Source organism: Lissotriton helveticus, chromosome 2_1 (genome assembly GCF_964261635.1).
Source record: "Lissotriton helveticus chromosome 2_1, aLisHel1.1, whole genome shotgun sequence".
In the NCBI taxonomy this organism is placed as follows: Eukaryota; Metazoa; Chordata; class Amphibia; order Caudata; family Salamandridae; genus Lissotriton; species Lissotriton helveticus.
The window spans coordinates 1,876,636,481-1,876,780,659 of NC_136059.1; the positions used below are offsets into that span (position 1 = coordinate 1,876,636,481).

The 144,179-nt window shown below is 47.0% G+C and overlaps 1 long non-coding RNA gene across 1 annotated transcript; it reads right to left on the bottom strand.

Moving 5' to 3' along the window:
* Nucleotides 1-11,325: 11,325 nt before the first annotated feature.
* Nucleotides 11,326-117,258, bottom strand: LOC144819968 (uncharacterized). The gene is made up of 3 exons (XR_013607646.1): nucleotides 117,237-117,258; nucleotides 98,135-98,189; nucleotides 11,326-11,403 (listed from the first exon to the last, which is right to left on the bottom strand). It is a non-coding gene; the product is annotated as an uncharacterized LOC144819968 (long non-coding RNA).
* Between the last annotated feature and the right edge of the window lie 26,921 nt (nucleotides 117,259-144,179).

Sequence of the window (144,179 nt, forward strand, 5' to 3'; positions counted from 1 at the left end):
TCCTTTACAACATAAAAATGGTGACACACCCATTACACTATTGGTTGTGCAACGATGCACCCAGAGTTTTTCACACAGCACCTCCTTAAGAGATACTCTTTTTTCCAATGCATTTTGGGCACACTCCATTACCAAGCCATGTATTTGCTCCACACGACCATTCACCTGTGGTGAATAAAGAACAGTGTGGAAATGTGTAATAGAAAGATCACTTTAAAAATTCTTCATCTCTAGAGATGTAAACTGGGCCCTATTGTTTGTAATTATGGTGCTGAAAATGCCCTCACATGCAAACGTATCACACAAAAATTCCAAAATGTTTCTAGTAGTGATCGAATTCACACAACATGTTGTGACCCACTTTGATGTGCAATCCGCCAACACCACAACATACCTTTCACAGGGTGGTAACAAATCCAACGGTCCAACAATGTTCAAGCCCAATTTACGTCGAGGCTCTTTTGATATATTCACAGGGTAAGAGGAACAGTTCTCACAAAATTCAAATTTGTCACTGCATGCACATTGCAAACAATTGTTAACTACCCCTTCGACCTGTTTATCCAAATCTAGCCACCAGTAATGCTCTTTCACCCTGGCTTTAGTGGGGTTCCTGCCAAGATGCCTATTGTGAGCTAAGTTTAAGATCTTGTTATGATCTTTTTCCGCAATCCCATAGAAAGAACTAAGCACTCACCTCAATGCTGCATCCCATCAAGGATATTCAGCTCCTCATGTACATTCCAAATACTCTTGACCTTTTCAGGCATCGACTTCCAAATAGGCCACCCATCTACTCTAATCCAGTACCTGTTTCCATTCATCATCCTTAGCAATCTCATACTCCTACTCAGTCTTCATAAGATCTGACTCTTTGACCCCACAACACTGGAATTTCAGGGTCATCAACAATTAGCACAAAACTAAGGGAATCCATGAAAACTGTCTGCAGGTATATTCTCCTTCTTGGGAAGATATTCCACACAGAAATTAAATTCTAACAAATGTTCAAACCATCTTTTGATCATCCTGGAAGTAGTGGCATCAATACTTTAGCATGAAAGTAACTGAACTAAAGGTTCTAAAAGACACAGCAAACCCCACAAGAAACATTTGAATGATCCATCGCCACATACAGGCCAACGCTTCCCTTTCAATCACAGAATGTCTCTCTTCTGCACCTTTCAACAACTTTGAGGCAAAAGCAATCAGCATCTCCTTGCCATTCACCACCTGAAAAAGAACCGCCCCAAACCCTTCAAGCTTGCAACCGTGGGTGTATAGTCTTTCTGGAAACTTCAAAATGTCCTAAAGTTGACATTTTACCAATCAACTCTTTTATCTTCCTAGAGGCATCCTCACAATCTTCTGACCAACTGAAATCAGCGTTCTTCTTAAGTAACACCTTTACAGGTTGCACCAACTCAGCAAAATTAGGGACAAACTCCAAATAGTACTCCACCAGTACCAGGAAGGACCATACTTTATCCTTATCAGTGAGATTGGGCGCCTTCACAATGGAATTAGCAGTTTCAAATGTTGGGCGGATTCCATCCCCAGATATTGCGTGTCCAAGATACGAGACTGTACTCACCCTAAATTTACATTTTTCCCTCTGTAGTGTGAGCCCACTCTCCTTCAACCTAGTTAATACCTGTCTTTATATCAAATCATGGCTCTCCCTATTCTTTCCATAGATCAAGATATCATACTGGGAAAAACATTATTCAATTAATACCTTTAAGTACATCTTTCATCACCCTTGGGAAGCATGCTGCCGCTGAATCTAGGCCAAAAGGCATCTTCAAAAATCTCTAAGCTCCTAAGAGTGTTACAAAAGATGTTAAACGTCTTGAATCTACATGTAAAAGTACCTGGTGATATGCAGCCAATAGGTCCATTACACTATAAACATTTGCTCCATTCAATAATGCTAAGGCATCAGGAACAGTCAGCAGCAGTTACCGGTCAATCCATATGCATTGGTTTAAATCCCTGAGATGCACACACATCCTAATTTTGGTGCTGTTGTCCTTGGGAACCAAAACCACTGGTTACAACAACTCAGAGGCCTCAGTCTACACAATCACACCCAACTGCAACAATCTGTCTAGTTCGTTTTGTAAAAGCTGTACATCAAATTCAGTACTTTCCTTACCTTGTGCACCCAGGCTTGACATTTTTCTTCATAATTATTTCATGCTTAACACAGCCTCAATTCCTCTTTGAAAACCTCCTGAAATTCCTTGACCAAATCTTCATCTTCACTAACATTGGCCAAAAGAAGCACCTGGTCGGGAGAATTTGGATTAAGTGTGATACAAAGATCCCAACAGATTTCTTTTTATCAACGTATACCTTCCCGACTGTTTCACTGTCCTTGAAATTCATAGTCATCAGAGTGTACCCAATGGGTTCCTATCTGGAGGTAATAGTGTTATTTTGTCCTTACCATAAATGTTCTCCCAAATGTTGTCACCCACTAATGTGGAAGGAGAGCCTGAATAGGACATGCACAGATTTCCCACCCAACAAAATATCACACTCAGGCATGACAATCCTTCCTCCATCAATCACTCCATCCTCCTGTCTTACAGCAGAAGATAGTTGCAACATCACCTTCACACTCTCATCAGAGACCTCATTCACCAAATTAGCCTTTGGATTTTTGCAACATGACCCCTTTTGCCACAATTTCTACAACTGACATTGCGAGCATAGCAATTAGGGCTGTTAGACAGATGATCCGAACTGCCACACAGAACACATTTCCATCTAGAATCTTTACCAAAGCTGACATTCATTTTGGAAACATCATTTACTGGCTTTTGTTCTCTGTGTTTGTTATCATGAGATTAATCAGATTATTTTTCTTCCTCCAGACACACTACCAATATCAGAAGCAGAATGTTACATCTCCTTCACCCAACATGAAATGTGTTGCATCCCTTCCTCTATATCAATAGCTTTTTTAACTAGCAATTTCTCCTTGACTCTTAGATCATCAGTACATCGCAACCACTGATCACGAATAAGTGAATCTGATAGATCGCCAAAATCTCTGTTTCTGGCCAACTCTTAAGAGCAATATGAATGAGGGTGGGATGCACACCTTTTACTTATTTTTTAAAGTCAATATTTATTTATCTTCTGTTTGTCCAAAGTTCATCATTTACGGCGTGCAATACTGGTTTTTGTGCCTCCCCCGGTGACACCTTTGAATCATTGAAGAAGGGTGGGGTAACACATGTCACCCCAAAACCAGTCGCAGCTGCCATCATTGCGCCTTTTGGCAACATTCCATCCACGTTTTTCCATTTTCTAATATTCCATAGTTTTAACCATATTCTTCCACGTTTTACCACTTTTTCTGTGTTACTCTGTCATTTCACTTCACATTCAGGTTATGTTCTGCCATTTTCCAGATTTCTAATGCTTGAACCGTGAGTAACCAGAGTAACACAGAAAAAGTGGTAAAACGTGGAAGAATATGGTTAAAACTATGGAATATTAGAAAATGGAAAAACGTGGATGGAATGTTGCCAAAAGGCGCAATGATGGCAGCTGCGACTGGTTTTGGGGTGACATGTGTTACCCCACCCTTCTTCAATGATTCAAAGGTGTCACCGGGGGAGGCACAAAAACCAGTATTGCACGCCGTAAATGATGAACTTTGGACAAACAGAAGATAAATAAATATTGACTTTAAAAAATAAGTAAAAGGTGTGCATCCCACCCTCATTCATATTGTTTATAAATTTCCCCGCAACGTTGGGATTGCACCCACAAAAGTAGTAGTCTCTTTGATTCTTGTCTCATTATTTTAAAAGACTTGACATTCACGGAATAAGATCTGGTTCGTTTTTTATAAAAGCAATGTTTTTCAGGTTGAAATCAACAACACTAATTATGACACATGTTGTTCATGCAAAGATGTTTAAAAAAACTTCAGTGATAAACGCAATTGTGTAACAAAGTGCAAAGATTTAAGAACGTTTTAGTACTGCGCGTAGGTTAGTATAGTATTATGGGTAACGTAGTCTCAGGCAAAATGACGTGCACCACCACGTGAACACGAGAGCGAGGGACAGCGAGCGGCACGGGCCAATCAGGAAGAAGGTAGCATAGAGAACGAGTTTTAAATGAAGGGGTAACAACAGGAGGGTAACTTCACCGGATCGGAAACAAGACAGGATGGGTTTTAGCGTTCATTGCAGGTACGTGTAAGGAGCCAAAATGAAGCAGGGAGATGGAATGTGACCAATGGGCAAATAGACTTGTGAATGAAGACATGAATACTTTGTTTAACACTAAAAACGTACTGAAAAAGAAACCGAGGTAATCATGGTAAAAAAAACACATGGGCATAAAACGTAGTTTCTGATAGTAAAAGGGTGAATAGAAAACGTTATATCAACGGTGAGGGGAATAAGAGCTCATAGTCTCTATGCACAATAGCACTGGATACGAGCGATAAAATGTGGCTGGATAGGCACTGTTTACAAAGGTAGAGTTTGCTAGCGCAGAGGCGACATGTTGCATAAGAAAATTCGCACAATGATCATGATGTACAAGCATTCAATTATTTAAAATTAGATGACGTGTAAGATTAATATTGAATTGATGTAAGTGAATACACGATGTTTACCTTTTGCTATTATTGTTGTTTATAGTGTTCCCTGACGAAGGGCAATGAGGTGCCCGAAATGCATTGGATTTTTAAATAAATATTGCTTTGGACGAACCACTGCGTTGATCATGTTTGAAAATGAGGTCCGGAGGGCACGGTTCAAGCATTAGAAATCTGGAAAATGGCAGAACATAACCTGAATGTGAAGTGAAATGACAGAGTAACACAGAAAAAGTGGTAAAACGTGGAAGAATATGGTTAAAACTATGGAATATTAGAAAATGGAAAAACGTGGATGGAATGTTGCCAAAAGGCGCAATGATGGCAGCTGCGACTGGTTTTGGGGTGACATGTGTTACCCCACCCTTCTTCAACAACTCTTAAGAGCAGCCACATAGTTCCCCACCTACTCCTCTTTTCCTTGCTCCCACATGAAGAACTTGTGTCTTTCCATTACAATGTTAATCCTTAGCCCAAAATGTTTTCCCAAAATAGCAATAGACATTTGAAAAACATCTCTGTGTTCACCATCCCCAGTGCTAATTGGTAGCAAATCAAGACTTTCATAAATTTTCTGTCCATCCATACCTACATTATGAAGCAGTACACCCCGTTTCCTTGCTGGCAAAATTTTTTCTCCTCTAATAGAGAAAAATAGGACTCAAATAACTGTTTCCACTTCATCCACTGCAATAACTGTTCCCCAGATGCTGATAAAAATTGAGGAGGTTGTCACATACCAACTGAGCTCATCTATAAACACCTAAGGAGAAATTTCACACAACAAACTAAAACAAATAATTAAATTAAAAAATGTAACTGATAAACTAATGTAAATACTGAAAATAAAAACTTATGTGGTCATACCGCTACAAAAAGTATTGACACTATTCCATTACATCTTGCACCTGTTCCTTGGTTGTGCCCTTGAAATATACTCTTTATAATTCTGTGTGATCTACAGTACCTTCCTGCCAAACTGCAGATAACTCTTCACATCCAAAAGGTCAACTTCACCTAGATCGTAGGCAAAGTAGTCAATACAATCTCACCATCAATGTGGTTAACCTTCGTAACCCTATGGTCAACTTCACATAGACTGCAGGCGGCGTAGTCCAGAGAATCTCACCCTCGCATAAGTAATTTGCAACGTGATCACGACATGAGACGTCTCACAGCCAATTAGGAACCACAATACAATCTTTTGTCTTGAAGTTTGCTGTTAGGTGAGAACACCCACTATTCTCTGTGGCAGCTTGAAGCCAAAGCAAGAACTGAGGTGGCTCACGACGAAACACTCAGCGCAAGGTAAGTGGCCCTGCGAGAATGCGCATTTAAAATACAATCATTCCAATGGTTGTTATGACAGATAACTGTATAAAGACCACCACCTGGTATACACGGTAGACTGTAGTCTATGGAAAGAATTTTCCTGACAGAAGTGCAAGCAAAAATATCACAGGGTTATGTAAAAATAGTCTTACGGTACCAACACCGTCTTGAACATGCCTAGGTCCATCGAGTTGATGTTTGTGACCTCTTGTTGAAACAGACCACTTGTTGCTACAGTTAAGTCCAAGTAAACACTATGGGCCAGATGTATGACCCTTTCATTTAGCGCCTCTCAATTTGCGACTCAATGCGAATCGCAAATTGCAAGGCACTAAATGAAATGTACAACAGTGTTATTATACTGTTTTGCGATTCCCAATGGCGTCGCAAATTGCGAGGCTCATCAATATTAATGAGCCTCTCGAATTTGTGAGCCCAATGGGAATGCCAGCCTTCCCAGGGAGAGTGGCCTGCTGAGCTCAGCAGACCACCATGCATGGGACTGCTTTTTAATGAAGCAGCTTTTTTTTTTAAATGCAGCCCATTTTCCTTAAAGGAAAACGGAATGCATTTTTAAAAAAAGAAACGTTTTCATTTCATTTTTTTAGTGCAGGCAGTGGTTCCTGGAACTACAACCTGCCCTCAAAAAATATTTTTAGAGATAGTCACAGTAATGCGACTTCTAGTCATATTAATGCGACTTCATTACCACCCTCTTCAAGAGGGTGGTAATTTGCGAGTGTTTTGCGACCGCAATTGTGGTCACAAAGGGCCACCTGCATCAAAAGAAAAACCGGTCGTAAACGGGCAGATTCTCAGAATCTGCCCCTTTGCGACCGGTATTTTTGCATTTGGGATGCATCATTCCAAATGCAAAAATCGTAATTTAAGTAATCTCTAAATTGCGATTACTTAAATTGCGATTGCATTTAAGGAATCGCAAATTGAGATTCCTTAAATGCAATGCATAAAAGTAAAATATTTAGCGATTTCGCTAATAGGAGTCGCAAATTACCATCAATTTTGCACTTGATGGTAATTTGCAAAAACTTTGAAAAATGCACTAAAGTGCATTTTTCAAAGTTCCATTTTACACACACCCTTAGGGCATGTGTGTGTACAACATGCACTCATATGCAGATTTCAGGGGTGCAACAGGGTATCCTTTTGGAACCCTTGAAATTCAATGCGCAATTTGCGAGTACTCGCAAATTGCAAATGCAATTCCCATTCATTCCTATGGGCCTCTATTCCATTCATTCCTTAATTGTGACTCGCAATTTGCAAGTCGCAATTAAGGAATGTTTAGAAGTCGCTATTTTCTTAGCAATTTCTACATGCATAGGCTTTTTTGCGATTCCTTAATATTTGCAATTAAGGAATCGCAAAAGCCACCATGATGCATGTGCCCCAAAACATTCACACATAGCATTGTGGACGCAATTAGGAAGGGAACGCCCCTTCTTAATTGCGGTTCGCAATTCCTAAATAGCGAGTCACAAATAAATTGTGACTCGGTATTTTCACCTATGTGATCACTTTGAACCACTGAGTAAAGATTCCGAGGGAGGCACAGGTTACAACACAAGTGTTTCTCTAATAGTGTCATGGAAATTGTAAAAACAGTTAAAATAATCTACTGGAACTGAGAAAACCGAAAGTTATTCAGAGACAGTGTTGTTTTTAATGCTAGACTAAAGTGTCAGGGATGGTCTATTTCATGAGCTACCGCAATACTATCCTTTGTCTTGACGCTTACGGTTAGTTGAGAACACTCGCAATTCTCTGAGACAACTCGAGACAAAGGAAAGAAATGAGGTGATTCACGAGTACACACTCCGCACGCAGTAAGTGTCCCCACGAGAAAACACATTTAAAATACATTTGTTCCAGTGGTTGTTGCGAAGGATGACTGTATAAAGACCACCACCCGGTAGACATGGTAGACTGGCACCTCTGGAAAGAATTTGCCTGGCTGATGAATCAACATAAATATCACAGCATTATATAAAAATAGTCTTATGGTACCAAAACCATCTTGAACATGCAAAATAATCTACTGTAACTGAGAAAACAGTAAATTATTCAGAAAACAAGGTTGTTTTTGATGTCAGACTAAATTTCCAGGAATGGTCTATTTTGTGAGCTTACAATAAGAACGAATTCCATATTTGAACGGCAAGGTGGAAGAAGAGTTCACATTCAGCTGTGGTTGAACTGAATTAATACACTACCCTTGATCTTGTGATGCTGGTCCTAGAAATCTTACTGTGAAATATAACCTTTCTTATGGAGCACGGTTTAAACTAAATTGGGACATCCCATATCTAGATCCTGAGGTCATAGATAACTTTAGGATTATAGAAGTCTGTTGGTCAACAATATTGATTCTGTAAGTGTGCACATACATATTTTTCACATTGCTATTCATAGTGTTATTCTTCATGTAGGGAAGTTATTCCATGTGCGTTACTGGCTTTTACAGATTATGAACTTAAAAAGAAAGTAAAGGAGGGGTGCTGCATGTTTCAGCGTTATGCAATAGGGTTTCTCTGGCTACCTCTCCCTCATGGACCAGGGATGAGGCCCTTCTCATTTTTCCATATATCCGCTCTCCAAGCACACAGATTGCCCAAGTTCATTTGAGTCTGCAAGGAATAGATTGCATATGTCAAGTTGGTACCATGTGTCAAGTATTGGGAAGTAAAGTCCCCTGCATGGCATTAGAGATCTGTGCTGTCTCCGGCATACACTACAATCCTCTTTATTAAGGGAAAGTAACCTTTCTAGGATAACTATGACAACACTATGCCAGTTCTGCATATGGCAGAGGTATAAATCTGCATGGGCCTTGTAGATATCACTGGGCATCCCATTTGGATGACATGCTCTGGGGAGTGGGGGGTAGAGTGGCAGCCGGATGACTTGTTCGCTAGTAATGTGCGTATTCTCCTTAAAGGAGAATACGCACATTACTAGGGTGATCTCTCCAACTCACATTTTTTAACAATACCAGCCTATGACCAATTAAAAAATGTTGACACCATAAGGCCAGGTATTTTTTAACATCACCTTTTCATCCACCCCTGACCCTTTTTCACTCACAACAGATACACCTCACATAGCACTTACAATAATATAGTGCTCCAGCGTAGTCGCTGCACGCCCCGCCCCACAGCGGGGCGGGAAGACCCTGATGATGAAGCATGAGACCAAGGGTCCTTTTGGTGTGTGAGGGGTATTTTAACAAACATTGCGTATGCCTTACATTTCTAGACATACAATAAACCTCTTTGAGATTAGTGATTAAAGCCTGGCAAAGGGAAATATATATTTAGTAAAGGGACATAACCACGGAATAGTGATACCTTAGCAAACTGGAAGGATTTAAAGAATGGGGCATTCTAGGGATCTTCGAAGTTGGGGTTGTATAGGATATGGTGTTATTGGAACAACTGAGCACTGACTATGCCCTTGAAAAGTCCCAATTGTATACAAGCATACAATTGAAAGAAGAGAGAATACAAGGACACTTGATTAGTTCAAGATTGTTCCCGTTTGGAAAACAGAATATTTACAGATTCTGTAGCTACGAAAGGGATAACTAAGATATAGCAGGCACTGATTGATAACGCTCCCGAAACCTTCACTAAACTGACAGACCTTTGGATAACACTGATTGGGAGGAGACAAGAGAGTGCCCCAGCGAGGTTTCTGTTGGATCAGTAATAAGGCTGGTTCAGTTGACTATTTTGCACTGTATACATTACACACATACAGTTGCTCAGAAGGATAAAACAATATTTACGCATAAGAGACTGTGGGTACATTCTTTTGCACAATTTGGGAAGGCCCTTTGATATAAGTGTGCTGGGGAAGGGTGAAGACCATGCCACTATGGCCACTGAAATCATTTCAGTGGCCATAGTGGCATGGTCTAATCCCAATACAACTCAATGCTAAAGTAAAGATTTTAAGTATTTAGGGCGACAAATGCCCATCCATCAAATATAAAAAGCTTCTCTGAGATACCGGATTGGTAGTTGTGAGATGTAACATCGCAGAGGTATGGGGCAGCTGTATAACACCACAATTCATTACAAGGCACTCAAACATTGACCGATGTTTGGCTGCCAAAATGATGACGGACTGTCACTTAGGGTACGGTATCAGTGGTGTGAATATGATGCACTCAACTAACCACCATATTTAAATGTGCCCACCTTATGCATTTATATTTAGGTTGCTGACAATGCTAAGTGGTGTTTATTAAAAGTAAAAGTATTATGATGGTATGTTTATTTTCTTCAATTATTTCATGTCGGAGGCTATTCTAAGTTTTATTTTAGGGTATGAAGGAGCAGTTAATAAAAAAAGCTTTAATTTTCACAAAAGAATTGGAGGATGGGTTACAGATATTATGAGTTCTTTCAGCTCTATTATTTTCTAATTATTTTTTTCTTTTTTGCCAACTGGTTTTGGATGAGCACTGTGAATGCAGTAGAGAACAGGACACATTATATTCTAAGATAAGACCATCAGATTCTCTGAAGAGCAACCTGTCAGCAGAAACAAAGACTGCAGAGACATTTTATGACCAAGGTAAAAAAGAGACCTGAGTTATAGAATCTTGGGGCTCGATGTAGGTAAATCTTTTTTACCACTTCTTAAATAGCGATTCATACCGAATCGGTATTTAAGAAGTGGTAAAAACTCTCTGGATACTTTGTACACTTGTACCAATCAGTGTAAAATGTGTTTCATTATTTTGATAATTGTTCAAATCGCTGAACAGTCGTTATATACATATTGGTGATTATATACATATTAGTCCTATATTTGCCACATTTTATATCACTTAATCTAGTCCTGTGTACATACTAAAATCCAAAAACATTCGAAAAATTACTTCATGGGGTTGTTTCTACTTGCATGTTATGCCCAGAGCTCTGTGTTTGCCACCACCTTTCACTTTGCTCTTTCTTACCATCGATATATCTACGATTTATTTCCAAGGCTACCAGACCAAGAAAATGTTTATTAGAAACATTAGATAGTAGGAGCGTGGAAGGCTTTAATGGCGTCAAGCAGACATTTTTACAATTGCAACAGGAATAGTAATCAATTTTAATTGTTATGGCTTCTCCCTTCACAATGTAACCTTTACTTTATGGGATAATACCATTGCAATTTTAAATAGCTATCTGCATGTCATGTCATACATTAAGCAAACAGACTGACAATTTATAATATAATATCGGGTGACATTTATTAATTGTATTCTCCAGGAGTGAGAAGTCACATAGAAGTGGGTTTAAATCACCGGAGTGTGTGGAGGTGTCGTAGACGGTACGTGAGTCATTGGTGTATGCAGAATCCTTCTACCAAATACTATTCCGATCAAAGGAGATTCACTTTATAACGTGCAACACAAATAGGAGCTGAAAGAAATAGAAAAATATAGTTATCAAAAATGTAAACACTCATGCTACTTCTGCAAGGCAATATCTCTCATGTGCTCACAAAACAAAACAATATATCTGACCATTAAAGAGTGCCACAGTGGCTGTTTTTTTACACTCTGAATTTCATGGTCATGCTAACTGAGCATGTAGTACCTGTTCAAATAACTGAACATTTTATTTATATGACAAGCTTGTCTAGATTTTGTTGATCCAATACATTGTTACTGAGAGCTCACTGGATAGTCTTCATGCGGGCAATCAACATGCCTGCCAATAACAACTGCTCTGTTGTGAGGATGCAATCATTTGATGTGATTCAGGATGTGTAGAATAGTGCCTGTTTGCCATATCGGCTATCTAGAAACCGCGACTGCCGGTTATATGTTATGTTATGTTATGTTGTGCAGATTTGTAGAGCACACTATCACCTGGGAGGGTATCCTAGTACCGAGCAGGTGTGAGTCTAGCCAAACCTAGGGCCTAGTGCGACTATTTGAAAAGCCAGTTTTTCAGCTTCTTGTGGAATTCAAGTGAGAAGGAGGCTATGTATAGTAGCAGGTCGTTCCAAGCTTTAGTAGCGATGTAAAGGGCTCGATTACTAGATCTGGTTTTCCGTATGTGTGGGATGTGTGCAATTAGGAGTCTCGCTGAGCAGAAGTGTCTAGTAATTTTGTGAAAGCAGATGCAATTGTTAGGGTATGTTCGGACAGTGTTATGTAGTGGCTTCAAAGTGTGGTTAAGGAGTTTGAATTGTGTTTGTTTTTGTATTGGGAGCCAGCGGAACTAGTGGAGCTCCTTCAGGTATGGTTTGATGTGAGCACGGTGTGGGAAATTGAGATTGATTCTGGCTGCTGAATTCTGAATGGTCTGCACCCTTCTGATGAGTTTTTTGTTGATTCCACATAGAGTGTGTTACTGTAGTACAGCTTGCTTGTGACTGGGGCATGTTTGACAGTTTTCCGGCTGCTGATTGGAGCCATCAAATACAAAAATATTGTCAGACATATATTGGGGCAGATTTATGAAGGCCTTGCGGCGCCGGTGCGTCAGTTTTAACATTGGAAAAAGTGACGCACCGGCGGCGCAAGGCCTTCATAAATCTGCCCCATTGTTTATAAAAATATCATCCTGTTGGGCGTAGATTTCTACTACTAACTCCAATAGGATGATATTTTTGAAGACGATATTTAGGACACTATATTTATGTCAGATAATATTGTGACAGGGATATTCTAGTACCATACTAAGTCAACCACGGCTTAGTAAGTGCAGTGCTTAATTTGAGCCGGTAGAATGAATTGTCATACTTGTTAATGTGATGTTTAGTAGTTGAGTTGGTATTGTCATTGGCAGCACTGTGAGAAGCAATGGGTGGTGCAAGCTGCAGTGGCCTCCTGACGAGGGTCAAAGCACTTTTTTTTTTTACAAATTAAGCACAAAGGGCCATATGTAGGTAATCTCGATTTACCTACTCTTAAATACCGAATCATACCGATTCGGTATTTAAGAGTAGGTAAATGGGATGTAGGTAATTTCTCTTTTTAAATTACCGAATCGGTAAGATTCGGTAATTACCGAATCGGTATTTACCGATTCGGTAATTGCCATTCATTCCTATGGGCCTGGAGGCCCATAGGAATGAATGTCAATTACCAAATCGGTAAATACCGATTCGGTAATTGGGGGAAACATTGAAGGGTGGCGGGTGTCACTTTGACACCATGTTGCACCCCTCAATCGTGTATGGGTGCACATGTTGGGCTTGTATGTCTGCAACATGGCAGCATTTGAAAAGCAAAAAAAAATGCTTTTTCAAGGCTTTTCATTATTTACCACCAACTTCTAGTTGGTGGTAAATTACGAATTCTTAAAGCCCTGTAGCACTGATTACAGTGCTACCTACATCTCATAATACAGATTCGGTAATTTTACAGAATCTGTAATTTTACAGAATCCGTAAAATTACAGATTCTGTAAAATTATCGAATCTGTATTTTAGGTGGACCTACATCTCAGTATCCAAATACCGGTCGGTAACGGCCGAAAATCAGTATTTTCGGCCGTTACCGACCGGTATTTGGATACCTACATCTGGCCCTAAGTGACATCAATATTAAGAAGGTAACCCACTTAGCAATATGCTAATTACCAGATATATATATAATTCACCTCCATTCTTCCTTGCTAAATTGACCCTGTCTTTCACTACACCATCAGAATAATGTATTTCATTTCGACTAGCCAACTCAATCATGAGTATAAACTCACTGTTGCAGACCTTGCAATACAGAAGCTAAACCCACTGTGTGCTTTGCGGCCTGAAAATCGAGGGGATGAGCCGAAATAAAGGTAATGGGTCAGAAGGGAAGAATGACAGCAGGATGGTTAGTGAACTATGATAAAGGAGAGAAAAGAAAGAATATGATGGCTCACCAGATTAACCTAAGCAATATTGAAAATTCATAGCTTTTAGATTGTACTGCACTAAATATTATGAAATTGTAAAATCTATAAATTAAATGCAAACTGAAAATGTAAAATGACATGATATGGCTTCACAATCTAAAACAAAAACTTCTGGGTAGAGTTCAACAGACAAAGAAAAAATGCAGAAGTAGAGTTTGGATCTGTTTGAATGTGTTGTTATTGAAGACCACTCTATGGGGTGTACCCTAAAAAGAACACAAGCTAAGATAGGTAATCATTGGCAATGTAAGTTGGTCTGGCCGCTGTTTGAAGATTAAATGTTTGCTGAATCAAAGTTGTTTAAATTCCATGGTCAGTCGAAAATCTTCTTCAAATATGTTTTATTCCGATGCATTGATGAAATTTGAAGAAGACTATGATTCCCGAAAGTCTCTCGACTGTTTCACCAATAAAATCCCACCCTCGTCGCCAATGTAAAGATGCTTCCAACACAGAAAATAGGTTGGTAATCCTTATTGTAGCATGAAAATAACAAGACCTCCAGCTGCTTCACCAACTCCAGTCTCTTCTCTGCTCCACTTCAAACATTAACATTCCATACCACCTAGCAACACTCAACATTCCATCATGAGTAAATCCCCACAATTATATTTAAAAAACATGCACTGATGTGGAGGTTTTACTAGGGATGTTTTAAATAGCAAGTCTTTCAGTTGTTCCATGCATTTCTTTCAAATTATTTATGAGGGAGACAAGAATATATCATTACGAACCTAATGTAGGGAGAATAAATAAAATGAATAGCTGACACTTAAAATTAATATAGTAAAACAAACTAAACTGAAAAAACACATTTTCATCCAGCTTTATCATTAAAGAGAAAATATTTTGTATGCAGATGTGAACAATGTGCCCAGTCTTTATGCTGTCACTGAAGCAATAGGTATCCAATTGGGTACAGTAGGCTAACCCACTGCTCCATGCTGAATGCTGTTTTGGGCAGATGCAAAATGTGAATGACAATTTAACAGATCCTGTCATGCAGCTTGCTAACTAAAAGATTCTCTCTGTATATATGATCAGCATGAACGTTTGAGCAAAACAATAGTCTTAGTCTAAACCTTGACCTTGTTAGGTAGGTCGCTCCCCCTCCTCACAGCACCGCCTGTGCGCCCTGACACTGCCCCAGCTGCCGCTGCTGAGGAAAGTTGAGGCCCTCCTCCACCCACAGGCCTCCACCTGCGCCTCATCCCTGGTGACCAGTGGTAGGCCCTAGGTCTGTGTCATTCATTGTATTGCCCTTATCGTTTCCTGTTGTCTGCGACTGCTGTTGTCTGTCTTCTCTCTGTGCCTGTACTTTCTCCTGTACCCTTCTTTCCTTCTGTTCTCATCGTCACCCCCGTGATTCTGTGCCCGATTTATTTTCCTTCTGTTACCCCCATGATTCTGTGCTCGTTTTCTCTTCTGTTACCCCTGTGATTCTGTGCCCATTTTCTCTTCTGTTACCCCCATGATTCTGTGCCCATTTTCTCTTCTGTTAACTCCGAGATTCTGTGCCCGTTTTTCATTCTGTTACCCCTGTGATTCTGTGCCCGTTTGCTCTTCTGTTACCCCTGTGATTCTGTGCCCGTTTTCTCTTCTGTTACCCCGTGATTCTGTGCCTATTTTCTCTTCTGTTACCCCTGTGATTCTGTGCCCGTTTTTCATTCTGTTACCCCCGTGATTCTGTGCCCTTGCCTTCCGTTACGTTCGCCGCGCCCCTTCTCGCCACTGTGTCGCATGCGGCCCCACCCCTGACTGCCCATTCGCTGCCCCTACCTCCGGCCTCCCGCGGCCCAGCTGCTCCTCCCTCCCACCTCCCCATATATGGCGTCCGCTGCGCAGTGAGGAGAGCGACCCTTGATCTTGTTAGGTAGGTCGCTCCCCCTCCTCAGAGCACCGCCTGTGCGTCCTGACCCTCCTCAGCTGCCGATGCTGAGGAAAGTTCAGGCCCTCCTCCACCTGCAGGCCTCCACCTGCGCCTCATCCCTGGTGGCCAGTAGTAGGCCTTAGGTCTGTATCATTCAATGTATTGCCCTTATCGTTTCTTGTTGTCTGTGACTGCTGTTGTCTGTCTTCTCCCTGTACCTGTACTTTCTCCTATACCCTTCTTTCCTTCTGTTCCAATCGTCACCCCTGTGATTCTGTGCCCGCTTTTTTTCTTTCTGTTACCCCCGTGATTCTGTGCCCTTTTTCTCTACTGTTACCCCCGTGATTCTGTGCCCGTTTTCTCTTCTGTTACCCCCGTGATTCTGTGCCCGTTTTCTCGTCTGTTAACTCCGTGATTCCGTGCCCGTTTTCTCTTCTGTTACCCCCGTGATTCTGTGCCCGTTTTTCATTCTGTTACCCCCATGATTTTGTGCCCGTTTTCTCTTCTGTTACCCCCGTGATTCTGTGCCCGTTTTCTCTTCTGTTACCCCCGTGATTCTGTGCCCGTTTTTCATTCTGTTACCCCCATGATTTTGTGCCCGTTTTCTCTTCTGTTACCCCTGTGAGTCTGTGCCTGTTTTCTCTTCTGTTACCCCCTTGATTCTGTGTCCATTTTTCATTCTTTTACCCCCATGATTCTGTGCCCATTTTCTCTTCTGTTACCCAATCTGTGCTCGTTTTTCATTCTGTTACCCCGTTATTCTGTGCCCGTTTTTCATTCTGTTACCCCCGTGATTCTGTGCCCGTTTTCTCTTATGTTACCCCCGTGATTCTGTGCCAGTTTTCTCTTCTGTTAACTCCGTGATTCTGCGCTGGTTTTTCATTCTGTTACCCCTGTGATTCTGTGCCCATTTTCTCTTCTGTAACCACTGTGATTCTGTGCCCATTTTCTCTTCTGTTACCCCTGAGATTCTGTGCCCTTTTTCTCTTCTGTTACCCCGTGATTCTGTGCCCTTTTTCTCTTCTGTTACCCCCGTGATTCTGTGCCCGTTTTTCATTCTGTTACTCACGTGATTCTGTGCCCTCGCCTTCTGTTCCGTTCGCCGCTAACGTTGCCGCTGCTGCGGCACCCTGCAGCCCCCCTGATTGCCCATTCGCTGCCCCTACCTCCCGCCTCCCGCAGCCCAGCTGCTCCTCCCTCCCACCTCCCCATATATGGTGCCCGCTACGCAGAGAGGAGAGCGACCTTTGACCTTATTAGGTAGGTCGCTCCCCCTCCTCACAGCACCGCCTGTGCATCCTGACCCTGCCCCAGCTGCCGCTGCTGAGGAAATTTGAAGCCCTCCTCCACCCGCAGGCCTCCACCTGTGCCTCATCCCTGGTGGCCAGTGGTAGGCCTTAGGTCTGTATCATCCATTGGATTGCCCTTATCGTTTCTTGTTGTCTGTGACAGCTGTTGTCTGTCTTCTACCTGTGCCTGTACTTTCTCCTATACCCTTCTTTCCTTCTATTCCCATCGTCACCCCCGTGATTCTGTGCCCACTTTTTTCCTTCGGTTACTACCGTGATTCTGTGCCCGTTTTCTCTACTGTTACCCCCATGATTCTGTGCCCGTTTTCTCTTCTGTTACCCCTGTGATTCTGTGCCCGTTATCTTCCCCTCCCAATTAAGGGAACGGGTAGCCTCATGCCACACCTGAACCGCCACCGCCGTAGGGCCCACCAAGGGAAAACGTCCCCGTCTGGCGTACAGTGCCCTAGAGAACTCACCACCGGGTATCTGGCCACGGTCCATGGCATATCCGGGATCATGGGGTGAACCATAGGTGGCATGATTAATTGCTGCCTGCTGAGATGCCCAGTAATACTTCCGGATATTCGGTAAGCCGATCCCCCCGTCGTACCAGGCCAACGTCAGTTTAGCAAACGCGATTCGGGGCCTACCCTCCCAGAGGAGTTGTCTCTGGAGAGACTCGATCTCCTTGAAGTATGACAGGGGAATCGGGTCCATGGAATTCTGGAGCACGTATAGGAAGCGGGGAAGTGCCATCATCTTAAACAGAACCGCACGCCCCAGTATGGAGAGTAGAAGAGACTTCCATCGCACTACATCCCTCCGGAGCCTGACCAGAGGTGGCAACAGATTATTAGTATACCGAAACTGCAGATCCAGGGACACAGAGATGCCAAGACACTTGAATCCCTCCGCTTCCAACCTACCCGGGCAGCCCGCAGGAATAACCTGAGGATCACCACTCAAAACAAAAAGGACCGGCTTCGCCCAATTAATGGCGAATCCGGAATATCTACCGAACACCGCCAGGACGTCTAGAAATGCTAAGAGTGAAACCCGGGGGAGGTCAAATACAATAATATGTCATCAGCATAAAGCAATATCTTATCCTCCCACTCGGACGTCCACCTGAGGCCCCTGATCGATCTGACCCAATGAACCCACGCCGCAAGCGGCTTGAGCGCCAAGGCAAATAACAGTGGGGAGAGGGGACAACCCTGCCGGGTGCCCCTCCCCAAGGCAAAATCGGCTGACCTATGATTATTTACAACCACACGGGCCAAAGGGTCGGAATACAAAAGGCGGACCCAGGAAGCGAACTCTGGACCAAAGCCACACTTATTCAAAACAGCAAAAAGATAGGGCCACTCCACTCTATCAAATGCCATGGTGGCATCCAGCAACACCAAGACCGTCGGCTCGTGTATTTGAGAGGCTCCCCCCCAGAACCCCGTGTAATCTGAGCAAATGAAGGGCCATGTTACGACGGGGCATGACCAGCCGAGTCGCAAGCAGCTTTGCCAAAACCTTCGGCTCAGCGTTCAATAAGGAGATTGGCCGGTATGAAGAACATTCCGTTTTCGGTTTGCCCTCCTTGTGTATAACTACAATATTCGCGACACGCTGGTCGTAGGGAAGCTGGCCCCTCTCCCTGCTTTCACTAAACATATCCTTTACAAAGGGAGCCAATTTATTTGCATTTACTTTAAAGAGCTCAATGGGGAGCCCATTGGGGCCGGAGGCCTTTCCTGAGCGAACCCCCCTAATGGCCTGGGCCACTTCATCGTTCGTAAATGGCGAATCTAGGTAGTCCCTGTCTTCATCCGAGAGGGTGGGCATCGGAATATCCCGAATCATGTCCGCGTTTTCGGACTCCGTGTAATTACATTCGGCGGCATACACCTCCGTGTAGTAAACAGCTAATTTGTCCGCAATCTCCTGCGGATCCGTTATTGTGTCTGAGCCGGGGGGTGCAGCACCGGTACTAACCACGACGCCCACTCCCCCTTTTCCAACCAGGCAATCAGTTTCCCAGACTTATCTCCATGCTCGTACACCCTGCTCTGGGTATCTGCCAACTGCGCCTTCACCCCATCACGCACCAAGCTCCTATACTCATCCCGAAGGAGGCGCAGGCGGTGCATCCCCTCCGGGGTGGAGTCAAGCGACACCTCCCGTTCCAGCGCCCGCAGATCCGATTCCACTCTGTCCATCTCTGCACGGCCCTCCCTCTTCTTCCCCGAGATAAACAATAGCAATTCCCCTCTAAGAACCGTTTTGAAAGCTTCCCACAGGGAGCATTTAGAGTCCACCGTTCCGACGTTTTCTTGAAAATAACTGTCCGCAACTCGCACAATCTCCTTTTTAGCTGCAGGGTCTCGCAACCGCCAGGCGCTAATAGGTGCAACCCTAGCCACGTCGTACCCACCAAGGTCTAAACCGATCCAAACCGCGAATGATCCGAGAATCCCCTCGCCAAGTGCCTCACCTCCCTGATCCAAACCGCCTGTGCCGCCGGTACCAATACATAGTCTATCTTGGAAAGGGACTTGTGTGCAGCCGAAGCATGTGTGTACTGGGATTCACTGGGATTTTTGAGTCTCCATCCATCAATCAGACCTGTAGTCTCCACAAAGTCAGCCAACCATCTCCAGGACGGCAACAGAGCCCAGGCCGGGCACCTATCAGCCTCCCCACACATAACTGCATTAAAATCACCCCCAACAATCAGCACCCCAATAGGCAACGTCAGAAAAATCTTGCCCAGGTCGTTAAGAGTGTCAGTCTGAACGGCCGGTGGAACATACACAGATAAAAAAATAACAGTCCTCCCCTCCCACAGATCCGAAATCCCAGCATATCTACCCCTATTATCGGTCCATGTGGCCTGGATGGCCAGCGGGAAGGAGTTCTTAACCAAGATACCAACCCCTCTCGACCCAGACGTAAAACCAGAAAGTGCGACCAATTTATATCCCCCTCTGTGAAGCGCCATGCATCGCTTTCCCATGAGGTGAGTCTCCCGTAGCAACACCACATCCGGGGAGTGCCTCTGAATCAGCTGACTGACCATACCTCTCTTGATCTTGTCCCCAAGTCCATTCACATTCCAACTCAATGCGGAGATCCCAACCCCCCTTTTAGCGGAAGACATCATTGCACCAACAAATTTCAAAATCGACTGCCGGCCACCAGTGCGAAATAAAAAGACATACAAAAAAAACACAACACACCCCCACCATCCCCCTCCCCGCACCCCTGCATTCAGCTTTTGCTCATCCCCAACTAGCAGTGTGCCTGTCACCCCCAACTACACCACAAAAATCTAAAAGAAAATAGAGGAGGGCCTACGGACTTGCTCCCTACCCGCCAACTCTTTGTGGATATGCCAGCACCATAAAATAACTCAAAAACGTGTGAACACAAGTCTGCTGGCAATCCCAGCATTAGCCCCCGCTGAAACATCCCCCGAAACAATAATCAATAACCCCCTATTGGCCTCACGCTAAAGCAAGTCATTGTTCTTCAGCTCCCCCTTGATCGCCGGACTCCTGGTCCGGCCACGGAATGCTATCCAGCCAGTCCGCCGCTACATCAGGGTTATCGAAAAACCAGGTCTTGCCATCCAGTTCCACGCGCAGGCGGACAGGAAACATCATTGCGTACCTCATGCCCTTGTCCCTCAGCTTCTTTTTAATCGACAAGAACCGCTGCCTTTGTTTCTGGACTGCCTGAGTGAAGTCCGGAAAGAACAGAAGTGTTGCATTCTCAAATTCCAAAGGGTCCTCCGCAGGGGCAGCTTGCAGGATAGCGTCCCGATCACGAAAGTTAAGGACTCGCGCTATGATCGGTCTAGGATTCTCCCCGACCCGGGGCACGCCACCCGGCACCCTGTGAGCGTGTTCCACTGTGAAAAACTTGCTGAGGCCCTTAGGTTTAAGATGATTAAGGATGAGGTTCTCAACAAATAGATCCGTTGCCTGCCCCTCAGCCTTCTCCGGGACTCCCAGGATGCGAACATTGTTGCGTCGGGCCTGACCCTCATACTCATCGAGCCGACGATCAGTAGTCTCCCTTGAGGCCCTAAGACCACGCACCTCCTGCTGCAGCTGGTTCACGTCGTCAATTAAGCTTGTAGTTTTTACTTCCAGCGATGTAACTTTTTCGCTCGCCTTCGAGAGGTCCGCCCCATTTCTATCGAGACGGTATCCAGCTTGGTGTCGAGAGTCTCCATCTTCTGGCCCAGGGATGTCCAGACCCCAGTGATAGCCGCAATAAGGTCTGTTAAGGACGGTTCCTCTTCCCCGGAGTGGTCGTCGGAGCTTCCACCTGGACCCCTCTTAGACTCAAGAGGCGACCCCTTGGGCATAGTGTATCTATCCAACCTATTAGTTTGCACTTGTCTGGCGCCCCTGGTGGTCTTGGGTTTCTGTCTCCCAGTGTCCGTCTTCGTCGCCATAGTGCCCCCCAAGGGCTTTCGCCGTCGCACTCAGGAATAATCAGTGGGGGGTAACCCCTATCATGCAGTGTCCAGCCGCTGAACAATGGGATCGCCGCCTTCACCCAAGCAGCCACAGACCAAGGCCAGGCCCGTCCCCACAGCAGTCACAGCAACCGGGCCAAGTATCCCCACTGGCCCAACCAGTGCCCCGCTCAACTCCAGCCGCAGAATACCAGGAAAAGGAGGGACCACCTGGAGTGCAGGGCGGCTCAGGATAAAAGGCTGCACCCAATCCAGGCACCGGCACAGGTACACGGGCCCAGTGTGGTCTCCAGATCGCAAGGAGGCACCTCACAAAAGCACGGCCCGCCGCAGTGACCCACAGTTCATATTAGGTGACTGACCGTCCACAGCCGCTGCCACATCAAAATCCGGGCGGGTCACCGCGATGGGGCGCCAGGGGCCGCCAAGAGGGTCCTCCAAACAGAACAGCAGCCGGGTGTCAGGCCCTCACCAACAGCAGCCGGGGCGCGGAGCGCAACCCCCCAAGAGGAGGCACCTCGGGGCACAGAACAGAGGGGCAGTCCACAGCAAGCCCCTTTTTCAGGCGCCCCCCATGCTCAGGGGGGGGCCCAGAGTATAAAGCAAGGCACAGGGGGAAGGGCTGCCCGCGGCCCCCACGACCTCCACCAGGCCGACTCGGGTCCCTCCCGGCGGCCGCTGTTGTTGAACTACAGCCGGGGGGCCGCAGGCACTCGAGGCCCCGGCTTCTCACGGTGGCAGGCCGCAAACTCCCGAACGAGGCAGCGCGGTCACCGGGGCACCCAGGAGATTCGGGATCGTCCCAGCCACCGTCGCTTTGGTTCCCTCGCCCGTCGAACAGATCGGGGGACAGGATTACTGGCAGGATAACGAGTCAGGAGGGAGAGGTCAGCCGAAGCCGATCTTCAAGCGGCCATCTTGGTCGCTGGCTCGACTCCTCCCCCAGGTAATAGTAATTTTAATATATATTGAATTGCATACTAACTGTTGCTGTGGTCATCTCTATATTAGCCAGATAGCGCCACCTTGTGGCAGACTGTTGACAATTAAGTGCCAGTGCCAGTGCAGTACAAATAACAGGAGTACACCGTGTTGGGATGAGGGTAGGAAGTGTGAGAATAACATATGGTATACCAACTGGTATAATTCAAAGACAATTAAGCAAGATATGCATACAACATTATCATAAGTAGATAAGGAGACTCTTCTTGTTTTCATGTATGTGCTCAAGGCATCATATTTAATACAGAGATGTAAGGAAAGGAAAAAAGCGAGGGGGGAAACAGAGTACTATGCAGTTATTTCAGCACTGCAATATACAACTTAAATAAATATTGGTAACCCAAATTGTACTTGGTGCTCGGTGTAAGTGAGTGAAAAACAATAATCAGCGAGGCCGGCGCGTAGTGACTGGTGGTGATATATATACAGTGAATAGAAGACACAGGGTGGTTCAACAATTGTATTAGGGATTCATTTTAGACATGGTTGCTGGTGTTGTTCAAGAACCACTTTGTCTGTAGCGCCTATGTTCGGAAACCACTTGCTCAAATTAAGCCCCGGATCAAGCTCTTGGTCTGCAGCTCATACCACGTTGTGAATACACTTAAGAGGCAGCAAAGAAGGCATGCTGTCGAAGTTGATTTTACAGTTTCACTTATGCACTAGTTCTTTGAAACTGCAATTTCCCTTTACAGGAGGACGTGTTTCTGTATAGAAACCTGCTGCTAAGCTTTGCAACCCTATATGAGAAAACACGAGTTGCCCTTACACCAGTGGGAACATGGGCATATAATATATACAATATACAGAGGTTCAACTGGACCAGTGCTTAATTTCAGCCAGTGGTTTCTGGTGATCTGCATTGGCACATTATTGTCAGCACCTGCTCTTATGACAGTTTGCCACATGGTTGCGCTGTTTGTCTTATTTTTATGAGCACATCAGCTTTTTGTTTAATAAATTAAATCAATATTAAATTCACTAATACCTGCCACCCAAAGCTATAAGAATAGCTTGGGCGTCATGCGTTAATCATTTTAATAGATATTTAAAGTCAGAATTGTCACACTTGTATGAGTGTGATGGCTATTAGTGATAGTACTGTCAATGGCAGCGCTAGTGGGAGCAATCGGTGGTTCAAGCTGCAGTGGCCTCCTGACAAGGGCCCTGGCACCACTTTTTTTTTTTACAAATTAAGCACTGAACTGGAATTAATTTGAACTAAATTCTGTGCACTGTCACTGTCTCCAACGGGAATCAAGCGATGGTGCACTGTCCGACAGTCCAATTGTTGACAACAATCAGTTTGCCAAAGGGGCATTGTTGATTGTACTGGCTCTCTGAATATTATCCCTATCTGTGAGAAATCCATATCAGAGCCACCCCTGCCACTGTTCCCAGGAGGGCATTGTGGACTATTAGTCATCTCTATAGAGGACATCTCTGCAGTTGCTTCAGAGGGCAGCATGGTATATCAGAGCCAATAGCCCCGTTTTTTCTTACAAATGACTCCACTCAAGGGGTCATAATTACTCTCAAATGAGTATAACATTTTCTTACCTCACTCTAGGTGTCATGTTGACTTTCACTTACATGGATAGGATTTACTGCACGCTGCCAGTTACCATTGGACCTTCAGTACACATCTGTGGACCCTATGCCCTCCTCAGGCCCGGCATTAGCGTTGGTGGTTCCTGGTGTGACAATGACCTCCTTCTCTGCAAATTTCCCTCACTACCACCCTCCAAAAACTCACACATTCTTTGCAGCAAGCAAATGAACCCTCTGTGCTACTTTAGGATGAGTCAAAACTCCCACTAGACAAAAGTCTGATCTCTTTCCAGCTGGAACATTAATCACCAGAGGTATCTTGACATTTTTATTGGTGCCTGATAACTGCTGGACACACAAGGGCACAGCACATGGCATTCTGGACACGATGACCAGGTCATAATCTGAAATGGGCCACAGAAAGTCTTAGTCACTTTTCTGATTTTGATTATCAGCAACGAGTTGAACCTTAAGTTGACTTAGAAGAGACATGAAACAACCATGTGATTCCTAGATATTTTGGTCACAGTAGTGGAGAGTACCATCCGCACGAGTCTCTTTAGGAAAAGCACTGCTGCCAACAGCATTTGGTATGCCCATAGCCATCACCCACCCAACCTAAAGTGGAGCATTCACTATGGGTCAATGCTCAGGGCTAAAAGGAACAACAGCACCCCTGAGGCATTTAAAGCAGAGCAGACCAGGATGGTGGGGATGTTCAAGTCCAGAGGATACTCTGGGAAAGAAATTAGGATGGGATGTTCAAAGGTTGCAGGCATCAATAGAAATAGCTTACCGATACCTAAGCTCAGGAAGAGGGAGAACAAGGTGCGAGAAGGATGTCTACATTTAACAGTGAATCTGACTCCATCAGACAGATGTTGAGCAAACATTGATACCTGGCCAGATCTGACCAAGTCTTAGGACACTTGGGGCCTCATTTATGAAAAGTGACGCATCGCTGCGAGAAAACAGCGATGCGTCACTCTTCATTGCACCCTCCTTGCGACTCCAATGATGCGTCATATTTACAGTATGACGCATCATGTTGCAAGGAGTTACAGATACGTCAGTATTTCTGACGTATCTGTAAGCACGAAAATGACGCATTGCTGGAGTGTGTCACAAAAGTGATGCAACTCCAGCAATGGGTCATTTCACACGGGCAAGTCCCATGTGAAATGTGCCTCCGTCAGTCTTATGCCTTCCATGAGGCAGGCGTAAGATAGTGACGCATTTGCATCCTAGAAGTCACGCAGTGAAATCTTATAGATTTCACTGCGTCACTTCTACGACCCTTTCTTGCGTCGGAACGCCCCCTGCATATATTATACCTGGCGCAGGTATAATGTGGTGCAGGGGTTTACAAAGTGACGTATCTACCTAGATGCATCACTTTGTAAATATGACACAACATGGCAAATATTTTTACACTGCTGGTGCGTCACAAAAAGTGACGCACTGGCGACGTAAAGCTGACGCAAGGCCTCATAAATAAGGCCCTTAGTGAGTACCGCCTCCAGATAACACACAGAAGGAGCAGGTCATAGAAGGATATGTTGGTGCACAGTTATCCAAAGAACCAGGGTGGGGTCCGGGGGTCCTGACTCATTTAACAACAAGGGTTTTACAAATGTGGAAAGTGCAAAGCATGCGCACACAGTACCAACAGAAAAACATACACAATACCTACAGAAAGAAAGGCGAAGATAAAGAAGTTCATGAACTGCAATAGTGATTTTTTGATCTATGTTTTAGTCTGTCCCTCTGGGTTGCATTACGTGGAAAGTATTATTTTCCTTGTGAAGAAGAGGATCCTTGAACACTCATGTGCAGTTAGGTACAAAGATCCAAGTTATCACGTTGCACACGTCACTGTCAGCAACAACACTCCTTGGACACTCATGAGATTTCCTTTTTAGGTCTCGCCTACACAGCGCGCATGTGCTGTATAGGAAAAAGACCTTTTGGAATGGATTTGCTTTTCGCCCTAAAAACGTGCACGCGTTGCATTGCTTTCAATGGCAACGCGTGCACGTTTGGCGATTCCCTTGAGGGAGCGAGCTTTGACACCATATGTTTGTAATTAACTTGCAAACATATGGTGCCCCTTCTCGCTCCTGCAAGGGAGGCGCTCTGCAAGTCTTTTTTTTTACTTAGTTTTTTTTAAAAGCTTTGAAACTGAGCGTGGCGCAGCTTCACGGACACCACACTCAGTTTATTGATATATTTCTTAACTATAGCACTGAGCGCAGCGCCCAGTTCAAGGACACCGCGCTCAGTGTTGAAGCTAAGAAATATATAAAGAAACTGAGCGCGGTGTCCATGTAGCGGCGCCGCGCTCAGTTTTAAACTTAAGCATTTGCAATGCAATCGGACAGATTCCATTGCAAATGCTTGTTTGTTTAGAATCGGAGATTGTAGTTAGTCTTTTTATACTTATTTGCTATTCCCTCTCAATATACCCACCAGTCTAGCTCATTATTTTCTGCTGCAAATGTCCGCTTTAAATGTCCCCCAAATAGACATTTGCTCGTTGACTTTAAAACATTTCTTTTTTCTATATTACATTTCTGAAATGGAATCTTTTAAATTGACCTGCCATCCGTTTAAGGCGTTGTCGTCTTCCAATACGTTTTGACTGATAAAGTCTCACTTTTGCACATCGGTACTACTAGCTAGGTTGCTAGTAGGCAGGGTGAGGGTCTGGTACTGCAGTGGGAAGGCTGCGTCGGGCGCGTGTCACGTCAAAGCTTATGCGTGTTTAAAGGGATCTGTTTATGGTACAGGTGCAGCGTCGGGTATTCTGCACTCTCTAGCTGTAACTGCTGCACTGCCCGAGGGAGGGGTGGAGGAACAGCAGCTTTCTGTCGTTCACATGCTGCCATTCTTTTCTTGCTGTCTTGCAAGTGTGCAGCTAGCTACACGGCAATCTCTACCAGCCTTCTGTTAATTCGCCTGAAAAGTAAACAATATAATTTTTTTGTAAACTTTACAGTCTGACTTTCACTTTATTCAGTGATTCCCGGATTACAGCCTTGAAAGTAATGCTGTCGAAATCCATAGTGAAACTGTGCAGTTTCGCCGTGTCATTTATTGGCAGCCACCCATAGCTCTTAGCGATAAGGCGAGCAATGAATGTCTGTAGCCGTGGACTGCCCAGAGTGGGGCTGCAGGAATTTGTGTCTCTGTTGCAGTACCAGAGACCTTTAAGTTGAATTGGATGTCGGTGCCCCAAGAGCCATTTCCATCCGCGTTTCAGACTTTCAAGCGATTGTTTTGTTTCACATGTCTAGATGGTCAGTGGCAGCAGTCTCTGACTGATAAGTTGATAGGATTGAGCATTATGACTTACCGGCATATTTACAATTTTATCGTTAATCACTCTTCTAAATGCCACGGGTTCATAAAATATTTCTAAAATAGAAGTTTAACCTTACGTCATAATTTGTATTGTTTGAGACATTGGAGGACATCTGCTCCGAAGTGCACCAAACATTACATTTTGCACATTGAAAAAAGTGCACCGTCGTTTGTTTAGGTATTAAAAGTGGATACCCGAATATTCTTATTTATGGAGGGGTTTGTTGCTCCTTCCAGTAAGGATGTGCCACGGCGCATGACCTAAAATCACCCCAGAGGCCCATAAAATGATATATGTCGTGGGTAATGCAATCCCGTTTCTGCATTGATGGATGGCCTTGTTTCGAGGCCAGATAAACTGAACGAGTACTTAAGAACAGCAATCTTAAAACCTACTAATGAATAGGAGAACTCGGATATGTACTCCCAGCTAGCCAAGGCCTCTCATGTAAATCATGGTTTCCACAATAGCACGTTTTCTTCCTCTTTTCAAATACTTTTTTACTTATCCATCATAACCTTCATATGTGCTGTTTCCTTGGGAAGATGGACAGCCCCTATGATAGGGTCCTTGTTGTGACATATCACTTACGTTTTCAACGTTTTGTAATTGACTTTATAAAAAAACTTAGCTGCTTACCTTTTTGATATATCGTCTATAGATTCCAGTATAGTAGTATCTCCCAATGTATATATATATGGACCAGTGGAAGGCTAGGAGTAGCCGAAACGCGTAGGCCGTCCAATTTACTGCACTGATACTTTTGCACATGGTGTGTAAAATAAAGTAATTTTGAAAAAGAACTTACCTGTTGCTGTGCCGTGACTTCCGCCGAGAGGGGATGAAGAGGCGTGAGGAATCCAAGAAATATATATATATATATATATATATATGCATATTCAAATTATTCACAGAATTTGAACCATTTTCAAAGTCTTTTGTCCTACTGTGCTCTGAACGATCGATCTTGGGCTGTAATCTTGCTTTTAAAATTAATGTTTTATTTAGACTAATGAGTGGCACCCGAAGAGCCTTGTTTAACTTCAGCCATACCTTACTGAGAGTTTTAAACCTTTGCAAAGCTGTTTACATACTTTCAAGGGCTGCAGTCCTTTAAATTTTTCTATGCATAATAGCACAGTGTCCATGGAGTGTATGTACATGGGCATCATTATGGGAAGGGCCATAGGCATACCATTTGTTAGTACCCAGTACTGGCAAAAGTGGTAGAAAGTATATCATATTCCCCAATTAGAGCAGCTCCGACATGTTTTTTAAAGTAAACCCAGCCTGCAGTGGCAATGTGGAGCACAGGTTATATGTGTACCCTAAACACCTAAATAAGGCTAGGCAGAATGGTTTTGTCCTACAGGGGCGTTTAGTTGATATTTCAATTGGTGTGATCTTGTTTCATTTGAAATAGTTGTTAGTTGCTGAAATTACAGAAAACCTATATATATTCCGGCTGTATTTTTTCCTGCAAAACTATTTTCCTTTACAGTTGCTATATGATTGCAGTACTGTTATTTACCATATCATGAGAGCTCTTATTATTATAAAACTGTAAAAAAGTGTACTCACCATTGCTGTGGTAAATGCATTGTTCTAGGTTTTTCCATGCATTTCAGGCACGCATGCATTATTGTTATTTGATTTGACACACACAATGCACAAACGATCAGTGGTAATTCCAGCCAGCGGTCAGTAAGCTAGGAAGCTGTTGGAATCCATACTGACAGGACGTGTCGCATCGGGGTGTGTGTGTATGTGTATATATATATATATATATATATTACCTACTGGCGGTCGCCAGTAGGTAGTTATAGTTAGGACCTAGTTTCCATAGGAAATCCGCAACATTCTATTGGGAATAACTTTGGCGCCGGTTGAGGAATTTGCATGTAATTTTCCGAAATTTAGGCCAGCTCCGCTCCTTCCCTGGAAGTTTCAGGGGGATTCGTCATGGGGGGGCCGAGAAAAAAGGGGGTCCCTCAAAGTGTTTTCCCCATGTTAATTTCCATAGGACGTTCAGACACGGCTACAGCCCGAACCGCTGAATGGAATTACACCAAACTTTGCAAAATTGTAGGGACTGGTACGCAGAAGTTCCTTTTCTATATTTGGTGAAAATTGCTACAGTGGTTTTTACGAAAATGAACTTCAAAAACACATATATATCTATATGCGTGCTTCGAGCGCTTACCGGTACGCGTATCGGTAAGCGCACCTGGCACGCCACGGAAGTGCGCGAGCAGAAAGCTGATTGGCTCTCGGGTGTCTGTCAACATTCCAAACAGTCCGGAGAGTCCGCCATCTTGTGTCTCGGTAGAATCGAGACACAAGAGGTGAAAACAAAAGGGGGAAATGATTAAAAGGAGGCAGGGTAGACCCCCCCTGACCCCCTAGGTTTTCTGAGGGGGGCCTAGAAGGACCCTGAAGGGCAAAAAAACAAATGTTTTATTTTTTATTTTCGCGGGGTAAGCGTTGGATGCGTTCCCATGTACGCTTCCAGGTACGCGTACCCTGAGCGTACCACAGGGAAAAACAGTGAAAGAAAATAGTGTAAAATAAGAATTTGGAGTGCTTAGAGGTAGGGTAGCTCTAAAAAGAACTGTTGTGTTATGTGGGTGATTTAAGTACCTACAAGTAGGTACCGATGCAGAGTCTAAAATTCTAGAGGAAGACTCTATTCCCCTCATCTGTAAAATGTACACCATCTCTCCTAAAGATTCCTTGCATGTTGTAACGCAAGTTGTTGTGGTATATGGAACCCATACCATAGTCTCTGAGGAAAGCAGAAACAGATTTATTCACATGTTTCCTTGCTTTCTCAATCTGTGGACAAAATTGGTTGGACCAGTTCCATTTTTGCCTTTGGCATATATTAGAATATACCAAGGCAGTTTTTGGAAAAAGTGACACCAATTGCCCGAAGGTGTCCTTTAAAAGCATTTCCAGATCTACCCCAGTCAAAGTGCCCAGGTCATTGCCACCACAGTGCACAATTATGAGGTCAGGGTGTGGTAGATGCATAAAGGATTTTACCAATGGTATCAATTGGTGACATCTCAATCCTCTCTGGCCAATCCACATTTGGTAAATCAAGGTTGTGAATACCTCTGTTTGCTGCATATCTTTCTCTCCAGTGAACAAAGCTATGACCCACAATCCAGACTTTAGGCATCTTGAAGGTAGATGTGGTTGTATTCAGATGAGTTGTGGAAATGAAATGGCAGTTTGAAAGTAGGAGTTATGAATAAAAAGTGGTTGAGATTCAGTGCACTTGAAAAAGAAGAAGTGATTAGTGGTTTCTTAAAATTCTCCACTGAAAATTAGGGTGCATGCTTCTGTTTTTTGAAAGAAGTAATTCTAATGGTTGAGAAAAATGAATGAAAGAAACATTGCACATGATTAGCTAGTATATTGAGAGCTCAAACTCCCTTGCTGAGTTCATTTGCAACATAGTATGATGAACTTTTCACCTGTGTGCTGAGTTAGGTGGGAGTTACCATGGTAACAGGCTGAATGAGCACTGGGGGGGTGGGTGAATACTATGTGAGTTTGAAAGTGTTGAAATGTAGAACCAATTAAAATGTTAGTTTGGTTTTGAAATAGTGTGGGAAGAATTTTGATTGGTTAAGTCCAGGGAAATGTGTGAAGAATTATAGGGAATCAGGGCCATTTGTGGTTGCAGTGTCTGAGGTGCATTTCTTTTTGCATTGTGTCTCATGTTAGTATGTAATGCTGGCAAAAAATTAATGGTGCATATTGGAAAAGTATTTTGGAAATGAGTCAGATTTCTGCCTTGTAATGTAGTGGTCATTGATATGGGCTGTGCTCTGTGTCTAAAACGATTTACTATGGTAAATGTTTTATGGTAAAATGTATGGCTTTAACATTTTTGACAAGGATCACACTGAGTGTCTGTGTGAAATAAGGAATTATATTTTCAAATTTTCCAATAATGTCACCTGTGTCTGCTCACAGTTTGCATCTCTTAGCTTAAAGGGTACTCTGTGCCTGTGTCTCATCTCACTCTGTGCCTGTGTCTCATCTCACTCTGTGCCTGTGTCTCATCTCACTCTGTGCCTGTGTCTCATCTCACTCTGTGCCTGCCCCATCTCTCTCTTTGTGTGTGTCATTTCTCTCTTTGCGTGTCTCATCTTACTCTGTGCCTGTGTCTCATCTCACTCTCTGCCTGTGTCTCATCTCACTCTGTGCCTGTGTCTCATCTCATTCTGTACTTGCCCCATCTCTCTCTTTGTGTGTGTCATTTCTCTCTTTGCGTGTGTCTCATCTCACTCTGGTAAATGTTTTATGGTAAAATGTATGGCTTTAACATTTTTGACAACGATCATACTGAGTGTCTGTGTGAAATAAGGAATTATATTTTCAAATTTTTCAATAATATCACCTGTGTCTGCTCACAGTTTGCATCCCGTTCCCTTACTCCGGTTCCCTCACTACCCCTCATTCCCCATCCTTCTCTCCCCTTCCCTTTACTTTCATCCCCCACTCACCTTCTCTCAGTACCTATGCTTCAGTCCTCTTCCCCTCTATTCCCTTCCTTCGTTCCCTCACTCATTCCCCTTTCCTCACTCACCTTAGTCCACATCCTCACTCTCCTTCCCTCACTCCCTCTCTCTTAGCCTCACTACCTCCGTCCCCTCACTCTCTCAGTCCCCTTCCCTCATGCTCACTCCCTTTAACTCACCTACACTCCCTCACTTACCTTTCTATGCTCCCTCACTCAGTCCTCTTCTCTCACTCTTCCCTTCATTCCCTCTGTCTCTTCACTCCCTCACTCCCCTTGTCTCATGCTCACTTGCCTTTATCCACCCTCTATCACTACTCTTTCCTCAACCTCACTGCTCTTCTCTTACCCTCCCTCACCCCCGTTCCCTTACTCCGCTTCCCTCACTTATCCTCATTCCCCATGTTCACTCCCCTTCCCCTCACTCCCCTCCCACACTCACCTTCTTTCAGTTCCCCTGCTTCCCTTCCCTTCCCCTCTCTTCCCTTCCTTCACTCCCTCACTCATTTTCCTTTCCTCTCTCATCGTACTCCACTTCACTCACTCCTTCTCTCAGTCCCTCTGTCCTCTCACTTCCTCACTCCTCTTCCCTCACTCCCTCTATATTACCCTCACTCCCTCCATCCCCTCACTCTGTGACTCCCCCTTCACTCACCCTCACTCACCTTCAATCCCTCACTGTCATCAACTCACCCTCACTCACTCCCCTTCTGTCATTTGTTCCCTCAGTCACTTTCTACACTTCATTCAGTCATTTTATCCATTCATTTATGCAGTGCACATTCATTGAAAAAAAGAATGAGAGAATAAATAAGGAATATAGCTCTTTTTGGAGAATTGGAGGTAGTTCTAAAAAGAACTTTTTTTTTCTTCTTTTTTCTTTTTTATATTTTTTTAATACTTTTTCAGAACGATTTTATACTTTTTAGGGTTTTTTGGGGGGAGAAAAACAAAACCAGGGAATCCAAAACTGCTTAACAGGAGCAAAAATAAGGGGAAAAATTAGTGGCGGGTGGAGCAGCGGTGTTATTCTTTTCTCCGAACAATAAGTTCTACGCTCTGCTCCCCATAGCAAATCAGTTCGTCGCAGTCCTTGCAGAGAAATTTGAGACCTGCAAAGATCGGCTGCACGTTTGAAATTAGTCTTTCAGGTCTTCCGGAATGTGTTGCTCCTCTGGTGGAGGTGCTGCCGCCATCTCTTCGGGGATTGCGTGTCAGGTCCCTGACACTCTCCCTTGCAAAGTTATTGGGGTGCCTCCTCTCAACATGCCTGATTAAGGTGGCATTGCCAAAACTGTACTTTTTTGTTGGGTCACCACGTGACAAGGAGGTGCCACAGATTTTGCAGCACACCTTCGCCGCATTCACCTTCTTTTCACCTTGTGGGAAGGTAAAACATTTCCAAATAAAATGTTCTTTTACTTTGCGCCGAGGAGGGTCCTCTGGCACAAAGTCATCATCAGAGTCACTGGAGGTTGTCTGTCTTCCAGCCATTCTTCAGAAAAAGACAACATGCTGCAGAAGAACCAGGGAACAGCTCTTGATCTCTCCAATTTGAAAGTGGTAGTGAGGGAAATGGGTGGGGGCTTTCAATATAACGCGGCACGTACGTAGGCGCTTCCGGGAACGCTTCCGGGGGCGATTACGCGGCGCGTCAGAAAGACGTTTTGCTAGATTTTCTTAAATGCGTTTAAAGGTGAAATACGGTTATTAAAAATGAAAATTAGTACTTTTATGAGTATGCCACTAAATGTCTTGCATTATTATTTACTTTAAATACATCATTATATTTTATTTCGCACGCAGGAATAGCGCTCTCGCTACGTGTACGGGTGCGTTTACGGGTGCGCGTACCCTGAGCGCTCTGGGGTAAAAAGATTAAAAATAAAAACACAGGAAAAATATATTGAAAAATGAATGTTAGAAAAATATACATTACTTAAATAATTTTAGAAAAATTATAATAATTAATAGCTATAAAAAATAGCTATTAAAAAAACTTAATAATTCACTTTAAAAACCGTAGGTTACAAACTCGTTATAGTTAGGAATTAGCTTTTAAAAAACCTTTGAAATTCACTGAAAAAAGCATAGGTTTAACACTCGTTATAGTTAGGAATTAGCATTTAAAAAACCTTTGAAATTCACTGAAAAAACCATAGGTTTCACACCAGTTATAGTTAGCTGAACATGTTACTCATACAAAACCATTGAAATTCCCACGTAATAGTTAGTTGGACTCACTATAACTCGCGCGCCCGCAATCCACTGCTGATAATGTCACATATTACATCATTCATGACATGGTCAGTGACATCACTGATGACATCACTGATGACATCTCAAATGACATCACTGATGACATCATTCATGTGATAATACGATGCATCTCCTCACACTCTAATCTAACCTTTGATACATCCAGTGTTAAATACAGACTATCATTCTTGAAACCATTGACACGCCAATACCAGTTACTACATACGCACTCACTGATTCCTAAGTCTACACACACATCCACTCATTCACCCATACAATCACTCATACATACAGTCACTCATCAATACAACACTATCATATGCACTCATAAACCTATACAGACACTCACACACTGCCACTCATCCATGGAGTTACTCACACACCTAGTCAGTCATGCAAAGAATCAATCACACTGCCATTTCCTCATCTATACTGTTATACACACAAAACCTTACTTATTCAAACATATACTAACACATACTTACTCTCTTTTACAATCACTGATACAAGTACACATTGATCCATACAGCCACTTACGCAATCACAGGCTCTCATGTATAGTCATTTATATATGCCAACTCTCACATGCACTGTGTTTTACATATGTACTTACTTGGACATGTAGCACTGAGATATCCATTCACCCATGCACACAGTCAACCGCCCATACAGCTGTGTCCACATGCACTCTTGGACCCATACACCAGGTGAATCAACTGCTCACACATCTATGCACAGAGTCACACACCTCCCAGCCACCCACACACACACTCAGCCTCACATACAAATACTTGGGCAACCAATCAATAATCCATATAGCCACTCATATAGCTACTGATCAACACATGCAGCAGCATACACAACAACAGACATAATGATGCACACATTCAGACAGTTTACTCACTAACCCAAGCATTCAGTAAGACACATTTAATCACTCACTCATACAGTCAGTCACGCACCTACTAAATCCTTCATCCAGATACTTATACATCCACTCATTCTTCAATATGTAAAACATATTTAAACTTTACAGAAACTAAATGATGTCATCAGTGATGTCATCAGTGATGTCATTTGAGATGTCATCAGTGATGTCATCAGTGATGTCATTTGAGATGTCATCAGAGATGTCATCAGTGATGTCACTGACCACTGATCAGCAGCCAAAATACGTTATGGGACCTCCCTCCTGTTAGAGGGCATTTCCCCTGCGGTGGTTGCGCTGTTTGCCCACAGACTCACCCTTGCAAAGAGATTAGTCTCACTGAGACATTCAAGTGGAGTCTTAACACACATACCAATTGCAACAGCACTAGATGCATATACATCCTGATTTGCCCTTGCAACAAGTACTATGTTGGTATGACCATGAGACAAGTAAAACTAAGAATAATGGAGCACAAAAGCAATATAAGAGGCTCTAAGACACACACCAGACTCTATGAACACTACACACAAAGAGGCCACCATGCGGACAGTATACGCTGGATTGTGTTGGAATCCCACCCTGCCATTTCACAACAGGCCTTATTCAGAATCGAACAACGATGGGTTCACCGCCTTAAACGGACACCCTGGGTGTTAATGATTCAGTGCCATGGGTGTCGCTGGCACGTTAACCATGAATCTGATACGTTAGATACCTCACCTTCCCATTTAGGGCCCCTTTGAGTCCCTTTCCCCCCCACATGGGACCCTCATTCATGCACGATAGGTTGAGGCTGTCACTTCAACTTTGGCTACTTGGCTTAATTTCCCATCGTCCTTGGGTTACTTGGCCATCGTTTACACACTTAGTAGTATACTGGTTTTGTTTTCATCTCGCCCTATGAGCCTATGAATATCACATCCCCTAAACTTGGGGAACGGGTTGATCGTTACTCCATACACCTCCGTGTACACAGACCTGACACTATACGATTGGAGGTCCTGAGGCTCGAGCTGTATTTCAACTCTTTGATGCCTACGGTCCTTTCACTGCCTACCTACCAACTTCACCGTTGCTTGAGGCTCATCAGAATTCTGTCTCTCCACTACTAGGTAATCCCTGTTTTCATATATATTTATATGACCATACCGGCCTGGGCGCCACTACCAACATGGCCGCCACCGTTCACCGCGGATTATTGCAGTCAGATCGGGCTAGGCTGTTACTCTGTGTGAGCGCCCAACGCATGCGCGGTTGCGTATGCCCACTGCCCCGCCCACTGCGAGCCTGACGAGGCGCATCTATGACCATTATTTACACGGCGTGTTCGAGCAATGGAGGTTACCAGTTGCTCTTATGCCCTTACCAGGCTCGTGGGGGTAGGTTGTTACGGCTGTGACCGCGCATCTTTACGGTAAGTTCCTTACAGGTTGTACTCGAGCCTCTGCTCGGCATGATTGTATACCGGGCTGGGGACGATGGCAGTCCCGTGTGTATTGGCTCTTACGCGCCGAGTGCTGGTGCTGACTTGCCTGTGAAGCAGATTGTTTGGGTCTCGGTAATTGCCAGATGCTGATCCCTTACAGACACGGGGCGCCGGTTGAGTCTGACTCTACCCCCGCCGGTTTCGGGTGGGGTGGACAAGGGCTTGGCTGGTTGCTTAGTGTGTGCGGAGTTCGGTGTTCCGTTGTGCAGCCCCTAGAACCCGCGGTCTCGCTGCTCGGTAATAATTTGTGCCAATCCTGGTGTGACAAACAGCCATTTATAAAACAGTCACCAACACCCCTGACCACCCTGCATTGTTAACCAACGACTATTCAGTCGTCCCTAAGCCTGCGGCCTCGCTGCTTATTTTTCCATACCCACAGATACCTGACCATTGGCGCAGGTCCCACGAGAGCAGACTGTGAGGCGCCTTAGGGAGTCACTTAGGGTAAGATCCTTTCTTGCTTTCTCGCCCATCTTGCAGTCCTCTCTTCTGATTTTAATTGTTTTTAACCAATGAGTGTGTCCTCATAAGAGTGCTTTCCCAGCATGATACGGTTGTGACCTTTAAATAGAACAATGCATTGAATTTCCCGTTGCATTTTTCTGTATTTTTCATAGGTCGCCACTCAATAGCAGGACCTGTTGGCCTGCCTTCCTTCTGACCTTCTGGAATAAGGTTGTACATTGAGTTTTTTAATTCTAATTCACTGTGTAGTACTGAGCACCCGGTCCTGAAGAATTGCCACCCGAGCAAGAAACATGTTGACCTGATCCGAGGGTCGCAGGTATTTTGCTGAACACACTTCTTGGCATATATCTCCCCTCCCACTATTTTAATCAAGGGTGTCAGCCACGCTAATAAATATCCTTGTGGACTGACCCACCTTTTTTATCTTCACCACTCCTTCACGACTACACCTTCACTTGCCCTCTCACCCACACGCACCATATGGCCGGAACAAAAGATCTCCGATAAAGAGCCCCTTTACGGGTGCCTGTCAGACATTGCAGCGCCAGTCTGACGAGGAGCAGAACCCATATGATGAAGCATTACATCTAGCTTGCTAGGTGTGTGAGGGTTTTAGTTCCACAAAGGGAAATGCCCTTCCCTTTCTTCCTTTTTCTATGCTGCACGCACTCTTGTCACACACACTCTTGTCGGGGAACTTTGTACCCCTCTTGTGCTACTAGTCGTTCGGACATGTACACTGGACCCCGCTAAATATTGTCCGCTCACGGTTCCTCTTTTTGTTGTTGTAATACTGTGCACGGGAGTCTTCCCGCTGAACCATTAAGGATACCTACAGTAACAACTTACTGATAGGACCATCAGCTCCCTGGTGTTACCATTCCTGGTACTCCAGGCCCCCTTCCCAAGAACGTTTTACCCAGACCACACCTGGTTATTATCCATACAATTCCCTCTCTACCATGGAGGACGTTCCAGGTCTGAGTTTTGATGAGGAAGCAATTGCCGAGGCCTTGAGATCGGCACCCTTACTCTTTGGAGCTGGAGGGTCAACCGCCTCAGGCTCAGCCAATGAAGATTGGGCGACCTTAACCATCATGAAGAAAGAATGGCTCAGAATCACCGTCCATGGGTCAATGATGACCGAATACTTGAGAGCCAACATCGCTCCACAGGGACTGATAGTCAATATAATGCCAAGACTTTTTCTTGAAGACGGCCAATTCAAGATAGATTGGTGCAAGTATCTTGGAAATGCACGAAAGACCTGCTTTTCCTCATTGTGAAAACAGCCAAGAGACTAGCAGATGCCCTCTTGGTCAAAATCACAGCCATGGAAACAGATATTAGAGGGACACTAACAAAAACCCCCTTCACTACTAAATTGGCTGAGATCAATCAGGAGATTATGAATAACCAAGAGTTCCTCCTCAAACAAAAAATGACCAAACTCCAGAAGGAGATAACTAGATGTGAGAAAGAAAAAGTGTACCCTTACCTCAAAGAAGGCTACACTAACAATAGGAAAACTTACTCCTCCGATGAAAACTCGGACACTGGAAGCAGGAGGGGATCCTCCGACAGTGATTCGAGTGGAAACTATCCCACTAGGAATAATCGCAATCAACAACGCGGGAATTGGAACCAAGGGTTCAGCCATGGGCCTATATTTCATGGGCAACCGCAAATGATGCCACCCTGGCAATACCCCTACTATCCTCAGGGACCGCCACAATTCTATCCGATGAACCCTCCTTTTCACGACAGAGGTTGGGCCAGAGGAAGAGGGAGCAAGTGAGGAGCACAAAAGGGAGTACATTGGCAAGACCAGCCAACTACACCATCCCCTGTGGAGACCAGGAGCACGACGAGAGGAAGGAGAGTTTGATCGTCAATCTCTCAGACAGGACATTAACCCCTCTAGAAACTAAGGGGCATATTATCAAGGGGGTTTATCTCCGCTTTTTAGGCTTTAAAAGCCAAGAAAGCAGAGATAAAATTATCTCCCTATTACCAAGCTGTCGCTAACACCAGTTAGCGACAGCTAATAGGAGATAGCGACCATCTTGGGCCCCGCTTTGCATGTCAGTGATATTTATCACTAATGACATGCAAAGTGGGCGTGCCAAGATGTTAGCGACTGGAAACAGTCGCTAACATCGCTATCTCCTATTACCAACTTTTGGAGATATTCGCGCTAAGCGCGAATATCTCCAAAAGCTAACACCTGCCCTGAGCAGTTCTTAGCCATGTTAACCAATGGGAGGTGGATAACATGGCTAAGAGCATTTGCTCGATAATGCATGAATATCGCTGACTTTTCAGCGATATTCATGCATTGCGGCCGTTTTTTATCGCATTTGCGATAAACCTTGATAATAGCAAGATTTATCTGCGATAAAAATCGCCGATGTGCGGCGATAATTTTTGTCTCTAAACAAGTTAGAGACAAAAATGATCTCTATTGGTTGGTAATATGCCCCTAAGATCTTGGAGAAGGGCCTGGGTTTTGTCCCGACACCAATACCTGACAGCTTCACTGAGATGTGCGAAGTAAAGCAGTTATTTAGGAAGGTACGGCTACGGGCATTCTTCCATGAGAAACCTGACACTGAGAGAACAGATACCGGCCTTTGCAAACCATCTACTTTCACACCCTCTGACAACATGGTCCCACCAGAGATTCTGACTTTTGAAAGGGCAGTCCTCAAAAGCTTGGAAACTAGACCTAGTACGAGTAGCTTCAACAATATGAGCAAAGCTGAGAAACAAGCGGTGCTATCATTGTCCAATGACACAACCGTTGTCATAAAACAGGCGGACAAGGGTGGTGCCACTGTGATCCAGAATAGCAGTGACTACGACACAGAGTGTAAACGCCAGTTAGCAAATACCACCCACTATAGACCCTTGACTGTGGATCCCACCAAAAGGCTCACTACTGCCATCACTAGCCTTCTTGTGGAGGGTGAGACCAATGAATGGATTACCAAGAATGAAGCAGCATTCCTGCTTACCACTGACCCTGTGATACCATACTTCTACACCCTCCCCAAGATTCACAAGGGACAAACACCGGTCCCGGGGAGACCCATAGTTTCAGGAATTGGTTCACTACTTGAGCCACTCTCCAAGTTCTGTGACTCTTTCCTCCAACCAGTGGTTAGGAAAATACCATCCTTTCTCCAAGACACCAGGCATGTGCTCCGTCTACTTGGTAACATTGAGGGGAGGGAAGGTGTTGATCTCCTCCTCACACTAGACGTAGAAGCACTATATACCAATATCCCACAACGGGCTACCCTAGAAGCGGTTGAAACCACTCTACGACAGGAGGACTGGCAATCACCTACACCAATCACCTTCATTATGGCCTGTGCCAACCTGGCTTTAACTGAGAATTTCTTCCAATATGGAAACAGCTATACCATCAGATTCGGGGGACTTCTATGGGTTCTACCTTCGCCCCAAGCCTGGCCTGTATCTATATGGCCACTTTCGAGGAAAGTGTGATCAGGGCTGCCAATAACCCATTCAGCGACAACATAACACTCTGGCGCAGGTACATAGATGATATCATTGTGTTATGGAAAGGAGATCTTGTTACCTGCGAGGCCTTCTGCACCTGGATCAATTTGCAGAACCCCTTTCTTAAATTCTCTGGCACCATCTCAGAAAGAGCAATCCCCTTCCTTGACCTAAGCATCAGTCTTACACCAACTGGGCTGAGCTCTACCCTGTACCGCAAAAACACAGATAGGAACAGTCTCTTGCTCTATGAGAGCCATCATCCTCGAGCCCTGAGGGACAACCTCCCCTTTGGCCAGTTCCTCAGGGTTCGCAGAAACTGCACTGACAAAGCTGATTTCAGGCAAGAGGCGAGTCTCCTACAACATAAGCTACAAGATAGAGGGTATCCATCTAGGCTTGTTTACAACTCATGCAAACGGGCCTTGAATAACCCCAGAGAGACACTACTGGAAACACGCCCCAAGGAACAATCAGAAATGATAACCTGTGTCACAAGTTTCACAAAAAACTCAGCATACATCAAGGGGTGTATTAACAAACATTGGAACATCATCAATACTGGAGACCTGAACATTCCCAACCCTCGTTTTGCGTTTAAACGAACATCAAATTTGAAGGATGCTCTAATTCACACACGGCCCAAGAAACAACACACTAGCAGCCAAAATACGTTATGGGACCTCCCTCCTGTTAGAGGGCATTTCCCCTGCGGTGGTTGCGCTGTTTGCCCACAGACTCACCCATGCAAAGAGATTAGTCTCACTGAGACATTCAAGTGGAGTCTTAACACACATACCAATTGCAACAGCACTAGATGCATATACATCCTGATTTGCCCTTGCAACAAGCACTATGTTGGTATAACCATGAGACAAGTAAAACTAAGAATAATGGAGCACAAAAGCAATATAAGATGCTCTAAGACACACACCAGACTCTATGAACACTACACACAAAGAGGCCACCATGCGAACAGTATATGCTGGATTGTGTTGGAATCCCACCCTGCCATTTCACAACAGGCCTTATTCAGAATTGAACAACGATGGGTTCACCGCCTTAAACTTGACACCCTGGGTCTTAATGATTCAGTGCCATGGGTGTCGCTGGCACGTTAACCATGAATCTGATACGTTAGATACCTCAACTTCCCATTTAGGGCCCCTTTGAGTCCCTTTCCCCCCCCTCACATGGGACCCTAATTTGTGCACGATAGGTTGAGGCTGTCACTTCAACTTTGGCTACTTGGCTTAATTTCCCATCGTCCTTGAGTTACTTGGCCATTGTTTACACACTTAGTAGTATACTGGTTTTGTTTTCAAATCGCCCTATGAGCCTATGAATATCACATCCCCTAAACTTGGGGAACGGGTTGATCGTCACTTCATACACCTCCGTGTACACAGACCTGACACTATACGATTGGAGGTCCTGAGGCTCGAGCTGTATTTCAACTCTTTGATGCCTACGGTCCTTTCACTGCCTACCTACCAACTTCACCGTTGCTTGAGGCTCATCAGAATTCTGTCTCTCCACTACTAGGTAATCCCTGTGTTCATATATATTTATATGACCATACCGGCCTGGGCGCCACTACCAACATGGCCGCCACCGTTCACCGCGGATTATTGCAGTCAGATCGGGCTAGGCTGTTACTCTGTGTGAGCGCCCAACGCATGCGCGGTTGCGTATGCTCACTGCCCCGCCCACTGCGAGCCTGACGAGGCGCATCTATGACCATTACTTATACGGCGTGTTCGAGCAATGGAGGCTACCAGTTGCTCTTATGCCCTTACCAGGCTCGTGGGGGTAGGTTGTTATGGCTGTGACCGCGCATCTTTACGGTAAGTTCCTTACAGGTTGTACTCGAGCCTCTGCTCGGCATGATTGTATACCGGGCTGGGGACGATGGCAGTCCCGTGTGTATTGGCTCTTACGCGCCGAGTGCTGGTGCTGACTTGCCTGTGAAGCAGATTCTTTGGGTCTCGGTAATTGCCAGACGCTGATCCCTTACGGACACGGGGCGCCGGTTGAGTCTGACTCTACCCCCGCCGGTTTCGGGTGGGGTGGACAAGGGCTTGGCTGGTTGCTTAGTGTGTGCGGAGAGCGGTGTTCCGTTGTGCAGCCCCTAGAACCCGCGTTCTCGCTGCTCGGTAATAATTTGTGCCAATCCTGGTGTGACAAACAGCCATTTATAAAACGGTCACCAACACCCCTGACCACCCTGCATTGTTAACCAACGACTATTCAGTCGTCCCTAAGCCTGCGGCCTCGCTGCTTATTTTTCCATACCCACAGATACCTGACCATTGGCGCAGGTCCCACGAGAGCAGACTGTGAGGCGCCTTAGGGAGTCACTTAGGGTAAGATCCTTTCTTGCTTTCTCGCCCATCTTGCAGTCCTCTCTTCTGATTTTAATTGTTTTGAACTAATGAGTGTGTCCTCATAAGAGTGCTTTCCCAGCATGATACGGTTGTGACCTTTAAATAGAACGATGCATTGAATTTCCCGTTGCATTTTTCTGTATTTTTCATAGGTCGCCACTCAATAGCAGGACCTGTTGGCCTGCCTTCCTTCTGACCTTCTGGAATAAAGTTGTACATTGAGTTTTTTAATTCTAATTCACTGTGTAGTACTGAGCACCCGGTCCTGAAGAATTGCCACCTGAGCAAGAAACATGTTGACCTGATCCGAGGGTCGCAGGTATTTTGCTGAACACACTTCTTGGCATATATCTCCCCTCCCACTATTTTAATCAAGGGTGTCAGCCACGCTAATAAATATCCTTGTGGACTGACCCACCTTTTTTATCTTCACCACTCCTTCACGACTACACCTTCACTTGCCCTCTCACCCACACGCACCATATGGCCGGAACAAAAGATCTCCGATAATGAGCCCCTTTACGGGTGCCCGTCAGACATTGCAGCGGCAGTCTGACGAGGAGCAGAACCCATATGATGAAGCATGACATCTAGCTTGCTAGGTGTGTGAGGGTTTTAGTTCCACAAAGGGAAATGCCCTTCCCTTTCTTCCTTTTTCTATGCTGCACGCACTCTTGTCACACACACTCTTGTCGGGGATCTTTGTACCCCTCTTGTGCTACTAGTCGTTCGGACATGTACACTGGACCCCGCTAAATATTGTCCACTCGCGGTTCCTCTTTTTGTTTTTGTAATGTCACTGACCATGTCATGAATGATGTAATATGTGACATCATCAACAGTGGATTGCGGGCGCGCGAGTTATAGTGAGTCCAACTAACTATAACGTGGGGAATTTCAATGGTTTTGTATGAGTAAAATATTCAGCTAATTATAACTGGTGTGAAACCTTTGGTTTTTTCAGTGAATATATATATATATATATATATATATATATATATATATATATATATATATATATATATATCTATATATATATATATAGATAGATATATATATATATATATATATATATATATATATATATATATATATATATATATATATATATATATATATATATATATATATATATCAAAGCTCCCTGGTGTCCAACACACATGAAACCGCACTCAGATACAGGCGGGTCCGGCAGTTTCCCACAGGGTCCTTTATTCAATACAGCAAGCAGGCAGCATTTCATGATGTTTCCTTAGCCCAACGCGTTTCGGGGATGTATCCCCTTGATCACGGGCATGCTGAGTGACAGATTGCAACCACAAGTCCAGTCTCGTGAGATTTTAAGATCCTGCCCCCCGATGGGCCTCCTGGGACTTGTAGTGCAACACATTGTTCCACAGATGGATTCCGTTCTCTTTCGCATATTTAAAAAAACTCTAATGAGCCTCCAATCATGCTGCCAGCAAAATTGCAGATGAACCTGTATCCTGCCCTTCTCGCAGTGAATCTGAAAGAGGCAGTCCGCCCCCTTATGGCGGCAGTGCGGTTCCCCGACCTTGGACCGGCCGGTATTTATCAAAGCTCCCTGGTGTCCAACACACATGAAACCGCACTCAGATACAGGCGGGTCCGGCAGTTTCCCACAGGGTCCTTTATTCAATACAGCAAGCAGGCAGCATTTCAGGATGTTTCCTTAGCCCAACGCGTTTCGGGGATGTATCCCCTTGATCACGGGCATGCTGAGTGACAGATTGCAACCACAAGTCCAGTCTCGTGAGATTTTAAGATCCTGCCCCCCGATGGGCCTCCTGGGACTTGTAGTGCAACACATTGTTCCACAGATGGATTCCGTTCTCTTTCGCATATTTAAAAAAACTCTAATGAGCCTCCAATCATGCTGCCAGCAAAATTGCAGATGAACCTGTATCCTGCCCTTCTCGCAGTGAATCTGAAAGCGGCAGTCCGCCCCCTTATGGCGGCAGTGCGGTTCCCCGACCTTGGACCGGCCGGTATTTATCAAAGCTCCCTGGTGTCCAACACACATGAAACCGCACTCAGATACAGGCGGGTCCGGCAGTTTCCCACAGGGTCCTTTATTCAATACAGCAAGCAGGCAGCATTTCAGGATGTTTCCTTAGCCCAACGCGTTTCGGGGATGTATCCCCTTGATCACGGGCATGCTGAGTGACAGATTGCAACCACAAGTCCAGTCTCGTGAGATTTTAAGATCCTGCCCCCCGATGGGCCTCCTGGGACTTGTAGTGCAACACATTGTTCCACAGATGGATTCCGTTCTCTTTCGCATATTTAAAAAAACTCTAATGAGCCTCCAATCATGCTGCCAGCATAATTGCAGATGAACCTGTATCCTGCCCTTCTCGCAGTGAATCTGAAAGCGGCAGTCCGCCCCCTTATGGCGGCAGTGCGGTTCCCCGACCTTGGACCGGCCGGTATTTATCAAAGCTCCCTGGTGTCCAACACACATGAAACCGCACTCAGATACAGGCGGGTCCGGCAGTTTCCCACAGGGTCCTTTATTCAATACAGCAAGCAGGCAGCATTTCAGGATGTTTCCTTAGCCCAACACGTTTCGGGGATGTATCCCCTTGATCACGGGCATGCTGAGTGACAGATTGCAACCACAAGTCCAGTCTCGTGAGATTTTAAGATCCTGCCCCCCGATGGGCCTCCTGGGACTTGTAGTGCAACACATTGTTCCACAGATGGATTCCGTTCTCTTTCGCATATTTAAAAAAACTCTAATGAGCCTCCAATCATGCTGCCAGCAAAATTGCAGATGAACCTGTATTCTGCCCTTCTCGCAGTGAATCTGAAAGCGGCAGTCCGCCCCCTTATGGCGGCAGTGCGGTTCCCCGACCTTGGACCGGCCGGTATTTATCAAAGCTCCCTGGTGTCCAACACACATGAAACCGCACTCAGATACAGGCGGGTCCGGCAGTTTCCCACAGGGTCCTTTATTCAATACAGCAAGCAGGCAGCATTTCAGGATGTTTCCTTAGCCCAACGCGTTTCGGGGATGTATCCCCTTGATCACGGGCATGCTGAGTGACAGATTGCAACCACAAGTCCAGTCTCGTGAGATTTTAAGATCCTGCCCCCCGATGGGCCTCCTGGGACTTGTAGTGCAACACATTGTTCCACAGATGGATTCCGTTCTCTTTCGCATATTTAAAAAAACTCTAATGAGCCTCCAATCATGCTGCCAGCAAAATTGCAGATGAACCTGTATCCTGCCCTTCTCGCAGTGAATCTGAAAGCGGCAGTCCGCCCCCTTATGGCGGCAGTGCGGTTCCCCGACCTTGGACCGGCCGGTATTTATCAAAGCTCCCTGGTGTCCAACACACATGAAACCGCACTCAGATACAGGCGGGTCCGGCAGTTTCCCACAGGGTCCTTTATTCAATACAGCAAGCAGGCAGCATTTCAGGATGTTTCCTTAGCCCAACGCGTTTCGGGGATGTATCCCCTTGATCACGGGCATGCTGAGTGACAGATTGCAACCACAAGTCCAGTCTCATGAGATTTTGAGATCCTGCCCCCCGATGGGCCTCCTGGGACTTGTAGTGCAACACATTGTTCCACAGATGGATTCCGTTCTCTTTCGCATATTTAAAAAAACTCTAATGAGCCTCCAATCATGCTGCCAGCAAATTTGCAGATGAACCTGTATCCTGCCCTTCTCGCAGTGAATCTGAAAGCGGCAGTCCGCCCCCTTATGGCGGCAGTGCGGTTCCCCGACCTTGGACCGGCCGGTATTTATCAAAGCTCCCTGGTGTCCAACACACATGAAACCGCACTCAGATACAGGCGGGTCCGGCAGTTTCCCACAGGGTCCTTTATTCAATACAGCAAGCAGGCAGCATTTCAGGATGTTTCCTTAGCCCAACGCGTTTCGGGGATGTATCCCCTTGATCACGGGCATGCTGAGTGACAGATTGCAACCACAAGTCCAGTCTCGTGAGATTTTAAGATCCTGCCCCCCGATGGGCCTCCTGGGACTTGTAGTGCAACACATTGTTCCACAGATGGATTCCGTTCTCTTTCGCATATTTAAAAAAACTCTAATGAGCCGCCATAAGGGGGCGGACTGCCGCTTTCAGATTCACTGCGAGAAGGGCAGGATACAGGTTCATCTGCAATTTTGCTGGCAGCATGATTGGAGGCTCATTAGAGTTTTTTTTAAATATGCGAAAGAGAACGGAATCCATCTGTGGAACAATGTGTTGCACTACAAGTCCCAGGAGGCCCATCGGGGGGCAGGATCTTAAAATCTCACGAGACTGGACTTGTGGTTGCAATCTGTCACTCAGCATGCCCGTGATCAAGGGGATACATCCCCGAAACGCGTTGGGCTAAGGAAACATCCTGAAATGCTGCCTGCTTGCTGTATTGAATAAAGGACCCTGTGGGAAACTGCCGGACCCGCCTGTATCTGAGTGCGGTTTCATGTGTGTTGGACACCAGGGAGCTTTGATAAATACCGGCCGGTCCAAGGTCGGGGAACCGCACTGCCGCCATAAGGGGGCGGACTGCCGCTTTCAGATTCACTGCGAGAAGGGCAGGATACAGGTTCATCTGCAATTTTGCTGGCAGCATGATTGGAGGCTCATTAGAGTTTTTTTAAATATGCGAAAGAGAACGGAATCCATCTGTGGAACAATGTGTTGCACTACAAGTCCCAGGAGGCCCATCGGGGGGCAGGATCTTAAAATCTCACGAGACTGGACTTGTGGTTGCAATCTGTCACTCAGCATGCCCGTGATCAAGGGGATACATCCCCGAAACGCGTTGGGCTAAGGAAACATCCTGAAATGCTGCCTGCTTGCTGTATTGAATAAAGGACCCTGTGGGAAACTGCCGGACCCGCCTGTATCTGAGTGCGGTTTCATGTGTGTTGGACACCAGGGAGCTTTGATAAATACCGGCCGGTCCAAGGTCGGGGAACCGCACTGCCGCCATAAGGGGGCGGACTGCCGCTTTCAGATTCACTGCGAGAAGGGCAGGATACAGGTTCATCTGCAATTTTGCTGGCAGCATGATTGGAGGCTCATTAGAGTTTTTTTAAATATGCGAAAGAGAACGGAATCCATCTGTGGAACAATGTGTTGCACTACAAGTCCCAGGAGGCCCATCGGGGGGCAGGATCTTAAAATCTCACGAGACTGGACTTGTGGTTGCAATCTGTCACTCAGCATGCCCGTGATCAAGGGGATACATCCCCGAAACGCGTTGGGCTAAGGAAACATCCTGAAATGCTGCCTGCTTGCTGTATTGAATAAAGGACCCTGTGGGAAACTGCCGGACCCGCCTGTATCTGAGTGCGGTTTCATGTGTGTTGGACACCAGGGAGCTTTGATAAATACCGGCCGGTCCAAGGTCGGGGAACCGCACTGCCGCCATAAGGGGGCGGACTGCCGCTTTCAGATTCACTGCGAGAAGGGCAGGATACAGGTTCATCTGCAATTTTGCTGGCAGCATGATTGGAGGCTCATTAGAGTTTTTTTAAATATGCGAAAGAGAACGGAATCCATCTGTGGAACAATGTGTTGCACTACAAGTCCCAGGAGGCCCATCGGGGGGCAGGATCTTAAAATCTCACGAGACTGGACTTGTGGTTGCAATCTGTCACTCAGCATGCCCGTGATCAAGGGGATACATCCCCGAAACGCGTTGGGCTAAGGAAACATCCTGAAATGCTGCCTGCTTGCTGTATTGAATAAAGGACCCTGTGGGAAACTGCCGGACCCGCCTGTATCTGAGTGCGGTTTCATGTGTGTTGGACACCAGGGAGCTTTGATATATATATATATATATATATATATATATATATATATATATATATATATATATATATATATATATATATATATATATATATATATATTGCTGTAGCAGAAACAAAATGGGTCATGTTTTCTAGTGGTGAACTGACTTCTTAGATGTAACTGAAGGTTGCTGGAATTATAGTCCCTCCATTTAGTTTTTATCTGTAGTAACAGAATGCAGTACTGTAATGTTGAATAAAAACAATTCACACAGTTAAAAAGAGTCTTTCATTTATAACAGCTTGCTGTAGACAATACCCCATACAATGCAAATAATGTTTCAGAAACACATAATCCATATACATGGCAACACAATACCACATTTTGTTATCCTAAATTGTCCTTAGCATTTCTGTTCTAGAAATAGCAGATATGAGTTTGGTAATTTTTTAGATAGTCTTGATTTGAATGTTATTTGTATGTCAATGCACTCTGGTCATCCCGTTTGACATCTTAAATACATTGTGTAGGGTCTAGAGGTTATATTAACTCCTTCATAAAATATGATTGCTATAGTCGTGAAAGTTCTTTTTGAAATGGAAATTTGTCCAGCTACAACATTTGTAATTTCAGTTTCTAATTTAGTACCAGCCATTCTGCATATTGGAGGCCATATCTTGATAGGCGTTTGTAGATAAATCTTCAAAGGGCACAGCTTTACATTCTGGTAAAATCAAGTAGAGGAATCGTTCTGAATTGATTTCAGTGCTAGAGGTGAATTCACAATGTTCACAGATTCCATTTATAAGTTAAATCAAATAATTCATTGGTAATCACATCTTCGTCCTCTAATATGCCTTGCATTACCATTAACAATTCTTGAGCATCCTGCCGAAAATTTTGAGAAAACACTACTGATACAGTACACTCATTTGCAAGTTTTCTTATTCCAGAAGCAGAAGGTATAAAAGTCCTGTTACTTCTTAATTCTTCAAGTAAACTACACAGTTATGAAGACATTCTTTTATCTACTTTTTCTTTAATAGAATTTGTAAAATGAGGCAAATGGTACCGTTCATTTGACACTACATTTACATACCAGTTCACTGTAGATTTATTATCAAACTGAAAGCCTTCCATTTCCTCATTGTGCTGTAGTTTTCTTTTCTTAGGTCCTTGTTGTTTTTCTTTTTCCTGGTCTTTCTGTTCAGCTCTGCTAAACTGCTTTGATATTTTTTACGCTTTGGACACATTATCGGTTTTTCACAGGATACTGGCCTAAATGAGGACCATATTGACCTCTTAACTGATTATACTCCCTTACACAGCTCATGTCAGCACTTAGGGGGTGATTATGATAGCGCACAAACTTCAGTGGTGGTCGCACTTGCCATACTTTGCATTGCAGTAGGTGCTGCTGGCTGCAGCATCTGCCGTAATGCACAAAAGGAAAGGTCTACATTTCCCTGCACTACGTGGCAGGCACCATGCGGTGCCTGCCACATGGTGCAGGGAAATGTGGTACCTCCCAAAACCAAAGTGCCTGGGGGCAAAGGGGGCCCGCAACGGGCCCCCAAACTCAATCCCTGCCAGCCTTTTTATGGTGGGTGAAATACCATGAAAAGGCTAGCGGGGAGGCACATCGAAATCCCAACGGCGGTGGAGGCACCACCACCATTTTTGAAATGGGGAGGCCTCTGCCACACCAGCGTGCTCAAGGAGCCCATCAGATGCATGGTGGCCGCACAGCGGTTAGATTTTCCGACCACTTAGGACCCCGCCACCATTAAATTTTGGCAGGGGAACTGGCCTCACGATGGCTGTGAACCCACCACCGACAGCCTATCGGTGGTGGATTCAACGTCATTGTAATGACCCCCTTACTTTCTTCTCATCAAAATCAATCAGAAAAAATAGACAATGGGGCTCATTATGATGGCAGTGAAACCGGCAAGCTGCCGGTGGCGGTTTCATTGCCATTGTGAAGCACTTCTCCGCCCACCAAATTACGATGGCGGGAGGTGAGGTGGGAGATGCAAAGTTGGTCCACCACGGGTCCACCACAGGCAATCGTTATGATTGCCTGGCGAACCTATACCACATCTACAAAATGGTGGCGGTGCATAGCAGGCACCGTCCGCCTTATTACGATGCTGCATCCCCGCCAGCCGATGTATGGTGGTTCATCCGCCATTCACAGGCTGGTAGGGATGTTCTTTGGGGGCAAGTTGCGGGCCCCCGTTGTGTTGGGGGAGGTGGGTGTGCACTGTGGGGGTACCTATGGTACCCCTACATTTCCCTGCACCAGGTGGCAGGCACCGCATGGTGCCTGCCACGTAGTGCAGGGAAATGCTAACAGTGCATTACGGACATTCAGTGGGTGTTGCAGCCAGCAGCACCCGTCGCAATGTCAGAGATACACGATGCGACAGCCACGGTGACAGTTGCATCGTAATCTCATGTGCGGGACCGCCGCATTACAGGTGGCCGGTCCCAAGCATGATGGCGGATGTCCGTTCGCCATTGTAATAAGCCCCAATGTTCTAATTTGTGACAAAGCAACATATGACGTTTCTTCTTTGAATACACCACTCCCAATATTAACAAGAGAGGTATCTACTTACAGTTTCTCAATACTGTAAATCCAAAAATACAACATAAGAGCTATTTGTGTGCCTTTCTACCACTGTCTCACAGGTGGATTTAGGTTCTCCGTAGTTTTCTACTTAGGTGCATCAGATTTACATTTTGGGAAACGGTGCATATAAAAATCTATACATTAGTCTCCATCAGAGCATATAGGCCACTACTTCTTCAGAGAACATGCAAAGAGTGTGTGACAGGTTGCATACATAATTCACCAAATGGTTCTAAAAGACTACATATTCCTCACTAAGGGCCATATGTAGGTAGCCCAATACCGGTCGGTAACGGCCAAAATTACCAAATTTCGGCATTTACCGACCGGTATTGGGCATTTGAGATGTAGGGGCCAAATTTAAGGATTCGGTAATTTACCGAATCGGTAATTTAAGGAGTCGGTAAATTACTGAACACTTACAGCTAGATTCATGAAGCCAAATTGCGATCGCAATAGCTGCGAATTAGCAATTGCGATCGCAATTTAAAGAAAAGGAAGTCATGATAGTGAAATCACAAAAAAAGCGAATTCGCTAAATAAAATTTGCGAGTTCGCAAATAAATTCACAGAATCCTGGAAGAAGGCAATTAGCGATTCTGAAATTGCGAGAAACCATGGAATCTGCGAATTAATTTGCGAAATCGCAAAACATTCGCAATCGCTATTCATGAAAATTCGCAAAATGCGAAAAACCCGTAAATCGCTATTTGCGACGCGCAAATTAAGAAGAACACAAACCAGGTGGTAACCAGTAAGGACATTTTTATTTTTTTTCAAAAAAACGTTAACAAACTACCAACAGGTGCAGGCCTGACCAAACACATTTAAGGACATGCAGCTGGAGCCTGAGGACTCTCACAATGCCAGGACTCTTAATGGTGGTGAGGCAGCGAAGGCTACAGCGAGCAGCACGGAACAGACGTAGGATCCAGGAGTGGATATTCCGCCAGCGGGTCACTCTTCTGGGCCAAACCAGGGAGCAAATTTACGCTACGTACCGCCTGACTGGGGCAATGATCATCAAGCTGATCCGGGACATAGACCCCCTGATGCAGCACCCAACAAGGAGGACCAATGCCGTGCCCACACATGTACAGGTATTGTGCTGCCTGCACCTTCTGGCCTCCGGAAGTTCCAGGGGATGGTCGCTGTTGCAGGGGGGATATCCCAGCCCACCATGTCCCGCTGCCTAAGGAGTTTCCTGGAGGCTATGCTGACCTGGCTACACCACTACATCTCATTCCCCACCAGCCAACAGGACCTGAATGAGACCAAGCTTCAATTTCACAACGTTGCACAATTTTCACATGTTATAGGATGCATTGACTGTACCCACATCCACATCTGCCCACCAGCACAAACGGAGTACATGTACCGCAACCGGAAAAACTACCACTCCCTCAATATCCAGATGGTGTGCAATGCAAAGACATTCATCACGGACATAGTGGCACAGTACCCAGGGAGCACACATGACTCCTTCATATTCCGGCACAGCGGCATCCACACACGACTGGCCAGGGGAGACTTTGGGGAAGGACACCTACTAAGTAAGTACACATGCCCCAAAATAGTACACTGTGATCATGTAGCTGCGCAGAACAGGTACTCACCCTCTGCTCCTTTCATTCAGGTGACAGCGGCTACGGTCTCCGTGAGTACCTCCTCACCCCATACCTCAACCCTGCAACACCACAGCAACGGCGTTAAAATGCTGCACACATACGCACAAGAAATTGTATTGAGAGGACATTTGGCCTTTTGAAAAGCAAGTTCCGCATACTTCACAAGACTGGTGGGGCCATGAAATACGAGCCTGAGGTCTGCTGCCACATCGTGGCCATGTGTGCTATCCTCCACAAAATAGCTACCAAGCGCAGGATACCAGTAGAGATCTCTGGCAGTGAGTCGGAAGGGGATTACTGACCACCTGCACATGTGCGTCATGCACGCGGGGAGAATCCTGCAGAAGGACACAGGCGCCGTAACCAAATCTGCATGAACTGTTTCTAGTGCACCCACTCCCCACACCCAAGACTTCACTCATGCATGACAATAGTAATAATGACACGAGTCAGATTAAGTTTAACAGAATATTTCCTATTGTTTTTAGCACAATAAATTGGGAATACCCCAAACTGTAACATGATTGCCATATTGCGTCATATGTCCCATGTTCTTGAGGAGGGCATGCTTGTAGCAGCAGCATGGCCCTTCATGATACCAATCAAATGTTTAATGCTGCCTACGGGCAGATGCTCCCAACCTTCTCTCCAGCTCCTCCTCCTGAATTTGCTGTGAGGCAGCAGAGGGCCTTGTGCTGCGGCGGGGTGCTACCACCAGTGGCACGGATTGGCTACTATGGCTGGAATTAGCCTCACTAGTGTCGTCCCCCCCCCCCGGCTGGCCATGGCCAGTTGCCTGCATACCCTGAACTGCAGTTGTCACTTGCTCCAGAGCTCTCGCGACGTCCTGACAGCACTGGACCATTTGCATCTGCATGGCCAAGGAGCGTCCTGAGAGCTGGGAGGTCGCGTTGCCAATGATATAATTGGATCGCGTGTATGCAGACAGGCGGGTCAGCAGCTGCCGGTGTCTGCGCCGGTTGAGGTTCTGATGGCTATGCATGGCCTGGGTGTTGGCCTCAACAGCAGCGGTCATCCTCTCCATACGGTCTGTCAGCTGACCAACATTCCTGGCGGTCTTGTTTAGCTTGAGATGTATAGCAGCGAGATGACGGGCTTGTGTCTGGTGGACGTGGAGCATTCGGCGCTCAATGGAGAGCCCAGGTGCCCGCACGTTCACCCCCCTGCCAGCGCGTGATGTGGTATTGCGTGGCTCCCTCACCAGTCCGCTGGACTGGCTCCTCACAGCCGCAGGCCGGTGGGTTTGTCTGCGTGCTGCTGCTGGTGTTGTCAGCCCCACTGCTGTTTGACTCACTCGCTGTGGTACTGCTGCACCTGTTTGCGCAGAGGTGGCACTGTCCACAGGGGTAGGTGGTGTTATGACCGCTGGTGCGGCAGCTTGCCCTGATGGTCCTGGCTGTGGGGATGGATGTACGTCTCCCTCAGTGTCCTCTGTTATTTCTTCAATCTGCAGGGCATCGCTGTCCGTACTGGGTACTTCAGCGCCACCTGTGATGTAAAGTGGACGTTGATTAGTGACATGTCACTTACACATTGGAGCTCCCTACATGCATGCGGGCTGCCATTCCCTGACTTGCTGCAGGATTGCCTCTCACTGTACAGGTCTGGCTGTATGGGGCAAGATGGTAATTGTGGTCAGACTACATGTCCCACAATGCAATAGGGCTTTTGTGGTGTGCTTTGGATGCATGACTGGGGTTTGTAATGGGATGAACTGGGGTCATGGCCATTGTTAGGGGACAGGGTTGCAGTCGCATGTCACTTACCTTGTGTATCTTTGGTGAGTCGGGAGGAGTTCAGCTGGATTACCCCCACGCATGCCTGCGGGTTCAGGGTGTCCTCTACTCGGTCCTCAAGTGGGGTGTTGGGTGGGACAGTGGGCTCCCCATCTCCTGTCACAACATGCTCCCCCAGCCTCTCTGCTATCTTCTCCTTGGCCCGCCCTCTGAGGTCGTACCATCGTTTTTTGATTTCATCCACAGAGCGCTGGTTAACCCCCACAGAATTCACTTTTGCGCAGATGCGCACCTAAATCCTCCTTTTATCGGCCTCAGGTACCCTTCTCGAGTCCTTCCCGAAGAGGCGGTTGTGGTCCTTGCACACTCCCTCTATCAGGTGTTCTAACTCCTGTTCTGAAAATTTAATTTTCCTTTTCCTCCCTGTGGAAGTTTCACCAGCAGCTTCCTGTGACATGTTGTTCACTGGGGTGTCACCTGGATTTCACCTGTAGGTACTCTGGAGGGGAGCTCTGGCAATGCTGCTTCCACTTTAGGCTCACAATGCTGAATGAGGGTGGAACCTGCCTACTTCCTGGGTGTGATGTCATCACTGTGCTCAGAATGCGACTTCCCGTTTTTGCGATCTCGCAATTAGCGAGATCGCAATTTGCGATTTCGGTAATTGCGAAATCGCTATTTCAACAGGGGTATTGGCGGAATCTGTGATTTTTTGCGATTTTCAGAGACTCACAATCGGCGATTGCGGCCGATTGCGATTCGCTTTTTTTATTCGCATTTTTTCATGAATGCCATTCTGCGATTTCTAAATTGCGAGAAGCTTTTTCTCGCAATTTAGGAATCGCAGATTTTGACATTGATGAATCTAGCAGATAATGTAGGGAGCACTTAAGTGAGTGCATTTCTGAATTAAGGGTTCGTTATTTACCAGCAACTAAAAGTTGGTGGTAAATATCGAAAACCTTTCAAAAAGCAAATTTGTGCTTTTCAAAAATGCCATGTGGCAGACATACATGCCCTTAGGGCATGTATGTGTGCCACATGTGCACCCATGCACTATTCAGGGGTGCAACAGGGTGTCAATGTGACACCCTGCCACCCTTGTAAGTCTTCCCCCTGTTACCGATTCGGTATTTACCAAATCAGTAATTCCCATTCAGGCCCATAGGAATGAATGGGAATTACCGAATCAGTAAATATCGAATCGGTAATTACCGAATTTTACCGAGTCGGTAAAATTTACCGAATCAATACCTACATACCATTTACCGATTCTGAAATACCGAATCGGTAAAATTCGGTATGTTAGAATCGGTAAATAGTATTTACCTACATATGGCCCCTAAACTTGTAAATACATGTGTTTGTGGTTTAGTGCATCAATCCTCCGTGGATGATTGGATGAGTGCATAGGTAGTGCCTAGGCGATTCCCTAAGGATAAAGGTACTGCCTGGATGATTCCCTGAGTATGTGGGAACTCCGTGGGTCGTTCCATATCTGCATAGTAACTGCCTGCATGTTTGCATGAGTATATCGCTACTATCTTGGTGTTTGAATGAGTGCATGAGTAGTGCATAAATGATTAGATACGTGCATGACTAATGCCTCAATAACTCAATACAAGCATAGATAGTGGATGGATTATTACATGAGTGCAACTCTAGTGCCTGATGATTGCAGCAGTGCATGCGTAGTATATAGGTGATTTATAGAGTGGATGGATAGTGCATATGTGATTGTTTAAGTGCATGCATAGCACCTTGCAGATTGTATGAGTGCATGAGTAGTGTTTAGGTGATTGAATGAGTACATGGCTGCTGCCCATGTGTTTTTGCTTGAGTGAACAGGTAGTGCCTGGGTGATTAGATCATTTCACGGGTAGTGCCTGGTTAATTGAATGGGTGCATCAGTAGTGCCTGGCTGATTAGATGAGTGCATGACTACTGTCTGAGTGATTGTATGAGTCCAATGTTAAAGCCTGAGTGATTGGATGAAAGCAAGTGTACTGCTGGGGCGATTGTATTAGTGAAAGATTATTACCGCAGTAATTAAATGAGTGCATAGATACTGGATGGGTGCTAGGTTTACTGCAATGGACTGCCTGCATAATTGGATGAATGCATAAGTAGTGCCTTAGTGTTTGGATGAGTGCATGGGTTGTGCCCCAGTATTTGGATGACTGCATGGGTTGGATGAGTGCATAAGTTGTGGCTTGGTGTTAGAATGACTGCCTAGGTACAGCCTTGGTGATTGTATAAGGGAATGGTTAGTGCCTGGGTGATTGGAGGAATGCATAGGGTAGTGCCGGCGTTCTTCAATCAGTACATAATTAGTGCCTGTGTGAGTGGAAGAGTGGATGTGTATTGCTTGGATGATTGACTAAGTGAGTAAGTGGGTGGATAGTGCATGAGTAATTCAAAGATTGATTTACTTTGTTAGTGAATGTATAAGTGCTTCTGTTAATACAAAACTGGGTCAATAACATCCTATATATTTTCTAAGCATCTATGTCAGTTGCATAATAACTGGAATAGTCTATATACAGGTTCACATAACATTTTCCACATGATAACTAAGTAACAGAAACTCAAATAAACTATTTTTATTTTTTACCAAAACATACATTGAAAGCATCACATACTAATATTACATGCTGCTAGCAACGGTACATAAGTACACTTTGTACTTCTAATTGTAATCCATATTTAAACACTGCAAGCCAATAATAGGTAATCTGAGCCAAAAGGCTAACTTTACGAATTTTAGTATTCATAGAAGTCATTTACGACTTTTGGTATTTACAGAAGTCATTTCAGACTCGTATCTTTATGTCCGTACTTGGGCCGGAATCTCTGCACTTGGGGCATAATCTCCACACCTGGGACGCAATCTCTGCACCCGGGGCAGGATCTCTGCACCTGGGCCAGAATGTTTACCTCCGGCCCGGAATCTCCACATCCAGTCCAGATAGTCATTGTCTTCAATGCTAAACACCTGTGAAAGGGCTTACAATCCCCCTCCCCCCCACCTTGCTCCAGCTGAAACACTGCATCCCAACAGCCAATCCCAGCCCTGCAGCAAACATAAAAGATTTTCAGATAAAGGATTAACCTATTTGGGATGTCCAGCCAAGATGTCAGGGCCAGATACCTTTTCTCCCCCGATGTCATCTTGGGGATGTTTTGTGATTGGGAGCAGGAATTTGACTCTGTGACCTGTCACTCCGATGACATCCCAGCCTATCTCAAGATACTTGCTGCTCTCCCTTTTATTGCTACGGGGTCGTTCCAAAGGGTCTCCAGTGAACTTGTGGGCATGTCTCAGGCAAGCCAGTTGTGGTTACTGAGCTGCATCAATAAGAGAGCCCACCTCCACATATGAATGCCCCATACACTGGACAGGAGACAAAGGGTAGCTAGGGCTTTCTACCTCATTCCCGCTTCCCACGTGTGCTGGGTGCGATTGATTGTACCCATGTGGCTCTTCAGACACCCCACCACATTGCAAACATCTTCTCCAACAGACACCAATGGCATTCCATCAATGTTCAGGGTGTCTGTGATGCCAGTGGTCGATTCATTGATGTGCTTGCAGTGTTTCCAGGAAATACCCATGACAGCTTTGTATTCCGCATGCCACCTCTTCCCCGGCAGACGGCTGCGGAGAAATTGGCAACATGTGGCTACTGGGTAAGTACCAAGCACAGAACTTGTGGGATGTGTATAAATGTAATGTATGAATGCCAACTCACATAAACAACAATTGTACAATAAGATTTATCATGTCACATACATGGCTTCAACAGACATTGCATGTACCAAAGTATAGATCATGTTCTGTACAGATGCAAGAGGGACATCTAATCTAGTGCCCTATTTTCCCTCCTCAGGTGATGCTGGGAATACCCTCTCCCCTCAACTCCTCACACCATACAGACGTTCAGCCACTGTACCTCAGCATAGGCACAATAGGGCACACATATGAACTGGAGCACTTTTGGCCTCCTAAAGTCGCGATTCAGACGTCTTGATTGTAGAGGAGGAGGGGTTCTGATGTACTCCCCTGAAGTTGTGTCCAAGATCATATTAGCCTGATGTGTCTTGCACAACATAGCTTTAAGTCATGGCTTACTCATACCTCTCAACCCTCAGCTAGGGCTGAATCCAGGCAACCTGGCCATTGCACAGAACAAAGGACAGGGTATGCAAGTCTGTGAGCAGCTGCTTGGCCCTTTTTTTAACCTGAGCAACCTGTTGTGTTACAGACAAAATGTGGTTTGCAGTCTGTTGTCAATGATGAAAGCTGGATATTTATGACTCAGTCCAAAAATTCCACCCTGAGACTACTTTGCAAGCCACACTCAATCTATGTAAACCACAGCTGTTGACAGGAGCCAAAAGATTGGCCATGTGCAGATGTCAGCAATCAATGTTATCAATGTCTCTAAGGAATCCATTGCCTCAGAGGATTAAATGTATGTGCATGTGTGAGACCTTCCAGGACCTATTGCCAATGTGTGCCTGATTCACAAAGGGACCTAACTATTGCATTGTGGAGTATTTGCCACTAAATGAAATCACTCACCCACAACTGAGGGGCCCCCACTGTGAGTGATGATGAGCTTTTTTAATCAGGCCCTATGTGTCTGGGATATGCAGCACTGCTTCCTCCGAATTTACAGTAACACAACAAAAAATCTTGAGCTGAAAGCGAAATATGGACTACACATACCATAATGCAAAGGGGCAAACTCTTCTTGGATATTTTGTTGTGTCTAGTCATACCCTTTTCCCTGCCCAAACATAATTTAAAGGTCTATTTTACCTTTTGTCTGATGTCGCTAATGTTCCTTTTATGTATAAAACTGTTATGGCTCATTTTTTTGGAACCTCCGCTACAGAACAGCAGGATGGCAGATGATCTGATCTGTGATAGAGGATGACTCAGAATGAATAAAAAATGGCTGCCAGCAACTTCCTGTAATGTATTTCCTGCCTACTACTTCCTGTATGTCATTTCCTGTATGAATAGATTGAATTCTGGCCCGTATCCAAAATCTCTGGCCCAAGCACAGTATGTGGAGCATTGGCACGCTGCATAAGAAGCGCAGGCTCTGCATGTGGCACCTCCGCTCTGCATACGGATCCTTATAACTGATGTGTGCATTGGGTGAGGAATGGTACAGACACTGTCCAGTGTGAGGATGAGAGGCCTATGGGAGTTGTGACTTGCATTGCCTTTGGTGTGTGTCTCAGGTCTCCATTTACATAATCTGTGCAAATGCAGGAGTCATTATAAGGCCAAAGGTTCACAGTAGCACATAGAATGCACTGAGAAGAGTGTATTGTGGGAACTGTAGTTTTTGTATGCCACCTGGGAATAGAGCCACACATGTGCATTTGTATATAAATTTGCACTGCCAGCACCATTACCAATGAACCAAAGGCCTTATAACTGATGTGTGCATTGGGTGAGGAATGGGACAGACACTGTCCAGTGTGTGGATGAGAGGCCTACCTAAAGGTGTTGGATGCTGTGACTTGCATTGCCTTTGGTGAGATTGGGTTCTGATGAAGACAGATGATCATATGCCATGGAGTTAAGACAGACTTTGAGATCCTTGCCTCACTCTTAAGTGATACCAACTTCTCTAAGTGGGTCCACATACACACGTCTTACCAACAGTGGCTTGTTTGTCATTATCCAGTCAAGGTAGCTGTAACAACTAGCCACAACTGTTCATCAGGGTGAGACACAACCTCGGCAGTCTTCAAAGGCAAAATGTGGCACTAGACTGTCTGCTGTTGTGAGGGAATATCAAAATGTTAGACTCCCCACTGAACAAAGCTAATATCCCAGCCCCTATTCAGATATGTACACCCAAATCTGCATTCGTGTTGTCTCATACAATGCTACACAGTAGATAACATTTGTTAGAAAGTGTAATGCAGAGACTCCCTATCACAGGATCATTCTAATACCATCTGGGCTGTCTCCACTCTCCTTTTGTAGACTGGCATTGGAAGATGCCTATATAGTAATGACAGAAAACACAGATTACAAGAATACAGAAGGTGAGGGTTGGTCAGTACAGAAGTGTAAGCCATAAAAAATTAAAGTAAGATGTCTGTGAGTCCAATCAGAACATCACAGTGAACATACACCTACTTTAGGCTCCTAGTCCGTTATATTTGTATAGTATCACCAGAGGAGAACAAAGTCTGCCCTTGCTTCATGTAGTTAGATGTGTGGTTCTGACGTGTAAAACCACTACATTATGATTTGTCTTCCATTTCAGTGGGCCCAGCTGGCCAAGAAGACCAGGACCTGGGTCAGAGCAGGACATCGTTGTTGCACTAGCGACTACAACATCTCTGCACAACTGAAGAGGAAGAAGGAGGAGGGACCTTCAGCATCAGAACTGCATCCCCTGCCACTAGTCCCCCTCTAAGTGGCTGCCAGGAAGACCGTAACAGATTCTGACCCTGAGACACCCCACCCCTCATGTTCAACTCAAACCACTCCCTGTATTGCAACTCCTGTGGCTGCAACCTATGAAGTGATGGGGGGCATGTGAGGGCCAGCCAGACATGTTCCCTCGCATCATGCTGCAGCACTGTGATGAGCTGCATAAAATGCGAGAGGAACTTGCAAGATCTATGGCCACCCTCACTGCCATAATCACTTCCATGGGTGCAGTCATGTTGTCTATCCTAGCACAACGTCCCTCCCAAACCACCCTAAATGTTTCCCCTTGTCCTATGCACCACACTGTTTTTCCCCATACTCCTTGTGTGTTCCAACCACGTGTGGTGCCTGGTCCTGCACCGGCCAGCCAGGAGCCTGCACCGGATTCAGAGGATCTGAACATTGTTGAGATTGAGGATGACCAGAAGGACAGTTGACTTGTTGGACTATGACTTTGTTTTGGACATTTATTTACTTTGCCCCTTTGTTGGACTTGGCCATTTGTGGCTAAAGTTCCTTAAACTTTTTTTTTTTTGCCTTCCTCCTAGACCCTTTTCCTACATTATGTTGCCGACTTAGATGCTTTGGGCAATTTGCCCCTGCTGATCAGTGTCAAAGTTCAAGTGTTCCCTGTATAAAGTGTAATGGTAATTAGATGCCCATAATTTGTATGTTTGCCTTACTAGTAAAGTGCACTATGGGCCCTGGCACACATAGGGCCAGATTCACAGAACTAACTTAAGACAAAATCCTAAACTTACTACCATTTTGATATTCACAGAAGGCACTTACTCATTTTGGTATTCACAGAAGGCACTTACTCATTTTGCTATTAACAGAAGTTAGGACTCCCAACTTTAGAACTCCTGAATGCCTTCTGTGAATACCGAAAGTCTTAAAATTAGGATTTTTCTCAATTTAGTCGTAGTAAAGTTAGGACTCCTAACTTTCGGACTCCTAAATGCATTCTGTGAATACCGAAAGTCTTAAAATTTGGATTTTTCTCAACTTTACTACTACTAAACTGAGAAAAATCCTAATCCTAATTCTGTGAATACCGAAATGAGTAAGTGTCTTCTGTGAATACCAAAATGAGTAAGTGCCTTCTGTGAATACGAAAATGGTAGTAAGTTTAGGATTTTGTCTTAAGTTAGTTCTGTGAATCGGGCCCTATGTGTGCCAGGGCTGGTAATGCAAATGCTACTGGTGGGCCTGCAGCACTAATTGTCCACCCACACAAGTAGCCCTAAAGAGAGAACTCAGGCCTGCCACTGCAGTGCCTGCGCGCAGTTTGCTAACTGCGATGTTGTCCTCACAAGTGCACCCACTTGCCAGGCCTTACCCTTCCCTTTCCATGCACCTCAGACACCCCTATGGTAGGTCCAAGGTACTCCCCTGGGCAGGGTGCAGTGTCTGTGAAAAGTAGGACATGTACTGAGGTGTGTACCATGTCTCCATTTAGTTTTTCACTGTTGCAAGGCCATCCCATGAGGCACAGGGTCAAGGCTGATTTGCATATGGCCATGTCTGAACTGGGGTGGTGTGGAGTGCAAAAAAACGATGGATTTAGGCTAGGCCCAGATCTCTGTACTGGGGTGAATGTATGACATTGTTCTACATTCTGTCCATCAATTGTTGTTTTTGCATTTGTCACCCCGAGTGGGACGGGTATGCTCAGACCTGAGTCCTGTGCTCTCCACACCACTGGAGTCAAGCTATCCTGGCTGATGACGGCTGATAGCCAGAAACCGGTCCTAGGATGCTTGATTCCGGTCCAGGGAAGACATGGCTTGGCAGTTCGGGCTGGACTGTTCCCATGAGGCACAGGGTCAAGGCCGATTTGCATATGGCCATGTCTGAACTGGGGTGGTGTGGAGTGCAAAAAAACAATGGATGTAGGCCCAGATCTCTGTACTGGGGTAAATGTATGACATTGTTCTACATTCTGTCCATCAATTGTTGTTTTTGCATTTGTCACCCCGAGTGGGACGGGTATGCTCAGACGTGAGTCCCGTGCTCTCCACACCACTGGAGTCAAGCTATCCTGGCTGATGACAGCTGATAGCCAGAAACCGGTCCTAGGATGCTTGATTCCGGTCCAGGGAAGACATGGCTTGGCAGTTCGGGCTGGACTGTTCACATGAGGCACAGGGTCAAGGCTGATTTGCATATGGCCATGTCTGAACTGGGGTGGTGTGGAGTGCAAAAAAACGATGGATTTAGGCCCAGATCTCTGTACTGGGGTGAATGTATGACATTGTTCTACATTCTGTCCATCAATTGTTGTTTTTGAATCTTGCCCATAGGACAGAATGGGGAAGGCTGTGTAATATGTTTCCAGCCTATCTTCCCATAGGCTTAAAATGGAGAGGTGAAGTTTAGTGTGCCTGAACTCACAATTTAACAACACATCTTCTTGTGAATGTGGTTTTTGCTGTGTGTGTTTAGAAACCGTGCTTTTAGAAGTGGCTGGCTTCTGTGCTCCAAGAATTCTGTGTGTCTCTGCCTGGCTGTGGATTGACTGTCTGGATTTGAATGTGATAGGATCTGGGAAATGTCTTGACCCAGAGGAGGAGTAGGAGACAGCAACAGGCTGACCTGCATCTGGAGTGTAGGGGGGAGGAGTAGCCACTGGAGGTGAAGAGGTCTGGGCTGCTGCCATAAAAGAATGGCTTCATCTCCTGCTGAGTGATTGAGGAACCAGACCCCCACTAATCAAAGGAAGAAGGTGTCACTGGCAGGGAGACACCCATTACTGGTTTGGACAAGGGTCGGTGCCCCCTGAACACAAAGACTTCAAAGACATTTAGGGGTATAACTATGAGAGCTGAGACCCCTGAACGTTGGACTGATCCAGACTGAAAAGGATTGAAACTACTTTGTGGTCAAGAGGAACCTCTGCCAAGGAAGAACAGCTGAAGAGACTGAAGAGAAGGACTGACCCTTGCTGTGTGTTCAGGGGCTGGACTGCAGTTTTCTGATTTAACTAAGGAGAGGCCAAGGGACTTTGCTGTGTGCTGTGTCCCAAAGTAACTTGTCCCCAATGGCCTGAGGAGAGCTGGCTCCCTGTTGTGGAAACTCAGGAACATCAAAGTTTCCAAGTGTGTCTCAGCGACGCTGTGTGCGTGTGCTTTTTTCAGCCTGAGACCTTCGTAAGCATGGCCCGGGACTGGGTGGCCCGAAACCCAACCGAGACTCAGCGACTCTTTGTGCGTGTGCATGTGCAGCCTGAGACTGCTGTTGGGGTCAGTGGTGCTGGTTGGAAAGTGCCCCATGACTACAGTGCCCCGCCAGTGTGAATCATCGTCCACGGTACTGGAAAGTTGTTTGTGGCCCGAGCCATCATCGTAACAGAGGCTGTGGATCAAGATCGCCGCCGCCAGCCCCAGCTGCAAAGTGCTGAAGGATTTCATAAAGCTAAGGAAGTTGTGAGGTAATCGTGATCGTTGTTCGCAAGAGGAATCTGCCTAAGATCGTCAGCAACGGAGGAGGCAGCGCCGTTACCTATCCGGCTACAGCGTCGCCTTGCATCTGAGCTGCGTCGTCATCTGGAGCGCTCAGCAGGATGTCCAACGAGCGGAGAGAAAGAGAGCAAGGCAGCGCATCCCCCAGGTAAGCCTTGGACTCCGGTCGGGAGCCACAAGCCTGTGTGGCCTGGGGAGGCGCGCAGGAGGAGTACAGGAGTGCTCCTGTCTCTTTCCCACTGCATTGCGTTAGACGAGCAGAGTCCTCGAGCGGCCCGGACCTGCCCGGCAGGACTGGGGCCGCCCTCGGAAGTTCAGGACTGTTGTCTGTGGTTGGGGCCTAGTGATGCCTGTTATAATCGCGTTGATTGGCCTGGTATTATTCCTGCATTACGAACAGCCTTATTACTTCCATTAGGGATTGTATTATTCCTGCATTACGAACTGCCTGATTACGTGCACTGAGGATTGAATTATTCTTGCATTACGAACTGCCGTATTACTTGCATTAAGGAGTGCGTTATACTTGCATTACCAACTGCATTAGTCTAACAATACGAACTGCATTATGAACTGCATAGCATTGCATTAGAACTGCATTTGAACATAATGAACTGCTCCTTAATACCGCAAGAACCTACAAGTGTTTGTTGGCCTAATAACCAGCAAAGTGAAATATTACGAATACGCATATGTTGGATTTTTATCGTTTGGTTTTTCCGTATTTTTCTTCTTGATAAAGATACCGCTATATCAATACATCAGTGTGGTGTCCATTTGTGGTGTTATCACTGTGTCACTGGGGGCGTGGTTGCAAATACTTTACACATTGCTTTGAAGATAAGCCTGGCAGCTGGTGCCAAGCTACCAGGGGGTGAACAGGGGTTATCAAAGAAGGTGTCCTCCTTTCCCTGACTAGAAGCAAGGGTCCCTATTTGGCCTAAGGTAACTGCCTCAGCCAACTAGAAACCCTCAGTTCTAACACCCTTGTATATAGATTGGTTCCCTTGACGCTTCCTGACATGTTTTATTTACTTTGCCCAACCACCTCCAAGTCCCTAGTCCATTCTGTTTAAAGAACGTAATTTGCTTTCCTTTCTCCCTTTCATACAGACTGAATTTTTTCCCAATTCGTTAATTTACATAAATTAAATGTTGTGTTCAAAGTATGGACACACACCTTGGGAGTAGTTATATACTCTGCACATGCTAGCTTGTTGCACTGATGGGGTTACACTTTTGCATGTGTCACTCACACACATTCATCCTCACATCTCTAGGCCAGGACAAAGGCAAACATTTGGCCATCAGTACATAATACACAACTTAGTCTTGACTTGTGAGAACAATTATCTTTTATTTACACATATTCTGGAAGATAATTTGTTCCTGTGATCAAGAGGGATCATGATTGCAACTTTGCAAAGTTGGTGGTGAGGATCGCTGTGAGTGTGTTTGTGTTGTTGCTGAGGTGCAGGTTGGCGTGGTGCATCTGCTAGTACATGTGGAAGTTCCTGGACAGGGGCTGATGGTGTCTGTACAGTTGGTGGGAGTGCCTGGATAGGGGTGGTGGTGGATGTGCAGGTGGGGGGGGGAGTACCTGTACAGGGGATGGTGGATGAGCAGGTGGGGGAGTGCCTGGAAAGGAGGTGGTGGATAATGTGCACTCTTGATGCATGCCTGTGCAGTTTATGGTACAGGTATGTGGGTTTGAGGTGCTGCAGGTAGATGTGATAGTTCGCCTCCTTGTGTTGACCTTGAAGGGAGACTTTGGTTACGTTTCAGCATGCCTTCCATCATATTCATGGCCAAGGCATGGTGTCTTGCACTCTCTTCCTTATGGAAGGATATAATGTAATTGATCTTCTTGGATATGTCTTGCCAAGATCTTTCCATCCTGTCCAACACCTTGGTCAGTCTGTCCACCACCTGAGGGATTTGCCGCATGTCCTGCAGAGCCTCGGACACGTCTGACAGGGTAGCCACTATCGCATGAATGTTCTGCCTCATATCAGCCTTCTGTTGGAAGAAGTCATTCTCCCACTGGCCACCATGGTCATCTGCTAGTCTCCATCATCCTCCAATTCAACAGCCTCCTTTGGTACTTCCTCCTACTACTCCTCTTGCACCATACTGGGAGCTGGAATTGCTGCTTGCAAGAGTAGTGGGTTCTCCCCTTCGATTGCTCATCGCCCACCACTGGAGGAAGGTCCATTGTCCTCATCATCCTCATCACTTGGAAGACAGTGGTTGCAACAGGGAAAGTAACTGACCTAGTATATGATGTGGTGCAACACAAGCGTTGATTTTACTGTACTTTGCATCAATAGATGATGCACATGTGACCTGGTTTGGGTACACCTACAGTTGACAGCCCACACCATAGCACAGAGGTATTAAATGGAGAAGCACAATGCACAAGCAAATTCACAAGCGCCAGCCACAGCTCTGCGTTGCTTTGCGATCCCCCCTGATGTCAACTGCTGAACCATAGGTGTAGTTGAAGAAGCTGTCTGCGATCCAGCAACTTGAGTGGTAAGTGACATCATACTTAATGATTTGCATGACTAATATGCTACAGGCACATGTGATGTTCACACCAAGCACAGATGCTATGCAGAAGGGGATTTAGATCTTTGGAATGAATTTGGAATCCATAATAGGGAAACACTTTATGGCATGCTTACCTGATAGACAAATGCGAGTGAGTTTCACTGCTGCAGCCAGGATGTCTTACATACCCTGGGAAGGTGTTGTCTGCAGCACTGATGGTATCCTGCCAGCAGCTGTTATGAGACATACATGTCCACATTAAAGTACACAAGATGATAGCAATGAGTTGACATGTATACGCCATTGTCATAGACCATTGATATGCTATTTCTGGCCAGCTTGCTGCATGTTTACCTCCTGAACTTTACATGCAGGCCCCTGTTCACCAGCAGCAGTTGCCAGCTGTCACCTCCACACAGCACTGACATCAATGAGATAAAACATTAAGAGACAAACGTGTATGAGAAGATAACTGATATTTGAAGGAAGGGAATAATTATGCTGAGCACCTCCACCTACTTTGGTTACACCTTCATTGTTAGGCCCATCATGCCTGATGAGAATGATGTTGTCTGTAGACAAATCAAAATACATCATCATGCAGGCCAGTTTCACATTTGCACATCAGAACATATCATTGCATTGAAGAGTTAATATGTGAGATGTCCATTAGTCAGGTTAATTTTATGGCACATTTGTGCTTCCCTCCCCAAGAAGTCACTTTGCCCGTTTAGGACTGGGAGTTCACACATTGGTTGTGTTCAATCTTTGTGTGTCCTCTGTTCCCATTATACATGTACGATATTATGGTAGAACTCAGCTGTCAATGGATGATGTCTTGTGCAGCACACATCCTAATCTCATATATTATCCTGTCACTTATATATGGGAACACGGTAGGAGAGGAGGCAAGCTGAAATACATATTGTGGTAAAGTATAAAAGCTTGGGTGTTTGCCGCCTTCACTGGATTTGCGTGGTGCGGATCAGCTACCTGATATATATGTTTCACTTCCTTTACATCCACCTTAGCAGCCCATACATCCCTCCCAAAACAACACAACCTAACTGGCATCAGTGCGATCCTCATCCACACCAATTTCCATACATGTTTTGCCCTGTGATTTTTCTTGAGAGTTTTCATATCATTGACTTACAATCGAGTTGTGGCTACTCCACTTCATATGACACAATATCGTCTATTATGTACATACTGCACTCACTTGCCATACATTTAGTGTCATCCTTTCACTACCACCATGGTGTGATATGGTGTGCGTTAAAGTGCCTTATGTGGGCATACTGTGATGAGGGACAACAGTGATGTTGAATACATACAACATACTGCAGACATTAAATCCACATTTTATAAGCATGAGCATTCAGGTACATTATTCTTGGGTTTACTTACCAGGGTCCCGCATCTGCTCAGTGTGTGGTTCCTGAGCAGATGTCACAGCCAACCTTGTAGCAGATGTCACTGTGGGGACTGGAATCCTGGACGACATCATTGGACCTACAAAGATATGTGTGTTTGCCACCTAACATTCCAGTTGCCACATGTGATGCACTCGATTTCAGAGTTCAGTTCACCGTTATGGCACTGTTGATGGAATACATGTAATGGGCCAGAGTCACAAAGGTAAAATGAGACAAAAGTCTAACTTTATGACTCTCAGTATTCACAAAGGGCATTTACTACTCGTAAATGTCTTTTCGAAATGCAAAAATTCGTAAAGTTAGACTTTTGTCTCAGTTTACATTTGTGAATTGGACCCAATATGTCCATTTGTTGTCTGCTCACAATGCAGACTTTTGGACCCTCTCCTGACCAGTTTTACTTACCAGTTCATGAGGGTTGTATGGCTTGCTGTAGATGATGTTGTTTTATCTCAGTAGATGCAGGGACCTCTACTGCAGTGGATGACTGTACTCTCGGTGAATGGGTCAATAGAGGAGAACAGAGAAAAGTCAACAAACCAAAAATGTACTTGTGCAACTTGTCCGAAATTTACTCACTGCATCTGCATGCTATAAGTAATGGTAAGTGCAGCCACGGCCGGTGCAGGTAGGAGCAGTGGGGCGGTGGGAAGGCATGGTGGAGAGGGGGGGGAATTAGACAGCCAACGGAATAAGGAACATCTATTTATTTTAAAAAATTAATTCACTCACCATGTGCTCGGCGATGCGGCGAGCGCAAGGTAAGTGGTGTTGATTATTCTTTGTATTTTATTTTCCCTATTATGTTTTCTGTCGATTTTACCCCCGGCCCCCCCACCACACTTACCGGCCTGGGCAGCGGCAGGCTAAGTGGAAGGTGCCCTTTGTCTATTGCAATTTACCAGTGTTAGGTATATAGGCAAGCAGATCTGGGCCTATGTTTTTGATAATAGGAATAGGATTTGCCAATTCCATCTCAAAGGATTCTGGGGTTTGTGGTGCAGTGTACCGAAGGAGGCACACAAGGCTCTGACTCACTATGCTTTTTATGCATACTAGGGACAACTCCCTTAGTCACAATTGTGGTGCAAGGCAGACAGACATTTCATAGCCATGTTTTTATCACCACAATTTCCTGGTGCCACATTGAAGACATCTCTCACAGGTAGCCCATGGAGCATGTGCGGGTGTATGGTGTTGAGAGAATCATCCTCTAGTGGGGTGAGATGGAGGCGGGGTCCGGATTGTACACAAGGAGGAATTCTGGCAACCCCAATCCTGGCGTACTTCTCCTTCACCCACCTCTTCTCATCCTGCCACTTCTTTTTTATGTCAGTGACAGTGCGGACATCCTCCCCCAATGCTGTGACTACAGTGGCTAAATCCTGCCATAGGACCACATTCTGTGTGCCACTGGGGGGAAACCATGGAGCGATTTGTGATACCTCACAATAAACTCCAACATCATGGTCGTCTCCTCGTCTCCTCATCTGTATAATTTGTATTCCTCCTCTGGTGCAGCATTTTCCTGAAGTAATGCTCATAGCAGGCAAGCAGGAACTCTATGTGGACAAACCCGGGCCTTGTTTGTGTGCTGCTTTTAAATGGATTGTAGTGCAGGTCTTGTAGGTAGTGTCAATCAACGTAATCCGGCCCAAGCTGGGGGGACGGTAAGCACTTTCACAGATGTTAAGCACTTTCACAGGTGTTTAGCATTGAAGACAATGACAATCCGGCACGGATGCAGAGATTGTGGCTCGGATGTGAAGATTCTGGCCCAGGGGCGGAGATTCCAGCCTGCGTGCGGTGGTTCTGGCCTGTGTCAGGAGATTCCACCCTGAGTGCAGATATACCAGCCCAAGTTCGGACGTAAACATACGAGTTGGCAATGACTTCTGTAACTATCAAAAGTCGTAAATGACTTCTGTGAATACCAGAAGTCGTAAAGTTAGACTTTTGGTTCAGATTACCTTTGTAAATTAGCCCCTGCATGTTTAACTGTGGCAATCGGTGTTATATTACACATCTCACTTAGAATAATAATTAAAGAAGATGTCTCACCATCTGTGCAGATACAAATCTGCTCTGAAATTATCCAACTACACTAAAGAGTATATAAAGATAGCTGTCACCTTTCACAGATTCAATATTCATGTACACATACAGTGCATGCTTTCCACATTCAATTGTAACTGTTCTAATCCTCCTTTATAATGGACCAAATAGGACTACAACTCCCACAATTCAAATGAAAGCATTGTTTGTAAGCAGAACATCATGTATACACATGTAAAACTATCACATCCTATACTACATATTTATATATGTACGTTTAACCATTAGTGTACACTGTTAGGTTATGTTATGTTAAAAGATTTTTAGAGCCCATGGCTGTCCTGGCAAAAGGACGTCCCAGCGCTAATTGCAGAAAGGAGAGGGTGAATGCATGAAAGGGATGCTAGATAAGCAGAAGATCCAGGTCTTTACGGCCTTTCTAAATGACAGAAGATTGGTGATATTTTTTATAGGAAGAGGCAGAGAATTACAAAGGTTGGGAGCAAGCACCTTAAACGAGCGCCCCCTGCTGTAGCCCTACGGAATCGCGGCACACAAGTGAGATGTCGATCAGCGGAGCGAATGGCACGGGTAGGGGTGTAGGGATGACAAAGATTATTCAGAATAGCCGGGCCAGTGTAATTGTGTGTGTGATGCAAAGCATTTTGACCTGGATTTTTTGCTCTACAGGCAACCAGTGAAGGTGATGCAGCAAGCCTGAGACAGGACTATATGTAGGCAGAGCAAACGAATAGGGGCTGCCGCATTCATGATGTGTTGTTGCATGTTGATGACGGACTTATTGGATCCCAGCAGAAGGCTATTGCAATAATCCTGCCTAGCCAGAACTGTGGCTTGTATGAAGGGTGTGGGCGTCAGACAACCCCAATACACATTAGAGTAAAAGAGAAGAACTGCAATATGCAGGTCCATGGAAATCTTTGTAAACTAACCGCAGAGACACCTAATCTTCACCTCATAAACTGTGTCTTAATCATCCTATTAATTGTAATATAAAAACATGCATACTTTTAGTTATAAACCACCTTATCTTTTTTTAATACTTTTTTTTATATTTCAAACTGCTTTTTCCATATATATTTTAGAAATATACCTTCTTAATAAATTTTTTTATTTAAAAACTATGACTGACATACCAGAATATTGAGTTGGTTGCTAAAATCATTGTTTTGTCTCTCATTAGATAAATGCAATACTATCAGGTTTTGTAAAAACTTAGCACAAGAATGGCACACCGCTCTCATTCAAAGCAACCATAAATGGCAACCTTATGGACTTTACATTGCCTGATACTGCAAAAGTCAGCATATTTCAATGTGAGATACAGCAGGTGTGGTTTACTGCACATACTGTAAAGCATTTTCAAGTCTGTATGACATTATTTTGTATTTATCAGAAGAAATCAAACATCTATTTACTTAACTTTTCAAAAACTACCTACATTTATTCACCTGCACATTCCCTGGAACCACTCAAATTTTCTATTTGTTTGAAATCACCACCACATATGCATTTTAACTGCTTTTCATTGTACCAATTGCATCATTCAGCTGCAGCCTTCTCCTTTCTGCTACTGCTGTTTTACCTCAACATGCTTAGAGTGTGGATTGTGGTACACAGCCATGTCTATTGGGCTGGTGAGACTGCAAGAAAGAGAAGTATTGGCAGGGACTTGGTGTTGGTTAATATGGGCAGAGAGGATTAAAGTCTCATCAATTGTTGCCTTTGGTTTAAAGCGTTGTGGATTTACCAGCCCCTGACCTCATGATTGTGCACTGTGGGGGCAATGACCTAGGCACATTGACTGGGGAAGAACTGGAAATCCTAATGAAGGATACCTTTACTGAATTGATGATGCTCTTCCCTCACACTGTCTTCGTGTACTCTAACATATGCCAAAGGCAAAAATAGAAGTGGTCTAATCAGTTCTGTCCACAGATTGACAAAGCCAGGAAACATGTTAATAAAACTGTTTCTGCACTCCTCAGAGGCCATAGCATGGGCTGTATTTATAACAACAATCTGCGTTTTGACAAGAATGAAATCTATAGAACTGATGGAGTGCACTTTACAGGAAATAGAGTATTTCTGTTCAACCTGAACCCCTGCATTAAGACTTATCTGTAGCTGGAACATACTCAAAATGAATCCCAAAGGTTCTTATCAGAGCGACCCTACTACACCAAATATATCATGTTTTTCCTAACAGAAATCTCTCTTTTATTTTGTTTAAAATTATTCGCAAATACGTCGCTAGTACACAAATTAAAAGCAGTCATTCAATAGCCATCAACGGTAAACATCGTTTACAATGCGGTGTTTACACTGCACGACCTTTACCACGCTGCCATTACAACGCAAGTCGTTACTCCGACTTGCGCTGGATGGCGCTGTTGGTTAAGGAATATTGTAATTTTATATTCCAACACCTTCCCTACTGTTACATGCACTGGTGTTGGAATATAGAATTATAAGATTCCTCAATCCGCGCCCCCCAACGCAAGTCGTTGTAACGACTTGCGTTGTAATACCCGCGTTGTAAAGTACCGCGACCTAAAAGATCGCGTTGTACTGACATACATCCGCCATCAACACTTCTAAAATTTGTATCTTTAAAATGCATTGTAAAATTGTACATTTGACTGATTGGATGAAACACAGTGTATATTAATTACTGATTGGGTGCATCAGTGCAAGTGTAAGCAACTGAATGACTGAATCAGTATGTGTATGAATCAATGTAAATGGATGTAAAAATTAATCTATGAGGAAGTTACTTGGTGCATCAGTCCATGTATGTGTAACTTTCTTGCTGGATCACTGCATGTATGAGTGACTGATTAAGTACATCAGTGCATATTTTACTGAGTAAATGAGTGGAAGAGTGCATAGGTCAGTTTCTCACTGAGGTCATCAGTGTCTCAGTGCTTCTGTGACTGGGTGAATCAGTGACTGGCGGGGACTTCTGAATGGGTGTATTATTGTCTAACTGAGACTGTCAGGGGGTGTGTCAGTCTTTGAGTTCATCTGTGAGTCATTGTGTCAGTATCTGAGTGGGTTTGTCAAGGAATTGCATATGTTCATTTCAGAGATTGTTATTTCTGAGTGCATTTTGTGTGGAAAATTCCTCCAAATATGGGAAAACATGTGCAATATCAAGGACCCTTGATCCGCATATCATGATTATTTCAAACAGCCTCATGTAATGCTGCCAGAAATATGTCTCAATTATTGCACAGTGTCTGGAAAAGTCAAGAGGAGAGAAATTTCTCCCCCTCTCGTATCCCTTTCTCACCTCCGCACTCGATTATAAGGGAAATCATTTTGCTGGCAGAGAGGTAAACGGGTCATGCTCCCACTTTAAATCTCCCACCAAGCCATAGCAAACACCTATGTCACAGGTGGCAGTCCCCAGGGCCAACTCTGGCTCCAGGAGGGAGGCTACATGGTCCCCCTCTATCACATGACACAGCCCTGGGAATTAAAGTCAGGGGCTGCGTGCCCCCCACGCAGCCCCTGACTTTAATTGTCAACATTTGCCCCAGTGAGGTGGTGATCCCTGCGGCTGCAGGGGCCACGCAGACCCACATATTATTTGTACATTTGCTCTGGGGAGGTGATGGTCCATAGGGCTTGCGGGTTGCCGGGCAGGCAACTCCCGCATAAATAATAAACAATGCCCCTGGGAGGGGGCTGTCCCCGGAACTTTATTAGCCCTAGGAGGGGGGCGCGGCCGCCCATCACCTACATATATTGGGCATGCTGTGAGGATCTGGCCCACTCTGTACTCAAGAGTACAGTAGTGTGGGAGACCACACTTTAAATATTTTCTGAGAAATTCACCAATCCAAAGCGACTCCCGGAAAAAAATAAAAAATACTCTTTTGGGCCCTAGATTGTCAGGGTAGTCCTACCCTGCCCCCCTTTCTTTATTTCTTACATTTGTTGTGGGACTCAGCTCAAGCCAAGTTCCAAGACGGCTGCCAGCACTTCCTGGTTTGAAATGTTGGCAGCCAATCAGATTTGAACACAGGGTCTGTCGGTTCCTCAGGGGATCTGTGTCCCTATAGATATATATATACAAATTTGGATTTTGGTTAATAACTCCGTAATTACTGAACGGATTTACACCATATTACAAAAAGGCACTTCCCTGAGTGAACATACACCTCCCTGGCAAATTTGGTGTAATTCTGTTTAGCAGATCGTTCTGTAGCTGTTTGTAGACGTCCTATGGTAATTAATGGGGGAAATGTATGCTTTTTGACCCTCACCTTTTTTCACAGCCCCCGCTTAACGGATCATCCCAAAACTGTCCATCCGCAACAGGAATCACTGGGGCACTTTTTTGGGGGGGAATTTTGTGACGATTTGACAAGCGGTGCCAAAGTTATAGGCAAGTCAAAAAAAAATATTCGTATGGAAACTAGGTTCTAACTATAACTACTTACTGGCACCCGTCAGTACTATGTATGTAGAGAGAGAGAGAGAGAGAGAGAGAGATAGAGAGAGAGAGAAAGAGATAGAGATATATACACACACACACACACACACACACACACACACACAAATATGTATATATGTGTGTTTGGGTGATGATATAAGAATATATATCTTATTACATTTTAGTGTAACATATTTAATTTATATTATATTACATTTATATATTGAATTATTTATCATTTACTACATTAAACATCATTTATATAAAAATATATATATATATTTTTGTCAATATTTTTCCTCAATATTTTTGTACCATTATAAGTATAGGACAACAATATTGTAGTAAACAATATTTTTGACACAATATTTTTTTTTATAAAACATTTTTATTGGTTTTTGTAAATGCTAACCGAACATGAACGTTGGCAGTTTTGACAGAATATACATCATGATATAGTGCAAATTATACATTCGTACGGGTTCCTGGACACACTGATCGCACCAGAGGCAGTACAACGTTTCTTCATCATGAACCCTGGTTCAGGCCTGTCACCATTAGTTATATTTTCCAGCTAATCTGACTCAGTCCCCTTCACCCTCTTCATCTGAACTAGCAATGTCATCTTCAGGTAGTGGGTCACACAAATCCCTCCTATACACATTTCAAGGCATCCAAATCTTATTCCATTTACGTGGACTAGCCCTTATCGTATATACCGCTCGTTCTGTCAACATCAGCATATCCATATTCCTGCACCAATGTAGGTGAATCCGCCGCCCCCCATTTCTGTGCGATGTCCCTCTTAGCAACCATAATGCCTATTGTGCCCCAGAGTTGGCCGTGTCGTGAGAGGTTATTAGGTTCCCATATATTCAGAAGACATTTACGAGGATCAGGTGGGATAGAGACCTCTAGTGTTTGTGAAATAGTGTGCATTACCTGTCTCCAGTACTCTAGTATACTCGGGCAGTCCCATATGGTGTGTAGAAATGTTCCTTCCTCCCCACACTCGCGGAGACAGTAGGGATGCTGCGCCCGCTGAATCTTGTGTAAGGTACTTCTGGTGTAATATATCCGGTGCAGAATTTTGAGCTGTACTAGATGGAACCTGGCCGATATTCCCGCCTCTTTCGGGGACGCCAATGCCCCATTCCATTCTGAATCGTCCATGTCGCCCACTTCGTCTACCCATCTCTCTCGCAGTTTTGTCATGGGGTCAGGCAGATTGTTTATCAATTTACGATATGTGAGTGATGTGGCACTGTGCTGCATATAGTCTGTAAGTAACCGATCCTCCAGCGGGTAGGCTTCAGGGATCTCAGTGTCTGCCGGCATGGCAGCTAGCAATGCGTGTCTAATTTGTACATATCTGTACGTTTCGGTTGGGCCTGGGTCATACTGTTGCTGGAGTCTGGGGAACGGAACCACTGTCCCATTTTCCCACAAGTCTCCCACTGTCGATATGCCGATGTTGTCCCACTGGGTAAAACCCTTGCTACGTCTTAAATGACCCAGAGCTTTGGTGTCCCATAATGGGGTGAGTTTAGTGAACACTCCTTTCCATTTGAGCTTAGCCTGCGCTGCGTACCATATTGCTACTGAGTGCTGTGTGGATCCTATTAGTTTCGCTGCCAACCCTTTGTGGTAGAGCACCGCCAGTAAACTGTGTGTACCTAACTGCGCTCTATCGGCCATATATGCTGGATCATCCTGGGGCGCATGTATCCAGTGGTTGATGGTCTTCAGTTGTGTCGCCCAGTAGTATATTTGCAAAGTTGGCAGAGCAATCCCCCCCTCATACCAGCTTCTGTTCAGCTTGACATGTGCTATGCGTGCGGGGCGGTCACCCCACAACAGGCTAGTGACCATGGCTGTCACTTGTTGAAAATAGCGTAGCAACACCGGGTATGGTGTGTTATCAAGCGCATTTAGGAATCTCGGCAATGACATCATCTTATATAGTGCTGCTCTCCCCAGCAGCGTCAGGGGCAGAGTTGGCCAATGTTTCACATCGCGCCGTAAACGTTCCAGTGGTGGCTTCAAATTTTTTTCAAAGAACTCTGACAAGTCCCTAGTGATATGAATGCCAAGATATTTGAAGGAATCCACGCTACCATTAACTGGCAATCTGAGGCAAGGACAGGTTCCGGCCCTTGTAGAACGTAAATCGCAGATTTCGCCCAGTTTATTGTGTAACCCGATGCTTCCCCGTGGGTGTCACATAGAGCAAGAAGCTCCGGTATTCCATGCTCCGGTTCCATCAGATAGACTAACATGTCGTCAGCGTACAGTGATACACGATCTTCCCACCCCTCCCCCCAGCTGATTCCTTTCAGTAACGGGGTAGCTCTAATCAAGGTCGCTAGTGGTTCCAGTACCGGTGCAAACAACAAAGGGGACAGGGGGCACCCCTGCGGAGTCCCCCTCGCTAGTTGAATCGCGTGTGAGATGTGGCCGTTTGCCGTAATATATAAGAGTTGTATCCATGTTATAAATTTAGGGCCAAATCCCATATGCGCTAACACAGCAAAGAGATATTGCCACTCTACCATGTCGAATGCCATTTTAGCCTCTAATGATAGTATCACCGCCGACGCTGATAGCTGCGACACCCGCGACACCCGCGCCAACACACCATGGACTCGTCTAAGGTTCATAGCGGTATAAAACCTGATTGATCCGGGTGGATCAATTGCGTGCGGGAGATGTGACATCAATCTAGTAGCCAGAAGTTTTGCTAGGATCTTTGCTTCTGCATTCAGGAGCGAAATCGGGCGGTACGAAGTGCAGTCCGTCGGTGGTTTTCCGGGATTTGGAATTGCCACAATTGTCGCAGTACGTTGGTCCAGGGGGAGTTCAGAAATCTTGAAACTCTCCGTGTACATTGCCAGAAGTGGCGCGCTGAGCGTATCGGACATTAACTTGTACCATTCAATGGGTATCCCGTTGGGGCCCAGCGCCTTCCCGGATTGGACTGCACTAATGGCCAATTGTATTTCGTCAGCCGTGAGGTCTGCCTCCAGCTCCTCGGCCGCCTCTGGTGAGAACGTTTGGGTGACTATATGACTGAGGGAATCTACTGCTGCCTCCTGCGTCACTGCTCTATTTGGGGTATATACCTTTTCGAAATATTCTGCTAAAGTGTTGACTATGTCCTTCGGGCGCGCCCAAAGTGATCCGTCGGACACGCGTAGATGTAATATACCTTTGGCACCCCCCCCTTCTTGTCCAACCAGGCTAGCATTTTCCCTGCCTTATCTCCCACATCGTATACTCTGTGTGTGGTGGCCGCGATGTTGTCAACGGTCCATCGCTTTATATGTTCCTTATATCGCTGTTGGCATAATTGCAATGTGTGTAGTGAATCTGGCGTGGGATACGCCATGTGTGCTGTGTTCGCTGTGCTCAGCTCCAGCTCTAAGTCTGTCAATTCTTGCTGTCTCGATCGTTTGTGCCCCGTAATGGACGTTATGGCTTGCCCTCGCAATGCCGTCTTGTATGCTTCCCAAAGGACCAAGGGAGAGGCCACTGATGCCGCGTTTTCTTGAAAGTAATACTGTGTCGCCTTCTTCAGTTCTTTCCTAATTTTAGGGATCTTGAGATATCCAGGGTATATTGGATATATTCTCTTTCGTGACTTCTCCTGACACGAGAGAGTTAAGAGTATTGGGGAGTGATCTGAGATTCCCCTGGGTTGAATGTCTACACTGTCAATGGTTAGTGTTCCATTTCTTAGCGTCAGGAAATAGTCAATCCTCGATAGACTATTATGTGTCGTGGAATAATAAGTGTATTGCTGCGTGGTGGGGTGCATACACCTCCACATGTCTGTCAGTCCCAGAGCCTCAAGGAATCCATGAAACCGTGAGGGCCGAGGTGCGTGGGTCCGGACAGGTCTACTGATTCATCTGCTGCTGTGTTGAAGTCCCCCCCTAAGATAAGGTCCCCTGCTGGAAGATCTAAAAGGAACTTTCCTAGTGCAGGTATAGCTACTGACTGGAGCGCTGGAGGTATGTAAACTGACACTATATTTAACGGCCTGCCTTCCCACTGCCCTGAATAGCTGCAAAACAACCCTGATCATCTACTTTTGTGTGCAGGACTATGAAGGGGAATGTCTTCCGTACTAGGATGCCTGTCCCCCTGGAGCCTGATGTGAATTCAGAGTGCACTGTCATCTTGTATCCCCGCCTATCTAACGCCTGATACGCCCTAACTGTAAGATGTGTTTCCTGTAATAGAACCAATGCAGGGCCTAACCGCTTTATGGCCTGTAATACCAGTCCCCTCTTGATTTTGTCCCCTAGTCCTCGCACATTCCACGTAAGTATCTGCAGGGGCGCTACCGGTGTCTCCCTCCAGGAGTGTCAGGTGGTGAATTGTGTGCCATGCATAAATCGGTGACGGTCATTAACTAGTATCCAGAATATTAGCGTACAGTGCCCACCCCGTAGTGGTGTTGCCAGTGTGTCTTTTCCATTGCATCCTGCCTCAACGCGCAAAGCCTGAATAACAAAAACTGGTACCCCCCTCCCCTCCCCACTCCCTGCCTCCCTGCTTAACGGACATCGAACCGCCCGCCCCCCCAACTTAGCAGATTGCTCGTCCCCGTTTAACCCCACAGCACTTGCTTGCTGGGGTAAAGGTCCCATGGAGGCAGCGGCCCTTCATGCCCTCCTCAGCTTGCCCCAAGCCAGTGTCCGATAACAGCCCGACCTGCTATGTTCGTAGCGGCTAGCGTCCCTGTGGTATTTGGTCGTCCATGCTCCCGTTCAGTGTTCAGTATCTACCGATCCCTCTCCCAGCGAGCGATCCGGAGTTTCACGTCTTGATGCTTGAGATCCGGTGTGGTCCCCCTGCTGTTGATTCCGATTGTTCTTGTGTGTGCGGCGAGGCGCTCCTGCCTGTCTCCAACCATCTAGCCAATCATGCGCTGTTTCCGGTGTGTCAAAAAACCATGTCTTGTTGTCTGCCACCACTCTCAATCTCGCCGGGAATAACATAGAATATGGTATTCCCCTCGCTCTCAGTATTTTTTTGACTTCCATGAGGCATTTCCGTCTGCGGGCGACCTCCGCTGTGTAATCCGGAAAAAAGGCAAGCGTGGAGTTGTGTACACGGATTGGCAGTGAGATTCTTGCCGCTTGGAGGCTCGCGTCCCTGTCTCTAAAGTTAAATAACCTGGCCAGGACTGGCCTAGGGGCCGCCCCCGGTTTCGGTTTGCCGCCAGGGACTCTGTGTGCTCTCTCCACAGAGAAGACGTGGGACAATCCCTTGGGCTGTAGTCTGGTCTTAATTAGTTCCTCCACATAGAGATCCATCGCTGGCGAGCCTTCCGACTCCGGAATTCCCAAAATTCTTACATTGTTCCTTCTGGAGCGCCCCTCCTGGTCGTCCAGCTTCTCCTTAAGTAGTTTGTTTTCAGTCTCGATGCGAGCCATCGCCAATTGTAATTCTGAGATGTCCTCCACAAGAGATTTCGTCACTATCTCAACCTCCTTAATCCGCTCCGTCATTTTGTGGAAGTCTGCCCGCAGCAGGGTGACATCCGTAGAAATCGTTCCCACTGTGGTCTGCACTTGCGTTAGGGCTTTCATCACGTCTTCAAGTGTTATCCTCTTGGCCCCGTCTCCCTCTGGTGGTTTCCCCGTGGGTGTACGTCCCTCCGTCGCTGGCGGGTTGCTTTCCTCATAGGCGTATTTGTCCAATTTTAACTGTGTCGATTGAGCTTTCGGCCCTCTGCCTGCCATTATGCCGCCTCTTAGAATCCTTTACAGCTGGAATAAGCCACCCTCGTTGATGAGTTGCTCCCAGGGCCCCGTAGGTGTGTCTATTGACCTGTGACACCGCTCTGATCTGCGTGCGAGGTCCGGTGCGGTGACCTCCTCTGTCACAATTGTGGGATAGGCATCCACCTCTCCTTCTGGCAGCACTATTCCACTACCGCTGTGCCAGTATATCCTGCTTGCAGTGAAGTTCCCTGTATTTCCAAAGATGAGCCGTGGTGGGGCACTCTGCTGGCGCAGCGCATCCCCAGGCTGCGCGTCCTTAGGTTCCCTTGTGTATTACGGGCCCTACGTGTGTGTAGAAGTCGATTCAATTCATAAACTATATTCGATTCAGAATGATAGAATCACAAAAGTGTACAGACCTTAGTTTAAAAAGTGTGTGGAAGTCATCAATAGCATCCGGATCCGCTCAGCGCTCTCTCTTCGATGCACACCCCTCTCGGTCACTCTCCACCACTGCCGCCAGCCTGACTCCGCACCTTCTGTCCCCCCCCGGTGCCCAAGTGGTATGCGCCGCTGTAATTGCACGATTCCGGTGTGCCTATCCCTTGGAAGTGCCGCTGATGGTCGTGCGCACTCCCGCACACTGCCAAGTTCCCACGTCGTGTGGTCCCCAGGTAGCAAACGCTGGGGGAGTGAGGGGGGGGGGCCTTGGTGCTGAGCCCCTCCCGTTCCATCTCTGCTGCAGGACCACGTGGGGGAATGTGCACAATGGGGCGCTGCCGTACCTGCGCCCGTATCGATGACCGAGTTCTCCGGTAACGAATAAGTTCTTTGCTCCCCACGGGGGGCTAATCTAATGTCCAGTGGGTTCGCACCTCCGCCAGTCACGCTGGGACCATTGTGATGCACAGAACGTTCTTAGCTCCGGATCCGGGGACGGCAGGGCGGACTTCCTTTCTGTCCCGACCGTCCTACTCTCACTTCCGGTCGGGCTCCCGCAATACCACAGGCCGATGACAGGGTCTTAGCTAAGGCCGCAGGTTGCCAGCATCGATTTCCGCCGGTTCCCAGTCGTCTATCTTTACCGGATCTTTACCGGTCTAAGCTGCACAGTCCTGAGCTCCGGGCTCAGCCTCCGGAGTCTGCAGTTGTTACGGATCGGTGTTCGGATCGTCAGAAGGACCACTTTATCCACAGAGCCTTATCACTACACAGCCATCGTGGTCGGCTGCTAGCCACGCACCCTCTTGACACAATATTTTTGCCAACGATATTGTTTACTACAATATTGTTTCAGTGTTCCATGTGAGGGTGAGAGCGATTCTGGTCACCGAGTTCTGATGATCTTGAGATTTTTGGTGAGATTTCAGTCACATAGACATTGAACTTGATTTGGGTAGCACACGTCTTGTCTGTAAGGGAGAGCATGAGTTCCATATCATCATGGAGAAAACGTAAATGTTGTAAGAGCATATGATGCAGGATAGAAGGATCAGGTATGCGTTGAAGATGCTCAGTCTCAGGGAAGGGCCCTGCAGAACTCTGCAGATGAGGTGTAGGTATCCGAGTAGTACGGTGCCAGGCTGACAGACTGGATATTTCCTGTCAGGAAGAAGTAGATCCATCAAAGTGAGTGTCCTTGGATTCTAATGTAATGTAGGCATTGGAAGAGAGTGGGCTGGAATACCATGTCAAATGTAGCGGAGAGGTTCAGGAGGAAGAGGCCTGCTGTGTCTCCTCTGACCTGAGAAATGCTGATGTAATCCATGGTGGCGACAAGGGCAGTTTCCATGCTGTTGGTGGGTCTGAATCCAGACTGATTGGTGTGGAGGAGTTGGTGGTCACTGAGGTATTCTGTGAGGTGTCAGTTTTAATGATTTTCTCTAAGACATTGGCCAGGAATGGTAGCGAACCTGTAGTCGACGAGCAATGAAGCGTCCACAGAGGGTTTCTTCAGTAATGGGTTTTCATGTTTCCAAGCATCTGCGAAGGTTGTGAAAGAGATAGAGACATTCAGAATATGTGTGAGTATGGCCTTAATTGGTTGCAGCCCCATGGACTAGGCATGGAAGGGACAGGGGTCTGATGGGGCTCCTATGTGGATGGACTTCATGGTGACCGCAGTCTTTCTGGGTGGATGATGGGCCATGTAGTTGCCCTTGTTTAAATATATATATCTATATTGGTAGGCATTTGGTAAGATCTGTTGGGTTGGGGTGCAGGTGCTTGCTGTTAATGGTAGTGATTTTGTTGCTGAAGAATTGAGAGGGATTATTGCAGAGTTCTTGAAAGGGGGATCGAGATGGAGGCGGTCGCTGGTGAGGTGAAATCCTTCACAATGGCAAATATGTATTTGCTTCTATTGGTGCTGGCAACTATGCAATCTGTCAAAGGAGTGTGTTTGATGGTCCGGTTCCTTTGTTGTAGCAGCTCAGGGTAGCTCTTGTTGTATTACTTTGCTTGAGGGGGGCAAGGCAGTGACCACGGGACGAGATCCAGTTGTTGAAATTCTTGATGGTTTTGATGAGGCTGTAGCTTTGTTCAGGTCTGTGGATACTGAGAGTGGTGTTTCAGTCCATGTCAGTTATGCAGTTCCAGTTTCGGCTGGCTGATCTGGCAGTGATATGTGTGTTTTGGACCAGTAAGGGGATGTTAGTCTGTCCAGTAGAATGGTGTTGACTCATCAACTACGATGTCTTTGAAGGTTGTGAAAAAAGGGTCAGGAGGTGTCTGGTGACATATTAGGTCTATTTACCTGTGGGTGAGGCCCGACTTCCAAGGTCTTTAATCAGTGCTTTTGAGTTGGGGTTGGCGTGATCTTCCAGGCGGAAGATCAAGCCTCTAGGTTGGATGTAGTTGCTAGCATTGAGGGTGAGTGATGCAATGAAATCTGTGATGGTGTTGGTAAAGTTGGTGCACAGTCCCAGTGGTCTGTAGATGAGAGTGCTTATTTAGGTGAAGTTGGTTGTGACACAGAGTTTGAATGACAGGTGTGACATGTCGCAGGAGTCCTTCTCGAACTTCAAGGGCTGTCTCCAAGATATAGCCTGCAGGATGAATACGAACAAATTAAAACTAAATACCAATAAGACTGAAGTGATCTTCTTTGGAAAAGGCCCCCCACCTCCCTCAGAACTATGGTGGCCTACGGAGATGGGCCAAGCCCCCTTACCCAGCCATACGGCTAATAATCTTGGAGTGAGGTGGGACGATAGCCTGTCCTTTACCTCGCATATTCAACAAGTCGCCGGCTGTTGCTTGAGTAAGCTGAGGAACCTCCGTAAGATCCTAAGACTCCTCCCGGAGAGTTGCCGGAAAACTGTAATCCATGCCACTGTTACATCTAGGCTGGATTACGCCAACGGACTCTATCCGGGCCTACCAAAATACCTGACCCATATACTTCAGGTGGTCCAAAATGCGGCTGCGAGACTGCTGCTGTGAATCCCGTTCAAGCAGTCAGTCTCTCCGCATCTGCGATCACTGCACTGGCTTCCAGTTGCCAGCAGAATTTTTTAAGGCCCTCACGCTGGCTTTCAGATCTCTGTTTGGCACCTGCCCGGAGTACCTGAAATGCCGGCTCCCGAGATACTCCCAAGCTCGCACGCTGCGCTCCAACTGCCGCGTTCAATTGGCTGTCCCACGTACTAGAAGGGCTCGATTAGGAGGCCGAACTTTTTCGGCAAATGTTACAACATTATGGAACGCCCTACCCCCAGCAATCCAGCAAGCCCCCTCCGAACGATGCTTCAAGAAGCTACTAAAGACGTGGCTCTTCACTCAACCTCGCTAAACTCTCTCACTTCTTCCCCCCAGGTCAACTGTGTTCTCCTAGCGCCGGGACACCTCCTAGCGAGGTAGCTGTTCGCGTTTTACAAAATGCTGTATTATTATTATTATTATTATTATGTTGGAGGATGATGTATCTGTTGAGGTGGTGCAGCTGATAGTGTTCTAGTGGATTATGGCACTTCCAACTCAGTGCTTGTGAAGTCTATCTTGCTTGGTGATCTTGTAGCCAGGGGTGTTAGTTGTGGCAATGTCAGGTGCTGATGCGGGGGTTCAGCCAGGTTCCCTTGAGGAAAAATAGGTCCAAGGTACTGTCGTGCAGCAGGTCCCAGATTTCTGTGGTGTGTTTGGTGAGTGAGCAGATTTTTGTGAGACTGTAGGGTGTTGGATGCTGTTGGTACAGATGGTGTGAGTGTTGGGTGTGGGTAAATGCATGGAACATTTCAGCAGAAGAAAGTGCTCCTTCAGTGTTGAGTGATGCCGCAAAGGTTCACTGACAAAACATCAACACCCACAACATCCCCATACCACAATATCGAATCATTAACAAAGATGCCAAAAATATCAACATCCTACAAAAATATCGGGAAAAAATATAGATGACATAAATACAGATGTAAAAAATATCGGGGCATATTAGCAAGAACTCGGTAAAATAATCGCCGTTTTAGCAGCAGGAAACTGCCGCTAAAAAGGCGATAATGGGCTTGCTAATATGCGTTATAGAATTCCACTAGAAGCCCAAGTTAGATGATCCTTTGGAGCGGCTTCGGAGTGCCCACAGCATGTCCTCACTGCGGCCGCCATTAAATAGGTCCAGGGCAGATGGGTGATGGAAAATTAGGGATTCCAGAATGTTCCTTTGTTTGCTTGTACTTTGAGACCTACTGTGACATCATGCTTTGGATGGCCCTTTAAGGTATCAAGTTTAGATTCTTAACTTAGCTATCATTAGAGCAGGAGTTTTGAGAATACATATAGGACTTTACTACTTCTTCCCCATCATCTATCTGCACAGAAAGTGACAAACCTGCATTTCCCTTCATCCAGCTACATAGGAAGTGACATCACTGTATTTCCTATCATCCATCTGAATAAGAAGTGACATCATTAGTTTCATTCTAAAATGAAGAAGCCAAACAAGAGGACTTCAAACCTTATTATCTATACATATAGAAAGTGCCACCACTGCTTTTGCCATAATCCACGTGTGCAGGAAGTGACATCTATGCATTTCCTAGCATTCATCTGTGCAGGAAGTGGCACCGCTAGATTCCCCCAAACCTGTCTTTAAAGGAAGAAGCCAAGCAAGAGTACTTCATTTCCCATCATCCATTTGCACAGCCAGTGGCACCACTGCATTTTATAATCATGCATCTGACCTGGAAATGCCACCACAGCATTTCCCATCATCATCCATCTGCACAGGAAGTGACATCACTGGATTCCCCATCATTCATCTGCTCAGACAGTGACTTCACTGGCTTCATGTCAAAACCACCTTTAAATTAAGAATCCAAGAAAGAGGACGTAATTTCCCATCTTCCAGCCACACAGGAAGTTCCACCACTGCATTGCACTGCAGTGACATTGCTAAATTTCCCATCATTCATCTGCAAAGTACGTGACATAATTTCCTACCTCTCCCTATTTCAATTAACTCTTTAGGACGTCCCATCACCTGGACATCCGTAGCAAAAAGCGGATACAGACAAGGGTATCACCTGTTTGGGCTTGTTAGATTCAAAAAAGGCCTTGGGCCAGAACACCTGTTCCATTGAAACTTACAAGGTAAAATATAATCATGTGCTTAATCCAGCATCCTATACTGACGATTTTCACAATCATGCCTAGATGTAGACGACCCAAACACTCACATACAATTCACACAACACATAGACCACATCTTGCACACATCCCACTAACTACCACACAACTTCAAGCTACGAAACACATTCCAACTCATGCTCATCAACTCTCACTCTGCAGTACTCAATGCACCAGACATCATCACCTATCACAAGCTTGACACCATCTTGATCACAGAAACATGGTCATTTCCACATCTTCACACATCCTAGATGTCTTTCTTCCCACAGGCTACAGCATCCATTGTGTGGACCACACGCGAGAGACAGAACTGACATCCAAAGGCCTCCTGGTCCTGCACCCTAGGCAAATAAGTAACACTTAACTCCATGGAGCTGCTGACATGACATTTCCTTTTCTCTCCATTTCAGACTTCCACCTTCCATTTCATCTACCGACCTTTTGGGCAGAACAAGGACTTCTTTTAGGAATTTTCAGATCTCCTCTCCTCCTTCTCCATCAGATATGCACACACCACCCTGTTGGTGACTTCAGTTTCCAAGACAATATAACCACAAAATAAACCAAGAGACACAATATTCAACCTCATTGATACACTAAACGTGGTACAGCATGCCACACAACCAGCACACTCCAAATATCACATCCCCCACCTTGCTTTCTTGATATCATCAACAATCCAGATCCTTCAGACACTTCTCCATATGCTACCTAATGCTTGAACTCGTCTCTTGCACTTTTAACTCCACGTCCAATGCCAACACCCTTCTTACAAATTCAACAATTGTTTGGAAAGCTGTGTCAAAATCCATGCACCAATTACAGCATGTAAGTGCAAGACAAAGCCTTCAGCACCTTGGTACTCTAAAGACCTCACTGACAATAAACAATCCGTCTACTGACAGAAAAGAAAATGGAAGCAAAACAGAACTCCTGAGGACTTCTTGATATTGAACTCCCTCTGTTCAACAGACAAACAGCACATCACATCACCCAAAGCCAAGTACTTGGCCAACACCATCAATGAGACCAACAACAGAAGCAGAATGCTGTTCAAGACAATCAAGCACTGCATCAATGCCTTGTGGACCTATCTCTTCTTCTACAGAAAATAAAGAAAATCTGACAGCACACCTATGACACAAAGCCTCCTTCAATTCTTGTAATTCCCACCCCTCCTGTGGAATTCCACAATGGTCAGCCTTGCAGGCCCTATTTCTCTCAGATTAACTGACATACTCAACTCCCTCATAGCCATTTCTTATGAAAATGATGCTTTAGTATCATGCTTCATCAAGGCTCTCTCTGGGGATGCTCCCTTCCCCCTACTTAGCATTTTCAATGCATCCCGCATGCAAGGCATTTTCCCAGAAGCTCTCAATATAGGTCAGGTCTGTTTACACCTAAAGAAACCTACACTACACACTGATGCCCTTGCCAACTTCTGGCCCAACACTCATCCATTCATCAGCAAGATCATTGAAAATTAAGTCTATATTCAACTCCAAGACCATACCATCTCCTGCACAACTGCCAGTCAGGCCTCAGATCATGCTGCAGCATGGAAACCGCTATCTTTCGTGTCATAGACGATGCCTTCTTTACCTTAGAGAAGGATGACTCATGCCTCCTGATATTGGTGGACTTTTCATTTGCATTCTACAGTCAATCATGCCATGTTCATACGCAACCTGGAGTCTTGAATGGGATTCACCGGAATTGTCTTTCACTGGTTCTCCTTCTACGTTTCCAAACAACACCAGTTTGTTCACATAGGCACATCCAGGTCACAAAATATCCATATCACCTGTGGAGTACTGTATGGCTCCATACTTTCCCCTCTCATCTTCAACCTGTACATGGAGCTGATTGGTGCTCCACTCACAGATAACAGCATCAAGCTTCACCACTATACAGATGATACTCAACTCTACTTGAAAGATTCCTCTGCTTCAGGCATCCCATGCCTCAGACAACGCTTGTACATCATCAAAACTGTTATGTCCCCCGCCTACCTGAAGCTCAGCCCCATCCAGACAGAATGCTATTATGTGTCGAGAAAAAATAAACAAGATACAGTACAAACCAGGCTCAATTACATGACATGAACCTTGATGGCTTCAAACACCCAAATTTCATTGAATGCCAAGTCACTTGGATTCACCCTGAACTCCGACCTCATCCACAAGGAACACATTGCCAAAAAAAATAATATGGCCTGTTATCATTTCTCTCATCTAAAGAACGTCAAACCATTTTTTTCCAGAAAGCGACTTCAGTGCTGCTGTTCAAGCCTTTGTACTTTTGCATCTGGATTAAGCCGGGGTAGAGTTTGCAGCAAAAAATTTCCCCCACCCTCACGGAGCTCCGCAAGCGGCGGAGTGCATTAGATAAATGCCATTCGGGTGATATTCAGTGTCAGGTGCTTGTCCATGTTGTGCAATCGTCGCGAATGGCACCATGCACAGCGCAAGCGGGCAATGCTTCCTTTCTGCTGCTCAAGAATATTTTTACTCGAGCTGCAGCTTTCTCAACGCGAACGGACGGTAAGCGGTCACAAGCACAAGTGGCCACTCGTAATGAGAAATCTGACCGCCCGCGTTGAGAAATCTCGCCGGGCAGTAGATTTTCTACACTCGCACTTGCCAACTTGATGTTGACGATCGTAAACGAGGAAAAATCTCGCCTGGAGTGCAGAAAATTCGTAAACTCCGCAAGTGGAGCAGAGTTTATCACCCAGACTTAGGGGCCCATTACGATCGACCGCAGCAGATGGGGAAAGCAGTTCAAGGGACTAATTCAGCTCCTGAAGCGGAATGACCCCCATGGCCAATTACGAACCCGCGGAGCTGGAGGACGGAGCATTGCATAACGATTTCCTTGACAAAATCAAACTCATGTACAATGCACGCTGTCAACATGAATGTCTCTTAAGACTAGCATTTCCTTCCTCTGCTTCACTTAACAGGTAGGTAGCCATCTTACTCGGGAGGGTTTGTCGGGGCCTGACAGCAAGGCCACAATTCCCACAAGGGCCTCTGTCTTCCCTCCCAAACAGCAAGGAGCTATCTGATCACCACATCCCGCACTTGTGTGCCAGCTCTGTCAAGCTGTCTAAGCTGCAGCCAGAGCACACATAGAAAATACCATTGGGGGGCATGGCCAAGATGGCTGCGGAGTAGGACGTGGATCCGAGTCCCTCCGGCACCACGAGCCCTATAGCTTTGCCTAGCACCCTCTTGGGACCCTTTGCCGGCGAGAATAATTGCCTCCCTGCCGCCCTGCTGCATCGACGGTCCGGCTGCGGGTTCTGTTTCGCCTTCCGGCACCGCAATTGTGCCGAGACAGAAGAGTGGCCTGCGGCGTGCAGGGATCGGGAACCGAGCCGGGCTCCAACGGCGCGAGTAAGCGGAGCTTGGGTGACGGGGCACAGGCGAAGCTGCCGGAGAGGAGGGGGCGGAGGCGGCGCCCTCAACGCGCCTCGCATAGCTGAGGAGGACGCGGAGAGGCGACCCTTCGGAGACGCTGGGACCCCACCAAGGAGAGGCACGGAGTGCGGGCGCCCATATCGATGAGCCGAGCCCCGGCAGCCTGTGCGGGCCCAGCGCCAGGAAGTTGCGAAGGGGGCCCCTGAGGCGCCTGATGCCCGAGTGATGCTGTCGGGTTGGTGGGCCCCCTGGAAAGCGACTTTGGTGCTAGCGGTGGTGGCCCCGGAAACAGGAGGGTGGAGGAGCCCCTGACGTGGCAAAAGGGGGTGCCTAGAAACATCGGCGAAAGTGCACCGGACTGCTTGCGAACCGCTGGAGTGGTCCCGGAGGTGAGAGGGTAGTAGAACGGCTGCACACTGAGTGCGGGGGCCCCCTGAGAGGTTTTCCGCGGCCTGCTCGGAATCTGTCTTGGCGCGGGGCGCGTCGACTTGCCCCACGTGGTGTTCTGCCCTAAGCGAGTAGGGCCCCCAGTCAGAACTGCGTTGTCCTGTGCCCCGGCCCTGCCCACTACCGGGCTGGGTGGCGGCCTGAGCTGCGGACTGTCCCCCCCTTGTGAGGGCCTACCTGGTTTCCCCTTGGACCTGCGAGACCTCTGGGCCTGAGCCTGGAGTACAGCCCGGGTGACCAGAGGTGGGTCTAGCTGAGCGCGGGCCTGGTCGTGAGTGCCACGTGGCGGCCCTGCCGGCCTTGGGAGTGGATGGTAGAAGGAAGGCAACCGGAGGTTGACCATGGCTGCCGCCAGGACGAAGAAAGACAAACCGGGCAAGGACGGAGTACTGAAGAGCTCCGGGCCAGCTGTGTCCCCAGTGGCTGACAAGTACCCGAGCCGGAGTCAGGCGGAGGAACCCACGACTAAGGCCTTTATGCTGGAGCTATTCACAGCAATCAAAGAGGACATTGCGGGGTTGCGCAACTAGCTTGCAGCAGACTTGAAAGAGGTCCGGAGGGAAGTGGACGAAGTAGGGGAACGCGTGGCCACACTGGAAGAGCACGACCTGGAGACAGGGGGCGACATACACTGACTTCAGCAGGACGTCATCAGGCTTACCGAGCAGAACCTCGACCTCCAGGCACATGCGGAGGATTTGGAGAACCGCTCCCGCCGCAACAATATCCGTATCAGGGCGGTGCCATGGAAGGGCAAGGGAGCGGATCTTCGTGAGTACGTCGAGGCCCTCTTTCAGCAGATCCTGCAGGACGAAGAGCCTAAGGCCATTCGAATGGACCAAGTGCATCGTGTGGGCCTACCCAAGGGAACGAAAGCGCCACCTCCGGACATCCTTGTATGCGTACATGACTTTCAACTGAAGGAACGCATTCTCAGGTTGGCCCGCGATGTTGTTCCCCTGCAGTTTCATGGGCATAATCCGGTGCTGTACCAGGATCTGGCGGCCTCCACACTGCAGAAGCGCAGGGACTTTCGCCCAGTCACTTCATTCCTGCGGGATCGCAACGTTGCCTACATGTGGGGCCATCCTTTCTGACTCATCTTTCGCTGGCAAAATAAACTAGTTCAGGTGCGATCGCTTGCGGTGGCCATGGACCTCCTGGGTATTGAACGCACAGACGCGGAATCGACGAAGGGTGGCGACACTCAAAGGCGAAGAAGACGCTCGGCGGAGTGGCAGACGGTGGGCCGCTCCGCTCCCAAGAAGGGCCCTGATCCTTCGACACGTCTCCAAGAGAGGGGCGCAGCTGTAGCCTCTGTGGCCCAGGTTACGGAGGCCACTCCGGAGGATGTTTCCGAGGAGCCGTGAGTCCCGAGAGGGTACATAGGCGGCGCCGGAGGGGAGGTATCCCCTGCAGGTACTCTGGTATGTTTTGTGGGCTGAGTGAGTCCCGTATCGGGAAAAGGAAGACTGTGGATTGGTGCCTATTCCCCTTGCCTATGTGCCCTGAACTACGGTCTTGCGTACTCAAACTTGTCCTTTTTTGCTTCAAGTTGGTTTTGTTAAAAGGGGGTGCGGTATGTGTGCGGGGGGGGGAGTGAGTGAGGGGGGGGACTCCGCATCAGACCTTTGGCATTTGTCCCTAAAGGTACGTTTCTGCTCATCCCACTTGCACGGATGGGTGTGTGTTCTGGATGCCTGCGGGAGCCGTGCTCGGCCCTGAATCTGCCCTGGAGCGCTTGTGATGCAGGTCAAGCTCGATTGCGATGGCTAGGGAGTTGAAGGTGGTGAGCCTTAATGTCCGGGGGCTGAACAGCCCAGTGAAGCGCTCTGCTGTCCTATCCCTACTTGAACAATCTGGGGGTGATGTCTGCCTCCTACAGGAGACGCACCTCCTGCTCAAGGATGAGCGCTGGATGCGAGACAAGAGATTTCCCCTTCAACTATGGTCATCTGGCCCGGCCAAGAAAAATGGAGTGGCCCTCCTCTTTAGCTCCCGACTGCGCTGTAAGGTCCTGGCTCACCTCTTGGATATTCGGGGGAGGCTCCTGGCGGTGCGGGTGCAGTGGGGAGACACGATTTTTACTGTTGGGTCCATGTATGCACCAAACACACAGCAGGAGCCCTTTCTGCGCACAGCGTTAGCCCAAGTCCTGGCTTCCCGTGATGCCTTCCTCCTGGTGGGGGGCGTTTTCAATCTAGTAATGGATGATTCTATGGATAGGTTGGCGAATAGATCACACAGCTCAGAGTCCTGGTCAGCAGAAGGGAAGCAGTGGTTGGCGGATGGCGGACTGCATGACGTGTGGCGGATGCACCACCCCCAGGAGCACGATTACACATATTACTCAGCGGCACACCAGACATATGCGCGCCTTGACCACTTTCTAGCCTCCTCTGCCCTGTTGCCCCACCTTCATGACGCTGATATTGCTCCCCGATCCCTCTCGGACCACGCGCCCCTGTCGGTCATTTTCACTCTCGGCGGCGCGCGCACTCCATCTTCCGGCTGGCAGTTGCGAGGCTCCATGCTCCGTGCGGAATCCGTCGTCAATAAGGTCAGGGACACTATCACAAATTACTTCACCGAGAATCCAGTTGGGGACATTGCGATCGCATCTGTTTGGGAGGCGCTGAAACTGGTGGTTAGGGGCGATTTCATTGCTTTGGCGGCTACTTACTCCAAGCTCCGAAGAGATAAGAGGGAGGAGTTGGAGAGGGAGGTCCGGGGCTTGGAGACTATACACAAACGCACTGGGGCCCGCCGGGTTTGGAGAGAGCTTGAAACTAAGAGGTGCATGTTGAAGCATCTGGATCTCGACAGAGCAGAATATGCGCTCCTGCGCCATAAGTTCTATATAAGTGGAGATAAAGGAGGTAAAATGCTTGCACATCACCTGTGGGCACAGGCCCAGGCGTGAGCCATTGCCGCCATCCGAGACTCCCATTCGATGTCATGCGCCACGGACACGGAGATCGCAGCTGCCTTCCGCCAATTTTACCAATCCCTATACACTGGGGAGGGTTCATCACCCACCGAGTGTGACCGGTACATCGCGGCGGCTGGCTTTACCCCTCTGTTGGAGAGTGCGGTCGAAGAGTTAGACTTGGAGATCCGTGTGGAGGAGGTCATTTCCGCCATTTCCCGACTAAAATTAGCCAAATCCCCTGGGCCTGATGGCTTCTCTGCACTGTTTTATAAAACTTTTTGCCGGGAATTGGCCCCGTTTCTAGCCCGCCTGTTCAACTCATTCCTTGAGACGGGGTCGGTCACACCCTCGATGTCGGACGCTGCCATAACGGTCATACTTAAACCCGGCAGGGATCCTGAGGACTGTAGTTCCTACCGGCCAATCTCCCTCCTGAACATTGACGTCAAGCTCTTCGCGTGCATCCTCGCGTCGAGACTCAGCCCCCTTATGGACGGAGTGGTGGAACCGGACCAGTCAGGCTTCGTCCCCACCCGTCAGGGCAGCGACAACTCCAAGAGGTTGTTGCACTTGCTGGATAGAGGCCGCCGCGCAAAGACCCAGGCCCGTTTCCTATCCATCGATGCGGAGAAGGCCTTTGATAGGGTCGAGTGGGGATTCCTTTTTCGAGTACTGCGGGCGTACGGTCTGAAAGGCAATTTCTTGCGCTGGATCCTGGCCCTATATGCCTCTCCAAGAGCTGTCGTTAGGGTAAATGGCTGTAGATCGGCGCCATTCCCTATCACTAGAGGGACGCGGCAGGGGTGCCCCTTCTCACCGCTCCTGTTCGCGTTTTACATGGAGCCCTTTGCTCAGCGTGTCAGATCCCATCCAGACATCACGGGCCTTCGAGTCGGTGCTGATGAACATAAAATAAGCCTATACGCTGATGATGTTATCTTAGCGCTACAGAACCCTGCTACCTCCCTACGCTGCCTCTCGGCGGAGATCCGGGCTTTTTAGACCTCGGCCGGTTTTAAGGTCAACTTCACAAAATCAGAAATTCTTAATATCTCAATCCCAACGGAGGAGGTCACTGACCTGCAGCGGGATTTTGAGTTCCGTTGGGCGCCTTCAGACATCACGTACCTGGGCATCCACCTTGCATCATCCATCCCCCGGACACTCTCCCTGAACTATACTAACCTAGTTGAACAAACTACCAAATATATTGCTGCATGGTCGCGCCTTAACCTGTCGTGGTTCGGCAGGTTGGCAGCCATCAAAATGACTCTTCTGCCCAGGATATTGTACATTTTTTGAATGCTGCCTCTTACTCCGCCGAGGGGGACATTGAAAAAACTCCAGGGCTTAGTGAACATATTCTTCTGGGACAATAAGCGGCCACATGCACCCTTCGTGACGACCACACTCCCCAAAGCCGTGGGTGGCCTGGGTTTCCCTCATCTTGTGGCCTACTTTCAGGCTGCTTGTTTGCGCTTCGTGGTCGAATGGAATAGACCGGAATCGAGTAAGCATTGGCTATTCATGGATCAGGCAGTGGCAGGTTGCAACATTTGGCGGGAACTCTGGTTGCCTCGCAAGGATAGGGCGTGGGGACTGTACTCCTCGCCAGTGACGTCACCAACACTTATGGCTTGGGATCAACTGGCAACTCGTAAAGGGTGGACGACCTTCCCCTCGCCCATGACACCAATAGTGGACAACCCCGCCTTCCCTCCTGGCCTTTCTTCTCCGGTCTTTCATCGCTGGCGCGAGAAAGACTGTAAGAGGGTGGGCATGCTTTTTGATCTGGAGGGGCTTGTCCGCTTTGCGGAGCTTCGGGCTGAGCATTCCCTAACGGATGTAGCAGACAGCTTCGCCTATGCGCAGGTGACTCACTGGGTGTCCAGCCCGGCCAATATGGCGCTGATGTCGCGCTCCCTCACGGCATTCGAGCAATGGCTTATGCTTAAAAAGAACGATCGGAGTCTCATCTCTGAAATATATGCCATGATTCTACGCGATACACAGCGGCCCCGCACAAAGGCGCAGGTGCGCTGGGAGGTGGAGTTGGGGAGGCCGCTTTCGCAGAAGGAGTGGGAACAGGCATTTTATCGCGCACACCACACGACAGTCAACACAGCGGGCACGGAGTCGGCCTACAAGCTTACGACTTACTGGTACTACACACCATCTCGCATTGCGTCATGGGATAAGGCCAAGTCTGGTCTTTGCTGGAGGGGATGCGGCAAGTCGGGCACCCTTCTGCACTTGTTATGGCACTGCCCCAAACTGGAACGATATTGGAAAACGGTTCTTGATGAACTAGATGCGGCGTTCCGGATCACACTGTCCAGACTACCTGAGCACACACTGCTAGGCCTCCCGCACCCGTCCTGCTTCCCTCTTCGCATTCCACTAGGGCGACAAATAGCAATGGGTTTGCTTACTGCGCGTCAGGTCCTACTAGCGCGCTGGGTCTCCCCGGATGTCCCAGATATACGTGATTGGTTGATGCGTCTGTGGCATGTCCTGGCGATGGAACGGCTTACCCTGAATGTAGACGGGAGAGGGTCTGAATATGCCACCCTGTGGGCTCCGTTCTTGAGTCTTTTATCTAAAGAATTCAGAGAAATTACGTGCCCAAAGTATTTGCAGGTCCTTCAGCTTATTCCTTTGGATCCAAGGGGGGCTGTCCCAGGGACCTGAATTCCTGGATTCTAGGGTGGGTCTGGCTGAGTTGGATCGTTGTGAGTGAGATAGGGGCATGGGCTGATGGTGGATGCGGAGTTGGGAGGGGAGATGGGGGGTTGTGGGGGGCTTCCTAGGGGAGGAGGGTGGGAGGGGGGCGGGGGGTTTGTTCTTGGGTTCTCTTTCTTTGTTTTGGCAGATGTTCTTACTTTTGAAAACTGCGGACTTGGCTATGCCGGTGGGGACTGTTCATGGACTTTATTGCGCAGGACCGCCCTCCGGGTTGTAGGTCCGAATGCTGTGTTTAACTGTTGCTCTTTTACGCTCTGTCGGCGAATCGATGTAGGCAGCTGGGCTGTGTATGGAGTTTGCCGCACAATAAAATGTTTGCTTCTAGAAAATACCATTGAGAGTTCACATGAATCACAATGTCATTGATGAAGTCACATGTAACTGCAAAGCAAAACCCAAGAACACAGTGGCCAAAACCCAATGTGCAAGTACCATTATTCCAAAGCATAAAGACTCACATCAACACAACACATGCATGAAGACTCAGTTAAACATCACAAACCACAAGGGGACAGGACAAAAAGCACAACAGAAATCAGGAAGTAGCGACATAGTAGACAAACAGTCATAGCAAAGTCACAAATATCCTAACATGAACAGAAGTGGATGATCAACAAGTTGGTACCAGAGTACATGTACTTGGAAATACAATATCTGTACATATGAAATTGTTGCTACAGCCATGTCACATTGCTGAAGAGCAATGTATTTACCTCCACATCATGTTCCACTACTGACAAACTTGAATGACAAGTAATGCCAAGATGAAAAGTCATGTTGTCTCAATCGAAATGTGCCAAATATGAACATCAAAGTTGTGACGTGTATTGAACATGCTGACAATTCAACCTCTGTTCAACAGGTGACTCACCAGCAACAGCAGGCGCCCATGCCATGGATGACCCCAGCCAGTCTCCCACCCAAAAAGCTGAACCCTCGGATTCAGACTCCCTGGTTTTTACGGATGAGGAACCGACCTGGCCCCTCTGGCGTGCCCAGACAAGCGCAGTCTCCAGCCCTCACTGTCCCCACCACTCCCACAACAGCTGTGACAACAAAGCTGACCCCTGCAGCACCGACCTGTGTGGCAGCCACCTCCGCCATTACCACAGTTTCCTCCAAGACTGTCCCTGTGCCAATTCTAGTCAACACTACCAGGCAGCCTCGGGATGCTGGGGACAGTGTGGGGCGGCAGTGACAGGTGCCGCCACAGGTCCATGGAAGCAGGGCAAGTGGGAGGACAACTGGGGGTCAGTCACAGGATGACAATGAGATAGAGGCTCAGGCCTCCGTGCAAACTGTCCTTGTTGCATACCAGCAGAACCAGTGACAAATAGGCCATGTCCTTGACGAACTGCGTGAACTCCACCTGCTGTAGAGGTCCATGGACGCTCGTTTGGTACAAATTGCTGAGTACATGGGCCAGCTTGTGGGAGTCCTGAGGACATGCATGCAGCACAAACAGCTGGCCACCCCCCATGGCTAGCCGGATGATAGTCACAACACCTCAGCAGCGGCCACAGGGACGGGTGAGTCACATCACAACGAATCCTCGGACACCTCAGAGTAGGCAGCAGGTTCTCCCCAGGCCAAACAGCTTAGGTGGGGTCCAAAAAAGTCCCAGGGAGGATCACGTGGCAAAGCACTGTGCCGTACCAGTTCTCTGAGCCAACGTTGATGTCACCAGTGTCACACCGAGCATTGACTTCTTTGTAAATCCGATCACACATTGCCACAATGATGGGGGTGTACTGATGTACTGTGGAATCCCACCATTGTGTGCTCTACCCGAACTATCCATGTACCATTACTTTCAACTTCAACCCTCACCTGTCACTCATTGACAAATAAACACAAATCACACCTGTATGCCTTTGTGTCAAGACGAAATTATTTATCATAGTAAGTAGCATGTCAACTCACATTACAATGTATCATGAGACGTGAATGCGACAATCCATTGACAGAGTAGAGGAACCTGGAACAACACAAGGAAAAGACAGTGATTTGACATATTATGGCAATACAGAAAAAGCACTACACTAGGCAACACTGTACAAGATGCATACCAGTTAACACAGGACAACACCATCAACATGGGCAGAAGGGGGATGGGAGCACACAACTTCACCTCCCAGCACAGTTCACCCCTCAGCATCCTAGTAAATCCACTGCAGTTGAAATGCTTACTTGTCTTTCCATGAAAATAAGTCACCACGGCTGGATGCAGGTCAGTGCTGTCAATCCCTAGACACATGTGTGTCGCGTTATCATCGTACATCGGTGGAGGTTAGATACATTGTGATCGGTGTTTGCTGAGGGAGCAGCCACAATCCATTCGGGTTTCTGTGCCTCTCCCTGTCAAACTCAGGTGAAACTCTTCAGTCCCATGACAAGTAAACATCATGACTGAACTTCATTTATCCGAATGCTAAGGGATGAACTGTGCTGGGAGGTGAAGCAATGTGCTCCCATCCCCCTAACAACATCAACCTGGACATGACGGATGTTGTCACAGATCACATAGAGCAGAACAATGAAATCCTTAGCAGTGTGCCCACAAGCCAGTATCACAACACATCCTGTCATGTGGACGATGGTGACATTGTCGCATTCACACACTCAAGTACTGGGGTACAGGGCTTTTCATGTGACATGTGTGATTTATGCATGTTTACCCACATGAAAACCAGTCCCTGACAACATACCCTTGCTAAATCTATGTAACAACCGAAGTTATCTTCTCCTCAATGAGCACAACTTACACAGAGGTTATTGTCTTTTCAGAAAGTATTCAATTAAGTTGGATTACCGGATTGACCCCGGCTGGGCTTCCGTCTCCCTACAATTGAGCCAAAGAATACGGCATCATCCGTGTACTGAGTATAGAGCGGGTAAGCCTTAAAAACTGCATGATATTAGGATGTGCTATTTCTTATAGGATGCAATATCTTGAACTCTGCTCTGATAGCATCTTTTCCCCCACCAAATAAGGTATATTCAACCAAGGGTTGGTTGCCCCTTGCATTACCCACGCATCCCGTCCTGAAGAAGACTCGCTGGCAAGGTTTAAACATCCCACAGGCCACAAGTCGAGTCGAAACGTCGACAACTATATATTGATGATTACAATCTGTGATTAGACCCTGTAAAATAGCATTGGGACAGGACACTAAGATTGATACGCTTGATCAATCTCACCCAATAAACCCCAACTTTTTTACTATTTTCTTCACCTTGGGAATAAATTCCCCCACTCACTTCTTTTCGAGCACTACTTTCTTTGCACGTTCCCCCCTGGAGCAACCATCAAATGTATATTGATTAAAATCGAATGATGTAAATAAATTTGACCTTGTTACATATGATACCCATATCTCTGCACATCTTTTCATGCATTCCTATAGTGAAGTACTACTACTCATGAGGAGCACAAATGTAATTTTTGCTCACAAATTAAGATTTTGAGATTTAGTTTTGTATTGTAAATGTTTGGTTTGAGGAACATTGTTTTTCTATATAGAATGCTACCCAGGTCCACAAACTTGTAACGGGTTACCCCTTACCTGTAATGGCGGTCACAGGGCAGGCATCACGTATATAGGAACTGTTGCACAATGTATTCCTTGCTGTATCAATGTTCTTCTCACTCCCCTATATGTGATTGTGGATATTCATTTGTGGCCTCACATTCCCACAGTGAAAGCATACTTCAATAAGTGTGCAGGCACAATGGGCTTCTGTTGAGACAAGTAGTCGCTCCCACATCAGCCCGGAGACCTTCGAAATCCATGTGTCATGACCGACCTGCGCGATTCAGTCACTGCTGAACACAGCACTCCCATCTTTTTTCTCAGGAAACTGACACACAAACTTGGTAGTTTCTGATACTGAAAATCATTGCACACTTTTTTTCAAACTTGTTGGCTCTGGCCTTGTCCCTTCGTTTCATGCTATTTCTGGAGTACTACCGGGTGTCATTCCTCCAATTTTCATACAGCATGCAGCAGTTTCAGAACATTACTTCAGCTGTACAGCTGAGCTCTGGTTCTGAGATTGCTCTCACGTGTCTGACCGTCCAGTTGTCCAGGCCAACCCCAGTCAGTTGCAACTGTACCATGACCACATGCAGCTTCTCTTTGGATGTGTCCTATTAGCTGAGCTACGCATCAGTTATAGGCTAACATTCGCTATGCCTATTTCACCTGCGTGCAACCTGTGTTCTCATGTCGCAGATGCCCCTTTCACTTGGCCTTGGATGTCTGCCTTTCCAATACATCCCTTGCTGCCCTGGATCATGAGCTGTGGGTGAGTCCTTTGTTGGTCAATGACCAGGACTGCTTCGGTGATACACGTTTAGGGGATGCCTTTCAATGTGTCAGACAGGCTGACAGCTGCGCCTGTGCGTTTGCGCAATGGCTCCTGTGCCATGCCTACATTGAACCTATCCCAGGTTGCCATGGGATGATCCTTTCAGCCTTGTGGTATGAGGAGCACATCTGTTCCTTCATACTGCTGGATTGGATGGCGGTCCTTTTTGCTGAAGATGATTTGGATCGTCTTTTGGAACGAATTGCCTTCGAAGCTGCCTGTGCCTTCTTGGATTCGTAACTACTTAACAGCAACAGGAAGTGTCGGTGACTAATTCAATATTCTTTTGCCTTTTTTTACGCCTCCTGACATGAATTGTCATTCAGCTCCCTGACTTTAGCCCTGTCTGCATTGGCTTTGACTATGCTGACCTCTACGATCTGTTTCGCTTGGTACCACAGACCTGAGCAAGGGGGGGCTGTCAATTGACCGTCGACTAGCATTAGCCCGGCTTACATTATGCAGCTGTTGCATACAAATATTGCATGGTGTAGTTGTTTTGCAAGTACCTTAGTATATATCTGCCACATGAGAAGTGTCTGCAGAGCTTGTCCTCTGCGCCGTCCAGGAGTACTGTCTGAACATTCTGTCCATGGTCGGAGAACATTGTCCCTTATCATTCTGTTCTGGTCTGGACCCAGCACCCCGACTCAACAAAGCCTCACAGCTGCTAGAGGACACGGATGCCTTTTAGATGTCATGGGAAGGCGTGCCCCACACTTGGAGAGTGATCCATCCAGTGATGAGAGCGACAAAGCAAAGGTTAGTTACATTTCACCAGGTATAGAGTGAGGAATGGGGTCTGTTGACAAAGCCCATAGACCAGGGATATCCCATACAACTCCTTCCTGCAAGGGGTGGGGGATATGCTTTTGGGTCTTCATCCAGAGGGATTATTGATGTGACATCATGTTAAATGGATATGGCACTATAGTAAATGGTATGGTACACATGCATTCTCAACTAGTTGTGGCGTGCATGTTGCAGGTTTTGACACTGTATTAAAAACTGCAGATTTCAAACCGTTTCTTGTCTTCAACTTATCTACTTGTGTACAGGCACTTGAATACCTCTGAGTGAAGGGGGGAGCAAGTGAGGCAGTATAGCAATTGTGTCCTGTGCTTCAGGGTGCTCAGTCCCTGCATGTCCAAGTTCTCTAATCCTGCGCATAGTCCTGTATGTGTACAAAACCTCTGCAACAATGCTCAAAGTTTGTGAGACAACAGCAAGGCACAAAGACACAGTCATAGTCGCTCATTGTTAACTTACACTGAACGGAAGTAGTTGACAATGAGCTGTTAATGCTGATCAAGGCCTTCTTCCTCACCACTGTCATTGTCACTGGGCATTTGTGTGTTTGTAGCGGGGTGATGGCGCTGTTCATTGTCGTCCAGAATCTGGGGGATCTTTTAGCGCATGGCAAGGTTGTGTAACATGCAGCATGCGACTACCCTCTGGCATACCTTCTGTGGTGAGTACATAAGTGCACCACCAGCATTGTCCAGGTGCCTAAATCTTGACTTCAGCAGTCCAAAAGTGCGCTCCAACACACGTCGTGTCCTCCTATGTGCATCACTGTATTGGACTTCCCCCGACGTTGTTGGATTAGCAGTAGGGTCAGCAACCACTGATGATTGGGATACCCTGAGTCACCTAGTTGTGAGGCAAACAGTGTAATCTGAATATGTGAGGAAAGCAGCATGTCACACATACATCACAGTCATTTACACAGCCCACTCACCAACAAGCCAAGCTAGCTTGGGGCTCAGATTGGACATCAATTGGGGCATGGTGCTGTTCCGCAAGATGTAGCAGTCATGTGCCGACCCAGGATACTTTGCACACACGTGTGGAATGATCTGATCCGCCTGGAATTCCGCTTGCACGTTGATGGAGTGGTAGTGTGTGCGGTTCCTATAGATGTGTTCAGTTGGCTAAGGTGAAACGAGGGCAATGTGGGTACCATCAATGGCTCTCACAACATTTGGAATGCCTCCCAGGTCATAGAACTCCCTCTTCACAGCTGCCAATTCATCTGTCCTCAGGTAGAAGACATGTCTGTCCTTGTATAGCATCAATCCTGAAAGGACGTCATGCAATACCATGCTGAACATGGGCTGTGATATCCCACCGGTGCTGGCCACAGTGTACTGGAAAGACCCAGTAGCAAAGAAATGCAGTGCAGCCATCTCCTTCACTGTGGCAGACAATGCAGCCGGATATATTCTTTTGGGCTTCAAATGGGGCTCCAACAGGACACATAGGTTTTGTAGTGTATTGTGTGATCCAAACGGAATTTCTGGATGATTTCAATGTCCTCCATCATCGCCAGGTCGAGGCCAGGTCACAAGATGGGTGGTCTACTCCTACGTATGTCAGGGTACAGACAGACGCATGAGATGAGTTATAGATGACATGTAGTGCACAGCTTACCCAGAGACTCACACAACCACAACATTGAGAAGGACTCACGGTCACATGAAATGCACAAGTGACCTGCATTCAGACGTTTTTCTTCACTCACTCGACATACTGACACTACAACATCCAAAGAAGTCGATGTGTGTGGCATATGGTACACTGCTACATCAAAGATGAGCTGCCCTGTGGTTAGATGGCACAGCATCAGTGCTGAGTTGTATGTTGCTGCTGTCACTGCACGATGGCAAGCTTTGGTCCCCGTATTCACAACAACATTACGGATTGAGGGCAGTGAGTGTCATCTTGACAACGCAACATGGATATATAGCACGGGGGACAGACACATGTAAACATTGTGAGGTCAGTCCTGCATGAGTGTGTGGGGATTTTGGATAACAGACATTGTAATGTTCACCTGAATGAGGCACAAATGCACATGGATTGTGCACACATGCCCACATGGCTGCCAATGACCGATAATGTTGGTCAGATCGATGTTTGTTTGTTCCACATGTGCACTCCTATGACGTGTGTGAGAACATTTACATCCAATGTCACAATGTCAGCTAGCACACTGCATGCTATGCCAGTACGTATGTTGGAAGTGCTAGGGATTACAAGTATGTCTGATTTGCAGACAATGGACACCTCTAATTGTCTGCCTACATCACTGGCCCTTCACAAGATGACCCCTGGCCAAGAGACATCAGGCAGATGTCAAGGAATATACAGGTGAGGTTCACAGGTTGGATATTTCATTATACAGCATTGGTACAGTGCGAGAGACCTTTGTCCTTTTTGACTCCTTCCCTCATTTCAGTCCATGCTGCCCACGAGGCATGACAATGTATGTAACTTCACTCTCCTTTCTTGGACATACCATGTGTGTGAAGGCTCGACTCTAAGGTCAAACTCTCTCATACCTTCACAGTGTAGTGACTAGGGGTGGGCAGAAATCAGGGAAGGGACTATCGCGGAGACCCCCGGAGATTGAACCAATCTCCATGCCTCTCTGCGATATTTCCGTTACGCGAGCCCGCCGCCCGCTTCCCGCCCGCCTCCCGCCCCCTGCCCGCCTTATTAGTTTATATTTAAAGGCCTCGCCAGGACTGCGCATGCGCAGGCTCCCATGCATGCGCAGTTTCCAAGATGAAGCCGTGATGGGGAAGTTTGCGGCGCATTAAGGTAAGTTTAATTTAAGTTTCATTTTAGACTTTAAATATAATTTAATAAGGCGGGCGGGAGGCGGGCGGCCAACTTCCGTTCCGCCCCCCCCGAATGTGCGGAGATTTGCCGCAAATTTCCACCTTGTTTGCGCAAGGGCATATCTCCGCACATTCCTTGGGCGGAACGGAGATGTCCACCCACCCCTAGTAGTGACCAGCTGATCACTGTTCAAGTTGTTCTGATGTACCAGCCACTCCCAGAGGGCTGTTTACCCCACAGGTGTCACTGGACATGTGACCCTGCCAACAAAGGGGGCCAGACGCACATGCCCTGGGCCAGTTCTCCCACACAGGTGCAGTGTCTGTGTGGTTAGTTTATATGCATGGGGGCCTTGTGCCCCACAACATTACACATAGGGTGCCCAGCCGTCCGTAAATTTCACGGACCGTCCGTAATTTGGACCTCACATCCGTTGTCCGTGAGGATCCTTTTTATGGACGCCATTTGACAGTAATTTTGGGCCTTGAAGGGAACAGAGCTGTTCTCTGCGAGAGGGCTCAGCTCCCAGATAGGGAGCCTCGCACTCATCGTGCCAGCACAAGAGCAGCCCCAACCGCACATTGTCATTCTGTCTGCTGCTGATTGCCACATACAGAATGACAATGGGCCAGTTTAGGGTCTTATAGCATGTGGTGGCCTCCTCCTACTGTGGTCTTGGGCAGGGCATTCTGTTAGGGTTAGATGGAAAAAATGTACAAAAAATGTACCAAACAAACATCTTACCCAGTCTCATCATTTCAGGGCTGAAGCATTTTTATTATTATATAAAACAAAGGCCTAGTTTTTGCTTTTTTATATATTCTATGCAATTAGTATCTATTGACAGAGCCAATAGTCCTATTGTTGTATGTCTAATGTTACTGGATGCAATTATAGGAACAGCAAAATACCAGTCGGGCACATTATGCTCAGCATATATTTTAAGATGATGTGTTTTAAGCAGCACCCTTAATTACATCACACACGCCCCTTGGAGAGACCCCAAGTTTTTGTATCCCACTTAAAGCCCTAGAAACAACACCATGTCACAGTCACCTCACATCCTGGCACTGTGCATCATGCATGACACATGACTTCCAAGTTTTCAGATTGCCAATGTGCAGGGGCATAGTGAACCCTCCCACACACCACACCACCCCTTGCTTTAGGAACTACAGTGTGGGTGGAGTTCTTGATGGGCCTCTTCTGTCTGCAACTGGATGGGTGGTTGAAGGATGGGTGGCTAAGTGAAAGGGCAATGGAGAGAGAAAGGGAGGATGGATGAATGATAGCATGGATGAATGATTGACAGAATAGATGGGCGAATGGGTGCGTGGATGAATGAAAAGAAGAATGTAACGATGGATGAGTGATTGAATGCATACATGAGTGAAAGGGAGGGTGGAGAGCTGGAAGAAAGGATGGATGGATGAGTGAAAGGGTGAATGGGTGGACGTATGAGTGAATGGGTGGATGGATAATTAAGTGAAAGGATGGGTGAAAGGATAAATGATTGGATGGATGAGTGAATGGATGGATGGTTAGAAGAGTGGATGGATGAGTGAAAGATGGCTTGGGTGAAAGGGTGGATGGATGGATGGATGGATGGATGGATGGGTGAGTGAAATGATTGATGGAAGGATAGATGATGGATAGGTGTGCAAATGGTTGAAAAGGTTTGGATATGGATGGGCACACAGATGGAAGGACAGAATGAATGGTGAAAGACTGAATGATGGATGAACGAATTAATAAATGACATTTTGAGTGACACCCAACAGCTACTTGAATGTTATACTAGTAATTGTAAATGTTTGCATGTCTTCTTTTAGTTGTAAGATTTTAGGGAGAGCCTCGTAGTGCCAATAGCTGTGCTTAAGATGTATATTGTGTTTGTAGCAATGGGCAAGGCATCAAAAATAAAGTATGTAATGGTGTATTTACAGTGCATTTTTTAAGATAGCTGCAGGGAAAAGCAACTTTGTGACTTCCGTCAGCATGTGCAACTCTCTGCTAAGCCCCCATAAGCAAAGTCAGATTCCATATTTTCTGTTCCACTTGCTGAAACACCCATAATGCGTTCCCTATAGTGTGTTCATCACAGCAATCCTCTCTTTAGTTCACCTATGCATGCCCCTTTATATCTCACAATGGCACTCAGATATGAGATTCTAGTCAAAAAGTCCTCCCGAGCAGATCTTCCTGACCACTTCCCTCACCAAGCATGCCTGCTCAGGACCATGAGTTGTAAACAAAATATCAGACTGGGCAACCCAGTGAAGATACCATATGAACAGATTATTATCATATGAAATTCCACAAAAAGACCTGCACAGTTGCTCAAAGCTGCATACATACCAAAAAAAACGTGAAGTGCACAATTGTCTCAACCTAATATTAAACTTATTTTGACTTGTACTTTATTGGTTGTCTATTTACGTTCTTTTATACTATCGCGTAACTTCCTCTGATGTGTCTGTAAAACTTACCTTTTGTCCCGAAGTTTTGTCCTGAATTTTGACCTTCTGTCCTGAACTTTTGTCAGGAATTTTGATCCTTTGTCCGGAATTTTTTACACTTACAGTCCTGAATTTGCACACATGCCAGTTGGTCACCCTAATTACACACGGGGTGCACCAATCACTTTAGGCGAATGAGTTGTGATGTAGGATGCAAATCGCATGGTGACAATGCAAATGCAGAATGTGTTTGCATGCGCTGTAGCTGGCATCCACAGTGATGACATGCATTGGCCCCTATTGAATGTTGCAGTATTGCTGCACTAGCTTCCAGGCCGCCACGGTGTGGCACTCACTATGCGAATGAGCCATCAGCCAATATGAGCCTTAGGTGACGTATATTTTTTGATATTGTGTTGTGCGCGCACTGCAACTGCGGGGCTCGACATTGGCTCATATTGCCTTCTGGGGCACCGAGGGTCACTCATGAGAATTGGGTGGGCCTCGCACTTTGCATTTGGCAGGTTGCCACATTCATCGTGGTCACACCACGCTTGCTGGGAGTTGTGGTTGTTCAGGAGTTGCATGCGTACGGAACCAATGTCAGCGGGCTCGATAAATCTCGCCTCGGTGCCTCTCTAACCATGGGTCCCACACTGCAACTCGGGGCAATAGCTTGCTTAATCTCCACAACGGCCCCCTCACTGCCGGGGATGCCTGGCTTCACCTTGGGGATGCCCAATAGGGACCATCTCACAGGGAAAGCCAGGACGGGTTCCCCAGCGGTACACAGCGCCAAGAAACCCCGGGGTGAACGTGCGCTCTACAAATTCATACTAACATAACTAACATAACATGCGTGGAGATGATTGGTACGTAGCTTTGCTGTTGAGCACGGCGGCGTCCTCTCTGCCGAAGTTGAGCAGGTAGAGCAGCGGGAAGGCCTGTAGCGCAGGATCCATGGCGACTCCGGTGGTTTAGATGGGTACTGTATCAGATTTTCCTCTCCCTTGTTGTGTTTCCGCCATCCGCAACGTGGTGGTTTTTACGCGGAGGTGGGAACGGCTGTTTGCAACATCGTAATCTGGTTGGCGGACGGAACGTGTTTCAGCTCTATTGGCTCCGTCTGCCACCCTTGCGTACACAAAAAATGTGCGGAGCCTGACAGACCGCAGCCGGTGGTAAATGGCCTCTGTTGAACCATTGTAATTTGGTGCTCGCGATGACCGCAACTGGAGTGGGAAAATTAACTTTTTCCACCACCAGCATGGATAGGCTTCTGTCCGTCTTAGTATTGAGCCCCTTAAACTGGATGGTGGTAATGCTATGTTCCATGGCCTCCCAGCCGTGAACCCTCTGGGGCATCCTACTTGCTGTTGCATGTCTCTTCCAGGGCCTGAAGAAATATGATCCCATCAACCCCATCATGATGGAATTCTAGTGGCTCCCCTTGCCAGCCTTCACTACTTTTAAAACCAGCTGCATCATTCACAAAGCTTTCCCGACCAGCACCCTCACTGATCTTCCAGACAAGCTTGCCATCTATGGTGAATCTTTGCACTCCCCCAGCCAGGACACCATCAGACTCCCAACTAAGAAGTGTAAAAAGGAAAAACCAAAACAGACCTTTTCCATCTAGGCTCCCAGGATCTGGAACAACATCACCGGATTCATCAGGACTACCCCAACACTTCTCCAATTTAAGAAAGAGTTGAAGACTCACCTCTTAAAAATACACTAAATGGGGGCGTGGTCTCGGCAGCGATGTGGTGAGACGTGTCTCTGGGGAGCTCCTGCGGTCCGCTACCTACATTAGCAATTATAGCGGAGCCGGGGTGCTGCAACCGCAGCCCCAGGGGTGGAAGTTGACCACTGCGATTCGAGACACCTGCGGGGGGGCTGTAAGTCGTTTGACGGCAGTCTTTCAGGCAGAAGACGGAAGAAAGTTGGAGGTCCAGAGGGAAGGTCCACCATTTTGTGAGCCCTCTGGAGGAGCCCACCCCGCGCTCTGCAGACCCCTTGGGATCCCTGAAAGTCGAGATCGCTGACTCCCCTGAAGGTCTGGCTCCGACTACAGCTTTCAGACCGACAGCGGGGGCTTAGACTAATGCGGCGGCGGAGCCCGTGCTGGAAGAGGTGGGGGATGGGTGAGAGGAGAGGCGGGGGACGGCTGACAGGCCTGGTGGGGCCTCCCCTGTGGCGTACGCCGTGACGCGGCCGCGGCCGCCCCTGCTCTGAGCATCGGTTGAAGAGGCCTGGGAGACCGGTGAATGAGCTGAACCTTGCTCGTTGCAGCTCGGAGGTACGGCGAGCGACTGGGGACGGGCGGCCGGGGGGAGAGAGCTGTCCCTTTGTGGGGGCCTAAGAGGAGGCCCCCGCTGCGCCCAAGCGAAGCGTCGGGACCCTGGCTCATAGGGGTCCATATCGAGCAGCGGAGGCGAGAGTGGCAGGGCTGAGGCCAATAAGCGCCTGGAGGAGACTGAGGCAGACTGGCAGACGGCGACCCGAGGATCATTCCGGCGGGTCCTGCGCCCTGGCGGCCGGAAGAGATGGAGGAGCGGCCTAGACGTGCGGCGGCCTGGAAGGGCCCACCCTGCGGTTCCCACACGGCAGAACTTTGCAGCACAGGCCCCCGGTGGGTCTATCGGCGCCCATTACACTGCGGAAGTACTGGGCCCACACCAGGTACAGCGCGGACGGGGGGGCCATAAGAGAGCGGCAAGGCAGTACGAGTGTCCCCCCGCCATTCAAGAGACTGTTGCACTGGGCAGCCCAGGGGCTCTGGACATTGTGCGCTGCTGCATCCGGGAAGTTTGTTACAGGCTCGAGGCCTCTGCACCCCGTGACACTATCTGGGGGGGGGAAGGGAGACTGAGTGAACAACGGCTACGAGGCAGCAGCTGGGTGTTTGCGAGGGGGGCGCCCGGCTCAGGGTGAGAGTGCCGCCATTTTGTGATCGTCAACCCCGCGGGCTCTGGGCGTCTCGCCCCAACGCTACGGAGGCCTGCAGCCTACACCACGTTGTCTAGCCTACACTCACGGCACTGCAGGGCTTTTGGGGCCTCCATCAGGTGCAGCGCAGCTGGGGGCGCTGACCCCTGGATGCAGGTGGTGGGCCCTCGAGGGAACTGCAGGAGAGCGTCACCGTTTTAATGATCGGACTCTGCGTGCTGCTGCCCCTGGGGACCTGTTTTGCATCTGGGTCTCCCGCCCTCCCCTGCACCACTGCCGGGGGGGCTCGGAGAGAATCTGCGGGAGGCTGCTGCTACCCGGCTGCTGGAGGTCAACGGGGGGAAGAACCCCACATTACAAGTATCGGCTGCCATCTTGAGGATTCTGTACGGGGCGGCCTCGAGATACTAGGTGAATAGCAACAGCGCAGCGTTGGTCTGTGCCCTACACCGCCCTGGCTGGATGAGAAGAGGGTAAGTGGACATTGCCCTCTGGAACTTGCGAGCTGGGGGCGGCGTGGCTGAGAGTGGGAGCGGCCAGCCAGGGGTGAAGTGAGACAAGCGCACCCCCTCCGTTTTGATCCTCTGTTGAGTGGCCCTAAGACATTGGCATTTATGCGCTGCTGCATCTGGGGGACTCCTGCTGCCTGTGCTACCTGCGGTGACTTTGCTTCTGGGTGTCGGGGAGGGGGATATGTCGCGCCGGGAGTGCTTGGCTCCATTCTGGGGCTGCTAGGGGAGGCGGACTGGGGACACTGGGTGGCTTGCTCTGGTGCTCACGGGGCCTGGGAGACACACCCCACTGCCTAGATTGAAGGAGGGGAAATCCAGGGCACACCTACTAAGGCAGAGGAGAGATGCCGAATCAGCTGCTGGTGATTCTCTTGGGGGGCCCTGTTGCAGCTTGCCCTGTGGGGCCTTGTGGCGAGTAGTGGGAAACCAGAGCTGCTGACTGGCCACTGTGAGACGACGGGGGAGAAAGCAGGGTAGGGGTGCCATCGGCCGCGATTTTGGGACAGCGGTCCGGAGGTGCTGCTTGGCCCCCCATAATCTGCCTTATTCTGCATTGCTGCCCGGAGGGTGAGTGGACACTGGAATACGCCCTCTGGGATGAGGGGCTGCTGGACACAGTGATATCCGGCGAGATGTGGGCAGCGAAGCTGAGAGTGCATTTTCCCCGCCATTCTGCTTTTCAGCATACCCGGGGTGCCTGTGCTGCCATCTTGAGGCCCTACCCGGTGTTTGGAGTGCTGGCCCCTAGTTTATTGCTCACTGGACTTTGCGGAAACGGGGGCTGGGTTGGGGTCCATCCTGGGCACGCAGCTCCTGGTGGGTGCGGAGTGTGCAGTCTGGCTGCAGAGCAGTCGCACCGGAACTGGCGATATGACACGCTCCAAAGGGGGCAAGGCCGACCAGGCGACGGCCTCTGAGTACAATTCGGTGGTGGCAATGTGGGGCAAAGCAGGAGCATCGGCGCCAGCTGAGGGGCCACTGCAGGCCACTGGGGACTCTATGCCAGTGACCGAGCCATTTATGACCTCCTTCATGTCCGAACTCAAAATGGAGATTGGTTCCCTACGATCTGAGGTGCACTCTTGCGTGCGGGAACTTCGGAAGGAAGTCACTGAGCTGGGAGATCGAGTGGATGGACTAGAGAAAACGGTGGACACACGTACAGAAGACCAGGAGCAACTGTGGCAGCGCCTGGCAGCGTTGGAAGAACAAAACATAGAGTTACAAGTCAAACAGGAGGACTTGGAGACCCGGAGTCGCCGGAACAACCTCCGTATCCGGGGAGTCCCTATCGGGGCGGAGGGGAACGACATCATGACCTACGTGGCGCAACTCCTCCATGAGGTTTGGGGGGGTGAGGACGCTTCCCCACCGGCTTTGGACCAGGCCCACCTGGTTTCCGGGCCCGCGGGAAGACCGGGACTTCTCCCAGACATCTTGACACCTCAAGTACGAAGGGCACAGGATACAGATTTTTCAAGATTTGGCACCCAACACTCTGCGCAGACGCCGAGCCTTCAAGCCAATGACGGAGAAGCTGTGGGCCCTAGATATCTCATACCAATGGGGCCATCCCTTTGCCCTCATCTTCCAGTGGGAAAACAAGCGACGAGTAATCAGGTTCTACCAGGAGGTGGCACAGCTGCTTCGGCTGCCAGAGTTGCCCTCGACCAGCCCTTCTCGACAACGGCGCTGGGAGCGGGTCCCGGCCAAGCCCTCCTGGACCACAGTACAGCGCCATCGCCGTTCCCTACCCCTTGATGAGCGATCAGCCTCGCAGGCCAAGCAGGACATCATAGCGCACATTCGCTCCCTTGAGGGTGACCGAAAGGGCCCACCCTCACGCCCTTCCACGCCATGACCGCTTGTTCAGTGATTTACAATGTTTGGAGATCTGCACCTCCGCTGATGCTGTCCTCCCCTCCCTGGATATGTTTTACGTAGGGGATCCTGCGCTTCCACCCCAGCTCCCGGTCAGCGTGGCTGGGTCATCGGGGTCCTACCGGTGTTCGCCCTTGAGACCACTAAGGGACTCCCCCTGAGCTGTTCCTAAGGGAGTGACATCCCTGAGCGCATCTAAACCCTTGGGTGCAGGATGCCCTGTGACTGGGACAGTACAGTGCGGCAACTGTTGGCCTTTGTTGATACCTATTGCTGTGTGGCCCGGTTGGCCGCTTTTGAGATTCTTGACCTCTTCTACCTCTTCTAACTCTTTACTGATCTCTCTCCTCCCCTCTCTTTTTCTATCTGTGTGTGATGGGTGGAGATTAGGGCGGCTGCGGCCGCCTGAGTGGGTGAGGGTGGAAAGGCTCCTTCATGTGTTTATGTCCCTGCAGTGGCGGAATTGGGAGGCGTGGGTGGAGCCCGCTTGGCACTTAACATGACTGCGACCCTGGCTTACCCCTTAAAGATCTTGACGCTCAAAGTCAAGGGCCTGAACTCCTCCAATAAGCGGAGGCAAACGTGGCGCTACCTCCTACAACAGAATCCCGACATCATATTCCTGTAGGAAACTCACCTGCTGCATGCGGATGTGAAGCGCATGGCGCACCCTAAATATCCTCTCCAATTTTGGGCTGTGGCTGACACTAAAACGGCGGGTGTGGCGATACAGTGCAGGTCTGGCTTCAGGCGGGGGGACACTAAACCTTTTAGGAGTGGGGATGGGCGTTTTCTCAAAGTTGCCGTGGAGGTCGGGAGGCGTCGGCTTACTCTATGTAATGTCTATGCACCCAACCAGCAGCAGGATAGATACCTCCAGGCACTCCTGCGGCAACATATTCCCTATGGCGACCCCTTTCTGGTGCTTGGAGGGGATTTCAACTTCGTTTGGGACCTGGAGATGGATCATAGCGACACTTCGTTCAGCGGCAACGGGGCCATGTCCTCTGCGCTGCGCAAGCAGATAACGGAATTGGGGTTGCTAGATGCGTGGCGATACCACTCCCCGGGGTTGAAGGACTACTCGTTTTGTTTCCATGCACACCGCTCGTACTCTCGCATAGATTACTTATTTATTTCACACGCCCTGGTGCGAGATGCACTTGGAGTCTTCATATCGGAAATCTTGCTGTCTGATCATGCCCACGTCGAGCTGCTCCTGCAGGACCCGGCCGCCTGCCCTACCCGGGAGGCGCGGTGGCGCTTGCCGCCGAGTATTATCCGGGATGCGGCCGACGTTGAGAGCATCCGGGCCGCCATTGACTCTTACTTTGCTAGTAACTACCTCCCGGAGACGCCCTTTCCCGTGGTGTGGGACGCCTTTAAGGCCACGATTCGAGGTCACATCACCTCTCTCTGGATTGCGCGGAGGCGAGAAGCCTGTAAGTTGGAAGATAGCCTGGCGAGGGACAGCAAGCGAGCTGAGCTAAAAGACCGGGAGTACTCTTCTTTGGAGTCCAGACGGCGGCTCGCCAACCTGAGAGGACAACTCAGGCTTTTGCGTACTAACAAGGCAGAGCACTCCTTGAAGGCGTTGAAGCAGCGATATTTTGAAGGGGGGGACAAGGTGGGCCGGTTGCTAGCGTGCGGCTAGAGCCCACATAGCCAATATCCAACTGCCGGATGGAACCAGGGTTACCTTGAGGAGAGATAAATGCGAGGCATTATTGGATTACTATGCCGCCCTGTATCAGGGGGAGACTCCGTCCCCGGATGTGTGGAGGCCGCCCTGCAGGGTTACGAGGGGACGCCTCTGCATCCATTCTGTGCGAAGGATCTGGAGGGGCCTATCCTCGAGGAGGAGATAACGGCAGCCGTGAGGGATCTTCCTTTGGGGAAAACACAGGGGCCGGATGGCCTACCCCTGTCCTTTTATCGCAAATTCCAATCACAGCTTCGCCCCTATCTTCTGAGGTTGTTTAATTCTATTACAGATATGGAGGGGTCATCTTCTGACATGGGTATGGCTGAGATAGCGCTGATACCCAAGCCTGGCAAGGACCCCAACCTCTGTGCATCCTTCCGTCCCATAGCTCTATTAAACACAGATCTCAAAATGTATACTAAACTTCTTGCGAAACGCCTAGATCCCTATATGCCGGGGCTCGTGGACCCGGATCAGGTCGGCTTCATCCACAATCTGCAGGGAGCGGACAATGTGCGCAAGCTTGCGCATCTTGTGGGGAAAGCGCATCATTGGAAGATCCTGGCCTGCCTTCTCTCGTTAGGCGCGGAGAAGGCGTTCGACCGGGTTGATTGGACCTTCCTTCGGGAGGTCCTACAGAAGTTTGGGGTGGGCCCAAAGATGATCACGAGGGTCATGGCCCCATATATAGGGCCACAAGCCAGGATTCGGGTCAATGGTCAGCTCACGGCACCATTCTCTATGCATAGGGGTACGAGGCAGGGGTACCCTTTATCTCCCCTGCTGTTTGCCCTTGTAGTGGAACCCCTTTCTGAGATGATTCGTCGGGCACGCAATATTCATGGAATCTCACTCAGTGGTCGGGAAAACAAGGTGGCGCTCTTTGCGGACGATCTTATCCTCACTCTTACGCGTCCTCAGGAGTCTCTCCCGGTGCTGTACGCGGTACTATGTCTCTTTGAGAGGGCCTCTGGACTCAAGATCAACCACGATAAGTAGTGGGCCCTTAATCTCACTATCCAGCAAGAGGAGCTGACTCCCTTGAAAGATCTGGTACCCTATCAGTGGGCCAATCAGCACATTCGCTATTTAGGCCTCCTGCTGACCCCATCTTTGGACACGTGGACATCGGTGAACTGGCGAGAATGTCGGAGTGCGGTTCTTGAAGACCTCTGATGATGTAATGGCTGGGTAGGCTCAATGCCATCAAGATGTCGATCCTCCCTAAAATTCTATATCTCTTCCAATGTCTCCCCACTCCTATCCCGCTCCACTGTATACGAGGCCTGCAGCATGAGCTCACGTCCTTAATCTGGGGCAGGAAGCGGCCTCGATTCTCCCAGACGCTCCTCATGACACCGCAGGATGGGGGGGACTGGCCTGCCCTAATCTAGTGGACTATTACTGGGCCTCGCACCTCTGCTTTGTGGTGGAGTGGGGGGTGGGGGGTGCGGGAGAGCGAGAAGGGATGGCTGCATATGGACCGAGTGGTGACGGGGCGAACCATCTGGGATCTTGCATGGCTGCACCGGGAGGCATGATCTAAGAGCGCATACATAGCAGTACCTACGAGAACTGTCCTAGGGATATGGGACACCAAAGCTGTCTCCAGAGGCCTTACCACGTTTCCCTCCCCGCATACCCCGATAGCGGGGAATCCTCTCTTCCCACCGGCCCACCGAACCCGCACCTTTGACGAATGGACGCAAGGGGATTGCAGGGTAATCTGCGACTTGTATGAGGGGGGCGCGTTCAAGACCTTTGACCAATGTAGGGAGGAGTTTCACATGCCACCGGAAGCGAGAATGCAGCACGCTCAGCTGCGGCATTGGGTGTCTGTGGGGGGAATGTACCAGGCGGCCACCCGCGGCTTTACTCCCTTTGAGAGGTTGGCACGCTCTCTCGGGGGATCAAAAGGGCTGATATCTCAGATTTACCAGATTCTGCAGCACCCGCCGACTGCACCCTCCCACCCGTACCAGCAACAATGGCAGCTGGCGTCCGGCACAGACATTGAACCTTCGCAGTGGGATAGACTTTGGCGGGACATTCCCAAGGTGAACCGGAGCATCCCACAGAGGGAGAATGCCTATAAACTCTTGACTCAATGGTATTATACGCCTCAGCGTCTTCATAGGATGTTCCCCACATCCTCCCTTCATCCTGTGCTGGAGGTGTCAGTCTGCATCTGGGGATTTTATCCATATCTGGTGGGCGTGCCCAATGCTGACTATTTTTTGGAAGGAGGTCCTTAGCCATATCAAAGTGGTATTGGGGTTTCCACTGCCTGAAGCCACGAGCACAATCCTACTAGGCATCAAACCTGCCGGCCTGAATGCGCGCGCCCGAAGCGATTGGATCTTAACGCTTCAGATGCTGGGAGCGGCTAAGCAGCTTATAGCCCTGGAAGAGGAATGAAGCCCCTCCAATAGCAGCTTGGTTTGTACGGCTCTGGCATGTCATCACCATGGAGCTTTTTACAGCGCGCTTGCAGGCACGCGACATGGGTTTCACAGCAGTTTGGCAGCCCTTAGTCCAATATCTCTGAACTGTAGAACATGCGCGCCACATGCCTACCAGGCTCAGAACGCTGCATCTCTTTGAGGATGCCATTGTCTCTTCTGATCCCGGTAGAGTGCTACGGTAGATCCCCTGAGATGTGGTAGCTGCCTCAGACCCTCTTCCATTGGCCCCCCTCCCATCGCACCCTGCTTTCCCTCTTGCTGTGCTCTTTTCTCTCTTCTACCTTCACTTTCCTTTTCCCTCCCCCTTTTTCTCTTTCATCTCTTTCTCGTTCTTATAATTGTTGGGCCCAGTTGGGCTGACTTTTGGTACGGGGCTAGTCGCCCACTTGTTCCTTGAAATTGTTCTTAGGGGTCCTGGCTTTTTAAATGTTCGCACGACAGTACAGCCAAAACACGGAACGCGGCCGGCCCCAGCGGGGTTGTAGGCAAAACGCTGTGTACCACTCTGCCTTCCTTTGCGAGCCCCAAGGCTCCAATGCTATATTCCTTCGCGGCCGGCCCTGCTTAGGGTTGTAGGCTTAAGGCTGTGTTTAAATGGACCTATGGTATGTGCTATTGCCTAAAAATAAAACAGACTTGAAATAAAAGTACACTAAATCACAATGCATTAACCACCATCCACAACCCAACTTCCATTTCTATCGCTTGTGTCTTTATGCTTGTCTTTGATCATCAACAGGGCTCCACAGTCATATGGCTAGGATTCCGCTATATATATACCATATAGATACCTACATACTATAGAACATTAGTATAGATGAACAGCTTGCATGTACCTCGAAGGTTTCGTGTTAAAAAACGTCTTGAAGGCAGGTGCTACTGAAGGAATCGAGGAAAGACAATACAGGGAGAGAAGGGTTTAGGGATGGAATCTTTGAGGAAGTAGTGTGTACATACTTGTAATAATATTTAGTTAAAATTATGTTCAAGGCAGTTTGTAGAGCGAATCAAACAAATATCTGTTCCAATATGTAAAATAAAAGCAGACCTTACCTTTATGTGATATTGATGCTTTCCCAGGTATGAATTCTCGACAGTTAATAAATTGAGAAAAGTCTGTTCTCGTAGCCTCTTGTGGTGAGCAAGGAATTGGCCACTTCTCTGGCTCAAATTTCTTTCTTATCTTGTAGTCAACTATTTCTACCACTGAACTATTGCTTAAAGCCTGAATAGGAAAAACAAATATATATTCAGTTTGTTTAGTTGGTGCATACAAGAGTATATGCTTTCAGTGTTTAAATGTGAAGGAAGAAAAATACTACATTATCTACAATGACATCATAACAAACATATCTAGATTGATGTCTAAAGGATTTTATTTTGGTATTATTACCTAATTGTGCACTGTCACTCATTGTAACCCACATTATCCTAACTGTTGCGCTATGAATTATCCTCCAAAGCAAATAGTTTCCAAATTTCCTTACTCTCACAGTAATAAAGGAAACTGCAAGCTTGCAGGCTCAAAACGCACCTATCCAAGCAACTCCCCCCACAGCTTTCCAGAGTCATTCTAGTTCTTTTGGTATCTGTAGTCCTGTGTTATTTAATGGTCTAATGTTTTATGCCTTTATTGTGTCCTCTGCAAAACTGCCAAGTGTACCAGTGGCTAGGGATACGCTATATAAATACTAGAAATAAATACCATAAACAAATAAATGACTATAACATTACAATTAGAAGTAATGCATCACCGCCTCCATTCTTTCTTCTGAAATGGCAGCCATTTACAGCACAGATATATATTTTACTCACCTTTTACGTGTGCTATGTGTATAGTTTTTGGCTGGTGAATACCCAGCACTCAGGGAAACCAAATAACATAAAAAACAGACTTAACATGGACTCCACATTGATGTCACCTCTGATAGTATGGATCTTGTGACACTCAGACTACAATATCACACAGAGGGACATTCTTTTTTCACTTTATAAAGGCAGGACTTTGGGTTGCAGTCTATCAGATCTGTAACATCTTCCATACTTTTTTTCATTAGACATCTGCAGATCTGCCATAACGAAGTCTCTGAGTACAACCATAAGAAAATGCTATGTGGATTCTGAAGACAAATTTGTGATATTAGAGTACAACAGAGCAGAACTTAATTGTACTATCCGTTAGGTTTTAGTTTGCCTCTGATCTCACCATTCTTTGAGTTGGTGCAGTTGTGGGGATGTATGACGTTACAACGCATACTATTACAACGCATGCTTTTACAACGCAACTTTTACAACGCATGATCCATTACAACGAATACCATTACAACGCATTTTTTTACAACGGAAATACCTTTACAACGCATACCATTACAACGTAAGTATAGGTAAGTATATCGTTTTTTTTTTAAATGTAAATTATTAAATTTAATATAATTTAATTTTATTTAATTTTAATTTAATTTAATTATTTTTAAAACACCCTGAACCCTAAAAATACCCCTTTACCCAAAAACCCAAACCTAGCCCTGAACCCTAAAAATACCCCTTTACCCAAAAACCCAAACCTAGCCCTGAACCCTAAAAATACCCCTTTACTTAAAAACCCCTACCTAGCCCTGAACCCTAAAAATACCCCTTTACCCAAAAACCCATACCTAGCCCTGAACCCTAAAAATACCCCTTTACCCAAAAACCCAAACCTAGCCCTGAACCCTAAAAATACCCCTTTACCCAAAAACCCAAACCTAGCCCTGAACCCTAAAAATACCCCTTTACCCAAAAACCCAAACCTAGCCCTGAACCCTAAAAATACCCCTTTACCCAAAAACCCAAACCTAGCCCTGAACCCTAAAAATACCCCTTTACCCAAAAACCCAAACCTAGCCCTGAACCCTAAAAATACCCCTTTACCCAAAAACCCAAACCTAGCCCTGAACCCTAAAAATACCCCTTTACCCAAAAACCCATACCTAGCCCTGAACCCTAAAAATACCCCTTTACCCAAAAACCCAAACGTAGCCCTGAACCCTAAAAATACCCCTTTACCCAAAAACCCTACTTACCTATACTTATGTTGTAATGGTATGCGTTGTAAAGGTATATGCGTTGTAAAAAAATGCGTTGTAATGGTATTCGTTGTAATGGATCATGCGTTGTAAAAATTGCGTTGTAAAAGCATGCGTTGTAAAGTTGCGTTGTAACGGGTGCATACCCAGTTGTGGTAACCGCTTAAAAAATATAAAGCTTTCTATTTGTTGCCTATGTGGAAAAAAAGTTAATACAATGTTAATCTAAATACGGATTACATTTAGCATAGTACTTTGAGTAACAGTGAAACATCTGAGATCTTGCTTAACATTAAAGAATATTTTAAAGATAATAGAATTTGAAGGGCCCTCTTGCCTTGTTTTGACGATGGGAACTTGCAACTATCTCTGGATTCCTTTTATTCATATGTGAAGAGATATCACCGGTTTGCACTATATCTACTAGCGTAAAACTGAAATATTTTGCAATTAAATAATCTGACAGCATCAAATGAAAATTTTGATTCCATGCAACTCTACAGGTGCTGTAGATTCCATAACTTGCTCTTCTTAAAAGATGAATGTGGGTAAACATCTAAATGTACAGGTAAGAATTTCAGAATGGAGGTCTTAGGATCTCCTCTTCCTCCTCTGCAGCGGAAATGCCAGCCAGAAGATAGAACACGGTGCTATGTCCCAAATAGGCAGGACATGGAGTGGTGCAACCTGTATATAGACATTAACAGAAGGGGTCTCCTAATGTCTCGTTTGTGTAAAGCTTACAATGTTGTGTGTCATTCTGCATGTAGACACTCCTACGTCTCTGTGCTGGAAATAGGAATTCTTTAGTACACTTTCACGAATTTTATTTAAAATACAATACCTTAACATACATCAGTAACCATAGGCTCACACTCCTTACAGGGAGAAATATAATGAAAAATGACAGTCTCCACATTGTGCAGTTGTAGCCCTTGTGGCAGGATGAGTAAGGGTTAGATCCTGTGAACATGATCTATGTACTCCCCATATATTTTCATCTAGAAATCATACATAGCACTTTTCCAGACATAGGCTAACAGCCTTTCAGAAAGCAAAAATAGATCTTTCAGGGCATTCCAACTATGGAGTATGTTGGAATCTCTCTCCTAACCATTGTCATATTTTCTCTTTGAAACCCACCTTGCTACTAGACCCAGGTCACTTTGAAATTATTGGAGGAAGATTGTGAGCAACATGTGTGTGAAACTGTGGTTTAGTTATATATTTTCCATCACTAAGGCCCTCATTTTGATAGAGGTTGGTAGGACCACTGACCCTTATCGCGTCAGGTCAGGAGACTACCTGAAAAGAAAGCAGCAGTCCAGCCACCGCATTAGGATGCGACCCCCGGGCTGGTGGTTGAAAAGTGCTCCTTATCACGGCGGCATGTGCTGCAGCTAAGATAAAAGGACTGTAGCACAAGCAGCCGAGATAAGGATCACACCCTGCATGTCCTTGGACCGTATGCCACGTACCATGTCATGCACTACATATGCCCCCAAGGCCACTTTGTAGTGGCCCATAACGAACAGGGGCCCTGTTTGGGGCCCCCAATATCCCTTTCCAACAGTTTGTGCATGGCGGTGCTCCCGACATGGACAGGATGTTGGAGAGGGATATCCAAATCCCAACGTTGGTGTCTGGCGCGGCATTGCCGCCATTCTGGGCCATGACTCCAAATGCCCCCCTGTTGGGATCTGTGAATCTCCTGGAGGTGTCAGTCTGGACTCCAACCGCTGTGGTCCAGTCGCCACCATTAAAATGCGACAGTCGGACCAAAGGGCTGTCAGTGATCGGAGTGCTGCTGGCGGATTATCAATGGAGGTCCGACCACCATCAAAATGAGGACCTATGTCCTTGCTGATAATGCCTCACTAACTTAATCTTAACCAATGACATTCGGGCATAAGACTGGGTTTCTACCAGTCCCTGTGGGGCTATCTCCCACTAGGGTTGAGGTTGGTGGTTGCTTTGGTGCCCTAACCCATCTTATGTTTTGTGACTGTATGCAATCGCCCAAACATGCTGTCTAAATACTGTTCTCTTTGCAGATCTTTTGCACCATGCACTGTCTGTACCTGTGGTACTAAAAGTACTGCTTGAGGACTGCATGCGGCCCTCCTGACCTTCACATGCGTCCTCCAGCTGAATGACTGCACTAGGCTGCTGTTAACTTCATACAGCACTAACCAAAAAGATGTTAAATACACCGCCTACAGTTTGTTTACAGGCTAGCTGAAGTAAAAGAATAGAAGTAAATCAAGTGTCCTCCAAAACATAACTTTATGAACATATTAATTTTTCAAGCCATCTTGAACAAAAGAGTAAAAATATGAAAAAAGTCTCTTCAAAATTCAAAAAATGTATTTCATAAACATGCAGAAGCATTTACCTCAGCACATCAGAATATACAAGTGCATGCAGAAGTTTTTTTTAAACATTGTTTTGAAAAAAGGAACATAGAAATATTAATGCCTCCTCCCCTCTGACAACAATGCCAATAGGAAACTAAGAGGCAAGTTGGTTGTCACGTAGAACCCTATGGTTGTTTGCGGCTGTTGTTATACATGGACAACATTATTTTATGAAACAAGACACAGGAGATTGTTTTTGTACATATATCCTGAACTCCTGTAATTCAATGTGCCTTCATATGTTATAATGAAGAAAAAGGAGACACAGTGAAATTAGGCAATTGCAGAGGATCAACCAATGTGGTCAAGTCATGAAGGCAGGATTGATCCTAGATTTTCTGGTATTACTTGGTGTAATTATATTTAATTTCAGTTCAATTATCAAGTTACTTAATCTTTACACATGCCTGTCCCAAGGTAGCAATAGCAAGCAGAGAAGGCTTACCCCATGGTGCAGTAGAGGGTTAGCTAATTGTGATACAAAATAACACAATACTGTCAAATCTATGATTCATCAAGAGACTAGGGGGTTAATTTAGAGTGCAGTATGGACTGAAACCCCTAAAATTACTCCATGAATCACTGACCTCATCATATGTATGATACACTTCCCCCACGGCCACCTCAACCTCCCATAAAGCACCACTCCCACCGTACCGGTAATAATTTGGCCCTCAGGCACACAACAGACCATACTTTGGTCCCTGGGTAAATGTTTATGCGTATCCATGGTCTGTACCAATGGTCACTCAAGGCCTAACAGGCGGTGGGGACCTGGTCTTTACATGTACAGTACACCAACCACTCACAAAAGCCTTATTATTCACTGCAGATGAAATGATAGGTATCGGCGTTTGTGCATTACTGTCATTATTGTGGAACACTAGAACCATATTATATCCATTAGGCTGGTAGTTCAATTGGTCAAATTTTCTACTTAGTCTGAACCAATGACATTTGGGCATAGGAATGGGTTTCTACCAGTCCCTGTGGGGCTATCTTATACTGGGGCTGAGGTAGGTTGTTGCTTTGGTGCCCTAACCCACCATAGGTTTTGTAATTGTATGTAATGGCGCAAACATGCTACCCAATTACTGTACTCTTTGCAAAACCTTCACGCAATGTCAGTGGCTGCGTTAATGGTCACTCAAGCCCTAACAAGGTAGTGGGGGCCAGGTCTCTACATGTACCATACGCCAGCCACTTACAGACGCCTTGTTATTTTATGCCCTTAAAATCATAGACATTGTTATTTGTTCATTACTGCCATTAATGTGGCACACTAAAACCATAATATGCCTATGGTGGTGGTAGTTCTACTGGTCGAATTTTATATGGATTTATCAGTTCCTCGAGCAATCAGATGGGTTTCCATAACCACCCAACTCAGCACTTTGTACTCTCTTTCTAGGCAGATTCAAGACCTCTCTTACCTGTCTGGCCCATTATATTCTTCCGTAAAACTTACTGGTAATTAGACCTAGCCAGGCAAACACCTTCATGGTGCTCTGGAATACCTCTACAGTTATACCTCTCCAACTAGGCTTTATGACAGCACTGCCATCTCAGAGAAAATTAGGAAACATGCAACCAGGCCTATAACTCACCTAATCCATACACTCACCAGTGATCTGGCATAGTTCACTTTTTTCCACTGGAATACCTCTACGGTTATACGTTGTCCCCAACCCTTTATAGGCTGTATGAAAGCACTACCATCTAAGAGGAAATTAGGTAACATGCATCTAGGCCTAAAACCCACCTAATTCATACACTCACCAGTGACCTGGCATAGTTAACCTTTTTCTACTGGAATACCTCTACAGTTATATCGCGCCCCCAGCCTTAACTAGGCTGTATGACAGCACTGCCATATAAGAGGAAATTAGGGACCATGCATTTAGGCCTATAACGCACCTAATTCATATACTCACTAGTGACCTGGCTTAGTTTACTTTTTCTGAAATACAGAAGTGGGCAGTTCCTTAGAAAAGAATAAAGTATTAGCAGAAAGTCAATAGTAGAATGTCAGGTATGGGGAATATGCCCCAATAGGAGCAAGTGCACTCACACACGCCGAAAGGTGTCATGCTTCATCAATTGGGCATGCTACTTGTCGGGCTGGCGCTGCAATCCCCGAAAGGCAACAGCGAAGGGGCTCTTTGCCAGAGATCTTTTATATTTTGCGGTTGGATGATGTCTGGGTATGTGGGGTGTGAGGCCTGTGTAGTGTGGTGTGGTAAAGGTGACTTAAAATAGGTGTAGGTTTGAATAAAGTTTATTAGTGGAGGTCACTAACCTAATTAAAACATATAGTGGTGTTCGTTTGGGATACAATGGTACTAAGGAGCAGTCCTGATCAGTTTTTAAAATGTGAGGTCAATATATTTCTTGTCTATCATAGCCCAAAAATGGACTGTAGGCAATTCGTCAGGACCAGAAGAAAACAACATACACTTCTGTGTAACTGATTCGTTTAAGTGTTTTGGGAATTCTTGTCACAATGTGTAAAACAAAGCATGATTCTACCTTGTTACATCAAAGCATGATTCTACCTTGTCAATCAGACCGACCCGTTTTGGGTCAATATGGGTCTAACAAAACTTAAACAGAGCGAACCGCTCATTTGCGACTCGTCTGGTTTTGTGTGCACCTCTGCACCTAACCCGGCTCTATGTTCTGTGTCACAGAGCCGTTTGCTGTGAATTTTAAGACAGAGGTCAAATGTTTGATTCTGTCTTGCAAGGAGCTTGGTGTTTACTTTTTCTTTTCTCCGACTTCAAATTTAGAAGGTTTATGTAAACATCATGCTGGCTACGGGGGGTAAGTCTGTAAGTGTGGTGGAAACAAATGTTTTAATACAATCAAAATAAATCAATACACCAAGTGATGACATTTCAGCAGATTATCGTTTGCGTGCTTTATACTTTTATCATTAAAACTATATGTCAGTGCAAATGTAATGGTCATTTCAGTTAAAGATATATTGCCTGTAATTGCAGTGCGCTATTACACCATGCATACTCCACTTTACCCCCTCTACGCTGCACTGCTCCACACCACTGCTCTCTACTCTGCACCTCTCCACACTATGCCACTCCACTCTACGCCACTCCACACTGCGTCACTACACTGTACTCTGAACCATTTCACTCTATGCCACTTCACTCTAAGCCTCTCTACTGCAGAACACTCTACTCTGCGCCACTGCACACTATGCCATTGCACTCCGTCACTGCATCACTCTACTCTACACCACTGCACTCTTCATCACTCTAATCTACTGTGTACTACTGCAGTCTACACAACTATACTATATGGCACTTCACTCTACCCTGCTCCACTTTTCTCTGCACCACTCTACTCTATGTCAATGCACTCTATTATGCACCAAAGCACTCTTTGCCACTGCACTCTACACCACTCCAGTCCTAAGCCACTCCACTCTACCCTGCACCACTCCACTCTATGCCACTTTAGTCTAATCTGAAACGGTCTACTCAATGCCACTGCACGCTACATCTTTCTATTCTACGCTCTACTTATGCCGCAGAGGAAAGGGCTTAACGTCAACAGTAGTCCAATACACACAACAAAAATGTGCTACCTGGATCAATATACTACCTGGAGGTAATGCCTTAGGTGGGGAGCCAAAGGTCAAGAAGGTTGCAGTCCCTGCCTCCTTGCCCTTCATGGGTGTTATTGAATATCAAAGCGGAGCCACGTCCCTGTCTTTAATATTCAAGGAGGGCTGAGTGTGAACAGTCTGAGCCGCACTAGTTCAACACCCTCAACTTGCGGCATATCCTCATAATGAATACAGACCTACATATAGGAAGATGCACTCACCCATCCACAAAGAGCAGTTTGGCCTTCGCAGATATGCCAACTGCAGGTTTGGGAAATATACCCTCAATGACCATTCTTTATCTTGTTGGGCTTCAGGGAGCCCTCGCAACCCAGCCCTTCTTCGTGTTTTGCTGTATCAATATTCAATTACTAATGTCCACTTACAATTAACATGCATTTCCACCCTTAATTCAATGTACTGAGTGTTTCCTAAGGCTTAAGCCACTGCTTGACATGACTGCTTATCTCTTGCCAACAGAATAAGCCCATTTTCTTTTAATATTGCTTACATTTAGAATTCTGTGTTAATTTGTTCTTATAACTATATTATCAAACCCAAGTGACTGCATTTCGGAATATTTATAACATAAATAAACTAGATTTACTTCACTTGATGCAAAGGCTTATATTAATTCATAGTGGGGGAGACAAAAAAACAGGACCAGATGTTCAAGAGTTTTATATTCATTGTTTTACCTGCAAAATAATATTGACATCTGTAGTCAAAGCCTGCACACGGCGAAAGCTGGCAATAAGGGAAATAGGTAGAAATCCCTGCTCATCCATCTTTCGTCTAAGAAAAAAGTCCCGCTCTAGATTTTCTGGACTGAAGTAATATTCACTGAAATAAAGCATACACATAAAAGTTAAAAGAAAATGTCCCTGTTAAGTGACTGAAACATTTTCTTAAAATGAGGTTAATTTTTAAGTTGTTTTTTATTTCCAAACAACACTTTGCGGAAAATATTACAGACACATATCAGAGACAGAATCAATACTTAAAATATTTGAAGACGACAAATATTTTTCAAATGTGCGTAACATATAATGAAAAATTGAATGTGCTGTGAAGTTCATTATTTCGAATTTGATAGTGCTGAAATTAATCTAAAAGCACATTACAATTATCATATTTAATATGATTCCACAGAGCCAATATGGGGTTCAAGCTATGTTTTCAAGCCACGAAGCAAGGCAAAAAAATCATATTTCATCCATAGTCATCTCATTGTCAATGTTAATGTGAAAATCATGTATCGTGTCAACTTTTAGATCAGTTAAGTAGTTTGTGATGTGATCGGTTACATTACGGGTGAGGTGACTCAGCTAGATTCTTTTTGAAGATCATAAAATTAATTTCAATCAAGAGGTATTTTGCGGAAATACAAGCAGGTGATTTTCACATTACAAATCCAATCACATTATCATCTACATAGTTCTTCACCAAATTCAAGGACATGAAATGTATGAAGTCTTGTTTTTTTTTTAGATTCTTGGATGCATGAATCCCTCGCCCAACACAATTGACTATTTCTCCCTTTTGCATGCTTGCCCCTTTCATATTGATTTTTGCATTAATAATTCAATACTTTCACCATGTCTCAATTCTGAAACCTAATCTAGAATGTTGTATCTATAGCTAGAAGCCTTACATTTTTTAAGCATTCTACATCATTAATGGAGAACACTAACTGCATTAGAAAGAATAAAAATGGATAGTCAGATACAATTTCTGCTGCATAATGAAGAAGGAGTGGCAAAAATCTCCAAACCTTTATGCCTATATCTTTGTAAAAAATGTGGGAGGGACTGGGGTAGATGGTTGGAAAATGGGGAATACTTACTACTAAATGGGATAAAGTTTAGAGAAACATGAGAAGGGGTTTAGAGAGTGAAAGGCTACTACAACCACCCATCCACAAAAGAGTAACTCCTTTGCTATTTACAAACTAACTGTTACTACAGCCCTAAAGCAAAGCAGTAGTACATTTACTCCAGCACAGCATTTGAGTATGGCAACTACCACACATGGCCACTCACAAGTATTGCAACACACTTGTATAGAAAATAATGGAGGCCGGAACTTAAAATAACACCCTTTAGGTAATAATAAACAAATACAATTATTTCGACGTTTGAAATATATAAACATTTTGTTTAGTCTTCACACATCAGGCGCCAACTAGACAACGGCGAAACATCAGCCCTCATCCTCCTGGACCTATCAGCCACCTTCGACGCGGTCTGCCATCGCACACTAAGGACACAACTCCAAGAAGCCGGAATCCAGGGAAAGGCCCTGGACTGGACCACGTCCTTCCTCTCCGGCAGAACCCAAAGAGTACGCCTCCCACCCTTCCGATCCGAAGCCACCAACATCATCTGCGGCGTACCCCAGGGCTCATTCCTCAGCCCAACCCTGTTCAACGTCTACATGGCCCCCCTCGCACAAGTGGCCCGCCAGCACGACCTGAACATCATTTCCTATGCCGACGACACCCAGCTCATCCTCTCCCTCACCAAGGACCCACACACTGCCAAAACCAACCTCCACGAGGGAATGAAGGCCGTCGCCGAGTGGATGAGGAGCAGCTGTCTGAAACTGAACTCGGACAAGACGGAGGTCCTCATCCTCAACCCCACCTCTTCTGCCTGGGACAACTCCTGATGGCCGACCACACTGGGAACAGCACCGACACCCACGGACCACGCACGTAACCTAGGATTCATCCTCGACTCCTCCCTCTCCATGTCAAAACAGGTCAACGCCATCTCCTCCTCTTGCTACAACACCCTCTGCATGCTCCGCAGGATCTACAAGTGGATCCTGACCGAAACCAGAAGAACGGTGACGCAAGCCCTCGTCAGCAGCAGGGTAAACTACGGCAACGCACTCTACGCAGGAATCCCGACCAAACACCTACAACGATTGCAACGCATCCAAAACGCCTCCGCCCGCCTGATCCTCAACATCCCTCGTCGCAGCCACATCACCCCCCACCTAAGAAACCTGCACTGGCTCCCCGTCAACAAGAGGATCACCTTCAAGCTCCTCACCCACGCACACAAAGCACTCCACAACACCGGACCAGCCTACCTGAACAACAAACTCAGCTTCTCCACCCCCACCCGCCAGCTCCGCTCCGCCAGCCTCGCCCTCATTCCCCACATCCAACGAACAACCTACGGTGGCAGATCCTTCTCCTTCTTCGCCGCCAAGACCTGGTACACCCTCCCGACCCAGCTACGGCAGACCCAAGACCTGCTCACCTTCAGAATACTCTTCAAGACCTGGCTCTTCGAGCAGTAGCAGCACCCCCCCTTCAGAGCCTTGAGACCCTCACGGGTAAGTAGTGCGCTTTACAAGTATCCTGATTGATTGATTGATTGAGTCTTAAAAAATATGCATAGGTTATAAAATAATTATTTTATTTTAAAATGTAGATTGAAACATTAAAAAGAAATGACATTAATTCTGCACCTATTTATCAACAAAATGTAATATATGATACATATGAATAGGATTTTTTAAATTATTCTTTAGGAAATATGATTTATAAATTAAAATAATGTATTTTAATGTATTAATTATTCAATACACATTGTATTTACTGATTTAAGCTGCTGTAACATTTTATTTTATTAGTTCTTTGGTCATAATAAATACTTTCAATGATTTTGTATGTATATTTTATGTTAAACTATTTGTAATAAACTTTTTAAAGAATGCCCCACTTTAATATTTTCCCTATGCTCTGCCATAGGCACACATATTAGCAGAAATCCATACCTAGAGAGTGGAGATATGACAATCTATACATATGTGTAAATCTACACTCACACATGGTGAATAACAAATAAGTGTTGATTTACACCTAGGTGCAGTAGTTGTTTTGGGTTATGGTGGCCGGCTGAACTGGGACAGACTTCTGAACCAGTGAAGAAGGCAAAAAACTTCAGAGTTCTGATAGATAACAGTCTCACTTATGCACATCAAATTAATGCTATAGTTTCAGCCTCCTTCTATGTGCTGGAGAAACTCAAAAAGGTCCAACCATTTATTCCTCAGTGTTGGACCTAGCGAATCCCAAGTCACATAAGGTAGCTTGGCACTGAGTGGGTAGGCCTAACTCCAAGGAACATGTGCTAAGTTTGCGACATATTCATCAGTAACCAAGCATCCATCCACTCAAAAAATAAGGACACTACACCCTGTTTGGAAAAATACGAGCTGTTTTATAAAAGTTTTCTTTAAATCTCCGTAGATACTCAGCACTCTTTAGTCACAGTACATAAATTTAGCTCTGCATAGAAGGAATCAGCACTAGACAGTGTTTACAGAAGAAAAATCATTACTACTCGATTTACAAGCAAGAGAATTCAATACAAAGACTCTCGGTGAGCACCAGTTGTTCACTATGTAAATTCAGGTAACCTTTGGTTTCCACGAGTGAAAGTTTCTTTATCAACTCAATACGTTTTTATCTAGCAGATCAATAATTCCAAGCTCACTTTGACATAGATGACTTGAAGGGAAATTTCAACAGTTGTCAACGTGGTGAGGCAAATATCAAGGCAATATGAATCCCTCAACTCTCTCCTCACACTCAATTTATAACTGAAATTTAGTTCACAGCTCAAGACCCTTCTGTGATTAAGCTCTGATTTACTTGAGAAGCTTCCTCAATTCAAGGGGGAAGTTCCTTAGGTAAAACTACTCATAAAGGGAAAAGCCGCTATTACCCAAGATCCCTTGCCTCTGTCTAAAAGAATGCTGATTGCACTTCCCTCAGGTTATCCTCCGTGGCTTCTCCCTTAGTTTAGCCCCCGTCTGGATTGACTAGCACCTGAGCACATAAACCTCCCCTTCCGCCTGTTTTAGTTCACAGTATTGTCAGTTTCCTTCCAAAGGCTCTCTCTCTCCTCCTTATCCACCTCGTGTTCGACTGGACCCTCTTCCTCGAGAGAACGAAGGCTTCCTAAGCCAGCCCAGCCTCCCTCTTCCTACTTACTTTGCACTTGGTTGATGAAGTCAGTGGGGGGGGGGGTCTGGGTCCGTAGCCGGTTGGAGATTTCAATCCCCACCCTACGTTGCCTTCTACAGTCAAAAGGGTCCAGGAGCGATGGATTTCCGGGAGGCGGAAGATCCCCGTCGGCTCCCCGGCTGCTCTTCTCACTGGCTGACTCACCACTGGGACTTGCGCCGTGCAGAGACACCGCCGCGCCTCCGGTAGTGTCTTCCCTCGAACTACTCACTCACGAGGGTGTTTCTGTGAGAAGGTGCGCTTCCGGACTTGCGCGGGAGAGGGACGCCGTCACTCACCACCAGCAGATCACGACAGGCCGCTCCCTCAGCCAGGACACTCCCCTCGGCCACGCTACCGCTGAGCCTGCGTGAAGGGCAAACACTGCTCTCTTCTTTCCCCGCAGCAGCGGAACCGATGACACCACCACTTAGGGACTTCCTCGAGCCCCCTCACCTCCACGCTGGGCAGTTGGCGAGCCGGCAGCTGGGACGTGCACTCAGCAACAATGAGGTAGTCACCTGCAGCCCCCCGCCGCTCTGTAAACACCGCTGGGGGTGGCGAGAAAGGTGGGAATCGGGGCGCCTTGCAGCTCCTATTTTCTGAGGGACCCGGGGCAGCCTTCAGTCATTGAGGACCTAGACAGGGTCAGGTCCACACACACGGGGCAGTATCAACAGAGGGGGATAGCAGCCCCAAAGGACCATCAACCCGCCTTCAGCGCACTGTCCTCCTTGACCTGTGGTCTAAACTCCTAGCTGGCCTCTCAGCAACTCACTCCAAAATGGCCGCCCTGGTTCTGGCCTTATATAGGCTGACCCTAGGAGGTCCAGAAGGGACCAGAAGGTTCTAGAGGGTTCCTATTCTTCCCTATGGGTCAAGCCTCAGGTGTGGCAGTTATGGCAGTTGTTATCCACCATTTTGTAGGTCTGGATGAATTTTAGTCAGAAAAGGCACCCAGGCCTTAGGTAAAAAAAACTATGAGGGCAAAAGAGCATCTATCCCCCAGGTCAACACCACAAAAGTATCCAGTGGACATAAAAATTAAGGGATATGAGGGGCAGAAAGGGGACAAAAATAAATAATAAATAGGAGGGACCACCCAAAGGGCAGACAGGTCTAACACTCAGGATCTTAGAAAACCAGTGGTGACCACCTTGGTGCTGCCTTAAGTTGGACTACTGTAATGGCTTATACCTTGGGTTACAGAAACAACATCTAAAGAATCTCCAGATGGTGCAGGTACCAATCGATTAAAGAAGAGATACGGAATCTCCACTGGTTGCCTGTCGTGCAACGTTCTAAGTTTAAGGCACTCTGCCTTGCCCATAAATCATTGTATGGGGCAGGACAGGTACCTTTAAAACATCTCTTCTCATGGTACCACCCAGGTAGGCAATTAAGATCGACAAATGCCAGATTAATGCTGGTTCCTAAGATCCGAACTGCTAGCTGGGGAGGTCGGAGCATGGCCTATTGTGTAGCAAAACTATGGAATTCTCTACCGGTATCTTTGAGAAGGCTGAACTCCCTCTCCTCCTTCAGAAAACAATTAAAAACCTGGCTATTCTCAAACTAGTCGTATTGTTTCTTTCGTCGTCTGCAGGTACTACTCTGGTCCAGCGCCAAGAAACCTCAGGGTATAGGCGCACTTTATAATGTTTCACTAACATTAACATTAACAAAACATTTTACACATGTGTAAAGCTACACATCCAAATTTACCTTTCTGAGTTAGGCCCAAGACGCACAAAACTTCTCAAGGAATATAATACTAAAGCAAATCAACAAAAGGAAGCTGCTGACTTTGGGTAAAGGAGAGTTAGAATTTACTAATTTTCATCAATCTTTTCATCAATATATAACAAAAATGGTCTAGCATTGCAGTGCCCAGGGGGGCATTTGAGGACCGGGCCAGCCCATCCCCAACCCAAATCTCCGAGGCAACTGGCACAGTATTAATCAAAAATAAGTTTAAGTTTAGTTTATCAAAACAAACTGCATCCACGTTTGAATGCACACAGTCTAATCCTAAAAAAGTGTGCTGAAGTACAGAAGTTGAATTAACAATAAAAAAATGCCTTTTGATCTTGACAGTTGTTGCATGGTCAAATACAGAGTTTAAATGCCAGGCGCTGTCCAACTCGTTGCTGCTTTATTCTTTTAATGTTGTGATCTTGTTTACTTTTCTTTTCCTGACTGCAAAGTGAGAGGATTTGTAAAGAGACCTATGTGACAATATCCCTGCGATACAGACATGGCCACTGGAATTATATGGCCCAAATTATGATCAAGGTTAACTAATATATGCAGCAAGAAAACATAAATTATGCTGCTTAATGTAGCACGTTTTTGGAAAGTATTACTTCATTATTTTGTCATTTTCACACGTTAGCACTGTTTGGGCAAAGGTTTCAATTCATTATTATCAATTACACACCGAAATAAAGTTGTACGTAACTGTAAGGTGCGCAAAAAGAAGGGGACCCCTGGAGCTAGTAAGAAGTACACCTAGACAGGGAAGGTACAAATATGTAAAATTTTCTAGGGCTACTTCATAACCATTAGCAACTCCCTATTGCTTAGTTAGGGAAGACACAACAGTAACACTCAGAACAAAAATATTATAGAAAAATACAAAATATTTATTCTTTTTGTTATGTTAATTATTTATCGGATATCCGATAATTAATTAATATAAAAAAAAAAAAAATGAATACATATTTTGTATTTTTTTTAAATATTTTTGTTCTGAGTATTACTGTTGTGTCTTCCCTTAATTAAGCAATAGGGAGTTGCTAATGGTTATGAAGTAGTCCTAGAGGGGGCGTGGCTACGAGCGCGGCAATGGCGGTCGCAGCTTCCTAGAGCTCCCGCTTGCCCGAGCCTTATCCGTCCACTTATCCTGTCCCCGAGCCTCTGCCACACTCCCTGAGCGAGGCGATTGCTGCGGAGAGCTCTGGTCATCCTCCGGTGCGGTCACTGGAGACGTCGGCGCCTTGACTGCTGCGGGGCGCTTGGCGACGGAGAGCGGCCTGGTGCGGCGCTGAAGCCGGGACCTCAATTTTGGCGCCCCCCGCCCGGGAGACACCTGAGTGGAGCGGCGGCCTTGCCGCATTCCCTGGGCTGCTAACGACCCAGCAAGACGAGCGGGGGCGGGATCGGTCCCCCCCCGTGACCCGACTGCAGTGCCACTGCCTTGAAGGGGCGAGGGTCGCCCACAGCCTACGAGGGGCCTAGCGGACCCGGCGGAGCCGGGGCCTAGCGGACCCGGCGGAGCCGGGGCCTCAATTTTCGCGACTCCCGCCCGAGGATAGCTGGGTGCAGCTCCTGACCGTGGAGGACGCCTGGCTGCTGCCTCTCTGCATTGGAGGCCCACTTCACGGCGGGGTGTCGGTCGGCGGACCCTGTGGCGGGCGGCGAGTTGTGGACGCCCCCTCCTGGACCCCCAGTCACCGCTGGCGGAGACGACAGGCCCACGGGTGGGCAGCAAGTGGACGGGCCCCATCGATCGCCCTGGGGCCACGAGTGGTGAGGGGGTGTTTCCCGGTGCCTGCTATACCCTGCCTGGACTGTGACGTGAAGGGGGACGCCGACTGCCCGCTTCTGGTGGAGGGTCGTGCCTGGCGGACGGAGTCCCCACTGGAGTGGACGAAGGGCGTGGGGATCCCCATTGCCACGGCTGTGTAGATTGTTGGAGGCCCGTGGACAGGCGGCGATCATGACCCGAGGTGGGGGCGGCGGCCAATCTAAGCAACCGACCATCGACAAATACACGGGGCCAACTGGGGCACCGGGCCCGTCGGGTGGGGGTCAGCATCCACCGCCCCCCCCGGATAATACCGCGCTCATGGCCGCCATCACCCAATCCCGGGACATGCTGGACGCTAAAATTGGCGCAGTGGGCGCAGATGTTACCCTGATCCGCCAGGACCTGCGGAATGCGGTGGCGCGGATTACTGAGGCGGAGTCCAGAATATCTGTCGTGGAGGACGATGTTGGGTCCTTGAAGAAACGGCTGGCGGTGGTGGAATCGGTGCAGAAGAATCTGGCGCTGCGGGCTGAGGATGCTGAAGGTCGCGCCCGCCGCAACAACCTCCGATTTGTTGGTTTTCCGGAACGGTGCGAGAAGGGGGACATGGCGCAATTCCTTACCCAGTGGCTGCTGAGCTGGATGCCTCCGGAGGGCCTGTCCTCGTGCTTCATCATTGAGCGCGCCCATCGCGCCTTGACCCAACGGCCGCCGGAGGGTGAGCGGCCCAGGGCGGTGATCGCTCGGATACTGAACTACCACGATCGCGACGCTATCCTGAGGGAGGCGAGGTCCAAAGATGCCATCCTCTATGAAAATCACAAGATCATGGTGTTCCCCGACTATACCAGAATCGTGCAGCAGAAACGACAATCCTTCATGAATGCCAAGGCGAAGCTCCGCGGTCTGGGTCTCCAATACTCCCTGCTGTACCCGGCTCGTCTGAGAGTGATTTTCCAGTCCAAGACATTGTTTTTTGATACTCCGGAGGAGTTGTTTCGTTGGACGGATGAAACTGTGGCGCTGCGGCCGCATGACCAGCCGGGATTGAATCCTGGGTCCTCGAGGGGTTCCTCACCGGAACGCAGAGATCACCCATCCAAGGGTAAGAGAAACCGGAGATCTAGATCGCGGAAGCGTTCGGCCTCTGCCGCTGGTGCGCCGGGAGGCCACGGACCCGAGGACTCTGACATGTCCGGGAAGTGACACTGCTGCCTTCAGGTACTCTGTGCTCCTGGCTGGGTAGCGTGGCTACTGAGACTGAGTGGAATGGGGGCAGTGGCCCGGCGCCTTGGACGCTTTCCTGATGCCTCGATGTCTTCTTGTTACTATGTTCGTGGAAGTTGAGTGGGGTGGTGGGTACTGGCTCGGGTACAGCCGATTGGGGGCTGTCCCACTCCTACCTTGTAGGAGTTTGTTTTTGGGGGGGGGGGGTAGTGAGGATGGGCCTAAGGGAGTTGGGATCCATTGGCATGGTAGGTCCTGTGCCCTCTGTTTTGGGCTCGGGATCGCCCATGCCGCGACAGATGCTTCATGGTTCTATGAGGTGTAGGGGAGGGGGGTTGGGGGTGTGGGGAGTTGGAATGGGACTGGCTTTAGCAGCCCCTACAGTTTTTGGGTGTTTGGGTGGCAAGGGGGGGATGCACATGCTTTTTATGAATATGCGGCTGTTGTTGAGTGGTGGGTGGTGTGGACACGAGGGGCCTTCCTGGCGGACTCCATCTGACTATGGTTGATACTACGCACAGACTCCCAGTGGAGTCCCTAAGAGTAGTCACGTGGAATGTCAGGGGGTTGTTAGACAAGGTGAAACGTGGGGCGGTCTTGCGTTGGGGGAAGAGGGCCTCTGCCGATGTGCTTCTGCTTCAGGAGACTCATATGATGGGGTCGAAAGCACTCAGTTTGCAGCGATTGGGCTATCACCAGGTGTACCATGCCGGCTTTACCAGGGGGTCCAGAGGTGTGGCTGTGCTGATCCACCGTAGGGTGCACTTCGTACATGTGAAGACGTGGGCGGACCCGCAGGGTCGCTATTTGTTTGTCAGGGGCACGGTGGGTACAGAGCCCGTAGTTCTTGGGAGTGTATATGCCCCCCCCCCTGCAATGGGCCCTGGCTGAGAGGATTTTCCAAGTATGGGGGGATGTCCAAGAGTCCCTGGCGGTGGTTGGGGGTGACTGGAACGAGGTGATGGATGCTTGCATGGACCGCAGGGGGCGCCGAGGACCGGGAGGGCTAGACCCCCCTCTTCCCATCTCCCCTCCCTCTACGAAGCTGCGAGCGATGTGTGATGCCCTGGGCTGGATGGATGCTTGGCGACATATGCACCCTACTGCACGTGAATATACGTTTGTGTCTGCGGTACATGGTTCCTTTTCTCGCCTAGATTACTTGTTTGTTCCCCGAGTGTGCATGAAGTAGTCCTAGAAAATTTTACATATTCGTAACTGTAAAGTGACCAGTCAATCTTTGCGATTGACCTTCCACCATGCAGTAACAGGTGTTTCAGTGGTCGATAGGTTTGAGATATAAACAACGATTTGTTTTTAACATCTGTAGAATATGCAGCAAATGATGGATTATGCGGCAATACACACATTTATAATTATGTGTAAAAGTGCTGCATTCACAGAATCACATCATTTCAGTGGCCCTATGTACAGGGAGTGCAAAAAGAAGAACTGCAGGATGTCCGTCCGTTTCTAGTACACAAGAAATAAAAATACCAGGAAAGTAAACTGTACAAATATTTCAACATATAGCAGCAATTATCAAAGCAAAGATGAAGTAAATTTAGTTTTGTAATTTTTAAGTGTGATGGAAACAATAATTGTAATAGGATCAAAATAATTCTCAATGATGTATAAATGCTAATTATTGTATTGTATTGTATTGTAGCTTTTACATAGCACTTACTACCCCTTTGTGTGGCACTGAAACTCTTACGTACATGGGCAGCACGGTACACCATACAGGGTAGTGTGTGGTTGGAAGGGTGTTGTCTTTGTTTTGGGATCCTATTTGGAAAGTGTTTCCATGTTATGCTTGATGACCACCGACGTGCGGTAATCGTGTTATGGAACGCAGCGTGTAGCAATAATGAATGATGAGATATGAGAGACACAGAAACACAGTTTATGGCTTTTCAGTACACTTGAACAGCTTTGAAAGTTCCTTTATGATATTTCTTATGGTTATATTCTGCTTAGCTGGTAACTGCATTGGGTTTTTCATTCAGAACATGTGTGTATAGTTGTGGGCCTGAGCTGTCATGGTTCGAGGCAGGGTTGGATCGCGGCTACAATTTGGCCCGGGCTGCCAAAATAAAAGTGGCCCACAATCGACGATCGCAACCTTTCGTAATACACTGCTTAGTTGGGATAATGGAGCTAAATGAGGACAAACATTTGCGGTAATAAAAGCATTTCAAAGCTTATATGGCCGGTACTTAAATAGGAAATTAACATTCCAATGAAAACCATATACGTTAGAAGCACAGAATTATCAAAAATACTAGGAACTCACTTTTAATTGTGTTTTTTATCAATATGTTTGCTGTGGATGTTTTGATTAATGTTCACTGGGAAACATGATACGGCATAGACCTAAACTTCCTTTTACACTCACTGTTTTATGATACTCATTTTATTTTTTGCCGTACTTAAGAGAGGCCCCCATTGTTCACAGACTGGTGAAAGGTGCATCTGTGTTTTTGTTTCACTTGCAGCTAGCATCACGTGTATGTTCTGAGAAAGGGAATGATGTTAGCGTGTAAATGCAAAAATAAAAAAATAGTGTCACTTTCCTTACAAGCAGTTTTATATAGCATGAACTAGGCCCAGAGGCAATGGAGCATTTCACGTGTGCACTAGATAACATTACAGAGGTTCATATTTTTTTAGGTTCATGTAGATTAAGTGATTTGCCCAGATTCACAGAATGTCGAACTGACGCTGGGACTTGAACCTGGTTTCCTAGTTTCAAAGTCAACTTAGGCCACAACCAATCCCTGCGGTGAGCAAGGGACTCACGTCTGAGCATACCCTGCCAACTTATGGCGAACAAAGCGGTACAAAAGGGGGTGGTGATGGACGGAGCATCTCAACCAATCAAACACTCACACCCAGTCAACAGATCTGCGTTTAATCCATCACCGTTCTTTAGCCCACTCTGCCACCCCAGTTCAGACATGTCCATATGCAAATCCGTCTGACCCTGTGCCTCATGGCAACTGTCCAGCCCGAACTGCCAAGCCATCCGTCCATCACCTCCCCCTTTTGTACCGCTTTGTTCGCCATAAGTTGGCAGGGTATGCTCAGACGTGAGTCCCTTGCTCACTTTGCCACTGGATTCAAGCAAGCCTGGCTGAAGACGGCTGTAATGCCAGAAACCGGTCCTAGGAAGCTTGTTTCCGGTCCGGGGAAGGCATGGCTTGGCAGTTCGGGCTGGACTGTTCCCATGAGGCACAGGGTCGGATGATTTGCATATGGCCATGTCTGAACTGGGGTGGCAGAGTGGGCTAAAGGACGGTAATGGATTAAACCCAGATCTGTTGACTGGGGGTGAGTGTTTGATTGGTTCAGATGCTCCGTCCATCACCACCCCCTTTTGTACCGCTTTGTTTGCCATAAGTTGGCAGGGTATGCTCAGACGTGAGTCCCTTGCTCACTTTGCCACTGGATTCAAGCAAGCCTGGCTGAAGACGGCTGTAATGCCAAAAACCGGTCCTAGGAAGCTTGTTTACGGTCCAGGGAAGGCATGGCTTGGCAGTTCGGGCTGGACTATTCCCATGAGGCACAGGGTCAGACTGATTTGCATATGGCCATGTCTGAACTGGGGTGGCAGAGTGGGCTAAAGGACGGTAATGGATTAAACCCAGATCTGTTGACTGGGGGTGAGTGTTTGATTGGTTCAGATGCTCCGTCCATCACCACCCCCTTTTGTACCGCTTTGTTCATACATGGCCACATTTGAGAGGGAGGTCATCATGAACCCGAACAACCCATACAGGGGCAATCTCACCATGTGGAAACGCTTCATAGACAACATCCTCCTACTATGGAAAGGTGATGTGGATACTTGCAAAGCCTTCTGTGAATGGATTAATGCACAAAATCAATTCCTCAAATTCACAAGTACAATATCCCATACCGATATCCCATTCTTGGATTTAAGGATCTGGTTGACCGAGGCGGGTCTTCACACTAGCCTTTACAAAGAGAAAACATACAGGAACAGTCTCCTCTTATACCAGAGTCATCATCCTGAATCCCTACGGGATAATTTCCCGTTTGGTCAGTTCCTCTGTATCAGGAGGAACTGTACTTCCCTGGATGACTATAAGACTGAAGGTCAAATCCTACAAAAAAACTTACTGGACAGGGGATACCCGGCCCGCAACACTAAACAATCATACAAACGGGCCATGAATAACCCTAGGGAGGCATTGCTACAAGGTACAGTGAGGGACACAGCTGAAACCATTGAAAAGGCGGGATTTCACCTCTAGAGTCTGCTTACCATTCTCCAGAATCCCGTCACAGGTCGACTGGACCTTTTTACCTGTCATAGAGTGAATTTAGGTAATCTAATCACAGTTAAACAGTTCAATTCCGAAATACCAAATTACTTTCCCAAAAGAACCACTGACTAAAGACTGAATTTAAAAGGTTTATTACATAACCAAAAATAACTGGAGATACAGGCACCTCAGCAAGAGGTTCAGGAGATAAACAGGTACTAATACAAACATAATCCTACGGAAAAGTCTCAACCGGCTAATGAAAAGAACGAGAATCAACTCCAGGATCATTAAACTAAACAGGATAGCTATAACTTGAGTTCTGGCACTCATCAGGATAAAAGACATAGATTCAGATTAGTCTGTCCCTACTCTATGCTAGATGACATCCCTACTCAACAATAGCCCAACCTAACCAAAAGGTGTCAGCCGTGGAGACTTCCTAAGAAGTTCGCCACCTTCTCTCTTAGACTAGAATTTCCATCATCGCTGCTAAGCTCCTTGCCCATGCGACCGCTCTCTCTAGCTCCTCAGCCATCTGCTCTGCCTCCACCCTCGGGGCACTGTCCCTAATACCAAACCCCACAATGTGAATGGAACGCCTTCAGGTACGCCCATCCAGAAGGTGTTGGGTTCTGTAAATTTCCACATGGCACTGGTCCATCCTTGTCCGTTCAAACGTCCTTGGGTCCCAGACTCTTCGTCCTTTCAAGTTGCCTTCTTGAATTCCTGGTCTACTCCTCCATGTCTGAGTCTAGTATTGTTGGACTTGGGCCTTAGGGCAGGTTCACCCCTAATCTTTTTGCTTTTATTTGTGACCCTGTGGTAGTGATTTTTGGGTCTCTGCGCACTTTTACCCTGTGTCCCAGAGTAAAGTGCGTGCGTGTAGTATGCCTGGCCTGCTCTCCCATAGGAATGCATGGGGAATGTGTGTGTCCATGTTAGTTCCTGATGTGTGGGGAGTGCAGGCTCGAGTTTGGTATGTGTGAACTCGTGAGAATGAATGCTGCGCGATGGTATGTGCGGCTCGTATGTGTCTAGAAGGGAAGTGCTACTTCTGGACATTGATGTATGTGTGCAGTGAGGGTGCTGGAGCGTGATTGGCTGGAGCTGGCTGGCATGCCAGGCTCCAGGAAGTCTGGATGGGTCTGCCCGGTGGTGAGTGTGAGATCAGCATGAGTGATGTGTGGGAGGAGTGCACCTGGGTCCTGGATGGGCTGGGTTTTTCCCCACACAATGCTGGCTCCGCCCCCCTGTGGTTTGTCTAACGAGCCAAGCCTCCCCAGTGAATGAAAGGGGTGGTTGGGCCATCAAGGGTACTCCCAAGCCAGCTGCAACTGGTTTTCCCCCTACCCTGCACCCTGAAACAAAGGATTTAGCTGTATAAAAATGGGGCTGTGTCCCCACAGAAGTTGTTCTACTTTTGGATCCTTGCCAGAGGGGGCTGTTGCTGCTGCTGGGGCCAGGAGGACCGCCACTTGGCTTGTCTCCCTGCCTGGAGACCCAGTGTGCTGGCTCTGGCCCTGCCTTGCCCCCCTGCCTGCCTCCAGACCCTGCTGGAGCTTTGCTGTTGCCTGGGAGCGCTGTTCCCTTGTCCTTTAGCGCTGGGGAGCGCTTTATTTTGAGCCCTTGGCGCTTGATAGCGCTTTATTTCCCTGCTAGCGCTTCGAGCGCTCTATTTTGTGCAGCCGGTGCCCACCCGGCGTTTGCCCGCTTTATTGCCGATTTTCGGCATAGCGAGTGCCCACCTCGCTTTATATTTATCTTGGAAGCCGGTGCCCACCCGGCATTGCCCCGGTTTATTTTAGTATTTACAAGCCGGTGCCCACCCGGCATTGGCCGCCCGTGATCACCGCCGCAGCCCAGGAGCATTGGAAACCGTTGCCGGGCCGCTGCCTAGTGCGACCCGGAAGTCCCTCCTCCTGACCCCCAGGGCCGCGCTGCCATTGGCGGCCCCAGCGGAAGTCAGGTGGAGGGCAGCGAGACAAGGCCCGGCGGGAGATGCAGGAAGCAGCCTGCCGCGTCCTTGCGAGGCTCCCAAGTGAAGGGGAGCCCCGCCCGCGGCCCCAGCAGAGTCGCCGAGGAGCCGTCCTGCAGCCCCAGACAGCCGGTGAGTGTCAGGAAGGGAGGGGCGCCGGGACACATTGTCGGTGTCCGCCCCCCCCTTTGCCCGGTAGCGCGAGCTCGCGCTAGTCTCTAGAGTGAAGCCACGAGGGCTTCAAAGGGGGCATTCATTTGTTCTGAGTCCCCCGTGAGGGACTCCAACGACCGGCCCCATTGGGAGAGAGCCAGAGAGGCTCGAGGGCCAGTGCCTTGTATGTAGGAGCCCCGAGGCTCCTGGGGGCAATTTGTTTATTTAGAGCCCGAGAGGCCCCCGCCCTAGTGAATTTACGAGCCTGCAAGGCTCGAGGGGGCAGTTCTTCGTTCAGAGCCCAGAGAAGGCTCACAGCGCCCACATTTGTCTTAGAGCCCCAGAGAGGCTCTTGGGCGCCATTCTGTGTTCTTGAGCCCACGAGGCTCCAACGTTAGCATCATCTGTGATTCACAACTGTCCAGCACTTAGTGGACAGTTGCTACGTTTAGGTTTGTGTTCTTGGCTGCCTGCGCAGCCTTCCCTGACAATTTGGACTCAGGGCATTTCAGCCCTTGCGAGGCCAGTTGGCCTGAGGGACAATTCTAGTGTTGTGCTACATGCACCCTGCACAATTTATTATTTACTGCTTATGTGATTCCTGCGCAAATGTTCTACCTGCACCTCTGAATGTGTTTTAATGTTTCATGTGCAATTGTTTGTTATTACCTTTGCTAAAAGTGACCTGCTTAGAGGAATGTTTGTTATTACCTTTGCTAAAAGTGACCTGCTTAGGTGATTCTTTATGTTTTATCCCCTTTGCTAAAAGTGACCTGCTTAGAGGATTGTTTATGTTATTACCTTTGCTAAAAGTGACCTGCTTAGGTGATTCCTTATGCTTTCATTTCCCTTTGCTAAAAGTGACCTGCTTAGAGGAATGTTGATGTTTTATTGCCTTTGCTAAATGTGACTTGCTTAGGTGATTATTTTAGGTTTCCTTCCCTTTGCTAAATGTGACTTGCTTAGGTGATGGTTTTCCTTCCATAGGTCCTGATGATAAGGTCCTAGTTCCCTGCGTGATTTTCCTACAGTATTTAGGGTTGCGTAGGAGGTATTTACCCTTTACCAGGAAGTCCTGGTTGTGTGCTACATATAACTATTTTGTGTGCTACATTCATTATATGTTTATGTACTAAGTGTTATACCTACAAGTATTATTTCTAAAAAGTGCATACCCCTGACAGTGGTCCAGGTGGCCCTGTCCTGTACATAATCCCTTGTAAATCTTGCCCGTGCCTGTTGGCACATTGTAAAGTGTGTGTCTTATCTAATGTGTTTTTTATTATTATAATACAAAGGCTATTTTTGATATAACCTTGTGTGGAGTTTCCTTTGTGGTGGGCCTAGGGTGTTGTCGCTGGGGTGCGCGCGCAAACGCTTTACACATCGCCTCTGAGATTAGCCTTGCGGCTCGCGTCACGTTACCTAGAGGGTGAGCAGGGGTTATCTTGGTGTGTGACTCCCTTGCCCTGACCTTAGAAATGGCGATCCCTGACTGACCTTGGCGTGAGCGTTGGCCGGCCGGGGGTCCCGTTTCTAACATTAGTGGCTAGCGGTGGGATTGGAGTTGCGTTTGCGCTGTACCACAGTGGCGACAGGCCACACTACAAAACTCTGCAATTTTAGATAACCACATTTTGGGGATTATTGTTTTTTAGGGATGTTCAGTATTGCTTCTCCTGAAAGGTGTCGTTTTGTGATTTGTGTCCAGTACATTTGTTCCCCGCCCTGCTTCCAGAGTTTGGTACCTGTGTCACTTGTGGTCAGGTTGAGAAAATCAGGGGTGGTAGAAACTGCCTTACCGGTCCGAGGGGAGGGTGTGTGTGAATGAGTGGTGTATTACACTGGACAGAGGAGTGCAAGTTCTCTGAGATAGGAATCTTGCTGATTTTTGTAATTGTGTACTCCTGTATAAGCTCAGACCCCCAGGTTCCCTGTGTCAAACTTTTCTTGAGAACGTCCGCCAAAATGGAGCCTACTTTTGATTTCTGTGATCTGTTTAGATACAGTATGTTGGAGTTGGTCAGATTCTGTGAAGAGAGAGACATAGGGGTGGATGAGTCAGATACTCAGTCAGAACTTAGGAGCAGCCTGATCCTATGGCAAAAGGGTCAGTGGGATCTTGAGCGCAGTGAGAGAGATAGGGCCCGGGCCGCACGTCATGAGGATGGTGAGTCTGTTGGGAGCCCTGAAGAATGTGAAGTGAATGAGGATGACAGTGAATGGGCACCAGCAGATAGTGAGGACCCCATAGATAGGGAGTCCCTTGCTGGGTCCAGTGTCAGTACCAGCGCCCCATCCCTTGTCCTGTCCCCTGAGGAGTGGTTGGATAGGAGGGAAGAGCGGGAGCATCAGCTAGCGATGGAACAGCTCAGGTTGGAGCACGCCAAGCTAGAGGCTGAAAGGGCCTTGTTCAGGGAGAAGGTAACCCTAGAGGGTAGGTTATCCCCTGAGTGCAGTTATGGTTTTCTGGATTCCCCAGGGATGGTTGAGTCCAGTGGTGGCAGCTATTTAAGTGTTAGTTTAGACAGTCCCACTCCCAGTTCCCCGAGTATGGTACCTGTTTCCCTAGAAGAGGAGTATAGGTTGCAGTTCAGGGACAGTAGGAAACTGTCTCACCAGTCTTGGGAGGAGTTTACAGAGGACTGTCAGTGTGCACTGATTGAGTGGTTAGAGGT